The following is a 144,179-nucleotide window of genomic DNA, read 5'->3' on the forward strand; positions in this document are numbered from 1 at the left end:
CCCACACGGTGCCCTAGAATGTGCCAGAGGAAGAAGTCATCAAGAGCTGTGAAGTTGAAGCCTCACATAGATTTAGTTGCTATATTTTGGCTTTCCTTAAGAGCAGCATTTAGAGTGATCTAAGAAACTACTGCCAAACTGGTGACCGTCTTCCCTTGGTGCTGGAACCAGAGAAGCAGAGCATGGGGACCTTTGGGGGTCTGACTGACTTTTTGGCTTTGCCACCCAGAGCCAGTGTTGCTAGGACTGACCCAATCCCTTGAACCAGGTCCCAGAATTCTTGGGGGTTATTATGAAGGAAGATTTTGTCCTCAGTGGACTTGTCATTAAAATCTGAATGGTAAACAAATAAGGTTTGTTTTATATTCTAAGCAAGTGAAAAAAATAATTGCAGTATCAGTAATAATATTAACTAATATTTATTGAGTGTTTATTATGTGCTAGGCACCATGCTAAAGTACTTTACATACATTATCTTGTTTAATTCACATAAGCGCTCTGTGGGGAAAGAATGATTATTACCTTTATTTTAGAGACAAAGAAATTAGGGTTTAGTGAAATTAAGGTTCCCTGCCTGTGGTCACCCAACTTGTAAGTGACTGGCTTGAACCCAGGTCTCTCTGACTCCAGACCCTGAATGCTCAGAAGAAGCTGTGCCATTCAATCACTTTAACCACCCATAGGCAGATCCCCATTTCTGGAGGGAATACAGGTATGGTATTTGGTGTGTGTGTGTGGAGGGGGAGTGCCAGGCTAAGGTTCTATGAGACATCTCTTGGAATCACACTTTCTTATCCCAGCAACTGGTAGAGGTTAATGATTGGAAGCTTATTCTCCACAGGGTCAGGTGTGGATCCGGCTTCAGAAAGCCTTGGGGGCAGGATGGGGGGAATTTCTGGATCCCTGGGACTCACTTGGTTTTAGTTCATGGCGGTGAAGGTGGTGAGGTGGGCAAGGGTGGGCAAGGAGCTCAATAATACTGCCTTTTATTAACCAGACTGTGACATTTTTTTTCCAGTTTATATTGTCCATGAACTATTATAACAGAAGCATTTTCTTAAAGATAAAACTAGATGTTAGAATATTAATTACAGATACAGCTCATTGGATTCACGGGTCCCTTCCCAGCAATCTGAGGTGATTCTTGTGATCCTGGAATCTAAACATGGCATCATTATCATATTCTTGACCAAATGCAGTTTGTACAGGAGGGATGCTAACCTTCTAGATGTTACATGATAGTAGCAGCAAGTAGGAGACCAAATATCTTACAGTTTTCATAAATAGGAGGGGACATGTTCACCTTATGGTTTTGAACATTTGAAGTTCTTCCCATTGTCGAGGTGCTGGACAGCACTGGTGACGTTCTGTCTTTCAGACTCTTAAATTTAGTGGTGGCCAGCCTGATGTTTTGTCACTCTGCACACTTTTGTCTCTGGGCCAGGGTGTCTGCAATGTTCAGAGTAGGCATTTCAGTGTTAAGGGAAAAAGAAGGGAATAGGTGGGTTGCTTACAGCCTTTGTTTCATCTCTTGGCTTTTGGGTGAATTGAACAGAGGACGAGAGCAGAGAAGAGACGTGAGGAGCAAATCTGATTATGGTGTTCTCAATACTCTGACATAGCCAACCACAGAGTCGCGCGGCTCCTCTTCTTCTTTTTTTTTTTTTTTTTTTTTAATTTTAAAGGGAACATGAGTCAATTCACTGTTATTTCAAACAGTTCAACAAAGTATGAGGTGTTTGGTGTGTTTTATTCCTCCTTCCACAAAAGAAAGGAGACTGGGGTGATTCCTCATTCCTGTCAGAGAATGTGTTCCCAGGAAACCCTTCTGGATCCTCCCTGACTGGCCATCTTCTTCCATTTTACGAATGCAGTATGTTTTCTGTGACAGTGCTACCTCCACTGCTGATGACAAAGCTTTGTGAACTGGACACTACAAGTGCCGGGGACATCTCCTCGGGGTCTTCTGTCTCTGGTCGGTGGTCCCCACCCACAGGCCCTTGCAGGCCTGTCTCCTGCACAGTCAGTTCTGAGTCTGTCTCTCCACACTGCAGCGGGAGCAATGCCTGGTGTCTGCTCAGGGTCTCATTGCTTCTCTGGGCCTCCAGGGAGTTCTGGTGTGTGGAATTCCTGTGAGCCATGGCACTCTTCTGAGGCTCGTCAAAGCTCAGTGAGAAGGTGACGGTGCCACTGCCAAAGATGACCTTCTGCTTGCACCTGGGCTGAGGCTGTGGCTGTGGCTGCGGCTGCTGCTGGAGAGTCAAGGGTTGCTGTGGCTGCTGCTCTTGCTGGGTCAGGGCCAGTGGCTGCTGCTGCTGCTTCTGCCTCTCGGGCTGTGGGAAGGGGTCTTCACTGTTGCTCTTGCTGCTGATGGAGGAGGAGGGCGTGGAGCCCGTGGAGCCCCCGAGGCTGCTGGACCGCTTGCGGGAGACGTTGCTGCGGCGCAGTGTGGCCCGGGCTGCCACCTTGAAAGCATGAGCAGCAGTGCTGCAGCGCACCTCCTCAATGGTGTTACGGGATGGCTTGAAGAGGATGATGTAGACCTTGTTGAAGAAGATGCAGGCCAGCAAGCCAAAGCTGGCTGCCAGGATAGCGATCACTTCCACGGCAGAGACAAACTTGCCGTAGGTGCTGGCGTAGGCTGGAATGAAGGAGATCCAGACGATGAAGAAGATGAGCATGCTGAAAGTGATGAACTTGGCTTCATTGAAGTTCTCTGGCAGCTTCCGGGACTTGAAGGCAAAGAAGAAGCAGATGGCAGCCAGCAGGCAGGTGTAGCCAATCAAGAAGCCCAGTGCCATAAGTGAGCCCTCATGGCATGTGATAAAAATGATCTCATCCTCCAGCTCATGGTTGCGGTAGCTTGAGGGTGGGGCGGTATAGAGCCAGATGACACAGATGACGATCTGCATGAAAGTGCAGAGAAAGACCAGCAGGAACTGCAGGTTGAGCCCCCACCACTTGCGGTGGAAGCTCGTGGGGATTTTGGCTTCAAACACCAGCAGGACACGGTTGGTTTTCACCAGGATGCATGATATGCAGAGCACGAAGCTGATGCCAAAGGCTGGCTGGCGCAGGCGGCATGTCCAGTCCTGGGGCTCACCAATGAAGAACAGGGAGCTAGAGAAGCAGCAGAGCAAGGAGAAGAGGAGGAGGTAGGAGAGCTCTCGGTTGGTGGCCTTGACGATGGGTGTGTTACGAAACTTGATGAAGACACCCAGCACGAAGGCTGTCAGGAAAATCCCCAGCACGGCAAAGAGAGTGAGTGCAATCCCAAAGGGCTCTGTCCAGGACAGAAACTCAATCTCTTTGGCAATGCAGGAAGTGTGATTTTCGTTGGACCAGAAGTCATCGGGGCACTTGTCACAGGCACTTGCATCTGTAAATTATTCCAGGAAAGAGTTAGATACTGTATGGCATAGACTGTAATTTGTGAGTTTGGGTGTGGTGGTAAGGGTATACAGGTTATTGGATGTGGTCACTTTAAATTTTCTTTGTTGATGAAATAACTGTGATTTTTACATTACAAACACACTGAACTTTGACTTATGTTTAATAATATACTTATTTAATTTCATGTATTTATAATAGTTCTGTTATTTTTTCCTTTATACACAGTGGGGGGTCATGCCACATGTTTTCCTTAGATGGCTGATGGCTTATAGCAGGGAATGATCCATCTTGCTGGACAGGTGGCTACCTACACACTAGGTGTCTAGCATAGTTCATCAACTTTCTATAATGATATGCACTCAGCCTGACTCATTTTGCATATATGGATGGGCTCTGTGGACATGTCAGAATAGACTTCCTCTTAGAGCAAGGGAGAGTATCCCACACAAAATACCTTGCCTTGCTTACTCCATATCTATGCCTTTTCAGTGAGGGAGTCTGCAGACTCATTCAGACAATAGACATTTATTAAGTCTCTTCTATGTCCCAAACAGCATGCAGTTTGGGGGAGTAAAAGAAGCATGGGCTTTCAGTCAGCGATTTGGATGGGAATCCTGGCTCTGCCATTTACTAGCTGTGTAGATTTGGTCAGGCTCCTTAACCTCTCTGAGTCTCAGTTTCATCTCTGAGTCATCTCTGTAATGGAAACAATAATCCCATTATTGTGGTGAGGATGAAATGAATAATAATAACAACAATTACATTTAATATTTATAGGGTGCCTCCAATATGTCAGGTAAGGTTTTTATTTAATATTTATCTAGAACTTACCACTTGCTAAACTAACATTAACTCATTTAATTTCCCAAACTCTATAAAATGGGCTTATTTTTCCCATGTTATAGATGAAGAAACTGAGGCACGGGAAAAGCATAAGTAGACAGCAAATGCAATGCCAAGCACCCAGCAGGCAATATATCATGGCCTATGAACTCTGTAGTCTGGAACAGACAGAACTTTGTCTATTCAGGGTTCCTGAGCTATAAGAAAAGGAATACAATGTTGAAGAGTGGTATCAAAGTAAAAGAAAGATGTCTAAGCTTTTATAGTATTACAAGACATCTAATATTTCTTTTCTATCCCCCTCAGTGTGGGCCCAATATGACTTTCAGGCATACCTTGTTCAGTGAGAAACTGTGCTAAGTACCTGCTCAGCATAGCCCTTTCAGGGACATCACTGACCCGAGGGCCCCAAAGTGGACAAGGCTTTGTGTGGTGTCCATATGGGCATGTTCCTTTACCTGTTTCATCACTGTATTCCCCATCAGGACACTCCACACACTCAAAGCAGCAAGTGGGCTCCCCCTCAATGATTCCTTTCCTGGTCCCTGCCAGGCAGTCTCGACTGCAGTTGGAAAATGGCACCTGGAGAACCGAGAGCACAAAAGTGAAGGGCTGCAGCTATGGAATCAGGTTCACAGCTCCTTTTACGTAAGTACAGGGGAGGAGTTTGTGCACAAGGACCAGTACAACAGACTTCAGGCCCATTCCAGACAGAGGAAGCTCCAGAGATCCTTGTTCCTGTTATTTATGAAAAGGAGAGATGTCCATGGGCAAGTGCCTGCACCTGTGCATGCACACACACACACACACACACACACACACACACACACACACACACACTCACTCATGGGATTCTGGAAAGATTAGTTGTTGAGACTCCACACAGTGACCAAAATCCACTTTAAATAATCCCCCGTTCCATTCCCTCCAAGTCTCAGAATGGGACACCTGTTTACTTTCCATGGAAACAGTAGTTTAAGACAAACTAAAAGATACAGGGACATGGACCTACACACGATAGGACAATTACAAGGGGGAGATGCTGAGATGAGAAATTTGTTTGGAAAATGAGACTTTGAACTTTGTAGTGAATTGTAATTCCTGCAATTTTATTTTAGGCTTTATAGGGAGACTTCTGAGATACTTGTAACCATTCAGCAAGGAAGGCAGGACAGGCATAGAGGGGTCAAAAGTAAATGGATCAGAAAGATATGTCAGGCAATTACTATCCAAAAGAAATCTGCAATAGCTATATTAGTTTCAGGTAACAGAGATTTTATTTATTTGTTTATTTCCCTAGTGGACTCAGGGTGCATGGAATTTGATCATAATCCTTGGTTTTTTTCCCTATCATGTTTTTATTTATTATTTATTCATTATTTATCCATGTTTCAATCTCTTTTAGTCATTTTTAATGATTACCACCCAAAACAAAAGCTTGGACCAGGACAATAACCCACACCTAACTGTATGGTTTCCTCTATCCCTTGCTTCCTCCCCCACCAGATATTCATAACCAAGATGATCACTATTCTATGTTTACCACAGGCAAATAACACTAAACTTTCAAGGAACAGATGAATTTATCTTACGTAAACTCTACCAAAGTTTAAAAAAAAAAAAAATAAAGAAAGGAACACCTAACTCTTTCTTATAAGGGCAGTGTAACCCTGATTCCAAAACTGGACAAGAGCAATATGAAAAAGAAAAAAAGAAATTACAGTCTCATCTCACTACTTTGTCTTCAGAAGCAGACCTGAGTTGAGAATCTATGTACAGGTAGTTTATAAAGAAAGTTCTTTCAAGGGAACCGGGAAGAGAATGGAGAAAGTCAGACACAGAAGGTAAGAAGACAACAAGGGTGTGATCTTGAGCAAAGACCCTCAAAGATTAGCTGCCTGATCCCACAGGAGAACCCTCCACTCTAAGTTATTCTTCAGAGCTCTCCTGACCTGAGGAAAAGAGAGCCAGGGCTTTCATACTTCCACACCACTAGTTTTTAAGGGTCATCTTAGGGAAATGTAAATTCCTAGGCTCTTCTACCTCTCTGAGCCTGTGGGCAAAGTGGGATCCATTAGCCTGCTGGTTGTCTCCTGAAAAAGAGTGGTGAGTTCTGGTTATTGGAAGGAAAAAATACACCGAAGTCTGGAGCTATATACTAAGTATAAGGAATCTGAAAGGATCTGGAAAGAATGTAACTGTTTTTCACCACTTGAAAAAAGATGAAAAGTACTAAAACAACTAACAAACTCAAAGGACTTAAGAAACAATATATATCATGATCATGTTGTGTTTATGCCAGCAATGCAAACAAGTTTATCATTAGAAAAATCTATAGGTGTCATCCCCTGCCTTAATAAGTTAATGCAGAAAAATCATATGATCATCAATAGATGAAGAAAAAACATTTGATGAAATTCAACACGAACTCATGATTAGAAACTTAACTGAGAAAGGAGTTAGGAAGAAATATCTTTAACTTGTAACGGATGATATAGAAAATTCTTAGGTAAACATCATTCTATATGAGAAAATATAAGAAGCATTTCTTTTAAAACAAGAATGCCCGCTATCACCACTATTATTAAACATTGTGGAGTTCATAGCTAGTGGAATAAGACAAGAAAAATAAGGGCATAAATATTGGAAATAACTCAATAAAACTTATTATTTGCAGATGATATGATTGTCCACATAGAAAACTTAAAAGAAATAAAACCAGATTGTTAGAAATAATTGGGGAGCTGCCCGAAACTAAAATGCTAGACTTCTCATATCCGAATTTCGTTAGTTTTTCTTAGAAAGACACTTCACCTTTTGTTTGATTTTGGTTGACTGCCAGATCCTTAAATGGTTGTTTTTTACAGTTTTGTCTAATTTATTGCTTCATCATTTCAGAAGCTCTACTTCTGCCTCATTCCATATGATCATGTCAGATAACATGGCAGAGCTCATGCTATTTTCAAAGTGTCTCTTTAATAAGACTCTTCCCTTCTATTCCCACCTATCTGCATGGTTTAGAGACATCTTACAAAGTTAAACACATGGAAAACAATAAAATAATTTCTTTGTTCTAACAGAAAAGAAATAACTGATTTGACAAGAAGTTTTTTAAAAAAATCCAAATAGAAGATGATTGGCATTATCTTCTAATGAAAGAGGGATAGAAAGGGCAATATTGGACCGGAGGATTTCTAAGTTTCCTGGGACCCTGGGGAGGGAAGGAAAGGAGAAGAAATAGTGAAGGATGGTACACATTAGCACTCTCAAACATCGTAACACAGTACTCTCAGAGATTTTCTCTTTCCCAAGTCATCAACCCATATATATTCTAAGAAATTGTCCTTTTGACTTATAAGTCCATCTTGAGCTATTTGGATGATAGGGAACTAACTCTGAATAGTCCAGGCTCTGCCTTGAATGATGCTTATGTTTGCTTAAATATTTTGCACTAGTTGGGGAAAGTTTTAGACAAGAAAATTGTTAGGAGTCAGATTTATAAAGAATAAATTTTCCAATATAGGATTCTCCTCTTTAGTGTACTAAACACTGATAGATTTCACAGAGAACCTTGGCAGTGCACAGTTAGTGAGTTGAAGGACGTGGACTTACCATTTTTCAAGTCCAGTGGTGAAGCCCAACCCTCTTCCCCGCCAAGGCCGAGCACAATTTCCTCGGCACATGGTAGAGCCATCTGTTGTTCAGATGGAGAGCACATACCTCCCTGGAGAACCCACTCCACAAGATTTTCTCCTCATTGATGAAGAGCCTTTCTCCTTTCTTGGCATAGACGTTGTAATAGCCGACTTCCTTAAACACTATGGAACCATCCTCTGGGGAGAGGTGCCAGTTGATGATGGAATAGTTCCCCATCAGGTCACCACATTCATCGAAAGTCACCTGCTCCCCCATATTGTTGGTAAAGTTTAGGTGCCGGAGGTGCTTTAGGACCTAAAGAGGAATGAAGATTCTGAGTACAAGCCACAAGGCTGCCATGTATGGTTAAATATTTTGGGAAGAGACACTTTTTCTAATTTACACTAAGGTACTTGCATGTGTTAGCAACAGCCCTGGTAAGCCATGGGCTTTACTTGGTATTCAAATTGAAACACTTTCTTGAAGTCAGGCAAATAGTACTGTCACCCCCCCCATTTTTTTTTTTTTTTTTTTTTTTGATGGGGAAAGTGAGGCATAGAAATGGAAGTATCTTGTTTAGGGTCACACAGTTAGCAAATGGTGTAAAGCCTGCGTTCTTAACAGCTGTGCTCTGTTGTTGCATCATTAGGCTTCTGGCTTTGCTTCCCGTATGCCCCTGATGTGGCTTGGAGGAGGCAGTGGACACTCAGCCCCTTCCATGTGGGACATGCCAGGGGTCACTGAGCCACCAAGAGAGATTAAGACACAGTCCTGCCTATGAATGTAGGGATGCTTGCTTCTGCTGTACCTCACAAGTCCCTGGGCTTTATCATTCTCTAACTCTGAGCATGTTTTTTCACTTTTGTAAGGAGAGTGCTGGGCCAAAGAGGCTACAGGGTCTCTACAAACCTTGGTATGGACTTCTTCTATTCTGTGGTTTGGTGGTCTCAGAAGTACATCTAGAGGCACTTCTCCCTTTTATCATAAAAACCAGCATCTAATTTGACACTGGGAAAAAATTTTGGGTTGATTTTGTCTAGTGGATGGTCTGACTGGGGCCTAGCAGCCATTATCCATATTAATGTGCATGACAAACTCAGCTGATTGAGCTAGACCTTAAGTGTTCCACTACTTGAGGGCCGCTTTAATGTCCCATTCCATTCCAGAGTTGACACTGCTTTTTAATACATCGGTAATGAGATTATTTTCAGGAGTTACCTGAATTTTCTCAAAACAACTCTGGGACAAGTCTGGGGACAGAGTCTATGGCAGACCACATATGCACACGAACATAGCACCCTGGGTGCCTCACCTAACCTTCTCTGTGTGATTTACTCCTTTAGTGTTCTCATTGCTATCCTGCTATACTCTGGCTGCCCTGACTTTTGTCCAGACCTATGGAGGAAAGGGGTTACCTTACTCCTTGTTACCTGTTCTTCTGCTCTGCAACCAGAACTGCTAAGCTATCCTCAAAAAGATGGAGACTGAATCCTACTAAGGATTCATACCACCTGTGTTCTCCAGAGTTTTCCTCAATGGTCATCAATCTTATATTTCTTTCTTAATTTTTACTGAGCTCTTAATCCTGTCTGCAGAGTGGTACCCCAGATTTGCTCCTTTTTTTTATACATTCAGCTCTCCTTCTTTTTCCTCCTTGCTCTTGGAATGATCTGGCCTCCTATAAAGAGTGGTATCTGTGGTGTCACTTTTGTCTCTACCCCAACACAACCCTGTCCTGACACAGCTTTCTTCCCCTGAGAGGAATATACAGTCCTTCTACTCTGTAAGGCTAACGCTCTTTTGCAGTACTTAGAACCTCATTCCTTCCACCCCACCCACCCTGGAACTTTTCTGACATGGTCAATATCTGTCTCCATTCCACAATCATTCTCTTCCCACAACCTGCTGGGGATCTCTCATGTCTCAGAAGAAATATGCTTCAAACTTCTCTAAGTAGCTTCCAAAACCTTCTATACTTTCATCCCACATACCCACCATTACTTTCAGTGCAAGGGTTTTATCCTAATTGTACAGGGTCCATGGTCATTTCCACAATTGTGTGCTAACTCTGTCTTTGCTCTGTTGTGTGTAAAAGGAGATGAAAAGAGTGGAGAGGCAGGGAACTACCTCTTGTTTATACTTCCTTTGTGTCAGGCACTGTACTAATGCTTTACACAACATCTCTTTTAATCCTCACAACAACTCTGTTATTATCTTTATTTTATAGATGAGGAAACAGACATAGAGAGGTCAAGAAACTTGCCAGTCAGAAGCTAGGAAGTTCTTGAGCTATGATTGAAATATGAGCTCTTCCTACCACACCATCCCGCCTCTGATAGAAATTGTTTAGAGGGTCCATGGCAAGTATTTGTCAGTAATATTTCCTCATTAAATATATTTTTAAAAAAGCATCACTCTTATTTGAAGAATAATCTTAAAAACATATATAGCGGTAAAGCTAGAGTATTTAGTATAAATTTACTTTCTATTCAGGTTTAATTCCTTGGTTCTCAATTATGCCAGGCATCAAGCTCCCTTTATCCTTTTTTCTGTCTATAGGTTCTCTGCAGTGAAACTCTCCAGGCGTCAGTGGGTGAATAAGAAAAGGAACAGGGACAATCATTTTATAATTAAATGGTTTTCTTCTACATTGGTCAAATTGGGCAGAAAAGTGACTCAAAGATAATCACTGGCTATAACCCTTTTGCATTTCTAGTGGCCTGGGATGGAGATTTCTACCATAATCTTAATTTGAATGAAGAAGGAGCTAATCAAAAACCATTTTCTTAAAGTTTCCACTAAAAAACTCATTTTAAATATAAGGGGAGATTTGTATGCTGTTAGGATGAATCAACAATAAATATTTATAGAGTATCTACTATGTGTTCTGAACTAGGCTGCAGTAGTATAAGGCTTAGTAATATAGTCCTCCTGGAGTTTACAAATGGGTTAGAGAGATAAGGAATAAGACATAAATATTGGATGAAATAACAAACCATGTGAGATAAAATATAGTTAAGCTCTAACTTACGGGCTATCAGCTCTAAATACAGTTATGTTCAGGAGATATGGAAATTAAAAAGGAATACTAAAAATCTCAATGCAGGCTTGAGGCATGGTAGAAATTTGGACTGACAGAGGACAGAAGGAAGGATGGTGTTAAGAACAGTGGGAAAGGCATGGACAAAGATCAAGTTAGGAATAAATATGAAGTGGTGTGGGGGCAAAAAAGAAACCAGCTTCTTAAAATTTGTGTATGTGCTAGAGAACAGAGGGACATAAAGTAGATAGGTAAAGAGGAGCTAAGGCACAGAGGCTAGATTTCATAATAAAAGGCATAGGACTAGATAATAATGGGTTGATGAGAATGTAGAGAAATCAGAATCCTCCATACACTGCTGGTGGGGATGTAAAATGGTGCAGACACTTTAGAAAACATTCTGACACTTCTTCAAAAAGTTAAAAATAGAGTTACCACTCAACCCAGAAATTCTACTCTTATGTGCCATCCCAAGAAAAATGAAAACCTATATCCACACAAAAACTTGAACTCAGCTGCAGCAACTTCTTGCAAGACACATTTCTAAAGACAAGGGGAACAAAAGCAAAAATGAACTATTGGGTTCATTGATGAACATTATCAAGATAAAAACTTCTGCTCAGTAAAGGAAGCAGTCAACAAAACTAAAAGGCAACCTATGGAATGAGAGAAGATATTTGCAAATGACATATCAGATAAAGGGCTGGTATCCAAGATCTATAAAGAACTTATCAAACTCAATACCCAGAAAAACCCAAATAACCCAATTAAGAAATGAGCAGAAGACACGAACAGACATTCTTCCAAAGAAGACATACAAATTGCCAATAGACACATGAAAAAATGCTCCACATCTCTTGTCATCAGAAATACAAATTAAAACCACATTGAGATATCACCTTAAACCAGTTAGAATGGCTAACTAGTGTTAGCCATTAAGTTAGAATGAACAAGACAGGAAACAACAAATGTTGGTGAGGATGTGGAGAAAGGGGAACCCCCTTACACTGTTGGTGGGAGTACAAGCTAATATAGCCACTCTGGCAAACAGTATGGAGGTTCCTTAAGAAGTTAAAAATAGAACTAGCTTATAACCCAGCAGTTGAATTACTTAGTACTTACCCCAAAGATACAGATGTAGTGTTCTGAAGGGTACCTGTACCCCAATGTTCATAGTAGCAATGTCCACAATAGTCAAACTGCAGAAGGAGCCAAGATGTTCTTCAACAGATGAACAGATGTAGTTTATATATACAATGGAATATTACTCAGCCATCAGAAAGGATGAATACCTACCATTTACACTGATGTGGATGGAACTGCAGGGTATTAAATGCTAAGTGAAATAAGTCAAAGGATGACAATATTCATATGGTTTCACTCATATGCAGAATATAAGAAATCATGCAGAGGATTAGAGGGGAAGGGAGGGAAAATTGAATGAGAAGAAACCAGAGAGAGAGAGAGAAAAACTATGAGAGACTCTTGACCCTGAGAAACTAGCTGAGGATTGTGGTAGGAGAACAGGGTGGTGGGAATTAAGAAGGGCATGGAATGTGATGAGCACTAGGTGTTATATGCAAGTTATGAATCATTGAACCCTACATCTGAAAATGATGATGTGCTATATGTTGGATAATTGAATTTTAAAAAACTTTAACACAATTGTTTATAGTAGCACTATTCATAATAATCAAAAAGTGGAAACAAGCTAAATGTCCTTCATTTGGATTAATGGATGAATTATTATATCCATATAATGGTATACTATTCAGCCATAAAAAGGAATGAAGTACTAATATATGCTACAACATGGATGAACCTTGAAAACATGCTAAGTGGAAGAAGTCAGTCACACAGACCACATATTTTATGATTCCATTTATATGAAGTGTCCAGAAATATCCAAATATATAGAGACAGAAAGTAGATTTGTTGTTATTTACTAATGGGGGAGTGAAGGGGGTGGAGTGATAGCTAAAGATATGAAGTTTTTTTTTAATGTGGTGAAAATGTTCTAAATTGAATATGGTTATGGTTGTACAACTCTGCAGATATATTAAAAACCACTTTAATAGGTGAACTGTATGGTATGTGAATTATATCTTTAAAAAGCTGTTTAAAAGAGGAGGTATCAAAAGGGATTTACATATCCAAATATGACTTTCCCAGTGAAGCTGGTATCTAGCAGCAGGTATCTTGAAACAAGGTAACCTTGAGCATACTTGATGTTGAGAATTTACTAATGAGACATAGCAATTCTAACCTCAAATGAGACAGGGAAAAAAGGGTAGGCAGAAGGTAAGAGCAGTACAAATATCTTATCCAGAAAAGGAAGCACCCAGAATTTTTGTGGCTAGAAATTTTATACCTAAGATTAGACACATTTCTTCTAAAGAAGATTTATTCCTTTCTCTATCCCCAGTGTTTTGTAGAGGGCCTGAATTTTTTTTTAAATTAAATTGATTTATTTATTTTCAGAAAAACAGTATTCATTATTTTTTCACTACACCCAGTGCTCCATGCAATCTGTGCCCTCTATAATACCCACCACCTGGTACCCCAACCTCCCACCCACCCGCCAATTCAAACCCCTCAGGTTTTTTTTAGAGTCCATAGTCTCTCATGATTCACCTCCCCTTCCAATTTACCCCAACTCCCTGAATTTTAATGGATATTCAAACTATGTCTTTTGAATGTTTGGTTAATAGTATGGGCCTTAAACTAATACTGTTGCATTTGTCAGGTAATGTCAAACCATAATGAGGTTTTCACTAGTCTGAGGATAAATAAGAAAAGGTCAACATAGTTTCTGTATTAGTTAAAAGAGCAAGTAGGTAGAAAATCAATAAGGATATAAAAGACTTGAATAATACTTGATCAACAGACTTGATCTAATTGAGATTTATAGAACACTGAAGCCAATAGCAGTAGAATACACATTCTTTTTAAGGGCACATAGAGTATTTACTAATATAAACCATATTCTGGATCATAAAACAAGTTTCCACAAATTTAAAAATATTCAAACCAAGTATATACTTTTTGACTCCAGAGGATTTAAATTAGAAATGATCAACAGAAAGATATTTGGAAAATCTAGATACTCAGATACTAGTAACACTCTTCTAAATAACCTATTCATTTCAGAAGGAATGAAAGGAAAGTTAGAATATATTTTTGAATTAAATGAAAATGAAAACATAGCATATAAAAATTGAGGGGGCTACAGCTAATGCAACATTTAGAGGGAAATTTGTAACACTAAAATTACTATATTAGAAGAGAAGAAGGGTCTCAAAACAGTTACCCCACTTTCCAAGTTAAGAAACTAGAAAAAGAAAAGCAAGGTAAATTCAAATAAAGCAGGAGAAAGGAAATGATAAAGATCAGAGCAAAAATCAGTGAAACAGATAACAGGAAAATAGAGAGAAAGTCACTAAAACATAAACTGGTTCTTTGGAAGATCTGTAAAATCAGTTGATCTCTGGGGCGCCTGGGTGGCTCAGTGGGTTAAGCCGCTGCTTTCGGCTCAGGTCATGATCTCAGAGTTCTGGGATCAAGTCCTGCATCGGGCTCTCTGCTCGGCAGGAAGCCTGCTTCCCTCTCTCTCTCTCTCTGCCTGCCTCTCCATCTACTTGTGATTTCTCTCTGTCAAATAAATACATAAAATCTTTAAAAAAAAAAAATCAGTTGATCTCTACCCAGATAGACAGAAAAAAAGGAAGAAGATGTATAATTCCAAAAATAATGAGGGGAGTGAGATCACTAAACATCTTGCAGATAGTCTGAGAATATTAATAACAATTTAATCAATAATAATCTAAATAAATTTATGTCAGTATATTTAACAATTGAGATACAGTCTTTGGAAGACACAAACTATCAAAGCTGTCTTCAGAGGTAACCAGAATAGCCCTATAAGTGTTGTTTTTTTTTAGGAGAGAGAGCGAGTATGCATGTGTACATGGAGAGCTGTGGGGGAGGGACAGAGAGAGAGGGAGAGAGAGAATTTAAGCAGGATCCACACCTAATGAGATCCTAAAACAGGGCTATTTCATGATCCCGAGATCATGACCTGAGACAAAATCAAGAGTCAGATGCTTACCTGACTGAGCCAGCCAAGTGCCCCAGCATTATAAGTTTTAAAGAAATTGAATTTACAGTTCAGAATTTTTCTCACAAAGAAAACTGTCCCAAGCTGGCTTCACTGATGAATTTTGCCGCATATTTCAGGAAGAAGTAATATCAATTCCACAGAAACTCTTTCAGAACATTGAAAAGGAGGCAGTACTTGCTAACTCATTCTTTGAAGCCAGTATTACTCAGATACTCAAAAATAAAACTATTGGCCAATATCTCTCATGAATGTAGAAGCAAAATTTCTTAACCAAATGCTAACTATCTGCAAAAAGGAAAATACACTGTGACCAAGTAGAGTTTATCATAGGAATGCAAGGTTGGTTTAACATTTGACTACGTTAACATACTACAAAAGGAAAACAATCTGATCATCTCAATAAATATAGAAAAAGAAGTTGATAACATTCAATCTCTATTCCTGATAAACACTCTCCATAATCTAGGAGTAAAAAGGAGCTTTTTGAATCCTATTAAGGACATCTATGAAAAACCTGTAGTTAACATTATGCTTAGTGGTGAGAGAATGAATGTTTTTCCTCTAAGATCAGGATCAAAACAAGAATGTGAATTCTCACTGTGGCTATACACTGTAGCTATAGAATGGAGGTTCTAGCCAGTACAGTTGGCTGAATTCTGCTGATTCAGACTGAAAAGATAAAGTTCTAAGTTCTATATATAAACAAAAACAAGCAAACAAAAGAACTTTCAAATAAGGTGAAAAGACTTAGGATTCACTTTTTGAAAAACTTCATTGAAGACCATAAAAATTAAGGCTTTTATATAAACAGTTGTAACTTAAACCTGTTTTTAAAAGCAAAATACTTAAAATTATACTGTAGGATTAAAAGCCAACACAAATTTTCCCTTTGAGATATAACTGTAACTTAAGTTCATACATTCTGAATTAAAAAGAAAAACATCCTGGATTTAAAAAAAGGTAAGTCCCCCAAACAACTGTTCCATGTAAGATTGATGACAGAGTACGCCAGAAGGTGAAGGGAGCGGCCAACACCTAAAATGTAGGACTGGCAGTCCCTTAATAGAGAGAGAACCAGAATTATTCAACTAGCTGTGGTAAATTAATTCAAACTAATTGCAGGAAGGACAACCCCCCCTTTAAAATTTTAAAATAAAATGCAAAAATGGATTTTTTTTAAAAAGTGTCTTTTCTCCTTTTAAGGGGATTCATTAGTACAAATCAGGCTAAAAAATTGTTCTGATTCTTAGGACACCTGTGTCGATTAAAAATAAGAATAAAATTTAATTGTTTCTGTATCTTCATGCATGAATAATCCTGTTTGTACTCTTTTTTTATACTCTTAAAATCCTTACTGAAGTGGTATTTTTCCCATCATTTATCTCATTGATAATGAAGAGGTAAGTTTCAGCACAAATTTATGAAGTCCGAGTTATTGTGGAGTTTTTTGCATGAGCATTTTCTGCTAACTTCTTCCAGACCACTCACTTTCTTTTTTCTGTGCCTATGTCTCTATACTGTTTTGTAGTTATTCATTTAACCACTGTCTTCTCTCAGTGTTTACCATTGTCCCATCCTCTTTCTTTTCTTATTTGTTCATTCAACAAGTATTTATTAAGCACCTAATATGGGCCAAACAGGGACTTTTTTAGTGATAAGAGATACAGTTATATTCAAGATGGACAAAAGGATGTTTGGTATTCTCTAATTTGGTCTATTGTGTCCACTCTTACTTATTTGCACACTGTACTTTGTCTTTGTGTCTCTATATGAATCAGTTTCAGGATGGTGATCTGCTGATCATCCAGGTTTAAGGTATGGACCACTGTCTTCATTGCAAAGCCATTGGCTGACCCAGCGGTCACTTAGGAGCTAGAAAGCCTGTGCCTAGAGGGACAATTGGGTACATGGTTCTTTTAACAGGTGGTGTTAGGGGAACAGACTGCCTAGGGCAGATGTGGGCTTTCTTATTGGCTAGACATATGACTTTGGGCAAATCATTTTGGTTTCTTTGAGTCTTACTTTCCTCACCTCCTCACCTCCAAAAGAATAATACTCAAGACTAATATTTAATACTAACATGAACACTTATGTATAGGTAGTATCCTAAGCACTTTTTACGTATTAACTAGTGTCATCCTTATAATGAACTTATACATTTCATTATCTCCATTTTTCAGGTGAAGAAGATGAGACACAGGCACATTAAGTGACTGCCCAAGGTCATAAAACCGTTAAGTAGCAATTTAAGTGTCCAAACTGTCAACTAGATACTCAATCTATTACATTGTCTATTGCTAGTTACAACAGGTTAACTAGTGTAAAATTTAAGTTGAGACGATGGGTTTATTTTTAAAATGGGATCATGGAGACATGTATAATGCTTGTGGCAACATGAAAGGCCTTAATCGGAAAAGGGGTCTATACCGAATAACATCCGTCTCCAATCATGGCATGAACTTGCCCAACTCCAGGGACTTTTCATTATTTTATATTTTTAATGAACTATATTGAAGTATAGTTTACATAGGATAAAATATGCCTATTTTAAAAGTAGAGTTCTGGGTTTTGGTAAATATGCTAGTATAACCACCACTGCTATCATCCCAAAAGTTTCCCGGATGTCGCTTCCGAGTTCGTCCCCACCCCCACTTGGAGCCCTAGCCCACTGTGGATCTGTTTTCTTTCTATCATTAGAGAAAGTGTTTTTTTTTTTTTTTCTATTGTTAGAGAAAGGATATGATAGAAGTATAGTAATAAAAAGAGTATGACTCCTTTTTAAGTCTGGATTTTTTCGCTCAACATGATGTTTGGGGTATTTACCTATGTGGTTGTACATTTGCCTTTGAATTTGACATTTTCTCCAAGGAATAGACCCTTTCCCAAAATCTTGTTCATCCTTCAAGGTCTATCTCAGATAATATCTTTTGTTTTTGTCCTTATTTCAAATCCTAACCAGCATGGTATTGTAGTTTCATCCTCATAGGTGGTGTATAAATAAAATCATGAGTATTGAATTTTTCTAGTCAAAATTGGTACCTTGTCCATTAAGAGTCAGTTATTTGTTTTCTAAGTCATATGTCTAAGTAATCTTTTTAGACATCTTTAATGTTTCTTTTAACTGTTGACTTTCAAGTTTTGCCTTTGAACACCTAATTTTCTACACTAATACCCTGCATAATAGGGAAGATTGAGATGGAAGCTGTTTTACCCTTAAAAGCAATATAGGGGATCTTTAAAGTGATATTCATTGACCCACAAAAGAGAATATACATTACAAAATAATTTAGGTATTTTCCTCAGAGCACTCTTCTGGAATTTTAAAAGAAAGGACTAATAATTCCATTAAAAAAGAAAATATAAAATTTTAATTGAGATTATAATCGAGTATAATATGCCTCTAAATTATTTTACTTGGGGAGAAATATGAGGAAAATAAGAATAAATGTAGGGGAAGAGAAAGGAAAACAGCTAGTGAGAAGACTTAAACATAGAAAATAATATTCAGACGAAATTGATGGGCTCATAAAACGAAAGACTGCGAAAAGGACAAAGTACAACGTATAAACACTGAGATGGTCATTTACTGTCTTTTATGTGGTACTATTTCCATCTTGTGGCCTTTTAGGGTATTTCCTCTCAAGGATTTTAAAGTCAAACTTGCTCATTATAAGCATAAATGGGAATCACTTCTTGGCACATTCTCTAATGTTTAATTGAACGAAGCCAAAGACTAGAGACTAGAAATCCCCCACTGTCATCTAGGATTTCCAGCTCTTACACTTGGCATCATAGCACAGAGGGAAAATGGGATGGGATGGTACAAAGCACCCCATCCCCACAGGGGTGAATGGTGGATGGTTTACACAGATAAAGAGACTATTGTTGCCCACTTCCTGTACTAAGAGTATTGGGAAGATCCAGGACCAGTTCCCTTCTCTACTCTCAACCATATTTCCTTATATACCCCCATCTTTTCTGGTTAAAATTCACCCCCCTCTCCAAATCCCAGTAGTACTAGCAATTCCTGGAGTGATCAATTCCATTTGACTTCTGTTATCACCGTGGTTCTGTCATTATGCATACCTTTTTTTGACTAGTGAGTGGTTGGTTTAAAGTGGGGGAAAAGTATGCCTTATGTACAATCATCCTGAGAGAAAGAAGAAGGTGGTTCCATATTTCCTTACATAATGTTCCATACAAATTTGATTGTTGGGCATTGTAACACAGGCTTATCCAATCAGAGTCTAGAGTACTGGACTAGAGTGATTGATTCAAGGATGGGTTGTTGGATTGAACAGTTTTCTGCAAGGCCAAATTAACTAGATTTCTATTCTTTCTTTCATTTATTCTATACATACTCAGGTGTCAGGTATTCTGGCCATAGTTCTGAGCAGTACATTAGAGGAGTCAGAGTGAAGACAGAGAGGAGCAGTGGAGAAGGACTTGGCATCTCCAAGGAGGTCAGGAGGGAATTGTATATTGTATGTTCATAAATTATCTGTTAGTGATACTTTAAGGCATATGAATTGACTGACAAATTTTAGGGGGAGCAAAGATCAACAAAAGAAAAAACTTGTGATTGACCCAGTTTAATGAGAAATTTAATTAATAAGAATTTATTTCAGTCAACTGAAGAGTTATAGAAGCTTAAGTTGAGTATATAAATGGCAAAAATGAGGAAGAAGGAGTGGCCATAAAGAGTGTGTGTGGGAGTATGACTTGCAAAGACTTCTAGGAGAAAGTTTTGAAAAAGGGTTAAAAGTTTGTGGTGGACAGAGGATAAAGGAAACGAAAATTGATGGCCCTTCAGGTGTGGGATATGATCTAAGTAAAAATGCGGTGACAGAACCTCATAGATGGTTTTGTGGGGATGTGTCAGGCTGGTTGGCTTATAAGAGAATTGAGAGAGATGGGGGTGGAATCCCAGGCTGAGATCTTTGGATGAGATTATGTATACTGATCAGGTGATAGGTTTTCATGTAGGTCTTCATAATGAGAGTGAATAATTGTGAGTCCATCTCTTGATAGATACAGACATGGCCAATATCTCAAATTCCAGAATGCCCACCAACTGCGTGGGTTCCCGAGGCTTAAAGGAGACTTAGAGCAAGTACATGGACGTTTTGGCTAATGATCACGTTATTCCCTCCTAGAGCTGTGCCCCTACTTTCCTATCTGTCTTCTCTGCTGGATGAATTGTGCCAGGCTGTGTGTGAGCCAGGAGTGCACATCTTAACCTGTACTTAACCTGTCGGCCAAGGTGTCTGTGTGATGGCTCTTTATTTTGCCTACTTTGCCTCTCTTTTTTCCTTCATTTTGGTAACAGCATCCTGATTTCCCTTTGGGGATCCACTCTCCCTCTTATTCTGTTTATATAATTTGAAAGGATTCCACTCCTAGCTTCAGGGATGGATGTGTGATCCTGGACTGTTCAATCAACATGGCTTCTGGGAATTTTACAAGAGATCCTGGGAAGTAAGAGCCTAACAGTAAAGACCTGATGAGCCTGAAGCTACTGTAGAGACTGAAAACTGCTAACCATGGGGAATAAGGAACATAGATAGAGATGAAAACATCTACTTGTATCTGGAATACTTCTCTAGTTTTCAGTATTATGAGCCTCTAATAATATGAGTTTCTTCTGATTAAGCCAATTTGGTTTGGGTTTTCTACTGTATGGAACTAAAACTCTTGACTGTAGCCTCCTTCTTACAGTTTTTTTTCCACATATGCCTAAGCTTTGATTTTAACCATCTGGATCTTACTTCCTTGTTTGGAGAGGAGCCACTGAAGAACAGAACTGTCAAATTACTTACTGGAAGCCTCTTCCCCCTTCAACCTCACCTTTGTCCTATAGGCTTTTCAAGGACTGGAGTCTTCCTTTCAGGGGACATGGAAGGGAAGGGAGGAAAGACAACAGTATTTAGTAAAATATTGTCCCTTTATTCCTCCTTTTTTTAAAACTCCACTCCTTATCATTATGGCTCCTCAAGTCTTTTTTGTTTTTGACTGTCATTAGAATTCCTCCTGGCTTTTTTTTTTTTTTTTTTTTTTTTTGTTTTTTGGCCAGAGTACAGGAAGAGGGTGGTGCAGTGTAAGGAAAGAAACTTTTAAGTACCTCATAAAGATGACAAAGTTTAGCCAACAATGACATCTGAGTGAGATTTTCTCTATATAAGAAGGACTAAGAAGTACTTGCAGTCCTGGCTCATTCTGTCACCCAGTCACTCCTGATCCCATGAGAGGGCTAAAATGACTGACATAGGTTATACATTCTTTGTTTCTTGGTATCTTTTTCCCACGGATCTGTGGTAGTTGGGAGTTGGTTTCTACATATACAGTTGTTTTAGTTACCATTTAACCTGATAGCTTAATTAGAGGCATAATACTACTATAATAATCACCATCCATTTAGAGCTTGAAAATTTATAAATTGCTTTCACATATGTTATCACATTTCACCTTCAAAAGAACCTTGGGTGGAAAGTAGGCTACATATTAGGGCCATCTTACAGATGAAGAGACTGACTTAAAGCATGGCTTGCTAGGGATGATACAGCTAGTAGATTAGGAAGCTGGAGCTGAAGCTGGAGGCTGGGTGATTCAACTCATGTTCAGGAATGTCCCCTTCCCTTCCCCTTAATGATCATGCACTCTCTGATAGGTCAGTCTGGAACTGAGGAAAATACAAAAAGAGTGTAAAATGAGGTTTGGTTGAAAAATCAAGGTATGCAAGACAACAGCTATGTAGGATTTAAGTCAGTCAAACTTTTATCTTCAGAATTTCTATGAAATGAAAAAGATTATGATGTCTCTTTATGTGCAATTCAAATACAAAATACAAAACAAAACTAAATCATAAAATAAGTATAGAAATTCCACCTTCATCTAATCATTTTCTATGATAACTACTTCAGTGTTTCTTTTTGAAATATCCAATATGAAATCTTTTTAAGAAGAGTTTTGTTTTTTTTTTTTTTTTCCTATGCCCTTGATTTGCTAGCGTCCTAAACTTTGTTGGCTTACTGGGTGTTCCAGCACATTATATTGTGAATAATATTATGGTAAAGTAGTGGGCTAAACACAGTAACTCTAGTTTTATGTCCCTTAGTACATGGAATATAATAGGTACTCAATAAATACTTGCTAAAAGGGAACAATATTTGTAATTTAAGCATCAAAAAAAAAAAATACTTGACACAGTACTAAATCTGTTCCAGGATATTTAAAAACTTTTAGAGGCCATATTCTAGGTATTCTGAACTGCTGGACTAAAGAACAGTTGAGTCAAGCCTTTAAACAGATAGTCAAATTAAATGACTATTAATTTTGTGGAAGTCAGTTGCTCAGATGTTTGAAAAGGCAATTTGAATCCAAAGCTATGTATAGCAATGTCATTTAAATACTGCCTTTCTGAGGTAACCACTTTATCTGTCTTGCCTGGATCCACCCACCTCTGCCTTAATACACAGTGAACTGCTATCTGAGTGAAGGATGTACCTGCCAAGCCTCAACCTTCTTGATATCGGCACAGGAACCGTTGGTGAAGAGCCCTCTTCCAGGTAAGCATGTGTATATATCTTGTAGGGCATGAGCAATGGAATAGACAGCTAAGTAGACATTGTAGGATATCCGTAAGTGTGTGTAATCCATGTAAGGGGTCTCCACACTGCTGATGTTCTCATCCCCTGTGCAAAGAGGTCGGAAGGCAGTGGAACTGTTACTTATCCTGCCACCACCTTCTTCATGACCTCTCATAAAAGTGTCCATGGACAAAGCCCCTTTGGCGCCTTCCTGGAGGTGGCAGTTAAATGTTTCTTCCCAAAACTCCTTGGCGAAACCATTGTGGACAGACTTTCTGGGATGGACTTTCTGCAGGAATTCCCGGAAACCTGGGATCTTCCCAGCCTTCAGAGCGAATCCAATGGTGCCTCCAACCACATGGAAGTACTCAGGCATGGCTATCAAGGAAGAGCTGGCCCAGGCCTCACTGGCCAGCCAGATCCTCCCTGTGATATTACGCCGTACAATCTCCTTGATGAGGGGTTCAAGGTCTGGGCCACTGGAGAAAACAACAATGACTTTGGCTGTGGAATTCTGGATCACCTCTACCACTTGCTGGATCTCTTCCTCATCAGAATACTGGGAGATGAGTTCACTGAAGTCGATGCAGATGTCCCTCTCCTCCGCTTCCTCTCGAAACTTCTCAATACCTGGCCGGCCATAGTCATCATCAGCTGCAATTGTGCCCACCCAGTTCCAGCGGAAATACTCAATAATGTCTGCCATGGCGGTGGCCTGGTGTTCATCATTGGGGATGGTACGGAGGAAGGACTTGAACTGATTCTTGTTGCTGAGGAGTCTGCTGGAGGAGGCATAGCTGACCTGGAGAGAACATATAAGTGAGTGAGGTACCAGTGAATGAGGCTGTGCAGAGGTGGTTTTTTGAACATTTATTAATTTAATTTATCAAACATGCTGTTCATGGTAGATAGGATGAAAGGGTGAAGACAGCCAGTATCTGTTCCTCTCCAGTGTGAGCCCTCAAACATTTGTCTTTCAGGGAGCATTCTAATTCCCAGTGGATGATTCTTTAAAACTACCTTGAGAAATGGGTCTGGCCATAAAGTCAACACAGCAGTAGTGGAATCTACTTATCCTATCAAGGAAAGTCTTCTATACACTGTTTTGTAGTTGCTCCTAACTTCCTCTGTGCTGCCTCATTGGTTATAATATACCCATGTTCTGATCTAAACGTTTTAACTTCCCCTTCACTATGACGAACACTTTGTCTATGACTCACTTCTGGAAGGAATGAGGTTCCCTGTGGGTTATAAACCCACAGCTCTTCAGAGGAGCTCCAAGGAAGCTCCTCTTTCCTATTCTGCCTAGTTTCTCTCTCCCTCCATTTGTTCTCTTCTGGTAATGAAAGAGTGTTTAATATCTCTTGTTCTCTAGTTTTCTAGAGAGGTTTTAAAGGAAGCCAAGTTGAAAAAATTGGGGAGAATGTCCTTTTAATAATTCTCACCAGTTGAAACAACTAGTTTTCTATGTTCAATGTTTTAAAATGAATTTTCCTTTTTTAAAAATTTAAATTTAATTAGCCAACATCTAGTACACCATTAATTTTTGATGTAGTGTTCAGTGATTTATTAGTTGCATATAACATCCAGTGCTTATCACATCATGTGTCCTCCTTGAATTTCCCAATATATACCTTCTTGTCAATGAATAGTTTCTACATCAAAAACATGAAAGACATTGGTGTATGAAAGATCAGAGCCAGGGCACCTGGGTGGCTCAGTCAGTTGAGCGTCCCTCTCGATTTCTGCTAAAGTCACAATCACAGGGTGGTGAGATTGAGTCCTGTGTCAGGCTCTGTGCTGGACATGGCAACTGCTTAAGATTCTTACTCACCCTCCCCCTCTGCCCAGACCAGGGCGGGTCCATCTTTACTAAGGGGGCATGATTTTTCTGATAAGAGCTTTGATTATGGAAGTTATAATAGGAAATCGACATTTTTTCCTTTTATCGGAATAAGTTCCTTCTGGCTGTTACAAGAGTTCATGACGTATGGGTAGTTAGGTTAAGTAATTTGTTGAGATGTTACTGTTTTTACAGAGCTCTACTTGCAGACATAAACAGCAAGCTTCTGAATCAGATATTTGCAGATGAAAAACCTACTCAGGCATTTTGTAAATTCATCCATTATTGTTTACTTCTTCTTTTGAAAAGTGGATTGATAAGCACTTTAAAAGGATTAAAATTACAAACAAATATATCTGCTATGGATATGTTTCTCTTAAAATTAAGATTTATAATATTTGTCCAGTTTTTCAAAAGGAACCAGAAAAGTGGACAAAAATACTAGTTCATTATTTGTTCTCCCTACCAAAATACAAAACAAAACAGAACAGAACAAAAAACCCTTAAAAACACACAAAACGTTTTTTTTTTTTATTGTATGAGGGGAGAAGTTCATGAATGATTCAGAAAACTTCTAACCACAACTGTTCCAGCTGGTCTGCCTATTGCATCCACTTGGTGGCATGAGTGGCCTAAGAAATACCCCTGGGCCTCTGCCCCTACCCTGCAGAGAAACTGTTCCCAACTCTGCTGCAGAGAAGGATTACTTTGGGAACTTTCAAAATTCCTGCCGCCCAGGCTGCTTCTCCTGTCACCTAAACCCGGACCTCGGACCTCGGGGGTGTGAGACCCAAGCATCAGCATTTTTAAAGCTTCCCATGTGATTCCAACATGCAGTCACAGCAGAGAACCACTGCTGTAGATACACTTAACATTGTTTTGACTGAGAATTATTATAGTTTTCACTTTAATAATTCCAATTTAGCTTAAAGTCATCTTTCATCCAAACCACAAAAAGTTTAAACCTTTACTTTGGGTTCTTTATTTATTCGGTGGTGATTATATCTTATGCCTTGTTGGCTACAAGAACTCATTTTGTGTATTTAAAAAAAATTCTGTACAATATGCCAAAATTATAAGATGCATATTTGCATGTTGCCCAGCACATTTACTGATAAGGGCATTGTTAGATCATTTTTGCGTGAAAGTTATAGTCAGGGCTTCCCCATGGGAAGCACCTTTAATTCCCTGAAGTAAGGATTTGGGAAATGATGACAAGACTTTTTGAGTTGCCACATGTATATAAAAGGATAATGTCTATCACCAAAGAAATGGAGACTCCCAACATATAAATGTGAATTTATGAAAGGTACTCTTACAAATTTTATATATTAGACATTGAAAATGATAAATTCAATTATCATTTATAATTTGATTTAAAAATTGTTATAACGGATGTTGCATTTGAGTTGATTCTCCCATCCATGGACATTTAGGTTGTTTCCAATTTTTCACTCTTACAAAATGATGTCATAGATCTGTGAATATTAACATGCAAAAAGGTGTACTTCACAGGGGAAAAATATGCAACTTTGAATAAATGTTTATGATAGCACTTGTTTCAGTGAACTGTTTACTAGTATTTCAAAATACAGACATCTTCCCACCTAGGCTGAGTTCCTGCAGGGTGGATACTATTTATTCATATATGTTCTATAAATATTTGTTGAATGAAATAGAATATTTTCCATTTCTAGAATGTGCAAGGTAGTGAGTAAGTTCCTGTTCTGTGAGGAAGTATACTCTTCTTCCCCCTGAGCTAAACCCTCAACCAGAACATAGAGAGGTAGACTTTTAAGGGAATAGGATTAGGGACAGATATTTTGAGTTTGAAAGATGGGATTTACATCACATGGTCTCATTCCTTTTAGTAAAATCAGAAGAGTGGGCATTCACTGAAGGAAGGGAGTGAAAAGTAAATAACTGAACACTCTGATAAAAAAAAAAAAGACAAAGTTTTATACACAGTATTTTAGAAAGAATTTTGGAAGAGTTGTGAAGGTTTAGTTGACATGATGAAGTTGGGGTCTCAGAAATCCCAAATGGTCATGGTAGAGTGCCCTGACTAATTAAAAGGCCTTCTGTGCTAATGTAAACCAGAGGTAGGAAAATAGCAAGCTGTATGGACAGTGGGCATGGAAGCTCTTTGAGTCCACACACAGCTTACCCTGCTGCCCCACTTGAGAAGGCACATGTACCTGGGGGATGTAGAAGAGGCCCAGCAGGTTTGCCACCGCCGTGGAGATGCCCGAGCCAGTTGCTCCCACTACAGCAATAGTAGAGGGGATATGCTCTGAGCAGTTGCAGAACTCGTCAAGGTTCAGAGAATCAATTTTATTCTGTGCCACAAAACTCAGGGTAGCCTCCAAGGCTTTAGAAACGGTGTTGCAGGTGTCAAATATTCTGTATCCCAGTGTCATGTTGGGAAGAAGGGCTGGGCTGCTGTTGATTTCCTCAATGGCAAATATCATTGCTTGTAACCAACGAAACCCGCGGAAATTGTACCTGGAAGAAAGAAGAAATGGAAGAAAATGGAGGCTTTCTGGTCAATTCCTTGAGACTAGGGACTGGGCAAAGCTGTGCTGGAATCATGCATGGCTCTGTTACCCTTTTGTTTCATGATGTGTTCTTTGAGACTCAGAGACCTCTCTGTAAAATGGGGACATTGCCTATCTTTTATATGGTAGCTGTGAACATGAGATAATTATGTAAAATTCTCACTCTGGTCCTTACACAGAGGGAGTAATGATAGCAAAGATTGTAGTAATAGAATGAATAATTTGTTTCTGCTTCATCCAGCAAAGAATTTGAAGTTGATAATGTGGAGTATTAAGAAATAATACAGATAAAAAAAGATTAGGGAAAATATAAATAACATTAGGATTTTAATAGGCTGGAGCCTAAAAATTACTTGAGGTTTGCACAAATTTAGATTATGACATTATTGGAGCTTAAAGGGGAAAGGGAAATGATGAGTCTCATCTTTGTAAACTAACAAACATATCTAGAAGGGCTGTTTGCAAGCTGGTTATTTCTGGGTGGTAGAGGGATGGTTTTAAAACTGTGGACTTTTGCTTTATTTATATATTCTGTTTTTAAAAATAAGGATACATTGCTTTTCAAAGAACATTATTTTAAATAAATATCAAGCAAATTTAACAAAGAGAAGTAGGGTCAGTGACATAGTTTTCATCTCTCCGGATCTGGCCAAGAGTAAGAGCTAGAATCAGTGTATCAGTGCCCAAAGGAGGAAATGTAACAACTCCTCAGGTTCTCTCTTTACATGGTAGATTACAGGAACTCAATGATAGGTGGTAAAAACAATTTGCTGTATACTCCACTGTATTGTTTAGGTTCCTAATTTTTAACGTGACATTTTCTCCTAGTTATTTTCTTTATGTTTCCATCATTTATTTTTTAGTTATTTGTTTTAAACCTGAAAAATTAGAGAGGTTATAGACTATTTCTTTACATAAAACAGTTATACTGCTTTTGTTGTCTTTCTTAAATATATTTAAAAAATACAGCATTTCAGGGTTTCTTAGTTGATATTAAGTATGTATATAGCACACACACAACTCTGTCCAGTAGGGCACAACAAAGAGGGTATGTGAGGTATATAATCAGCATAATTGAAATTCTGTACTTAGTTTTTCTGTATTCATGAGAAAAATGTGAAAATTTTATCTATTCCAGCTTTCATTAGAAACACGAACAGAAATCCAGTTTTGTTGGAGCAATTGTAGTTTTCATTTTCATTTTCCAGCAAACAGGAAGAGTAGGAAAAAAAATGCAGGATCCCTTTTGAGCATTGCAAGTCTTTAGAGAGAAAGTGGTATTTTCTCTTAAAAGGTGGGTAAAAACTTGGGGTGCATTCCTGGTCTCTGATACCCTTGTGAAGGGAAGTGATACACAGTCCATTCTACTCTGCAGAAGTCAGATCTTGTTTGAAAGAATTGTGCTTAATTCTAGATGCTGTATCATAGTCATGATAAATTAGGGAACATTAGATGGAGGGCAATGAAAATGGTGAGGGGTCTGGAAATCATGTCATGAAGTAATTGTTCAGAAAACCAAGACTCAGGCGCGGAAAAGAAGTGATTCAATGGGACATGATAACTGTCTTCCAGTAACTGAAGAGAGAGTTCAGTGAGACACTTAGATATCTGTGTTTTCTCCATTGACGTTAGGTATATTCTGTGTTAAGCAGCAGGATTGCAGCCTTCTATAAGAAGGACTTCCAAAATCCTGCAGTCTGCATTTTGAAGATGCCTGGATCATATCAACCACTGAAGTTTCTTTCAACTTTAAAATCCTTTTTAATAAAAAGTGAGAGTGAGGCAGCCAACACTCCGGTATTACTGACTTTAATACCTGGGGCACTTAAGGAAAATGGGAGATTTTACTACTCAGGTTTGCAAGACCTGTAATCAATTTCCATCTAGGTACTTAGTCTTTCATTCAGCAACACTGCTGCTAGATGAACAATGTCGATTCATTTACGAAGTGACTGGACACGTATCCCCAACAGGCCATGGATTTTTTTACTCAATATTTTTGACATTCTACTTTTTGAAAAATTTCGTTTAAAAAGTGGAATGGAGTGATTTCAGCATGACTACCAATCACCATCTTTAAAAAGAGAGAACCAAGTTTCAAAAAAATTACTTTGGGTTTGGTACAGTTTTTCTACAATAGAAGATAGGCTTTGATTTGGCTCATTTCCTTACCTGATACATTCCACAGACTCCGGCCTTGATTTTAGATCTTGATCTTTGGCTGCTACTCCAAAATGAATAGGAAAGAGCCCCCCGAGGATAATGTCCCCTTTCTTCTGGGCTCGTTGGTCAGGCCCATAGGCAGAAGTGCACCAGGTACTTGCCAAGAGGATGAAACAGCAGCTATAAAACGCCATAGTTCTGCTTTCTCTCCAGGGGGAAAACAAGAGTGCTGGTGGTTTGGGGGCCCCTGGAACTTTCCCCCTTGGTGCAGTTCACTCCCTACAGTGTGGGCACATGTCTACAGAGTAATTAATAACAGAACGGAGGCTGTGGTGTTTGAATATCCATTTCTGCCTTTGCCTTTGCAGACTACTAGGTGGGTGGTCCTTGAGTCTTTAGAAGCCACATCACGTAAAGGGTGTCTGTGAGGCTTTCTAAAAGAAAAGAGATAAAATGAATTCAGCTAAGCCTAAATCCCATCTTGTTATGATGACTGCAACTAACATGGCTTAGAATTTCCATTTAGAGAGGCTGATGGGTAACAGGAGGGTAAGGCATGACTGAGAGTCTCATTTTTATAGCACTGCGTGAGATACAGAAAACTTTACTTGCCCATATTGGAGAAGGACTGTGTTCAGTTGTGAGGCCACATTTTGAAGAGGTAATTGATAAGCTAAGGCCTCCACTGACGTCATTGCTGGATTTTAATTCATTCATTCTTCTGCGTGAATAATGCATAGAATTTTCTTAGTAGTAGTAGTTCCTTGCATTTATTGTTATATAAATGATATTTTATTCAGCACCTATGTTCTTACAGAAAATACAGAATAGTCATATTTAAGTTTAAATTTGGCTTTAAATCAATCAAAAATGTCAGAAAAGGCCATTTTTTAATTCTTTCTTTATTATAGTAGATTCCCATTTTTGTAACTTATCACAGATTTCTGGTTTCAGTTTATAATATAATACTCTGTAAACTTTTGAGGAATGATTCTTGTAGAAGATGCAGATAAATCAAAGGTCAGATTATGCTGATAAGGCTTAACAGCTGGATCTAGGAAAAAGTCCTTCTGCTAGGAAATCTTTGTTCTTCTCTACACCCTATCACCCACTTTCTGGGTCAATTACCAGTTATATGTTCATGTTGGGTAACTCTACAGCTTCTCCTGAGGTTCAGAGCCAGTACTGAACTGTCATGTGGCCATCTCCACCTGGATGACAGGTGCTTCCAACTTGGCAGGCTCTTAACTCACCTCTTTCCCAAGGTTGCTGGTTGCTACTTCATTGTTTTTTAATCTCAGCAAATGGTGTACCACCCACAAAGACACAAAATAAGGAGTCATCCTAGCCTCCTCCCTCTTCTCATCATTGCCTTTCATATTCAAACAACCACCAAGTCCTGTGGATTGTGCTTCCTAAATCTCTGAAATCATTTACTCCTTTCTATTTCCAAGGCCATCTTAAGTCTGCCAGCATTTCGTATCTGGATTTCTGCAACTATTTCCTCATAGACTTTTCTGCCTCCAGTTTCATTCCTTTGCAATCTGCTTTTACAAATCTTTGGATGCCATGGAACGTGTGGTTTGGAGCACAGAGTCTGAAGTTAAACCTGGCTTTGAATCATAGTTTCACTGTTTTCTAACATATGACTTTGGTAAAGTCACTTTCTGTGATCTGAATAACTATGCATGGAGGGTCATTAACACAGTGTAAGTAGTAAACTCACAGAAAATGCTAGCTGTGATCCAGTTTCACTCTTGGTGGTTTTCTCTTTGAACTCCACGCTCCAGTCATCCCAAAGTGCCTTCAGTTCCTCAAGTACACCAGACCTTTTGTAAAATTCTCAGACCCCACACATCCCATTCCCCCTCTTTGGTCCCTCTGGCCTAAACTTTGCCTGGAAAACATCTAATCTTTCAGTTTTTAGGAGCTCATATCCACAGGATGTAGCTTGGCAAACTCGGGCCTTTGTGTGAATGGAGAAAAGAACTCCTCTGGGCCAGACAAAGCCCCACACTGAGGCATCCAGCTTAGGGGTGGAGCACAGCCTGGATTTCCCATGTCCCATGCTGCCTGCCTCTTGCCCTTTAGGAACGCTACCTTCTCCAATAGCCATTCTAGCAGATGCTGGGCCCCATGTGGAAGGAGTACCCCCATGGACACTCAGCATTCATGGAATTATCTCCCATAATGTCTGAACTTCTCCATGACCTCATGTCTGAACATCCATGATCCATCCAGAACTACCATAGTTCTCTGACTCCAGTCCTGCATTTAGATTTTTGGCTTCATTTCTTGGACCTTGGTCATGCATTCATTCATACACTTAATAAGTACATGTGTTGAGGACTGGGAATATAAAGGTAACAAATGTATGTATGTTCCCTGCCCTCAGGAACTCCCAGTCCAGTAGCAGGCACATTGGTATAGGGGGTCAGAATTTATCTCACCATTCAGAAGTGAAAAAAAAATGATAACTTTGGTTTCAAGAACTAAATTCAGCTGTGTTCCCTAGCATTTAGCCATGTCTGCAATAGTAAGTGCTGAATAAATGTTGAATGAATGCATTAAAAAAAAAAAAAAAAAAGCACTTTGGAAGGAGACAAAAACTAGCATTTATTGAACCAGGCCTTGTGTCATGTCCTTTAAACATCCAGTGTATTTTAAATTTCACAACTGCAATACCAACTTTATTTTCTAGATGGGGGAATAGATTCTCCATATATTCAACTTACTCAAGTGAGAAATTCTGGCACTTGAATTAAGAATACCTCAAGAACTAAGAATTTTAAGGAGTCTGGAGTGGTGTACTGAATTCGGAGAGTGAACATTATTACTGATTAAGGTAGGTCACTAAGACCTGTTAAATTTTCTCTGTGAAAGATTAACTACTTGGAGAAGTTTATTAACTTCATTAGTCTGTTCAAAAGAAAATTCATGGTGAGAAGTAAGAGATCAAGGAGAGATTTCGGGTCAATTTGTAGCAGTTAAGTCCACCAGTCCAATGCAGTCTCCAAACTGCCCTTTCTAGTCCAATTACTAGGGTCTAATTTGTTTGAAAGCTAAATTGTTCTAAATTCTCCCTCATTCTTTCCTCCAATATCCAACCACTTTGTCCTGTTGACTCTACCATCTTTCTCCACCCCGTCTTCCCCTTTCAATTGCTATTGCCACTGCTGTTGCTGCCGCCTTTCCCAGACTCCCACGGCCCCCCAGTTTCCTTACTGCAAAAGCTTTCTTTTCCTTCTCCCTCAGTCCTGCTGTCATTGAAAGTGACACTCAGAGCAGTGTCAACTGTGATCATAGCACAGTGAATTAACACTTGGAGTTCATTGTGACTTCAGCTTGCAGGAATCAAAGTACATAAGTCCTTAGTCACTAACACTTCAGTTGCAGTATCTGCAGTAAGGACATCTGATTGTATCCCTCCTTTTATGCCACACTAAAATTGTTTTTAGCTTGACATGTGGTTACCCGAAATAAAAACCACTTCCCTCAACTTCCTTTATGACCAGTGGGATGTCAGCTGAGGTGCCTCCAAGAAACTGCTTAAGAGTTCGTGTTTGTCCTTTGTCTTTTCATCCCTCTTCCTTCCTTCTGCTGCATCGGAGGTCTAGGTGACAGCTGGAGCCCATCTTGACCCAGGCACCCTATCTTAGGGAATGATGGTGCCATGAGCTGATGATTTCATGGAGCAGAACCTCTGTATGAGACTGTTTCCAGACTTTTACATGACAGATAGAAAATGCTTCTAGCTCGTTTAAGCCATTGTTATTATATTTCTTCTTTCTGTAGCTATATTAACAGTATCTATCCAAGAGTCACAAGTGAACCCATTTGTTTTCCTTACTATAAGTTCATTTCATTTAAATCATATATAATCATGTTTGTCCTCCTGTAAGAAAGTATTGTAAACACAAGCTGAAGCTAGTATTTGTTCTTTATCTCAAAGGCAAATATATTTGGAAGAGGAAATGACCCGTGTACCAGCTGGTTTTATGTTTAGAAGGTCCTTGAAATCATGATGGGTGTTTCAGTACTAACAGATGACTGATTGGTGAGTTCCTAATCCAGGAGATGTGGGATGGGAGGTCAGGCAGATTGGTCTGTGGCTCCATAGGTTCATTAATTTGTAAATTCATGGAATTATTGGTTCATTCAAAAACAGTTATTGAGCTCCCCCGCAATGTGTTAAACACTAGAGGATGTGAGGAACCTAGGAGAGGAAGTTGAGATTGTGCCCTTCAAGGTACTCATGGTTTAAAAGGAGATAAAGATACGTATTATAAGTAGTGATGCAAATGCCACAAAGAGGCATGAAGTAGGTGTTGAGAAAGTACAGAGGCAGAAGATACTTCAAGGAGAATTAATTCAAAGTGGGGACCAGAAACTTCTTGAGGGTATGGCCTGTCTCTTCTCATCCCTGTAGCTTGGCACCAAGTATAATGCCTAGAATTTAATATGTGCTCCACAAATATTTGCTGAAAGAAAGAATGAATGAAACATGACCAGTAAAAACGAGCAGTTGTCTGGGGGGAATTGTAGGACAAAATAGAGAAGGGTCATCCCACAAGACCAAAGGTTCCTGAGGGAAGGATTTTCATCATGATCACAGTTGCCTTCTCAGTACTGAACATGGTACCTGATACTGAAAAGTGTCAATATCTCTTGAACTTGCATTTGTCCAAAAAGCTCCAGAGTCAGGGATGAATGAACAGAGGATGGAAGGGCAAGATTAGAAGACAACATTGCAACATTTCGATTTCCAGCAAAGTAAAAACCACCTTGGTTCTTGCCCCCTTGGCTTTAACATTTCCAGAAATTGTGTAACTCTAGAGAAGAATGATTTTGTCTACATTTCAGCTAGACAAAACCAAAGCATAGACCTCTAAACATAGAACGACTCAGAAATAAATAAATAAATAAAACCACTCAGTAAATTAGAGGCATGACAAGCTCAAAAAAATATAATTTGTTGATTCTTAACATGCAGACATAAAAATTCTAGGTTGCCTAGAGAAAAGGTGGTTATGAAACCAAAATTGATTTCCAGTAGAAATCATTTATCTACATACAGTGAATACATGGATTTGTCTGTGATTTACTATACTATAATCTTTGGCCTCTTTTGTCATGCTGATCATAAAGAACAGTAACAGTAAGGTGTGAAGCCACCATTGCAGAAAAGGTGAAACGTATACACTTTAATGAGGGTGAATAGGGAAAAACCTGAGAAAGTTCAACCAATAATCACAAAACCCATGTACCTGGCTCTGGTTACAGCTTTCTTTACCTCTAGCTGAGGACACATCCACAATGTGGGTTTTTATACGCACCTGGGGTGCATTTGTTAAAAAATTAGAGACATCTTATCTGTCATCATTAATGTGACCATCCTCAGGTCTGTGTCAGACTTCATTCCTTCTGTATTAAAGCAAGGGACATCTTGTTTTAAAATGAGGGCCCTCTTTCAGCACTGGGGGAACACAACCTGCCGAGTCACACTCGGCTGCCTCCCTCCAGCCTGGCTTGCTGTTCACCCGCCAGCTGCACAGGTTCTTACCCTCCATCTCCCTGACAACAGGTGTGACTTTTGGAGAGTCCATGCCTCATTTAGTCCTGGTAATGGCTTAATTGAGTTGGAAAAATGCAAGGACAGGAGCGTGATAAAAACCAGCTGAGCTGGGTTCCTGTTAGTCATTGGAAAAAGCTATCAAGGAAGGGAGGAGAAAGGATGAACAAGACTGGGGAGGAACAGCATAGAGTGTCAAGCAAAATGGGGAGAAAGAGCCAAGGCAAAGCAAATAAAGGAGATAAGTAGGAGAGGAAATGAACATTCATTAATGTTGTACTAGGAGCTCTGTGACAACATGGCCTGGTCTTTCCCATTCGTGGCCCTGAATCCAGAAGGACACCATGAATGATTAGGCGAGTGAATATATATGTAGGCTGCCCACATCACAGTAAACCATCTTAGGAGTTTATAAAGCTATTAAGAAGAAGGAAAAAGACAAAAAAGGAAATGGAATGGGAGTTGAGGGAAGGTGAAAAAGTCAAGGTTAAAAAATGATGAGAAATGCTCATTCTCTGCTGTAGAGTCTTAGAAGTTGAAATGTGTGCTGGCTTTGGACTTTGACATTGCCGATGCCTGGTTTCCACAACAGGACACAGTGAGTTCCTGGGGACACAGGCTATGAGTTAGAAAATTTCTTGTCCTAAAATGATTCCCTTCATGCCTTAAGTAAGCTCTGCTGATGGATGTGTGGACACCAATGGGCATAATTAAATGGTTCAGGTGAAAAGCAAAGATATGCAACTCATGTCTTTATAAAGAAAAATGTCAGAGCTTCAAGTCCTATATGAAAAAAATATTTCTGTGGAATAATGTCCTGGTACAACTTTTCAAAACTGCAAGGAACCCTGATAAGCCAGGTGTTTTTTTAGCCTGGTGTCCCAAGATATGCTACTACAGTGTCCTCAGGTAAAGTAAGTTTGGGAATTGATGTACACTCTGTGCCACAAGGACACATTTGCCTCCCAAAGGCTTTGAGAAGTCCTGCATTAAAGATAACTTTAACCCACTCATTCTGAAATTTATTTCAGCATGAAGCTCTTAGTAACAATGCTGTGAAACACAGTCTTGGGAAATGTTAACCTCATGAAAAGCATAATATCCTCCCCTGGGACCTCCCCAGTCTCTCTGGATGCATTTTTGAATGGGGAGGTATGTCCATCCCTCCTGGGCATAGCATTTCTTGTAATCCCAGGAATGAAATTCCAAAGGATGGTATTGGAAATAGGGGGTGGGGTCCAGTCATTCTCTGATCTTGGGCATACATGTTCCTGCTCTCTTCTCCTGCAAGATGTTTCCATGGCATTCAACAAACTTGTACACCAAACCTTTCTCCCTCCCACTTGCAGCAACTCTGACCCTAGAATAGCGTTCCCCTACAAGGACCTTTGGTAAATGCAGGGTGTGCTGGTAAACTGGCTCTCTGGAGGCAAAAATAAAATAGGGAAAGAAAAGGAAAAAAAAATGAAAGAAAAAATGACCTGATTTGTAGTGTTTGCTGAATGTTCCCACCTTGGCAGATTTCAAGCTACTAATGATTTAACAACCAACTTGTAAAAATCCTTGCTATTTAGCTGTTGGCTCTCACGGGCCGATAGCAGAAGCCTATCGAAACACACTGCTGGGACACAGCTCTAAGCAAATGGAAATGCAGTCTTTGGAAAAACTGGCTCCAATGTTATAGGCATTATGAAATCTTCTCTTACCTCCTGTTTGCTTCTCTGCTCTGCCTGCTAGGAAGCTGAAGCCAAATTTGAGTTCCAGCTCTAGAGAATATAGAAATCAAAGAGTGCATTTTTGTGTTCTAACATTACTCAACATATTGCTTTTTCTTTCTGTGCTTATTTCATCCCATTTCCTCACCCTATTAAATCTTTCATTTTTATAACAATGATAGGGATATAAACATAGAAACAAATATATTTTGGGGGTTCTGCTATGGGGAATAAGAAGTGCCCCCGGGGACGACTGCAGTTAGGAGGAGGGAGTCTGGGAAAGCCATTCTTGCCTCAGTAACTGAGTGGGTAGATTTAAGTGACTGTTTTGGGAGACCAGGTCATTAATCAACACTGGGTGTTATATGCAACGAGTGAATCGTTGAACACTACTTCAAAAACTAATAATGCAATATATTTTGGCTCACTGAACATAGTAAAAAAAAAGAAAAAATAGAATACAGAATTTTAGAGGTGGAAGGGACCTGGGAAGAATAACAGGTTCACCCTGAAACCTTCTGACACTTCAATGTTTGGATCATGGTGGCCACTCTTACCCAGTGTGGGAGTTGGAATTCAGAACCCATGGGGAAAACTGTGAGATTCAGCAACAAAAGGGAAGAGAAGTCATTTCCTTTTTTCCCTGTTTGTCTGGGCACCCAAATGTATCTTAGTAATAGCATTTTAGGTTTTTAGGAGACTAAGCTACTTTCATTTTCAGCATAAAATCTATTATGGGAATTCCTAGAGTTTTGACTGGCCCTTAGGTACATAGAGTTGTATTAATCATAATCCTTGGTTGGTGATACACCCTCACCATTGGCCCATACCTGCTCTGTTTTTATTTATTAAATTATTTTTATTTTTATTTTTGTTTATGGAAAAATTTTTCTGTTCATTTATCTTTCCCATTATTCTATCAGAGTTTTGGGTTTTCCCCCTCAAAATTTGAGAGTTCTTTATATATTATGGATATTAGTCCGTAAGCTAATACAATACCTTAAGTTGTGGGATATGCTACAAATATTTTCTTTTTTTAAGATTTTATTTATTCATTTGACAGATGGAGAGAGGCAGAAAGAGAGGGAACACAAGCAGGGGGAGTGGGAGAGGGAGAAGCAGGCTTCCCACTGAGTAGGGAGCCCAATGTGGGTCTCGACCCCAGGACTCTGAGATCATGACCTGAGCCAAAGGCAGATGCTTAACTACTGAACCACCTGGGTGCCCTGTTACAAATATTTTCAACGAATTTGGCAGTTCTTTGACTTTATTTTACCACCCAACTTTAAAATACATTTTATGTGGTCAAATTTATGAATTATTTCCCTTATTGTCTCTGGACTTTGAATTATTAGAAAGATTTTCCCTACACTGAGTTTATAGAGGAGCTCACCGTATTTTTTTCCACTCTAATTTGTTAATTTATTTTCTATCTAACTTTTTAAATTTTACATTTAGTTTCCTGATCAGTTTTTGTGTATATTATGAGATATGGGTCTGATTTTACCCTTGTTTCCAAGTGACTACCTAGTTGTGCCAGCAACATTTATTAAAAAGCTCATCTAAACTAAATAAGTAAATAAATAGCCCATCTTTGCTCTGTGGTTGAAGATACCCCTTTTATCTATTCTATCCTTGTCTGTATGTCTATTCTTATGGCAGTGGCAGTAGCTGTTTTTGTTTTTGTTTTTAAGTAGTCTCGTGCCCAGCATGAAACCCAACATGGGGCTTGAACTCATGTACCCTGAGATCAAGACCTATGCTGAGACAAGAGTCGCAGTCTTAACCTACTGAACCACACAGGTACCACAGTAGCACCTTGTTTTAATTAGGGGTATTCATAGTACAGTTTATTACCTAGTAGGACTAGTCTACATTTATAGCTTTCATTTCTTAGTGTGTTCTAGGCTATTCCTGCATGCTTGTTCTTCCTTATAAACTTTGGCATCAACTTGTCCAGCTTCATAAAAAAAGCTTGTAGATATTTTTATGGGGATTATATTACATTGACATCTTTATGGTGTTGAGTTGTCTTATCCAAGAACTTCAAGGATGCCTTTCCTTTTGTTTCAAGAGTGATTTCATGTAGGGGTGCCTGGGTGGCTCAGTGGGTTAAGCCTCTGCCTTTGGCTCAGATCATGGTCCCAGGGTCCTGGGATGGGGCCCCACATGGGGCTCTCTGCTCAGCAGGGAGCCTGCTTCCTCCTCTCTGTCTCTGCCTACCTCTCTGCCTACTTGTGATCTCTGTCAAATAAATAAATAAAATCTTTTAAAAAAAGTAATTTCATGTCTTTCAAGAGTGTTTCCTCTCATCGGTTTTGCACATTTTTCTTAAATTTATTCCTAAGTATTTAATTATTTTTGTTGCTATTATAAATGGCACTTTCTTTACCATTATGTTCTCTAGCTATTATTTGTGTTTATGGAAGCTGTTGACTTTTGTATGTTAATTACGTATGTTGATAACTAACTGAATTCTTTTATTATTTAAATTACTTCCATTGTTCATTGATTCTCTAGTATTGTCTGGAGATTTTTTATTGAGATAGAATCGACATATAACATTATATTAGTTTCAGGTGCACGGCATAATGATTCAGTATTTGTGTATATCGTGAAATGATCACCACAAAAAGTCTAGTTGACATCCACCATCACACATAGTTTTAAATTTTTTTTCTTGTGATGAAACTTTTTAAAATCTAATCTCTTAGCAACTTCCAAATATACAATGTGGTATTATTAACTATATAGTCACCATGTTGTACATTACGTCTGATGACTTACTTTTTTTGTAATTGGAAGTTTGTATCTTTTGATCACCATTACTCACTTTTATTTCTTTATTTTTAAGTTATTTTTAATAATAATGAATAAGCATCCCAAAGAACATTAGTAGTACCCTCCCTGTAGGTTCCCCTCCTGCATCCTGTGCTCCTATGTCTTTCCCACTAAAGAGACCATCATCCTGAACATATCCATCATTTCTTTGCTTTCCCCTCCACCCCACCAACCCCGGCTTTAAATTTTTTTTTGGGGGGGGGGGCGCCTGGGTGGCTCAGTGGGATAAAGCCTCTGCCTTCCGCTCAGGTCATGATCCCAGGGTCCTGGGATTGAGCCCCGCATCGGGCTCTCTGCTCAGTAGGGAGCCTGCTTCCTCCACTCTCTGCCTGCCTCTCTGCCTGCTTGTGATCTCTCTCTGTCAAATACATTAAAAAAATTTAAAAAATTTAAAAAAAGAAATAAAAAAAATTTTTTTAATCATAATGAAGACTGGGAAGATATACATCAAAATGTTGAGTGATTTGTTCTCAGTGGTAGAATTATGAATTTTTCCCATTTTGCTTTTTGTTTTTGAAACTTAAAAAAATGTGTAATTTTTTAAATCAGAAAACATATTACTGTAAAATGTTATTTAAAAGGTTGGGATAGGCATATTTGAGTTTTCCCTATCCTACATAAATTCATAATAAAAATAGGTTGAAAAAAATTTTAAAGAAAAGGTTACCTAAGGAAAAAAAGATGGCTATATAAATAGATATAAACATTAAATATGAAGGAAAAACACTGCAAAAATGATTTTACTATCTGGTCATACTATATGTACTTTGAAATATATTTTGAAAAATATGCTTAACCCATAAGCATACTACTTCTTCATTCTTTTTACTTCCATTTTTACATTCATTCCACTTTTTACTTCATATCTCCCATTCTTTTTAAATAAAATTTTTACCTTCTTTTTCTCTCTTCTCTGTCTCTCAAACTTTTAATTGAAATATAAGACATCAAGACATATACACAAATCATAAGTGATTTTTCACAATGTAACACATTCATGAAACCAGAATCCAAGAAACTAGATTGAGAAATAGAACCAGAGCCCCAGAGACCTCACTCATGCTTCTTCCTAGTCATTATTCTCATCCAAAGTAACCAGTAACCTGACCTTTACCATCACAGATCAGTTTTTCATGTTTTTGAACTTTATATACATGGAATTATGTAGTATATACTCTTTTGTGTCTGGCTTCTTTTTTCCAATGTTATGTTTGCAAGATTCATCTATACTGTTTTGTGTAACCATGGTTTGTTTTCTTCTCATTGTCGTATAGCATTTTTATATGACTATATTGCACATTATATCCATTCCCCTGTTACAGTTTTATTGAAAGATTTTACTTATTCATTTTGAGAGAGAGTTCACAAGCAGGGGGAGGGGCCGAGAGAGAGAGAGAGAGAGAGAATCAAGCTGACTCCACACTGAGCACAGAGCCCAATGCAGGGCTCGATCCCACCACCCTGAGTCTGTGACCTGACCTGAAATTAAGAGTCGGACATTTAACCGACTGAGCCACCTAGATGCCCCACAGTTTGGGGTTTTAGTGAGTAGTGCTGCTGTGAACATTATTGAATATGTCTTTTTGAGAAATATGTTGAGTACATGCCTGAAGTGGAATTGCTGGGTCATAGAGTTTGTGTATGTTTAACTTAGTAGGTAATATCAAGAAGTTTTTCAAATGGTTGTAACCAGTTTATCTTCCCATCAGCAGTAAATGAGAATTTCCACTGACCCGTATCCTTGCCCACCAGTGATATTGCCAGGCTTTCTCACTGTAGCCATCTCTTGTTTTCCTTTTATATGGTTATGTTGTATTTACATGTATTCCTAAGAAGCATTAAAATTATTTTAATTGTTTTAAACATTTTAAAAGGGCATCATGCTACATGTAATCTTCTGAGACTTTTTTCACTTAATGTTATATTAATACAATTCAATTATTATGTGTTACTATATTGTTCATCATTTTGACTGCTTTTTTAATAGCCCTTTGTGTGAATATATCACAATTTATTCATGCACTTTCCCACTGGTGGGCATTTGGGTTGTTTCAGTGATAATGGCAATTGCTTCCTTCAGATTTGCTCTTGTCTGTGCAGGAATCATGGAAGAGTTCTGTGAAAATCCCAGCTACTATTAGTTTCTTGCAAAATCTAAGGCCCAAAATGACATACTCCCATCATCCTATTTTAAAGAACATTTTGCCTTAAAGTTAACCAAAATCACATATATTTTAAAAATTAGGGCTATTTCCTTTAGCTTACATTATCACTGCAGCAAAAGTCCAGAGGCAAAAAATTCTAATTCATTTAATGGTGCAATAGAGTTGCCTTCCTTTTTTTTTTCCAGGCTTAACAATTCAAATTTCTTTCAAACCTTTCTGCTTAGGACAATTTCATATTTTTCTAGAGATATATGTTAATATCCTGTGAACTTTTTCTAACCTCTTCACGTCAGTCTTTAGAGTATGCTAACAAAAATGGAACCATGCTTGAAACTGACTTGAGGTTGACAGGCATTGTGTCCTTGCCCTTTTGTGACAGATCTCAGGACATGTTTGCTGCCTTTTGTTTACACAATATAATTTGGGTGACTCGCATCAACATTCTGGTCATCTGGGTTCTTCTTGTTTTTCTAATATATATTTGTTTCACAGTCCTGTCAGAATCTATACTGGCATTTTTAAAAAAAAATCTCCAGATATATCACAATGCAGTTGTTCAAACTGAATTTTATTTCTGAAGAACTATCACCCCCTGTTAAATTCATTTTGAATTTGTTTCTATTTTTGAAGAAACGTCCCCCTGGCAAGAAATGCCAGGAAATAACTGGCATCTCCAAATGTGTACTTGTTGGAGGATCATGAGTTGTCATTTAAAAACATGGTACATTAAAAACATGGAACATGCTACATTCATTTGCCCCCAGGAGAAGATTCTCCACTAGACACCTGAAGCTGTTTTGGACAAGACAATCTGGAAGCATAGTAACACTTTCCCCAAATAAAGCCACATATGTTTCCATAAGCCTGACTTTGAAGCTGGATTATCCAGCATACCCTCACATGTGGTGGAAACCCATCCAACTGATTTCCTGCAATGTGGTAAATCTCAGGCAGAAAGGTAATATTGAATAGATTCTCATATCTGTCAGGCACTGGGCTGGGGGCATGGCAGTGGGTCTCAAAGTAAAGTCCTTGGACTACCACATCAGTCACAGCATCACCTGGGAAGTTGTTAGAAATTCCTGCATCCCATCCCAACCTAGTGAGTTAGATACTCTGGGAGGGGGTCCAGCAATCTGGTTTTAATAAGCTCTATATCCAGTGTATACTCAAGTTTGAGAACTGCTGCTAGACTATTTTAAACAATTCTTTTTTATCTGCATTGGCATGGGTTAGTAGTCTGTTCTTGGCTCTGGAAAATCTGGTTCCTAAGAATAATTTCAAAATGAACCTTTTTTCCCCAATGTTATAACTTTTTTTTTTTCTAAGCATAACCTAATAAGGCAGAAATGCATTGGCGCACACACACAGTAGTTTCCTGTCAATGTCAATTCATTCTTCAGTTTCTCTGAAATTCTTCTCACGTAATAATTGTTAACATCTTACAAAACCAGTATTCCAGGAAACATACTTCATAAATCACTGCTCAGTAGCTAGGGTGAATTTCTGTATCTATAAAAAGTATGCATGATTTGTGAACTATAGAAAATGTCCATTAACCACAGATTGGCCACTTTTGGCCTTCCCTCCCAGCCAGGGGATTTACCTATCTAGTGATCCTTCTCTTCTACCTTTCTCTGGCAGAATCTTGGGAGCTCTAATTTTAAACTTTTTTTTTTTTTTTTTACAGATTTTATTTATTTATTTGACAGACAGAGATCACACGTAGGCAGAGAGGCTGGCAGAGAGAGAGGAAGGGAAGCAGGCTCCCTGCTGAGCAGAGAGCCCGATGTGGGGCTCGATCCCAGGACCCTGAGATCATGACCTGAGCTGAAGGCAGAGGCTTTAACCCACTGAGCCACCCAGGCACCCCGGGAGCTCTAATTTTAAACTTAACTCTTTCATTATTAAATTCCTCTTTCAGATTTGCCAAATGTATATATATTCCTCACAACCAGTGGATTAGCTCCAGATAGGAAGGTTCAGGATTCTGTGTACATGTGGCCATTAGAAGTCACTTTCACAGGGACACCAGGGTGGCTCAGTCTGTTAAGTGTCTGCCTCCGGCTCAGGTCACGATCTCAGCCTTCTGGGACTGAGCCCTACATAGGGCTCCCTCCTCAGCAGAGAGTCTGCTTCTCCCTCTGCCTCTGGTTCTCCTCCTCCTCGTGCTTGCATGCTCTCTCTCTCAAATAAATAAACAAAATCTTAAAAGAAGATTTAAGATTCTGGAAGATTTAAGAATCTTAAGATTTAAGATTCACAAATCCCCTCTGTCCTGTACCCCCTGTTGTCTTCTGCTCACTCTGTCAGCCCTTCTGGGGGCTCAGAAAGACCTCTCCTTCAGAAGCTGGAACGGTCCTGAACATTGAACAGTCTGTGTCTATCCAGTGCACTATCAGTGTCTCTCCGCTTGCTCCTGAGAGACAGGAGCCTCCTGTGAGAGGCTCCTGAAGACCTGTTGGGGTAAGAGGAGGCCACAGAGGCCTTACAAAGATCTCCTTCCACTCTGATGCCTCCACTCCTCTTTTGAAGTGAAATCCTATTTTATTTTGATTTTCTTCTCTCTTCTTTGCCTCTTTTGCTTTCTTTGGTCTTTCTGAAGTTTCCAAACTGGGTTATAACACTTCTCCCAATCTCTCTGATGAGAAATGAGCTCTTTTAAAAGTAATGGGAAAGGTTATTATTTCTGTTCCTCTTCAGCTATGCCCATGTGCTGACTATATTAGACCAAGGGGCCAACTGTGACCAGATTTGGCCCACCTCTTTTTGTAAACATTTTATTTAAATATATGCAGGCCTATTCACTTGCATATTATCTATGGTTGGTTTGGTGCTACAAGGGCAGATTTGAGTGGTTACAACAGACATTGGCCCACAAAGCCTAAAATATTTACTATTTGGTCCTTTACAGAGTTTGCTGCCCCCTGAAGTAAACTGAACACAGAGAAGACTCCATCTTTGCCAGGACTGTAGGCTGACAGTGTTGGAAATCGTTACGTGCCTGGTATGCACGATGGTTTCTGAAAGTTCAAAGGAGCCGATTCCATTAGCCTTTTCAATTAGGGCAATGAGTCCAACAGTCTGTTTTGTGACCAGAGAAACAGGCCACTTCTTCTCCCTGGTTGCCATCTGACTCACTCAGGAGACATCAGGGGTCTTGTTTGTTTGCCATTTTTTCACATGAAGAGAATGGAGTGGGTTGTGTAGTGGGGACTCCCCCCAGTGAAAAAAGTCTAGCTAAAGATGGGAAGTCCAAGCTGAGACACTGAATCACCAGCAGCAACAGTTTTTACCCCCTTTGATGCTGCCAAATGAGTCAGTTCCCTGGGAACCAGCTACCTTCCTATGAAGATGACCTTAAGGGAGGGTATGATTGGTGTGGTTTGGTTGGGAAACAGAAATACCACTACCTCCCATGTAGCCCATGCCTGGTCTTGGCAGGGTGGAGGCCTGAAAGGAGACGGCCCAGAACTTCAAGTGAGGGAAAAAATGTTTGCTTTGGAGATCACTTTCATTCTGCTTCTATCATTGATGAATGCAAATGCCTTTGTGAAGCTGTCCTCTTGCATTTCTCTCATTTTCTTCTCCTCCTCATCACAGCTCCACTTCCCAAGACCCTGAGGCTCAGAGGAGGGCTCTTGATGGGAGATTAGAGAACGCTGGAAGGGGAGGGGACTTATGTCAATGCCCTGCAGCCAGGCACCAGCAGGACAAGAGGGAAGGGAGGCACCTAGGGTGCAGAATGGGAGAGGCACTGGTTGTGAGGGCTGGCCCTTGTCCTGGCCCTTTGGGAGGCACAGCCCTATGGTTGGACAAGTGTGGTTTGTTACTCACTGCGGAGAAGCAGAACTGTGGGTCATCTCAGAGAAGGTAGTAGGAAGAACTACAGGGCTGAGGTTTGTGTGAGGGGAATTTGGAGAGGGCATTTTAGTGACTCTTGTCTAAAGTGAAGGAAGACTAGAGAGAGGCTGAAGCTGCAATTGTAAAGATGCAGTAGTCATCTGAGCCAGGGTAGGGGGATATTTGGTTGTTTTTGTGGTTTGGATAATGTTAACATTTTTTTTTTTTAATCTGTGCTCAGACATGATTGTGAAGTGCTTTTTTTTTTTTCTGTCTCTGTCCTTCACAGTCACAGACTGGTCTTGTTTGATGGTGAAGTTCTATGAAGTTGCTTATGTTCGGCAGGAAAACATCAGGGACTTACTGATAGTGCCACCCATCTCCCCAGTATCAGGGGCCAGTTTTCTCTTTCTCACTGACCAGTTAGTCTCACTGACTGACTCTTTTTCACTTCCTTAAAGTCACAAAAGTCACAAGATAGTGGAGCCAGAAAGGACTTTAGGGGCGCCTGGGTGGCTCAGTGGGTTAAGCCGCTGCCTTCGGCTCAGGTCATGATCTCAGGGTCCTGGGATCGAGTCCCACATCGGGCTCTCTGCTCAGCAGGGAGCCTGCTTCCTTCTCTCACTCTCTATCTGCCTGCCTCTCTGCCTACTTGTGATCTCTGTCTGTCAAATAAATAAAATCTTAAAAAAAAAAAAAAAAAAAAGAAAGGACTTTAGAAGCTATCTAGTTCGAACCTTGCATGTTTAAGCTAAGAAAATGGAAGATCAGAGATGTTGCCTTCCTTGCTAACATGACACAGCCAGTTAGGACTGTCTCTCTCTCTCTCTTTCTCTCTCTCTCTCTCTCTCACACACACACACACACACACACACAGCATCATACAGCTGGTTCTGGGACCCATGTTTCTTGACTCCAGGAACCCTGCATACGCTGGTCCTGCCTCCTTCACCAGCCTCATTGTAGGTGTGGGGACAGCCTATACCACTCTCTTTCCTGTGCTCTAGTCGGCCCAGCCCTTCACTTCCTCCAACGGGCCAGGTTCTTTATTGTCTCAGGTCCTTCCCACAAACTGTTTCCTCTGCTTCGGGTGCTCTTCCCGCACTCTGACCTGTATATCTGGCTTAATTCATTCCTACTCATTCTTCAAGGTTGGCTCACATTCCATCACCTCACAAGGAAGCCCCTCCTGCCTCTCCAGGCCTCACTCCTCCTAGTGCTCTCCATCTTCCTAGCATTTCCCTGCTAGTCCCTCTGAATCTCCAGGTAGTCAGGGATCTGGTCTTTCACTGCCCTATGCTCTGGACATTGCAGATCGTCAATAATGAATGGACAATTTACCCCAAGCCTGGTGGAGTTTCCACCACTAGAATTCTTTTTATAGTATAATTAAAAAGGGTTCTGAAATCTTTTCTTGGTGTCTCTCTATACAAACTTAGAGTCTGGTTGCAAGTAACGAATACAACAGGCTAAAGCAAAAATGCTGAGGTGTTGCAAATAGGTAGAGGATGAATTTGATGATCCCATCCCGATGTGGTCCTTCCTGTGATCACTATCTGGACATGCGGGTGTGCTGGAAAGGCCAGCATGAAGCCAGGAGCCCTGGACAGAGAGGTGTCCTGGAGTCTGAAGCTGCTATTGCATCATTATTTAAAATGTTAGAAGACAGTGTAGAGTAGGCTGTTTGGCAAGAAAAAGGCTATAAAGATGAGATAGTCCAGAGCACTTATTTATATGCCTCTCTCTGAAATGCCAATGCAACTATGTCTGCGCTTCCCAGAAAAAATGCACATCTTCACATAATTCTGTATGTTTCAGGTGTTTCATATAGCCTAAAAGCAAGGTTATATGATTGGAGGTTTTTCTTCCTGTGGAGAGGTACCACTCTCTTACCTCTGTGAAGAGGCAGGGCAAAAATGGAAGCTAAATTTCCTTATTCCCCATCTGCTATCTTTTCCTTTAAAATCAAAATGTTCATTCCGTCATGAGAGACAACAGGGCATAACAGTTGAAGGCACAAGCTCTGAATGAACCCAGGGTTCTCATCTCCGCTTTGACAATGACTAGGTGGTGACTTGGGGCAAGCTGTATCATTTTTGTGCTTTTGTTTCCTCTTTTAGAACACAGGAATGATGGGGTTGCTGTAAGGATTACATTAAAATAATCTTGTGAGAATTTATCACAGAGCCTAGCACGCAGTCGATACTTGATAAATGTTACTTCTTAACATGATGATAGCAATGCCAGCTCCCCTCCCCACCCCGCCCCTCGCTTTACTTTAACTGAGCAGAGAGGTTACTTTGCTGTTTCTCTCTGGTCCCAGAATACACCGGGTTGAGCTCACCCACGGTGCAGCTACCTTCAGATAGCAAGTGTATGATGATGACACAGGACTGGAGCATAAAGTCAGACATGCCACCCAGCAGCTGGGTTAGAGATGCAGTTAGCATCCTGTCCACAGGGTGGATATTAGCTGTGTGACACACTCTTACAGTGGGATCGTGATCAGGACGTTTTCTCATGTCTCCCAGGGTGACCATAGGCCAGAGGATGACAGTGTGAAAGCTGGCAGAAGTTCTGAGCTAATGGCAAGTAAAACAAGCAAGGAAGTTCCGCTGTAGATCCCAAAGGGAGAGATGGGTTTCAGGTTTCAACTGCGCAAATCTCGGATGCTTTATGTATCAGTCCGACAGGTCAGTGCAACAACTTGGAAGTATGTTTGTGGAGAAACCAAGAAAAAGCCTTTTGGCTGGGAAACCCTGTTGGTGACAGAGAACTAGAAGGGGCCAGGGGACCCTGGTTCTAGTCTCGGCTCTGCCACTCCCCCTGATTGAGTTGGACAGCACCGATTTGGTGAGTCCTGCGGGCGGAGCCTCAGCAGAGGGCTGGCCACTCTGCCTGTCCCCACCCCTCGCCTTCCAAGGGTGAGAGGGTCTCCCTCCTCCCTTCGCCCAGCCCCCTGGGCTCAGCAACCGTCCTGGGTTGGGGGGATAGTGGGCTGGAGAGGATGCCCCTCGCGGAAGCCCGCTCCTTTCTCCGCCGTCAGCAGCCCCTGCCCGTCGCTCCCGCGCAGCTCCCCGCCGTTTCGCCCGCGCGTCCACGCGCCCGCATGGGCCAGGGGCCCGGCTGTGCTGGAGCAGAAAGATCGCAGATCGATTTCCAGCCTCAGCCTGGCGGTGGCGTCAGCAAGGAAGTGAGATTGTTTTGACTTGTAATGCGTGGAGCTGGGGGAGAGGTCCTCTATGGCCTTGCGCGCCGGCCCCGCGGCGAGAGGGGACACTGCCTTTGCACTTTCCTGCTCCTGGCAGGGGACTGACGCAAAAGGTCTCCCAACACGCCTCGGGCCAGTTTGGGGGATCGCCTCCCAAGGCCTTAGGCTCCTTTAGGAGTCATTGATAATTTAAGACCAGAGACACACTCTGAGCAAAATGAATACATAATCGGAATCCAGTAAAATCCAGGCGGCATGTCTATGATTAGTCTGAATCTGTCATTTACAAACGGGTTAACTGAGGCTCAGGGAGGGGACACAACTTGCCAAGGCACATGACCTTTGGCAGTGCCAGGAATAGAATGTGAATGTTCATTCTGTCACTTCATTGCTTAGGTAAGGAATGGAAGCCGAGATGCAAACAAACCTTATAAACGCACTCCAGGAGGGAAGTAGGAAATTTTGGTTCTAGTGTGCATCCTGATTTTGAGGGTGGGATGGAACTGGGAGAGAGTAATAGAGAAGCTGGCAAAAAATGTTTAGCAGATTTAAAGTGTATATTTAAATTTAAATATACTAAATATAATTAAATATATTTTAAATAAATTTAAATAAAATTTAAATTTAATTTTAAATATAAGACTGTTCACAATAAAACAAGCATTTGGCATAGATTATCTTCACTGTACTGTGGGATTATTAAATTTTAACAATATTTCAGAAAAACAGGGATTTTTCTATCTTGTAGGCCCTTTATTGCACACAGGCAAGGCTGTGTTAATCAACTGTGGTAACCCAAAGGATCTGAGAGTTAGATCATTTATAATAAAATGCTAAATATGTGATTGGGAATTCCAGATAGGGTAAGTCAATGGGTATCTGGGGGGTGTACCAGAGAGGAGTAGGGCATTGGGGGATGGAATATGTAGATGGGGGAGGGAAGGGAGGATGCCTGCTGGGGAGTAGAGAGGGTGAAGGCACAGGAGCAGGTAGTTGTGGTCCCTTCTTAGCTTCCCCTCTAAGCTGGTAGCCAGGAGCGCACATTCAGTTCACCCTTGCTAGGGCGGCCTAGCTAATGCCCCGAGATAATGGGGGACAACCGTTATCTCATAGGGTTGTTCTAACAGCCATACAAGTGTCTGGTACCTCAATTCCCAATAAACAGATGGCATACAGCTCCTGCCCTGTTCTCCTGAGCCTCTTCCTCTCCTCTGAGTGACCAGTCCTTCAGTCCTTTCTGTCCTTGGGATCTCAACTCTCGCCAGAGATAGATGAGTCTGTATAAGTAGCCCATGAGAGATCCGATCTCTATTCGAGAAGACCAGATTCTTTCCTGTACTCTGCACTTGGCAATACTATTCCTTTTTTTCTTTCCTTCTTCCTCCCTTCCTCTCCTCAATTCATCCTTCCCCCCCTCCCCACTGAGTGAGGAGCCCAATGTGGGACTCAATCCCAGGATACTGGGATCATGACTTGAGCCAAAGGCAGATGCTCAACTGATTGAGCCACACAGGTGTCCCAATACTATTTATTTCTAATAGCAAAAATGGAACTCCATGTCCCACAAGTGAGGACTGGCATGCCAAGATGGTACAATCTCAGAAGACTGTGCAGTCCTTAAAAACAGGTAATAAAACCACCAAAAGGCATATTACAATTCTCATAATATGCTGTTAAAAAATTGAAAAACAAATTTACAGAACAGCATGTATGGTGAAACTAACTGGTTTTAAAAATATGCATAGACATAGAAAGAAAAAATGGAGCGTTATTAACATCTCTGTGAGCTAGACAGGGAAGTGATTCCTAGTGTTAGGCCCATAATGCTGAAAACAAACAAACAACCAGAGCTACACCAAGATTACCTGAGACTGAGGGGGTTTAAGTGATTTGCCCAATATCACACAGCTGGTAACTGGCAAAGCTTCAGCTGGAACCAGACTGCAGATTCCTGATTCAGTGTTCTTCCACTGGACCACTCTAATCCACTCCTTCCTCAGACTGCTGGTGTCCCTCATAGGTATGTACATTTCAGGAAGGACTTGTTACTTTAAGTGGTCACATTAACCTGGCCAGAGAGTCATTTAGATGCCAATAGAAAACCATTTTGTTTTTGTTTGCTTTAAGAAATGATACAGTAATGTGCTCAACAGACATCCTACTTGCTTCCTGAGCCTCTCATGGGCAAGTGGTGCGGGCAAGCTGCCAGGCACCTTAGGCACACACCCTGGGTATGTGGACCATCAGCGCTGGTGGGAACTTTGGGAATCACTTAGCAAATGAGAAAACCAAGGGTCTAGACAAAGTGAATTGTCTTTACCTCCAGCTGGGCGTGGATCCTCCCAAGGGCCTCCATTACCTCTCTGTAGAATCTGTTCTGAAATAATGACGTTGTCTTTTAGAGGCTTTCTCAGAGAAAGCCCAACCCCACTTCAGTCCTAGAAGAAGGTAGTCAGCCACGTTCTCCCTTTCTGGTAGAATTCTCAGCTAATATGTCTGTGGCAGGAAGGAGGGGTCTGAATCGCTGTAGATTCAGGTGTTTGTGTGGAAAATGTTCTAGCTTCATGGATCTAAAAGGAAGTGGGAGAAGATGGGAGTTAAATGACAGATAAGACAGATGTGAGTAAAAGGTATTTTATATTTGCCATAGTTGGTCATTAAGATTCATTGAGTTCAGGGTTCAGTTCTCAAGGTGGCTTAATAAAAACTGCAGAAATAGAGCCTTTTCATATCACCAGCTTCATTCTTCATATTCACTGAATGAAAGGATAATGAATTCAGAGTTCCCTCTGAACTCCTTTTAGATCCCCATTCTGTACCATGTAGACCATTTAGGTAAAAATTTGCTATGGGCTGAGATGTCCTAAAGCTGTAGGGAGAGGCTGGGGATGTGCTCAACAGACATCCTCCTTGCTTTATAAGACAAGAGAGACTTTATAGCACCAAGATGGCAGCTGGAATGGTGAGCTTTGATGATTTTCCAAGGAAGAAAATGAGGGGGAAAAAATAAATGATAACCATAGATTCCCAAAATGTTCTTGATCAAATATATAAGGAAACACTGTCTAAAATAAGAGTAAACATGTCTGTTGACTATAGGGCTTATCAGTGCCGTCAATAGCCTAATGTGAATTGTAGAATCTTCAAGAAAAGGACACAGTAAATAAAGTTGAAAGGCAAGACAAATATAATTTCATTCTGTTAATTTTCTTGTTCTTATTGTTTTTCTTCTCCAGGATTTCAAGTTAATAGTGCTGTAAATCCTTGGTATTCTATGATCGTTCTGTTTATTTGTATTTAACTGTGATCATCAGGGATACTGATGATGACTAACACGGATGCTGCTTTGGATTTGTCTAGAAATTTTCAGTCTGTGTCGCTGAATTCCCGATAGTTGGAAATAATCAGTACTGTCCGACACTTCACTGAACCTGACTTATTGGCATAAATTGTCAACCTTTCTATATGTGGCTGGGTAGCATTAACATTGGCTGGGGATTGAGACTGGAAGCAAGATAGGAAGGAGAGGTCAGATGCCAGCAAGCTCTGAGAGGAGACACACTGCTACTCCTTTGGATTGTTACTAGGATGGACCATCATTTTGTCTTATGTGCTTTGGGTTCAGGTATCTCTTCTATTTCTCTCTCTAATAAAAACATTTTTATTGAGCATAACTTAATGAAGTTCACAAATTATAAAACTACAACTTGGTGAATTTTTACAAAGGTACAACAGCCATATAAACACCATCTAGATCAAGACATAGAATATTCCCAGCATACCAGAAGACTCCCTCATGCCTTCTCCCAATTACACCCTCAAATTCTATTCTGATTTCTATCACTCTAGATTAGTTTTGCTTATTCTTTAACTTCGTAGCAAGCATGGAGATGCTTGTTGCTCTGCAGGCTAATGCACCTGGATGTAGCTATTCCTTACGCCCCAACTTCCACACATGCTCATCATGGTTGACCCAATGTGTGTATATACATATGTACATGCAGACAGAGCAGTACTGGCAATACTGAACTGAAACTTCTCACAGAATTCTGAATAGTTTACGTTATGTGCACAACGTTGAGAAGGAGAGAAACAGAATGGGATCAGAAAGGCTAGTAGATTCCTAGGGAGGCTGCCCAAAGGCCTCACACTCTAGAGCAAACCAAGTCTTTAAGGTAGGAGCTCCTCTTGTCTAAATCACAAGAAGCTAAACAACATTGAGTTCATAGTATTTGGTATTCTACGATAGAGCTCACATGTCTGCATCATCCACTAAATGTCTCATCAATCTGGTATCATAGATGGTACCTCTTCATCCCTCTAACCTTGAACTGGTGGGTTTGCCACTCTAACCTTCATTGCTGGCCTAGCCCTGACCAAGGTTTTGAACCAGTTCCCACTCCGGCTCCAGGAAGGCACCACTTGTACACATAAGTATTTCTTTACTGCTTGCTGCCTTCATTGTAAGCTCCATGGGGATGAGAGTGATGTCTGTTTGGTTCACTGTTGTATCTCCAATGGATGGCACAATGCCTTATGTATAGTAAATACTCAATAAATACATGTTGAATGAATAAAATATAAATTGTAAGACAATCCAAATGGTGAAATTAAATCTGTATATATAAGTAATATTAGCTCATTATTGCTGAGGTATTCTTTTACATGCCAAAATTTGCTGATAGCATGTCCTGATGTTTTTATAACTTAAAAGTCTATAAATTCAAATCTTTGTATTAATAAAAACACCAAAAATACTAGCTAACATTGAGCACTTTTTATGTGCCAGACTGTACTGGCTACATAAATAGTGCCTAAAATTTAGTCCTCCAGGACTCAGTGGGTGGCTCAGTGGGTTAATCCCCTGCCTTCTGCTCAGGTCATGATCTAGGGTCCTGGGATAGAGCTCTGCATCAGGCTCTCTGCTCAGCGGGGAGCTTGCTTCCCTCCCTTTTCACTGCCTGCTGCTCTGCCTACTTGTGATCTCTCTCTCTCTCTCTCTCTCTCAAATAAATAAATAAAATCTTTTAAAAATTTAGTCCTCCCAGCCAACTATTAAGATGGTACAGTTATTATACCCATTTTTGAGGATGTGATAAGTTTTTAGTTTCTTGCCCTTTTTAATACATCATGGGAACTCCTGTTCTCAGATTCCCTTGTTCTGTGAGAGATAATGTCAAAAAAATATTTCAGGTAAGTGATAAATTGACCAGATCCTTTTAAAATTCCAAAACAGGCATCCCAGACTGAGATCATTTACCAGGCTTTCCCCCCAGGCTTCTGAAACCTAGAAATGCCAGTGGTGGTGATTTAAACAATGTCTCACCACTTCTTCTCTGATTTCCCTTGCCTATGCTCAGGTACTGGAAAAATCAGGTAAAATGATCATGAGGTCAAGGGCAAGGCAGCCTTGAAGGGATAAATCTCCAGCTGAAGGAAACTAGAAGGCAAGAGAATAGTCCTACCCACTTATGTTTTGATGATGTGGCCGTCCATGGAGACTGTGTGTGTAGGAGGTGTGCCCATCAAGAAACAAGATTAATCTGACACACATACTTAAATAATAGTGCCTTACATTTGTACAGGGCTGGACAGTTTGCAAAAGTGCTTTCATGTCCATGATTGAATTAGATTCTCATAACTGCTCATGAAAAGTGGATATTATGAACATCCCATTAAAGATGAGCAAACAGAGGCTCCTCATAGGTAAGGATCGAGGCTCATAGCTTACATGGGACTCAGTCCTGGCTTGGTTCCAGAGCGGTTCCCAAGGCTTCTGCCACCTCATGTACACATCCTGTAGAGACAGCCCTTCAGAGGATAGCTCTTGGAGTTCAAAGCACTCCTGACACGGGTGCCTCTCTGTCCAAGAAAACCAATTACATCTGACTTGGCACCAAAATCTTGTCACTCAGGTAAATCATTACCTTATTCACCAGACTTAGCTGGCTCCTGGCAACTCTGACCTATTTCCAAAAATCAAATTAAAAAAACTTTCTCAAAGGTGGAAACTTTGTCAATTGAAAAACTGATGAAATTCAAAAGAATGGCATATATAGAGAAATTCTTGGAATTTACACCAAATATTAATGATGGACCTTGAGGTGTTTAAAAAAACCTTTCAATTTTTGTTCTGGTCTGCATTACTTGAAATCTCTATAATAAGCCATGTTTTGCTTTAATAAGAAACAATAGAAACAGATTTCTTAAAGAAAAATGTTGAAAGCAAATATAGCAAAATATTTCTAACCTGTAAATATAAATGACTGTCAGTGTGTGCAAGTGTGTTTTCCTGCACCCAAATCCCCCTAGATCTTTTGAGCAATAGAACCATCATGCAATAAGTGGAAAGCCTTTCAAGGGGCTTTACTTAAATGGAGACCACACTAATTTGTCTGTGCACACACCAGTATGTTGATTTAAAATAAATTTGTAGGTCATTTTATGCCTCATTCATAGCCCAACTGTCAGTTGTGACTTTGGCTACTCTTGGAGTCAGGAGGCTTTAATCATAGCATGGCTCAGCTTTCTCATATGTTTGGTCAAAGACTCTCTATCCATCTGTTATTCAGGGTAGTGAGGTGGCCATATTTGGGAGAATAGCAAAAACAAGGATAAACCTACTTCCTTTCTACCCTCCCCCTTAGTGGTCCAGAAAACTCTGGTTTATGTCCTTCCAGTGGCAAATATTAGTCTCTTGGTGATGCATTCCACAATCCTGAGGTTAATAAATGACTTAGAAGAAAAGCAAGTCATTTATCATGGACTTTGGTGTGACCCTTAGTCCAGTCATTGAAAAAATACTGTGCTATGGGTGCTTTCAAACAAAGAACGGAACTTACTGCTCTGTTGCCATATGTCCAGTTAGGGCACATGGTGTTTTCTTTGTTATTTTCACTCCAAGGACCCCTTAGCAGCCAAAAGAGATTTTATTTGGCTAAATTCTCACCATTAGAGTCCAGACTATAAAGCATTCCTGTACAATCTAAGTACAGAGTGAATGACAACTGAATTTACCTGAATAGTAGTACAACTTTCTCTTTTGGGCCAGAGTTGGGACTTAGATGTGTTCAGCATGTGTCATTTGATGATCTTAATGTTCCCAGTCCACTCTCACCCCTTTTTTCTAGTCCACTATCTCCCTGGGGTTTTTGAACATACTGAACTAAGATAGAACAGTAAGGTTGTGTCTGCATTCTCTTTTCTTAGTCATCCAAGTGAGAGATTGGAGAACTTGATTCTCTTCCAGCTCTGAAACTGCTTGTCTGTACCCCCTTTTAAGATACCATAAAATTACTGTAGCATATTTTTAGAGAAGTTCTGAAGAAAACATTTTTTTTAGAAGCCAGCACAAATCAAAGACTTTAATAAGCAAAGTAGACAGTCCCTATTAAAGACTCTTAAAAGTGAATACTGTAGGCAGAAAAAAAGAGAGCAGAGTCATAAAGTAGAATCGACAAACCTAAAATTGCAAATGAAAGAATCTGGTAGATGAAAGTTCAGAGGGACAAAAGGATAAGGAAATAGTATACTGCAACAACAAATATGCAAGTACTTCCAAGAGTCACCTTGGAGTTTTCAAGAAGAGGGGATAACACAGGGTCAGGTGTTGAGGAGCTAAATGTGGGCAGAAAATACACTGATAAAGGTCCACGGCAGTTGGCAGAATTTGGCCAAGAGAAGGAAGCACATGGAAGAAATGAGAAAGGTATCTTCAAGGGGAGGGCTTGCATCTCTTAGAAACCACAGCTGAAATAGTCAGGAACCAGCTTGTGCAAGTCATCTTAAATTATTTTTGACCTCTTTTTGCTATGGTTGTCCAACTGATGGATAAAAAAATGAGTGTTGATTTGAGTAATTTAGATAGGTGTTTTGATACTGGCTTAGCAACTATACTCATATAGTAAGAAAAAAGATAGAAGGAGTCTATAGTGTTTATAGCCAATATGAGTCACAGGGTCAGGTGACTACTAACGCAGTGGGTTGTTAACAAGGACCAGGAGGACGAAGAACCCTATCATACCTACCCTTTGCCTACATTTGCTATGCCACACGGTGTTCAGGTATGTATATTTCAGTCTTAGAGAAGGGGATCCAGACAAGCTGGCTTCTGTCCAGAGAAGCAAATAGGACAATAAAAGCTTGAAAATGAAGTGGTGGGGCATTTGGGTGACTTAGTCGGATAAGCTTCCAATCCCTGGTTTCTGCTCATATCCTGATCTCAGGGTCATGCGATGGAGCCCTGTGTTGTCAGGCCCTGAGCTTGGTGGGGAGTCTGCTTGTCCTTCTCCCTCTATGCCCCCTGAAATCTGCTCTTTCTTTCTCTCTAATAAATGAATAAATTCCTTAAAAAAAAAGGAAATAAAATGAAACAATGAGGAGGAAACAGTTGTGGGAACTAATACTGATAGTTTGTTGGGAGAAAAGAACTCTTAGTTGGGACATGATTGGAGTCCTCAGGATGCTGAAAGAGGTCTTGGGTTTTTTCTCAGTGGGTACAAAGAATAGGATTGGACAGAGAGGCAGATATTCCAGGCAGATAGATTTTGGTGTGAAGTAAGAAAGAATATTCTAACTATCAAAACTGTACAAGCTATAAACCTAGTAGGTTTATACCTACTAGGCATGGGAAAAGTTTCCTATTACAACTGTTAGGACAATGCAACAATGGAAATATATGCCTCCCAAAGTGAGCGTGCAAAAGTGTTCAGGAAGAGGCTGGAGGAGCTGGTGTGAGGGAAGCAGAGGGAACATCGGGCCGTGGGTGAGTGTGGACAGATGATCTCCATGTCCCACTAGAATCTACAATGCTAAGAACTACCTTGAATTTATACTGCACCTTTCTTTGAAATTAAAGTGCTTTTACTTCTAGCCTCATAAGAGCAATGAATCACAGAGTAATGAAACAACTTGCTTAAAAATGGTTTGAACTAATTTGGGATAAAAATCCTTCATAGGGATATAATTCTCAATGGTTTTTATAAACTTAAACACATGAAACTATTTGAGTTTACCTAGCGGCAACATGCTACATATTTCCAAGGCAAGCTTTTCAGATTTTATAGGGTAAATATGGAGATACTGATTTATATGTTTTAATATGTATATAAGTTGAATCAAAGAGTCCTAATGCCAAATATGTAAAATAAAGTAAACGAATGCATTTACTCACATTGACTTTTGGTTAGTCACTCCTGCAGTATGGGCAGTATGAGGACCACCTATGTGATTCCTTCTAGCTATGAGATGTTGTACACTATCAAATCCAAGAAGCTTTCAAACATGATGTCCCAGAGAGCCAGCTAGCCCTTGACAGGAAGTTGGCTGGCAGCAGGTATGGAAGGGGAGTGGAGAACTTACACCCTTCCTATGTTTTATCAGTCGCTAATTTACACTGTAGGTGAGTAAAAACCCAGTATCAAAAAGCATCATTTGATTGTAGTCCTATGTTCAGTTAGTCTTTGTCTCTCTCTGGCACCTCTGGTATTGTTTTCCCTCCAATAGGGCAATGAATCCAACTTCTTCCTTTTCCCTGTCCTACCCCTGCCACTTCACTGGCCCCAAGTCCAAGTAAAAGCATCTCTGGTAGGGACTGCAGCTCCTGAAGTAATGAACATGACTTTAAGGCTTTTCTGCTTGAGGTACCTTACATTTTCTTAGTTACTTTAAGAATAAATCCAGTTTATCTGCTTAAATCTGTTACTTCCTAGGGCTTAGGTTTCTGATTTATCCGGCACTTACTATCTTAATTGGCAGGGGCCCACCTCTTTGTGGAACAGATCTTAGCAGAGAATTTTCACTTAAATGGCCATTCCATCACTGCCCTTCCCAAAAGCTATGCAGGGCTCACTGTCTTCCTTCCCCTCCGTGTCCTTTGTTGGATGCAGACTGAATAATCAGCACCTCCTGATTTATTTGCTTATTTGTGGTCTCCTTCATACTTTCCCATGAGTTCTTTCATTGTTCTGTCCCAAATCTCCCATTTCCTCCTGTGTTTTCCCCTTCTTTCATTTCTCCCATGTTTGGACTGACCATCTCTCATCCCCCAGTCATGGAGTCCAGGACTGGCATTCATGGTTACAGTCTGCCTTGTTCTTTCCCAAGCACTTTAATAATTTTGTTTCCTTGTCTCTTGATGGTCACTCTTGAGATGTTTTAAAGAGATGGTATTAAGACAGTGTTTTGCTTTTGTTTTTAAGTAGGCTCCATGCCCAAGTTAGGTTTGAACTTACATCGCTGAGATCCAGACATGCACTCAGACCAACACCAAGATATGAGCTGAGACTGACAGTAGGATGCTTAACCAACTCAGTGACTCAACTGAGTCAACCAGGTGTCCCAGGAAATGTTTTCTAGAGGTGTTCATGGACCTTCAACATCAGCATCACCTGGGAACTTCTTAGAAATGCAAATTCTCAGGCCCCACTCCAGGCCGGCTGAGTCATAGACTTTGGGGTGGGAGCCCACCAACATTTGATTCTGATACTCATCCACTGCATTAGGAAATGGTTTTGGCTGGGACTCAGAACTACTCAAATCCTGCCTCAAGGTCTCAGAGGAAAACATTTGTACAGAGAATATAGGACTTTGGCTCCAAACCCTAATGTCAAATTCTAGTGGGCCACATAGAAAATCCTTTTTCTATACTACATTAGCCTAAGTAATCTAGATCTAAGGCATATGATTTTGCCTCTTGTTCCAAGTCTAAACTTGAGTTGAGGTCTTACTAATCAAGTATGAAAAAAGTGTGCTCCAAATTAGAAGGTATCTCTGTGCTAGAGATGTCAAACACTGTATATAATGATGAAATGTTAAAAGCCATCCTTTTAAAATTAGAAACAAGATAAGGATGTCCCATCATCATTTCTCTTTAACATTTTCTCAGAGGTTTAGACAATTTAGTAATATAATAGGAATGTGTTGGAAATGTAAGATTTAGAAAAGAAAGATAAAAATATCAATTATAGACCATATGACAATCTTAGAATCTACAACATATAACTAGAATTCATAAGAGAATTTGGCAAAGTTGCCAGTTATATAGTAGATAAAAGCCAATTGCATTTCTATTAATTATCAATAACAAATATATACTTTATAAATAGGTACTATTTATAATAGAAAAAAGTTAGTTTCTTCAGAAGAGAATGAACTAAAGATGCGCAAGAACTTTTTGGAGAAAATTTCACATTATTGAAAGACGCTGAAGAAAATCTAAATAAATTGAGCTCTCTCCTGTATTCATGGAAAACTCAATATTGCTATCATGTCAGTTCTTCCCAGATTGATCTATAGATTCACTACATTCTAATTAAAATCTTAACAGATATGTGTGTGTGTTGCATGTACACACCTTGACAAACTGCTTCTATAATTTATATGGATGAACAAAGGCCTAAAATAGTCAATAGTCCCAAAGAAGAAGAAAGGGGAAGGGAGGCTCATCTTACCAGCTGGCCAAAACAATATTATGCTAGAATAATTGAGATAGTTGATAATGGCAGGGAAGACAAATAGTATAGAACAGAGAACACAGAAAGAGACTCATGAATACACAGAACCTTGATAATTAAGATGATATTGTATTGGTGGGAGATGGAGTGGACTGTACCTAAAAAGTGTTGAGACAACTAATTACCTGTGTGGAAAGAGTGAATTTGGACCAGTACTCAGACCATACACAAAAATCAACTGCAAATGGCTTGAAGATTTAAGTGTGATAGGCAAAGGATGCAAGGCAGCTGAGTCCCACACACGCATCCCTCCTCCCACGCCCACCTGTACTCCTACTTCACCTGCCACTATTAAACCCCACTCATTCTGAGTTTCCAAGCAATCAGATGCACAGTTGAATCTCAAGCCAGAGTAACCTTGAACTTGTAGAATCTTTTAAGAAATACAAGCAAATCCTGCCACCATGATGCAGCTCAATACCATGTAAATCCACTTTAAAAAAAAATGTGACCTTCTCTGCCATTTTTAAGACAAGATTTCCATTAATAAGCCACTCCATTTTCCGTTAATAAAGTTTACGGTTTGCACAAAAAAATTTTCGAAGAAAATGTCGAATGTCGTATAACCCAAGTATGGAAAGATTTCTTAAGGAAGTTTAAAAAAATACAAATAATACAAGAAAGATGACAAATTAACTTTAGTTAATGTAGTTTCAGTTAATGTAGCTTAGCTACATTAAACTAAGAACTGCTCATAAAAAGATCCTGTAAAGTGAAAAGATAGGCTGCAAACAGGAAGGGAATAGTTGCAGCAATCTAACTGAAAAAGGAGGAGTAGTCTGAATGTACAACATTCCTATTGAAAGGAAAATAGAAGCCTCCCAATGGAAAAGAAATGGCCAAAGGACATGAACAGGCATTTTTGAGGGAAAAACTTCTGAATAGACAAGGAAAGAAATACATACACATCTGTAATCAAATCAAAACAATAGGGGTGCCTGGGTGGCTTAGTGGGTTAAAGCCTCTGCCTTCAGCTCAGGTCATGATCCTGGGGTCCTGGGATTGAGCCCCACATTAGGCTCTCTACTCAGCAGGGAGTCTGCTTCCCCAACCCCCCACCTCTCTCTCTGCTTACCTCTCTGCCTACTTGTGATCTCTGTCAAATAAATAAATAAAATCTTAAAAAAAATTAAAACCATAACAATTTGGCAACCACTCAACTGTTGGCAAGGATGTAGATAAATGATAACTCTCATACAATAATTCTGGAAGTTTAAGTTGGTAAAATCACTTTGGAAATCTATTTCACATTGTCTAGGAAACATGAAGATGTGCATACCCTAAACCTAGCATTTTTATTCCTAGGTAGAATGAACTAGAGACTCTTGCATATGTGCCAAGGAGTCATGTACAAAACTGTTTATAACATTTTAAAAATAACACCAGAGAACTGCAAATACCAACTGCTGATCAACAGGAGAATAGATAAACTTTGTTACTCCATTAGAGTGAAATCTATACAGCAGTGAAAACGGATGAACCACAGCTATAGTCATTAACATGGATTACTCTCGCAAATATAATATTTTTAGAAGTACACATTAAAGTATGCAAATAGCATGATTCTATTTGTACAAAATTCAAAACAATGCAAATTAAACAATAGTGTTAAGGGATACAATGTGTCTCTGATATATATACTAAAAAGCCACTTATTTTGTAAAACCATGCATTAACAATAACAGAGATTATGGACTATTTTCCTCTGGAAAATATAAAAAAAATTTCCAGATAACCTTGTAAACAGAATACTAATAAAGCCAATAAAAATCCTAGTAAAAAATTAGTATAGTTAGAAGTCATATTACATTCTTAGTAAATAAAGATGTCTGCAAATATTAGAATTAATCTTACAGAAAAGAGGAAAATAGCTTCTTAGAAGGCTGAAAGGAAGGTTGAGGAAGCTGATTTGGGACAAAGATTTTAAGCCTGAAGTTCAGGAAGAACTGTGTAATAAACATTTCCTAGACAGGTACAAGCACTTCCCAGACAGAGTGAGGCTAAAATGAGCCAAGAGAGGAACTTGGGGTGGGTAAGTTTTGTGTACAGAAATTCTCAGCTTGCTCCATTCAGCCTTGTGAGTATACTTTGCAGTTAGCTACTGCTCCTTAGTAGTACAGAACATATATGCGGGGAGAAAAATATTATATAAATAATGTGACTTTTGTGTATATCGACATAATTCCCTTTTTTACTCATTGCATATGAACTAGTGTGCATTAAAGTAACACAAGTTGTAGCATAATCAACTGAACATACACCTGTATTTCATAAAACTATTAGGTAAGAGAATGTGAAATACAAATTCCTTCCTTTTTGGAGGAAGGAACAGGATGGGCTTGATTAGAGGCACAGAAGGGTTCCAAAGGATTAATTTTCTTAAACTGATTATTTTATTATTACCCTTTAAACCATACATGTATATTACATACCTATAGTATAGTATGAATAACATACTTCATAATTAATCAAGCAGTGTTTGATATTTTCACTGTAAAATGTTAAGAAAATATAAAAGGAAGAATTAAAAATTAAAGTTAGTTATGTAATGTACTAAGAAAAGAAACTAGGGTTTTTTTTGTTTAAAAGCAATATTTACTAACTGAAATATATATATAAGCAATGTACAAAGGTATAAAGAAGACATCAAAATAAACAAAATTAAAAATCACCCAAAGAGTCCATCACCAGGAGCCCTCCTTCTGGTGACTACATATACACATACATGTATAATTTTACAGAAAGGGATCATATTATACATTCTGGACTGCAACCCAGTTTTTTTTCTTCCATTCAACAAATGTGTTTGTTTCCATAAATAAGTAACAATCATATTTAACAGCTTCATAATGATTAATGGTGTAACCAGTCATCTATTGCAGGGCATTTAAGATATTTCTTCTTTTTCTCCTATTACAAACAATATTTCAGTTAACTAATCTTTAAATACTTCTTTAACACTTCTCTGATTATCTCTTTAGGATTAATTCCTAGAGGTGCAAATACTATGTCATGAGCTTTTTTGGCCAAGGATGATTTGCTCTTTTCAAAGATTACTTGCTTTAAAACAAACAAACAAACCAATATATACATTTTTTAAAATACAGAGAGTGCTAGCTGATGTTTTGTTTTAGTATTTTATTTTCTAAGGTTAAACTAGTCCTTCTACAATTGATTATGCTCTAAAGAAAAAGGCACGATTCAGAAAGCTCCACATCCCCTTCAGGAGCCTGAGTGGTGAACTTGTTTTAAAAATATCTGAAAAAACACTTCAGAGAAGGTCCAAATGAAAGGCTGAAATGATTAGACTAAGGATTACCAGCTAAATGGAGGATATAAATAGATGAGAGACAGATACATTCTCTAGAAGCAGAAATGGGGACTGCTAAACGGTCAATGAAGGAAGTCAGCAGAGAGATGATCAAAGCGATGAGGGCAGAAAGAAAACAAGAATGGGAGGTGCTTTCCAAAGACACCCTGAGACCTGAAAGCAGGGGAGACAATGTGATAAGGCTGGGAGATGTATATGAGTCAGCAGCAAGAGGCAGTTGGGAGGTGTCTCTTGGCTAGGAAACCAAGGTGCCCTGAGTCTAAGAAAAAAAAAAAAAAAAACGAATGAAAACCTGCATTAAGAAAAAAAAAAAGTTATTAAGGAAGCTGAGAAGATGGAACTCAACGGTCTGTAGAAAACGGTCTGTTTGTGGAGGAAATTATAAATATAAAAAGAGCACTGGCAAATATGAACCACAGTCAAAGATCTTGTAATGAAAGAAAAAGAGTGAAATTTTCTTCACAGTGTAAGTGAAGGTGAGGAAAGGTGGTGGCTGGCTCCTGCTCTACAGGAGACATAAGGGTTGCCGGGCACAGAACCAGGCAGCAGAAGGAAGAGGAAACAGCATTTAGTTCATTTAGACCAGGAAAAGGATTTGGTTCAAACAAGCTATAAATTTGCTACCTGAACCACAAGGTACAAAATACCAGACAAGAGCTTAGCTTCATGCAAACATTTCCAGCACATACGATCAGCTTCCCAGCTCAGCCCTGCACAGGGATGGGCCAAAAGAACAATCCAAGAAGTCTTTAGCATAAAAGCACAAAACAGAGGGAATGAGCACGATGCAGTTCCAAAGACTCCATGTCTTCAGACAACACACAGGCATTTTTTCCAATTAAAGAAGGAAAATAAGTTTTTAAAAATGTCAGTGTTAATTTAAAAAGTACACAGATAAAAGAAGAAAATAAAAATTAGTCTGAATTCTATTTCATTAATCTCACAACTCTTCACATTTTTTAATATGTATTACATATCTGTGTCTCTAGCTCTGTGTCATTTCTCTTTGACTCTACTGTATCATACCTGTTTTTATAAAAATGGATGTAATCTGAAATCCTGTACTAGTTACTATATCATGAACACATTTATATGCCACTGAATATTCTTTTTCCAAATAATTTATAATGACTACTTGGTATTTCATTACCTCTGTGTATCATAGTTAATTCCCTTCTGTTGGACATGGAACGTATTTCAAATTTTTCATATTATGAATATTGCCTCCCTAACCTTCCTTAGGGTTAAATCTTCGCACTTATTAATTATTCTTTCCTAGTATAAATTCAGGCATGGGAATTGCTAGATTAAAAGAAAGGAACATTTTAAAAGCTTATAATATTGTTGCCAAATTGCCTTCAAATAAGGGTGTTTCCATTTATACTGTCAAGGTAATACACAAGTGAGCTTTTGGCAAAATCATCATATTTTTTAAAATTTATTTTCAGCGTAACAGTATTCATTGTTTTTGCACCATACCCAGTGCTCTATGCAATCCTTGTCCTCGCCAATACCCACCACCTGGTTCCCCCAACCTCCCACCCCCCGCCCCTTCAAAACCCTCAGATTGTTTTTCAGAGTCCGAAGAATGGAACAAAGCTCCCAGAAACTAAATTTTGACTATGGGCTTTGGAATTATGTGACATAGGTTTGAATCTAGGCTGGTTCAACTAACTGGCCATGAGCCCTCAGGCAAGCCATTTAACCTCACTAAACCTCAGTTTTTTCATTGTATTGGGATAATACCTAACTAAAGTTTTTGATGGTATTAAAGCAAGGTATAAAAATGCTTAGCGCAATGTCTAATACATTATGAACACTAAAGAAACAGAAAATGGTATTCCTTAGAATTTTTTTTCTTATGGTTTCATATTGAAAGCTACCAACAATAGCATATGGAATGAGGCGCCACAGAGAAGGAATTCAGATTACATGGGATACTAAAGGAAAGCATCAGGGCTACCACAAAACCACCTCATTAATGTGGGTCAGAAAAAGAGCCTTCTTCAATTAGAAAATGAACTGACTCTACAATTATGTCCTAGTGGTGTCATTTTAGCATCATAGCTACACCAGGCTACAACACAAACAAATGAGCACTCTCCTACTGATGGGCAGGGAGGAACGAAAGCGCTATGGGAAAGCTCACCCCTTTGTTAGGAGGCCCCAGCTGCTCGGCAGACTCCTCCTTCCAAGGAGATAATGACAAGTTCTGGGAAAATTATAAAAGGAAGATTTTAAGCCCTGACATGTGTAAGCTGACCTAGCGGGTTGATAGCACCACTCAAGCAATAACAGGAATAGTGACCTCAAAAAGAAGGAGGAAGGCAGGCATGGAAAGAGGAAGGGAAGGAAAAGAGAAGGGAGGGGAGAAAATAACCAAAGTGTGCAGACCAAATGAATGGGTCCTACCATACTGGCCTAATAGATTTCATTGGGGGGGGGGGAGTAGCTCCACAGATGTACAAACTGGGAGCAGGCAGTTGAGAACTCCTGACACACTTGGGTAAAGACATTCAATGAAGGATGAATGGAATTAGGAAGTAAAATAATGGAAATGGAATTTGAGGAAATATGGAAGGAGAGGAGGGTGTCTGGAAACCCTCAAAAAGAACCAGGTGTTACAGGGCATTGCTAGTGCTTCTCTGCCAAACACAGGGTCTCATAGAAAAGTTCCTTCTCATGATACTATGGAACAACAGGGTACACTAGCAAGTCATCCATAGCTGACACACAAGGGAGGGGAAAGAGGGTTAAGGTTGGCTTATTTTTTGACTTCTTGTTAATGTGTCTTGATTTCACCAAATTAGGAAGGGATAAGGTAGAAACGGAGGATAGGAAAGGAGAAGAATAGGAAGGGGAGGTGTGGGTAAGGGAAGCAATCAGTCCCCACGATAGCTACTCCACAGGGGATCCAAAGATGCAGGAGATGAGCCCTGCTTTCGAAGAGTTTCAAATTCAGTTAGAAAGACAAAAATCCCTTAATATGAAAATGCAAACATATATGATAAATGTCAAGTAGGAACATAAGTTGTGGTGAGTTTTTGGCTGTGGGCAGGTGTAGCTGAGAAAGCTTCCTGGTATAGAAGACTCGCATGGGATCTGGATAGACGATGATGAGAGAGGAGGCTCTCGACTGGGGACTTGGCAGGAGCTAGGCAGCTGAGGAAGGACTGAGAAGCCATGTTGACTGGAGACCTGGTGACATGTACCACCAGGGACAGGACAGTGAAATGGAAAGGGTCTGGGCTTTGGGGCCAAGAGGACTTATTCTTCTCACTTACTAGGAGTCCTAGTACCTCAGTTTTCTCACCTCTAAAATGAGGATGCTTGAAAGGATGAAAAAAATACTATGAATTAAGCACTACACAGTTACTGGAGCATCGTAAGTGCTTGGAAAGTGATATAAAATTTTAGTATATGACTACTTCTGGAGATAAAAGCGCAGCATAGGAAGGAGAGGATAGGAGAACAGTAACATAAAAAACAAGTTGAAGATTTCTAGAAACCTAAGTGTTCAAATAAGAAAGGTACAATGTAAAGGGTGATTAAAAATTAATGACGGAATGGATCCAAGCAAGGCTACCTAAAGTGTGGTCCTTGGATCAGCATCCCCAGTATCACCTTGGGAACTGGTGAGAATTACAGACATTTGGCTCTACTCCAGAGCTACTTAATCAGAATTTCTGGGGGGGGGGGGGGTGGAACTCAGCAATCTACATGTGAAGAATATTCCCATCCTTAAAGTTTAAAAGTCCTGGGCTGGAGGAATTGGAAAAATTTCTTGGCCAAGAGATTGGCTCAAAGTAGATACACCTGATTCCAGTTAGCTTTGACCTTAAAGTTAATCTTTCCACAAGCGCATGAAGGTTATTAATTTATAAAGAACTTTAGAGATTCTGCATGGAACGTAAAACTATGGGAAATGATTAAGATAGATGATGGTTACAGAATATGGGTACAGTAAGTGGGATTAGGTTATGTCAGTTTATGTCAGTTCATTTATGCTTTGTTGGTAATAAAGTTATAAAAAACCATTAGCCCCAAAGGTTTTCAGGGCCTTGAGGATTTTGGAGTTGTAAATGATATTGATTCATTTAAGCCACAAAACAAGTCTATGTCGTAGGTACCCTTGTCATCCTCTTTGTGTAGATGAGAAAAGTAGGGCATGGAGAGGTTTCCAAGGTTACAGGCTAATATGTGGCAGAGCAGAATTTGAACCCAGGTGGTGAGACTCTAGAATCCATGTTTTTAGCTGCTAGACTATGTTGCTTTTTCCCCGCCCCCGACTATAACTGATATAACCATTCCTTTTCTATTGGACATATAGGTTGTCTCTAGCATTTCACTTTCATAAATAAACTCTGTAGAGGACCTCTTCAGATATAAGACTCTAACCATATTCCTGATATTTTGTTTAGGACGGAGTTCCAGAAACTGAAATCCTTGGTCAAGGTCCACTTTTAAGACAATTTTAAGACAATTGTTTTCCAGATAATGTGTTACGAGGGTAGCCATTTCATCCCACTCCACCTATATTATCTTTAAAGTCTTAGTATCTTTAATAAATAAACTAGCATACCATTTTTAAAAATTCTTATTTCTTTTATTCATGTAAAGTTAAAATATTTGTATATACCCACCAACCACATGCTTTTCTTTATTTGAAAACTGTTAAATCCTTTGCCCACTTTTTTGGAACCACAGTTTTAATGTTCTTTCTATTAAATTCTATGTGCTCTTTAGATACTGAAACTTTAAACCTTTTGGCATATTTGGCCTGATTTGTTTTAGTTTGTTTTCCTTTTAATTATGACTTTTATACATAGTATTTTAAATGTTTAAGTAATAAAGTCTATCAATATTTTCCTTCATGATTCTCTGCTACTTTCACACTTAAAAAGAATTTCCTCATCCCCATAAAAAATCCTTTTTTCCTCCTCACACGTCCAAAAAGAAACTTTCCAAACTTCAAGTTTAGCTTGAAGTTACAATTTGAGGGAGTATATTTACAGTAAGAAGTTCACTTCTTCAGAAAACTATAAGAGCTATGTGTGTTCACTTTTGCTAATAGATATCCATGGAGTTGAGTTCCATGAAACCTGCATACAATCAAGAGACAGTCAGCTAGTGGGAAAAGTCGAGGGCTAGAAATAAATGTACTCAGGAACGTTAATCCTCTTTGTCATCTTGATAGTCGTGTTTTCTCTGGCAAGTCATTCCACCTTTCAGTGCCCTGTTTTTCTCATTTGTAAGATGATGATGCCTATCTTGTGCATCTCCCTTATTGACCTCCTGAGATGTTCTGAGGATCATATGAGTTAATACTAGGAAAGTGCTTTACCACCACTGAGTGCTATAGCAGTCTACATCTTGAGATTCGTTCCTTCATTCAGCTCCTCCAATGGACTCTGGGGTTTCAACATCGAATAAGACCTGTTATCTGTGCTGGATAAGGTTGAACAATGTGTGTTAGCTCTTTTAGGTCTTTTAACAACCAATGAGTGGGCGAAATGAGGTGGTTGAAATGGGTGAAGGGCTTCAAAGGGTACAAACTTCCAGTTATAAAAATAAGTCACAGGGATGTCATGAACAGCATGGTGACTGTAGTGCATATTTGAAAGTTGCTAAGAGAGTAGATCTTAGTTCTCATCACAAGAAAAAAATTGTTCATGGTGATGGATATTAACTAGACTTATTGTGGTGATCATTTTGCAATATATGCAAATATCAAATAATTATGTTGTATACTTGAAACTAATATAATGTATCTCAATTATAACTAAATAAAAAACCCCAACGAAGTAGGTGATATTAATAATAATAATAAAATAAATAATCCCAGTTTATAGATAAGGAAACTGGAGCACAGAGAGGTTAAATAACTCACCCAAGGTCACACAGCTAGAAAGCTGTAGAGCTGGGACACAGGCCCAGGCAGTGTAACTCCAAAGTCTGGACTTTAAGCCATGAGGCTGTGCTGCTTCCCAAAAGATGAAGGTGATAATTAGATAACTGCAGAGTGAAACTTTATTTGGAATATTTTCATTTTTAAGAATAAAGAAAGGGAAGGCCATATGGCCTCCTCACTACCTTTATCTCTTGAACTCTCCATTGACAAATAGTGCTAAAGGGCTCCCTCGGATAGCAGTTTGCAGTATAGGGAGGGGCCGACTAGGATCCTGACCTGAAGGAGCTCTGATGGACTGGGGGTCTGAAGCTGTGGTAAAGAACCTTGGTCTGATGGTTCCACTCTCACTGGCTCTCTCTGATCAGCTGGCACGTCCCCTCCTCTCCCTACCCATCATCTCCCACAAGGGCTACCAGACTGGAGATCTGGGTATCAAGACTGGCCTATCTGAGTGAGTAGAGCTAACTGAATGCCTGACGTGCAGCTGGAGCTCAACCAATGCTGTGGAACTAAACTAAAGGCTTATGTCGAATTACAGAAAATTTAGAAGGACCAAATGGAGGACATGATAATTTTTTCAACCATCAACTTCCATTAAGAGGAGAAAAACAACTTTTTTCCTAAGGACGACAGCTCACAATTATTGTTGGGGGGTGGGGGAAACAATAACAGTGTCTTTGAGCCTGCTTCTTTCTTTCTACATGAAAAACAGCAAGTAAACAAGAAACATGCTTGTTAGGAACTCCACCAACAAAAGACAAGGGAGGAAGAAGTCAAATCACTTCATTTTCTTACTGTTAGTAATTTTGCTTGTATGCATGTGAAAGACTTGTTGAAAGAGTAGCTAAAATTAGTTTTCTCCCTGCGGGTATCACATTACCTTTGCCCCCATCATACCGATAAGCATTTCCCGAGGGTGGAGGAAAACAGGTTTCCACCCCAGTTCCTAGGGAAAAAAATCAATTATAGATGAGAAACACATAAAAGCCAATTAATTCAGGTTACTTAACCTAAGAAATCATCATTCTTCCTGCTTTATCAGTGTAAGGAAAGATCTCAGACAGGAGCTGAGCCAAAGCATGTGGACCAGTTAAGCGGCTACCATATGCCAGGCATTGTGGTAAGCACTTTCCCTATATAGTTCATGTAAACCTCACAACCACCCTTTCAAGGAGACATCCTCCATTTTACAGATAACTAAAGGAATATCCCCCAGTAAAAACTGGGGCTCAGAGAGGTGAGGTATGCTGCCCAAAGTCACAGAGATGGACAGTCCACTTTTATCCAAATTCTAGACCGTCTAGTGTAGAGGCAGACCTTATTTTTCCTCATTTTACACTTTACCACTCACTCATTGGCCCTGCCTAATTATAATGTCTGTACATTTCTGTGGCTTCAAGTAATGATACAGTTGTTCAAGCAAGTGAATCCAACACTCAGTCAGCATTTCCTAGGATCCACGTTTGGGGGAAACAGGCACAAAATTCCCAGCAACGGTGCACCGAGCACTACCACACACATCTGGATAATTTTCCATCTTATGAAATGGATGATGTGGTTAGCAAGACTACATTGCATTATAAAATAGGGATGATCGAAATCCCCTGATTCTCACTGGCTTTAATAGAGGCACCTTAGCTTGTGCATATTGAACTGTGAGAGGGCATTTGAGAAAAAAAGAGAAAAAATTCAATCAGGTTAGTGTCAGGCAAGAGTGAAAAACAAAACTACCAGGCATGAGTGAGTGTTGTATGTGCCACTTTATGACAGTGGCAAATGGATGAGATCTAATGTTCATTCACCTTGAACTAAAAGCCTCCCAGAGATGAGAGAGACAGAGAGAGAGAGAGAGGGAGATAATGGCTTTTATTTGTTCTGGATCAACTAAGCCTTCCTGACATTATTTTATGTTGTAACATAGAAGTTGTCAAGGAGTCTTCTCAATTACAAAGACAGGGTTTTTTGTTGTTGTTGTTGTTGTTGTTGTTCTAATCATTAAGTCCTCTGCACAGAAGCACATCCTAGATACCTGATCCCTAGTCCTTGTGGATACCTGGTTTCCTTTTGTTATCCTAAAGTCATTTAGATGACAAAACCAAAAAATGACAGACTAGAATCCTACTCCCCACAAGTAATGAGTAAATGAGTTTTGTGGACTTTACAAAACTTGCAGACATCTCAAGCTTTGGTTCCTTTTCTCCATGGCCACTGCCACAGCCACCATGGTTCAGGCTATCATCATCATCATCTGAATGGGTATAATTTCTGTAAGTGGTTTCTCTGTTCCAAACTTGTCCCCCCTTTAACTCAGCATCCTTATGCAGCCAGAATGATTATGGTCTAAATAAAAACGCTCATTAAGTCACTCCTCTACTTAAAACCCTATAGTGGCTTCCTTTGTATTAGGATAAATAATGAAAAAAAAAAAGCACGCCAATAATAACTAGATACATAATCTGTGCTGGGTACTACACGATTTATCCTCAGTTCTTGCAAGAACCCAATAAGGGAGATGCAACCTTCATTACCATTACTTATTGAGGTCAAGATACTTAATCAAAGCCTCACAGCTAGAAAGTGACAGAGCTGTGACTCAAACTTGGGTATGTGTGCTTTCACTGTGCACATTTTAAAACCGGCATCTATCCATGTGATGGCACGCTGGTTCTCCAATGACCTGGTCTGCTCACCACTCCAGCCTCATCCCTTCATGAGCTCCTTTTTGCTCTTTATGCTTCATCTCTTTGAGCCACTTGCATGTCCTAGACCTTGGCTGCTGTTCCACACTTCTGTTTTTGTTTGTTTTTCCACACAAATCCCTTCTTTTATAATGCCCTCTTTCCTTTGTTTATCTTGAGGAATGTCTCATCTTTCAAGATTCATCTCAAGTGTTAACTCATCCCTGAACCTTTCCTCAACTTCTCCTCTCCTTGGTGAAATAGACCCCTTGGCTCCCTGTGTATCACGTTCCTTAATTATGCTTTCATTATGGCAACCACAGCGCTTTCCCATCCTTACATGAGTAAGTATGAGTCCCCCGTCTTAAACTTCTATGAATTCCTCACCTGCTGGGACTATATCTTACTAATCCATTTTATCCATAGTATCTAGCACAGTGATGGGCACATAGAAGATTTACAGCAAATATTGTTGGATGAATGAAAATATTTGTTCACATGTGAAGTATGTTGCTTGGTCAGAGCATCCCACGTTAATACATTGTGAAATTTATATTGCTTTTACTTAGAGCATCAATGCAATTAGTAATTGTTTATCTTTACTAAAGGACTGAATATGAAACTCTGAAGAGGTACTTGCAGCTTTAGAGTAACTGAACATTTTGACATCCTACCAATTACAGCAGTGGTTAAGAGTGGAGAGAAGATACTGTAGTCTATCTGCCACGCTTCTTTTCACTGGGAAAGTGATAACAATGAGTTGTCATGTACAAGTCAAATTTGGTATGGCAGATACATGCATATCTATGTTAGCAATGGGAATATAGATCATTTGTTTTTGAACCATAATGCACATATTTTATTATGCATAGTAAAATAAACAGATAAGAATGAAATTAAACACTTCATTTAAAAGCATGAGTAACAGCAATGGAAAACCATGACCAACTTAAGACAGCACAGATGATACTGTGACAGCAAGGAATCCTTTTCCAGAATTTCAGAAATGCTAGTTCTACATGTATACACATGCTGTATGGCAAACACTACGTGGCAGCCAGACTTCTTGATTACTAGCAGCCAAATGCAATTTCTAGCTGATACACTCTGCTCCTATCTCAAAACCGATTATATCTTCAATATTTCCACCTACTCTGGAATCTCAGCTGAAGGGAAACCTCCTTGAGAAACCCTTCCTTGGTCTTGCAATACAATCTGTATACACCCTCAAAGAACTTTACTTCTTTATTTTAGGGAACTTGTTTTAATTTGTAATTACATATTCAATACTTTGTTATTTTATTAACAGTTGCTTCCCTGATGCATCTATAAGCTCCAGGAGATCAGAGATCTTTCTTTATTTTTTCACCATTTTTTCCTCCAGTGACTGACACATAGCCAGATACTCTATAAACATTATGAATGAATGAATGAATGAATCAATCAATCAATCATTGCCATGTTCTCTTAAGAATTATACCTCATTCCTTATGAGACTCAAGCTGGTAGTCAATTTATTCCTCCTCATTATTTCCCTTCTCTACCACAAGGATCAGTCCTTATTTTCAAATCTCCCTTACTCACCTCCATTCAAAAAGGCTTCTTATGGGGCACCTGGGTGGCTCAGTGTATTAAGCCTCTGCCCTCAGCTCAGGTTATGATCTCAGGGTCTTGGGATCGAGCCCCATATTGGGCTCTCTGCTCAGCGGGGAGCTTGCTTCCCCCCCCACTCTCTCTGCCTGCCTCTCTGCCTACTTGTGATCTCTCTCTCTCTGTCAAATAAAGAAATAAAATCTTTTTTAAAAAAGTCTCCTTACAAGTGCAGCTTCTCCCCAACCTGAACTTTCTGACACGTGTGGGATCCAGGTCTAGGTAATGCAACATGAATAAAATGAACAAAATAAAGGAAATGTAGTGACTTAGAGTACTTATTAGGGTATTTTATTTACTTTATTATTTTTTTAAAGATTTATATATTTATTTCAGAGAGAGAGAGAAAGCAGGATGGAGGGGGAGAAGGAGAGGGAGAGAGGGTCTTAAGAAGACACTGTCCATCCAGGGCACCAGGGTGGCTCAATGGGTTAAAGCCTCTGCCTTTGGCTCAGGTCATGATCCCAGAGTCCTGGGTTCGAAACCCGAATAGGGTTCTCTGCTCAGCAGGGAGCCTGCTTCTCTCTCTCTCTCTCTCTGCCTGCCTCTCTGCCTGCTTGTGATCTCTGTCTGTCAAATAAATAAATAAAACCTTAAAAAAAAAAAAAAAAGATACTGCCCTGAGCACAGAGCCTGACTAGGGGTTCCATCCCACAACACTGAGGTTATGACCTAACCTGAAACCAAGACTCGACCACTTAACTGACTGTGCCACCCAGGTGCCCCCTATTAGGTTATTTTAAACACTACATAACTTCTAAAAAAGCCTATTAGTTCTTAAAAATAATTCAAACTACTTCTATTTTGTCAAATAGATAAAAATGGGTTTATTTGCTGATTTTTTTTCATTTCTCAATACATTTTGGCCTTGCCTAGTAAAAGCGTTGGAACAGAGTTGATTGTGCTGATTGTTAGCAAGAAGTTACGCCACATGTGCGGTCTCATAGCAAAATTATCTGGAGATTATTCCTAAATGCCAGGGCCCTATGCTTCAGGATTCTTCTCTTCTCAAGAATCTTGGCCTGCTCCTCCCTTCCTACTTCTGTGTTCCTCTCTAACCCTTCTTCTACATTTCTCCCCACCACCTCCCCACCTCCGTTGTCTGCCACAAAGCTATGTCCCTGAGCCCCTTCACAAGTATAAAACATCCAGCTTTTGAGGTTCTTTTGGAGGAAGAATCCTCTGCCTGCCACTCTGTTGGGCCTGGGTGGAGAAGGGAGAAGCTACTAAGAGCCATAATTGGCAAAACTGTGTTTTCAGGAATAGGAACTCCTGAGGTGTTAATTCCTGGAAATCAAGCGCATTTTAGGAAATACCCTTCATCAATTCCCCTCAGTACCAGACTCTACTTAAGTCACACTTGGAAATTCTAGTTTAAGGAAAAGAACATACTTTAGCACTCATCATGGACTCTTCCCTAAGGCTGGGAGAGTTAAGTAAAGTAAATGAAGTGTCCTCTCAGTAGTGGGCTCCCTACCCCAAAGGGCTACCCCAGTGAAAGACTTTGAAGACAGCAGGGGCTGTGCCAGTGGGGAACACTGGCGATTATGAGATGCAGGCAGTGGCAGTGATGTCATTTTCTTCTGGTACTTTCTTTAGGCAGGAGGTAGGATAAAGAATCAAAAGGAGGGGACAGAGCAAGAATAAGAAAGGACATGAGTTAAAAAAAAAAAAAGCTACAAAGTGGAAGACAAGATTTTTGCAATATTTGATTTTAAAAACCAAGTGCATGTGTTATCTGTTAAAATTACAGTTTTAAAATAACCTAAAAAATAATAAATGACCACCTACTGTCTGGTACCTTTTATTTTTCTCCACAGGGAATGTGGCAGCTGGTGATCAGGTCTGACACCTTAATTTGGTGCCACAGAGGCAGTGTCCTCAAGGCACCTGGAGGCTTTGGCTAAAGAGGCTGGATGCTGACACGGTGGCCCTCCCTTTCCATTGCGAACATACTAGAAAGCTGCCCGGTCCCTTGTTAAGACACAGGGAAAGGGAGTTCTTTCTGACAACGCCACAGGCAGAAACAAGGCGCAGGCATAGCACACTACCCACAGCCCGTGTGTTGGTACACACTCCCGTTCAACCCAAAGGGCGACCCCCAGCAGCTTCTGCGGGTAACTGAACAGTCGGTCCTGCTCCTGAAGTCTTTGGTCTTGACTTCCCTCAAGCCACGCACCCGGTGTTCCCGGGGTTGAGCTGCTCCGACGGGCGCCCTTCGTTTGCTCCTGAGCCCATGCGGTCCCTGGACCCCGCCACTGCCCATCCTGCATTGTGGCACTTTCCGCCCGCCCCCCTCGCGTACCTTGGTCCTACCTGCAGCCCTGGCCCCAGCTCTCTCACCAGGGGCAGCGCCGGCCGGTTGGCTGTGGATCTACACGAAGATGGGCAGGAACTTGAGCTCGGACGCCAGGTGGGCCCAGCAACCACGGTCTCGGTCAAGGTCTCGGAGAGGCGCCGGCTGTCAGGGCAGCCACCGCAGCCCCCGCAGACCCTCTGGGCGGCAGCCGCGGCTCGGGCCTCGGAGCTCCGCCCCTCTCCCGCTCCCCGCCCGCCTGTCCCTTGGGGATCCCAGACTGCGGAGCCCAGCTCCCTTCGGAGCCCACTCGCCCGCTGCTCCGTAACCTCGCACCCCTGGTAACCCCAGCACCCTCACGGTCTTCCCAGCCCAGATCCAGCTGCGCTAACTCCTCTGGAGCCCGGCGCCCAGGGCGCCTCTTCTCTCCCCCGGGGGCCGCCCACTGGGTCTGGTTCCCGAGAACAGCGGGTCCCACGCTCAGGTCCTCCCCTGTCCTCTCCGCACCAGGAATTTCCCGGACCCCAGATCCTGCTCCCGCAGTCGGAGAGAACCCCTTCCCTCCTCCTCGAAAATGGAAAGAGGCTTTAAGACGTTGGGGGCTTGCGACTCCACTAACGTTCTCTGTGCCAACAGTGGGAAACTTTTCTTTTCTTTTTTTTTTTTTTTGTAAAAGACCAGAGAGCCACAGTAAAATAAATACAAATCCCATGCCCAAACTCTTACTCATTCTGTAAGACTCGGGTCAAGCGCTGTTTACGCTGCGAGACTTCCTCGGTGCTCGAAAACAGCTCCCTCCTTGCTTCTGCACAAGCTCCTGCTCCAAAGGACTCGAGATCCTGCTCCGCCAGATGCAGGCACCTGTAGCTTGTGGTTTCCTGCACCGACCCGACCCTGCGCTCCTGGTAGACGGGGGGACCGATGCCTTGCTCATTCCAGTCCGGGGCGCCTGGCATAGCGCCCGCCACCTATCAGACGCTCGAATATTTTTTCAGTAGGGAAAATTAATTTCTTTTGTAGAAAACCCGTGTTTTTCTTTTTATCCTCAAACAACACATACCCCTTTGGGTGGGCAGTTTGCTAGCATCTATAAAGAATGACAAAAATTATTATCCCTTTGATGCAGTAATTTCATTCTTGGGGAAATTTCCAAAACAAAATAATGTTCATGTGTAGATGTTTGTAGCAAGATTATTATCTTTTTACATAAATTAATGATAATAAGAAACACAAAAAGCAAACAAACAAAGCCAAACTGTCAACAATAGGAAATCGGTTAAATAAATTATGGGAGGATAACTTAATGAGATATTGCACAATCCTTAAAATGAAAAACATCAAGGCATGTGTGCCTCAAAATGTTTTTAGAACAAGAGGGGAATAGTTATTTTTAAAGGAAAAGATGAAGTAACGTGGTGAAGTGTTTACAAAATAACATTAAGCATAGTTACTAAGCTTAACAACTTCAAGTAAAAAAATCAAATTTCTTCTCTGTAAAATGGGGCTAACACCTTGAGGGATTCTTGGAGTATTAAATGTAGTTAAGTATTTGGGGGAAATGCCGGATACATAGTGGTTACTCCACAAAAAGTTTCCATTTTCTTGGTTCAAAGGAGCATAGACTCAATGTAATCTCTCAAATACATCCTCATCACAGCCAACTTCTGCCCATTAATTTACTTCCCCTCGAAGGCAGCATAAGGGGAGTTGCATAAATGTTCAAGCACCAGGATAAAGTGAAGAGGAGAATCTAGTTAATAAGAATAAATGCCAAGCCCTCCTTCAGGCCCAAATGCCCAGCAATGCAAGTTCATAGTGGGGGATTTGGCTCAGCAGGCGTCCATATCAAGATGTCTGGAAGATTGTAGTTGGCTACACGCACAATGTAGTCAGTGCCCAAAAGCTGAAATAATTCCACCCCAAAACTGAATAACACTGCAGCCTTGGGCTGAATTAATACTTTTCTGTGATCAACTCACACCTGGGCATCACGTTTAAATGTCTTTAAGACATTTAAGCTCTTCACTCTGAAGAGCTTTTATTACATTTTAAAGAAGAAGAAACTGAAGCTTATAGCAGTTAGGAGGTGGCAGAAGCATGACCTGAAATCTGAGTCGTTTGACCACAGTCAAACCCTTTGCCAGTGAGTTCCAGTGTGTACATCTCCCACCCGGGATGTAGTAGATGGCTTTGAGTGGTATACAGGTGAGGAAATTAAATAACAGTGGATCACATGGTGAAAGAAGTTCTGTCCTTTTCAGTTCTCTCCACTCTATAGATTATGCCTAAAGAAGAACAATCGTTTTTGTGATTCTTTGTCTTTACATTTCTCTAACACTTGCTAATCTGTTTTTAACAAAGAGAAAGCCTGCCTCAGGCTCAACATCTTTGCTAGGCAACAGTTCCTAAGTAGAATTTAATATCATTGCTTTTGCTTCCTTCTGATATTATTCCTTACACTGTTAATTTCTGACTGATACAGGTTTTCCACTTACAAGATGTTGTAGCTTTCATTTAAGGTAAATTTACTTACCTAAGAAAATTGGGTAACCTCAAAAAAAGATATTAAAGAATGAATAAGACCAGTGCTATTTGGATATGGTAGAAATGGCCAAATGATGAAGGTGGTAACAGATGCCTAACCTTTGGGAAATCCTGCCTCACACTCCGTTATGACCAGTGGATGAAAGGTGTGGTGGGACAGGTTTCAGTTCAAAATGAACGGGAACTTTTTAAAAAAAAATTTTTTTTTAAATATTTTAGTTATTTATTTGACAGACAGAGATCACAAGTAGGCAGAGAGGCAGACAGAGAGAGAGGAGGAAGCAAGCTCCCCGCTGAGCAGAGAGCCTGATGCGGGGCTCGATCCCAGGACCCTGGGATCATGACCCGAGCCGAAGGCAGAGGCTTTAACCTACTGAGCCACCCAGGCGCCCCGAACGGAAACTTTCTGACAATCAGAGCTGGGTGAGAAGATTTGAAAGGGCTGCCATGGCAATACTTACCACATTGCGCTCCCTTCGGGAACTGAAGCGGAATTTAGATGACTGCTTGTCACTAGTGATGGCATGGGAAGGCAAACACACTAGATAGTTTATAAGCTCTGACGTTCCTGCCAACCAGGAGAATCTGAGATTCTTGACAGCAGAGCTTGCCGGAGACTTGACCTCTGGAAAAACTGCATTTTTAAAAAAGTCACATTAACTCCCATTGAGGACAAATTCCCAAAGAAGGGTTCCAGGTGAACTTTGAGCAACAGCAGCATCAATGTGACAATTGTATTATGTATGAAACACTGGTAAATTACTCTGAAGGTAATTGCTTTGAAAGAGATAGCATTTGGGGAAGGGGGTTTGAAAATGTTAGGGTGTTTGTTTACAATTCAATCATCTACTCTTTAACTTCACTTTCTTCTGGTATCGTCTGTATTCATAACGATTTCCAAAGACCAGGAGGACAGGGCATCTCTTCCTTCTTTCAAATATCCGTATCTGCCAGTCTCATGCTTGTGTGGTGTCTGCTTGCCCCAAAGCATCTGTCTCTGCTGTTCATTTTGACAAGTATAAAAATGCGTATGTGTGAAAAAGGTACACAGCCGTTAAAAAGTGACTCTGGTGTAGGAAATTTACTTTACAACTGTATGGGCTAAAAATTCATCAAGTACAGGATCACTATCAGACTGTCTTAAAGCTTCAGAGTATTTGGCACTTGGAATATCTTAAGATGTCACTGGGGCCTTTTGCCTCTAAAGGCAGGAATCCTCTTAGGATCTTACACGACAGGCAAGCTAGAAGGAAAAGAGCAAACAGATTGAATGAGTAACTGCCCCCATTAGAATAACTGCTTTCAGAGAAGCTCATTCAATAGACAGCTCTTTAGGTTAGAAAGTTCTTTCTTAAGGCTTCCCTGAAAGACCTCTCTTTCCCTCTCATTCCATACCCAGTCCATCTGCAAGTCATGCTGGCTCTAATTTCAAAATACAGCCAGAATCAACCTCTTTTCTCCACCTCCAGCACTACCAGCTTTATCTAAGCCAGTGTCCCTTAGAAAACCTCCTAATTTTTCTTGCATCCTACCTTGCCTCTCTGCAATCTGTTCTTCCCTTGGCACCTGGAAGGATACGTTTGACACAACTTGGATTATGTCATTTCTTTGTTCAAAACCCTGTCTGGAATGACTTCCTATCTCACTCAGACTAAAATCCAGTAAAATTCAGAGCCCAGACAAGCCAGCGTCCTCTGGCTATTTCTCTGATCTCATCTCCTATAATCCTCCTTGGCTCCCATACACTGGTTTCCTTGTTGGGTTTTGAATATGCTCACCAGATCCTGCCTCAGAGACTTTCATTTACTTTTCCCAGTCTGGAACATTCTTTTTGATCTCTATTCGAGTGTTACCTTTTCAGAGATGCCTTCCTCTGGGATTCCTATCCCTTAATAGCATAGTCCTTTTTTCTCCACACATCATCCGTTTCTTTATTCTGCTTTACCATATTTTAGGGTGTTGTGAACTTTATATATGGCTTGAGGGAAATAAAGTTGAAGGGGGAGAGGTGATGGGGTCAGAGAAGTTGGAGCAAATTGCAGCCCAGAACACAACTTAAAAATGAATACGTAATACTCTGTTCTTTACAAACGCGTAGGAATCTAGCTGCCATGAATTTCTCCTTGGCTGTCTTTCCTCCTGGATTCCTAATTTCCTATGTTATTGCTAGAGGATGTTCTCACACTCTCATTTCTAGCCCGTGTCCTCTTTCACCCTGATCCCTCTTAAGATGGACTAAGAAACTCAGATGGGGCCTAATCATTTTGTTTTTGTTTTTATTGAAGTGGAACACATGTTTAGAAATATGTACAACTTGACCAGCACTTGTACCTTTTTTCCATTTGGTAAAAACCCCAGAAAGTAACCATTGTCCTGGTTTAGAACACCGTATTTATATTTATATCAATGGAATCGTTGAGTAAATACTCTTTTATATTTAACTTTTTTCACTCAGCAGCTTGTGACATTCAACCATATTGTGCAGCACTTTGTTCCTTTTCATTGCTGTGGAGTATTCTCATATGACTGTATCACAATTTATTGATCCATTTTACTTGATGGGCATTGAGTTGTTTTGAGTTTTTAACTATTACAAATGATGCTGTCATGGATATTTTGTGGTGTACATGTGCTTGCATTTCTGTTGAGCAATATATCAGAGTAGAATTACTGGGTTAAGATAACTAAGAACTCTCATTTACTACCGGTGGAAATAGAAATTACTCTGACTTTAGAACATTCTTTGACAATCTCTTCTGACGCTAAATATTTGCATACCTTTTATAGTCTAGTTCTTTGCAATTATTGATATGAAAAATGTCTTTTCCAATTTTGTGCTTTGCCTTTTAATGAACAGAAGTTTTATTTTTAATGTGGTCTTTTCCTGGGGCTCCTGGGTGGCTCAGTTGGTTAAACGTCTGCCTTCAGTTCAGGTCATGACGCAGAGTCCTGGGATCAAATTGTACATCTGGCTCCTTGCTCAGCGGGGAATCTGAATCTGCTTCTCCCTCTCCCTGCTGCTCCTGCTTGTGTGTTCTCTCTCTCTTTCTGACAGATAAATAAACAAAATCTTCAAAAAAAATGTAGTCTTTTCCTTTATGATTAGTGTGTTTGGTGAAAGCTTTGCCGGCTTAAGCAAAAAGCTTTAATCCTATTATATCTAAAAGCCAGCGATTTACAGAAAAGCAAACAAGCGGTTAGTTATCCTATCTATCCTCCCGGGGAGGGGTCTTTCACCTACACCAAGTCATGAATATATTCTCCAATGTTATCTCTGGAAGCCTTGTTGTTTTCCTTTTACTTTAAGATCGATGATCCTCCTGGAATTGATTTTTTTATGGTCAACTTTCTTTTTTTCCCCAATGAATATCCAATTGACTTGGCACTATTACTGAAAAGATCAACATTTCCCTTCTGTTCTGTGTGTCATCTTTGTAAAATACCCAATTATGTGTGGGTCTGTCTCTGGACTCTCTATTGTGTCCCATTATGTATTGGCTTATTGTTTTGCTGAGATACCAAACTGTCTTTTTTATTGTGGCTTTATAGTAAGTTTTGAAATTTGGTAAAGTTCTCTAAGTTTATTCCTCTCTAAGATCATGTGGGCGGCTATTGTTGGTCCTTTGTATTTCCATATACATTTCAGAATCAAATTGTCAACACACACACATACACACAGCTCTAGAATTTTTACTGGAATTACATTGAATTTATAGGTCAGTTTGGGAGAAAATTAACGTCTCATAGATTTGCAATCCATAAACATGAATATTCTCCTACTTATTTAAGTCTACTTTAATTACTCTCATTAATAACTTGGGAGTTTTCTGTGTATAACTTTTGCACAAATTTTCCTAGATTTATTCCTAGGCATTTGAGGGAATCCTTTATTTTTAAAGATTTATTTATTTATTTAATTTTTAGAGAGGGAGTAGGTGAACAAGTTCGGGGAGGGACAGAAGAAGAGGAAGAAAATCTTCCAGCAGGCTCCCCGCTAAGCGCAGAGCTCCCAGTGGGGCTCGATCCCAGAACCCTGAGATCATGACCTGACCTGAAATCAAGAGTTGGCTACTTAACCTGCTGAGACACCCAAGCACTTCTTGATGGTTTTTGATACAATTGTATCTGGCATCATTTTAAAATGTCATTCTTAATTGGTTGTCACTGATACGTTGCTTTATCTTCTTAGGATACATTATCACCTCATCACCTGACGTATTTGTGTTATTGTCTATCTCTCTTATAAAATGTAAACTCTTTGATAATAGAGATTTTGATCACTACTTTATTCCCAGTGCCTCAAACAATTCCTGGCATATAATAGGTGCCATAAATATTTGTTGAGTTGAATTGACTTATATCGAACTGACATCTTCTAGCAATTCATACTTCCTTCCTCTGGACAATACAGAATAAGTCTTTAAAAAAAAAAAAAAAAAATTTTATTTACTCTCTTAGAAAGAGAGAGAGACCGCACAAGCAGGGGGAGAAACAAAGGGAGAAGGAGAAACAGACTCTCTGCTGAGCTGGGGCTAGATCCCAGGACCTGGAGATCATGACCAGAGCAAAAGACATACATACACTTAACCATCTGAACCATCCAAGCATCCCTAACAAGTCTTCTAGTATGTGCTGGCTCTTCAGTTATTCCCCAGCAGCACTCCCTTCTCTGAGCCATGTGTTTCAATTCCTTTAGCAGTTCCTCAAAGACAGGTTTTAAGACTCTCTCATATTGTTCTTCTTTCCTTAGTATGAGCTCTAGTTTGCTAAAGTTCTCTTTCATTCTGGGCTCCCAGACTGATTTGACTGATGCATGGTAAATTTAGAATATTACTTGCCTGAGTTGGCTCTTTCTAAAATTTTCTCTCTCACAGTATTGATACACAATAAGATTGTGGTCAAACAATATCTCCAACTATTCTCTGAAACTAATATTACACTATATGTCAACTAACTGGAAAAGAAATACTAAGTGTAGTCCTTTAGGTTCAAATGAAAAGAACCAGGCAGTAACTCAAACCCACATGAAGAAATAAAAAGCACAGTAAAGGTAATTACAAAGATAAATAAAAGAGAGGATATACATGTACTTTTTGTTTGTGACCTTAAAATAAGCCTCAATTGGGGCATCTGGGTGGCTCAGTGGGTTAAGCTTCTGCTTTTGGCTCAGGACATAATCTCAGGGTCCTGGGATCAAGCCCTGCATCCAGCTCTCTGCCCAGCAGGGAGCCTGCTTCCCCACCCCCTGCCTTCTTGTGATCTCTCTCTCTGTCAAATAAATAAATAAAATCTTAAAAAAAAAATAAGTCTTAATTAATTTAAAAGGATTAAAATAATACAAACCATGCTTTCTGGCCACAATGGAATGAAATTAGAAATTAATTAATGAAGAAATTTGGGAATTCATAGATATGTAGAAATTAAAACATATTATTTTTTTAATTAAATTAATTTATTTTCAGAAAAACAGGATTCATTATTTTTTCACCATACCCAGTGCTCCATGCAATCCGGGCCCTCTATAATACCCACCACCTGGTACCCCAACCTCCCAACCCCCCACCACTTCAAACCCCTCAGATTGTTAAAACACACTCTTAAATAACAACTATGCCAAAGGAAAAGTTATAAGCTAGATAAATAAAATTTTTTGAGATGAAAAACACACCAAACATGGAATACAAGTAAACTAGTGCTTAGAAATTTATAGCTGCAAACATCTATATGGAAAAGAATGAAAGATCTTTAAGTCAATAATCTAGTCTTCCATCAAAAGAAACAAACAGAAAAAGATGGAAAATCTAAACATATAGCTAGCAGAAGGAAGGAAAAAAGGACTAGAGTGGAAACAAGTGAAATAGAGAATAGAAAACTAATAAAATCAATAAATCAAAAATTTAGTTCTTTGAAAAGACCAACAAAATTAACAAAACTTTAGCTAGGTTAACTAGAAAAAAGAAACCACAGATTACTAAAATAAAGGAATGAAAGAGGTGCATAACTACTTACTTTACAAAAATAAAGAGCATTATAAGAGAATATAATAGAAAGTTATATGTCAACAAGTTAGAGAATCATACATAAAAGTGAAAGACTAGTTCTTTGGGTAAAGAACAAGGTGAGTATTTCTGCTCTACCACTTCTATTCAACATTGTACTGAAGAGTTTAACAAGGGTGTTTAAGCAAAAAAAATAAATTTAAAAAGTCCATGTTGGGGAAAAAAAAGTAAAACTATCTTATGACTTTATATAAAAACAAAATTAAGAAATCTATAAAAATTATAAGAATGAATAAATGAGTTCAGCAAAACAGTTGAAAAAATTAAAGAAAACCTCAATACACGGAAAGACACCGCATGTTCATAATTCAGAAGAGCTAATATTATTAGTTGAGCCTGATGATGGGTATTAAGGTGGACACATATTGTATGAAGCACTGGGTGTGGTGCATAAACAATGAATCTTGGAACACTGAAAAAATAAAATGAAGTTAAAAAAAAAAGATGGTAATACTCCCCAAATTGGTCTACAGAGTCAATGTAATCCTTATCAGAATCCTAGCTGACTTTTTATAGAAATTGATGAGTTGATTCTGAAATTCATATGGAATTGCAAGTCACTAAGATAGCCAAAACAATTTTGAAAAAGAAGAACAAAGTTGAGGACTCACATTTTTTAAAATTTCAAAACCTACTACAAAACTGTGGTCATCAAGATCATGAACTAACTACTGGCATAAGAATAGACATACAAATCAATGGAATAGAATGGAGAGTTCAGAAAAAAACCCACGAATCTGTGACCAACAGATTTTTTTCTTTTTCAGTTTTTTATTTAAATGCTGGTTAGTTAACATACAGTGTAGTGTTAGTTTGCATCTATAGAATTTAGTGATTCGTTGCTTACGTACAACATCCAGTGCTCATCACACATGCTCTCCTTAATATCCATCACCCATTAACCCATCTCCCCGCCCACCTATCTTTCCAATAGAGTCTGTTTTCTGGTTTGCCTCTCTTTTCCCCCTTATGTTCATCTGTTTTGTTTGTTAAATTCTACATGTGAGTGGAATCATGGTATTTGTCTTTCTCTGGGTGATTTATTTTGCTTAGTATAATACTCTCTAGCTCCATCCATGTTATTGCAAATGGCAATATTTCATTCCTTTTTATGGTTGAATAATACTCCATTGTGTGTGTGTGTGTGTGTGTGTGTGTGTAACATATTTTCTTTATCCATTCATCAGTTGATGGACATTTTGGTTCTTTCCATAATTTGCCTGTTGTAGATAATGCCATAGACATTGGGGGTACACATATCCCTTTAAATCAGTATTTTTGTATCATTTGGGTAAATATTATCCTTCTGAGTAAATACCTAGTAGTCAACTGATTTTTGACAAGGGTGCCAAGACCATACCATGGGTGAAATAATAGTCTTCTTTTTAAAATTTGATTTAATTTAATTTTTCACTGTTCCAAGATTCATTGTTTATGCACCACACCGAGTGCTCCATGCAATACGTGCCCTCCTTAATAGCCACCACCAGGCTCATGGAACCCCCTACCCTTTTCCCCTCCCAAACCCTCAGTTTGTTTCTCAGAGTCCACAGTCTCTCATGGTTCATCTCCCCCTCCAATTTCCCCCAACTCACTTCTCCTCTCCTTCTTCCAATGTCCTCTGTGTTATTCCTTATGCTCCACAAGTAAGAGAAACCATATGATTGACTTATTTCACTCAGCATAATCTCCTCCAGTCCTGTCCATACTGATACAAAAATTAGGTATTCATCCTTTCTGATGGAGGTCCATTGTATATATGGACCATATCTTCTTTATCCATTTGTCTGTTGAAGAGCATCTTGGTTCTTTCCAAAGTTTGGCAATGGTGGCCATTGCTGCTATGAACACTGGGATACAGATGGCCCTTCTTTTCACTACATCAGTATCTTTGGGGGTAAATACTCAGTAGTGCAATTGCAGGGTCATAGGGCAGCTCTAGTTTTAATTTCTTAAGGAATCTCCACACTGTTTTCCAAAGTGGCTGCACCAACTTGCATTCTCCCACAACAGCGTAAGAGGGTTCCCCTTTCTCCACATCCTCTCCTATACTTGTTGTTTACTGTCTTGTCAATTTTGGCCATTCTAACTGGTGTAAGGTGGTATCTCAATGTGGTTTTGATTTGAACTTCCCTGATGGCTAATGATGGTGAACATTTTTTTCGTGTGTCTGTTAGCCATTTGTATGTCTTCTTTGGAGAAGTGTCTGTTCGTGCCTTCAGCCCATTTTTTTTTTTTTTGTTGTGTTTATCTGTTTTTTGAGGATTGAGTTTGAGGAGTTCTTTATAGATCTTGGATATCAGCTCTTTGTCTGTATTGTCTTTTGCGAATATCTTCTCCCATTCTGTGGATTGCCTCTTTGTTTTGTTGACTGTTTCCTTTGCTGTGCAGAAGCTTTTGATCTTGATGAAGTCCCAAAATTCATTTTTGCTTTTGTTTCCTTTGCCTTTGGAGACGTGTCTTGAAAGAAGTTGCTGTGGCCTATGTCAAAGAGGTTACTGTCTATGCTCTCCTCTAGGATTTTGATAGATTCCTGTCTCACGTTGAGGTCTTTTATGGTGTAAAAGAATGGTAGAGTTTCATTATTCTGCATATAGCTGTCCAGTTTTCCCAGCACTATTTGTTGAAGAGACTGTCTTTTTTCCACTGTATATTTTTTCCTGATTTTTAAAAGATTATTTGACCATAGAGTTGCAGGTCCATATCTGGGCTCTCTATTCTGTTCCACTGGTCTATGTGTCTGTTTTTGTGCAAGTACCATGCTGTCTTGGAGATCACAACTTTGTAGTAAAGCTTGAAATCAGGCAGTGGTGATGCCTCCTATTTTGTTTTTCTTTTTCAACATTTCCTTAGCAACTCGGGGTCTCTTCTGGTTCCATGCAAATTTTAGGATTATTTGTTCCAGCACTTTGAAAAATGCCAGTGGAATTTTGATTGGGATAACATTGAAAGTATAGATTGCTCTGGGCAGTATAGACATTTTAACAATGGTTATTTTTCTAATCCATGAGCATGGAAAGCTTTTCCATCTTTTTGTGTCTTCTTCAATTTCTTTCATGAATGTTCTGTAGTTCCTTGAATACTGATCCTTTACCTCTTTGGCTAGGTTTAAGCAGAGTCTTTTTTTTTTTTTTTAAAGATTTTATTTATTTATTTGACAGAGATTGCAAGTAGGCAGAGAGGCAGGCAGAGAGAGAGGAGGAAGCAGGCTCCCTGCCGAGCAGAGAGCCTAATGCGGGACTCCATCCCAGGACCCTGAGATTATGAGCTGAGTCGAAGGCAGAGACTTAACCCACTGAGCCACCCAGGTGCCCAAGAATAGTCTTCTTTAACAAATGCTGCTGAGGGGTGTCTCACTTTGAAACACAGTTTGGCAATTTCTCAAAAATGTTGGAGAGTCATCATATGATCTAGTACTTCCAAGTATGTTTAATTGTATATACCTATAGCCTATGTATATGCCCAAGAGAATTGAAAACAAAATGTCCACCAAAAACTTACATATAAATATTCATAGCAGCATTATCATAATAATCAAAAGTGGAAACACCCCAAATATCCATCAGCTGATGCACCGATAAATGACATATGGTATCTCCAATTAATGGAGCTTGACATAAAATGGAGTTAAGTTCTGATAACATTCTGCAACATAGATGAGCACTGAAATCATTATAGTAAGTGAAAGAAGCCAGACACAAATGGCCATGCATTGTGTAATTCAACTTATATGAAATGTCCAGGATAGGCAAATCCATAAGTCATAAGGTAGATTAGTACTTGCCAGGGGCTATGTGGAAGAAAGAAATGATGAGTGACTGTTAATGGATATGGAGCTTCCATTAAGGGTGATAAAAATCTTCTGGAATTAAATAGTGATGATCAGTGCAAAACTCTGTTAATATACTAAATATCACTGAATTAGACACTTTAGAAAGATGGACTTTATGGCATGTGAATTGTATCTCAATAAACTTGCTATAAAAAGATAAGACAAAGTGAAAAATTTGAAGATATCAATTAAAAATAGACCAGAAAAATAGTCCAGTAAATAAATAAATGGAGATTGACTCACCATATAACAGCCCCAAGCCCGTCTACACTCACGCACCTGTTTCCCCATTCCCTGCCCACTTATCTGCAGGATTCTCTTGTGTCTGCCTCTTTCTGAGTTTATCCACTCTGCAGCCTGCCTCTCTACTCTTTCCTGGCTTCTACCATTTCTTTCAGTGTCTGTGGTCCTCTCTTCCTTGTGCTTCATTTCACATAGGCACCATCCTTCTTCCTCCATTCCCCAAAGTCTACAGGAATATTAAGGTGATTATCTATATTGGATTCTGACTGAGGACTTAGGGAGTTCCGAGGGGAATTTGAAAGTAAAACTGAAAAAAAAAAAAAAAAAAAGGCATCAGAAGAATGTACAAGAGAACTAGTTGTTCTCTTCCCTTAGTAGAATTCCATGCTAACTGTTGAAATAGTAACTTGTTTTCCTTTCCTGGTGAAAAAATAGTATGAACTGTTGAACTGAGGAAATATATGATGGTTTTAATCACACATACCTACTCTTGTTGTTAGTGGGGCTGCCAAGACTTCTGTATTCTGAGGTCGGGCTTAAGTTCAGTGAGAAGGATTAGTGCTGCTGTCTGCCATGGTCCAGGGAAGTCCTCCAGTTGGCATCTTAGTGTGCTTAGTATTATCAATTTGTGATTAAATAGGGTCAGATATGGAGCCCATTTCCACAAACAAGAGAGGAAATAAAAATTCTCTAGCCTTAGAATAGGGACAGCTTGTGCTGTCCCAGAAGCACATTAAACAATGTAAAACAAAATTGTGCTTTCCTGTGAGATGGTGCTGCCCTCATATCCGTATGCTTGGAAGATAGATGAATCATGGCCCTGTGCCCTGGTCAGCCATGTCCACAGGCTGCTGCCGGGAGTCAAGAGCAGGGCAGGAAATGACTCTGAGTTGCTTACCACAGTTTGATGCTAGAGAGGAAAGCCACCAATGTCTTCAGGATATTTAAAGGGGGATGCAATCTTATTAAGCTCCTGTTAATAAGCCCAACTTCCTTATTTATCAGGATAATGTGGTCTGGGATTAAAGAGAAAGCCTAGTCTTTAGTTTTCAGGAAATAAATTATCTTTTTTTTCCTGTTTTACTGAACAGCTAAAGCCCACGATTAACCATTTTACTGTCATAGGATTGACCTTAACTATGATGTATAAAACTCATATCTGAGTGTTTAATTTTGTCTCCATTCTTGATTTATAAAATTGTTGCCAGCTGATTACTAAGAAACCCATAGTTATAAATATCAAACTTCCTTTCCAAAGAGTAGCTTTGGTTCTTTTGAGAAGAAAAATTCTGACCTTATTTTTCTTTGTGGTAGGAGCAAATCTCCTTGAATTTTAGATGATTTATTGGTTAGGTCCATCAAATTTTCTAAGGCGAACTTTACCCTTTCAGGTGGGGAGCCCTGCAGACTGTCTCTCCTTTCCTGAGAATACCTTCTTTTTCTGTGCCACAGACTGGTTTGGGACCAAGTGTTGTTCCAAGAGAGTCTCCTTATACCCCAGGTACCAGGGCCTTAACAACAAAGTTTCCTGTAGAGCTTAAGTTTCCATTAAATACTCAGGGAGGCAGCCAGAGGTGGTGACCTTGCAGACAGCCCCTGCCCCATCTTCTGACAGTTCATGATTTGCCATTTCGTAGCTACGGAGCTGAAGCGGGTGACAGAATAAAGAAGGTAATTGCTGCTGCTTCATGGGGAAAGTTAAAACATATGAGCTGACCGAAGACCACCAGGGTGTGGGCTAGAACTCTGGTCAGGAAAGAGGTGTAGGGCCTGGGACTGTGTCGGTGGTCTTCTTGTAAAGCTAAGTCCATGCAACTGTTAATGGTTTGGAGAGGCTACATTATGTGAAAGATTTACATGAGGATCCATGCTTGAATAAAGACAGCCAGAAGGAAAGTAGTAAGCACAAAGCAGTTTATTAAGGACTGTACACCCTCGAGAAGGGAGAGTGGGCAGGCCCCTCAGGTGTGCCCTGAGGCTACAGGGGTCTTTTCCTTTTATGTGAGCTGGGTCTTGGGTCATGGAGAGTGGTCTCTAATAAAGGGATTCCAAACATTTGGCACAGTTTTCTCACAAGTTGGGAGGGGAAGTTTTTGACCCTACAAGGTTTGTACCAGAACAGTCATGGCAGCATTCCCCATGGTGGGACTAAAATCACAGTGCATGTGCATTATAATGAGTCTATGGGTTATACTGAGGCAGAAATAGAAGGATGGGGTGCTTGTACTGCATAGGTGGCTCTTGGTCTGTTAGTCCTGGGACCTTAGAAGCCGAAAGGCCAGGATGTTGAGGGGTCTTAAAAGCCACAAAGTCAGAATGCTGTGCCCCCAGTCTTCTAATGTGCAACCTATTTATCAGTGTTCTTCCCTGCAGCTCATGTCTAACTAACTGTCTACTCTACCACAACCTTATATGTTGAGCCGGTGGTTGGCAAAGCTCCTCTAGTCAGTTTGAGTTTTCATTTTAGCTCAGCTAGATTAAGAATGTTTATAATCATTACCCAGTGTTATTTATTTATTTATTTATTTAAAGAATATGCAAATTGTTCTGTTTCTGTGACCTTGTCTACCTAAGGAGGTGGAAGATAGATAGGTCAAGCAAAGCACCTGGCCTAGGTAAATGGAAAAAGTATTTTCCTTTCCGTGCCTGGGGAGCTTAGCTTGGTGAATGTGTCTTGGAGTACCTTTGTGTCACTCTTTGTAGATCTGGTCACCAGACCTCTGAAAGCCTCTGTGAGGCTGCAGATACCACCTACCCATTAATCTTAGAGATGTAGCCTCACTATTTGAGGGGGGCTTCAATAATAAAAGTACATCTCATAGAACAACCAAACATTTATTGAGCATTTAATATGTGCTCGGCATGGAGCTGGATGCCGAAAAAATTATATATTATAAAATTATAATACCTATCACATGTTAAGTATCAAACCCTCCTAGAAGGCCCATTATTACTCACATTTTATGATGAGGAATTGAGCTCAAAGTGAATAAGACTTAACAGTCTCCCTAAGACCATGTAGCTGGTGGAGCAGAGATTTGACGGTAAATGCACTCAGCTCAAGGAAGACACTGGTAGGAAATTTCCTGTCATTTTAGGACTTTTTTAAAAATCCTGAAACCCTGAGAATTTAATGGTTTATTTTCCAGACTCTGGTGTTAGGGAAATGTGGATTCATTGACTGCATGTTTGGTTTTCTGTTTTTTCACAGTCTAAATATTTAGGTTTTATTTTGTCATGAGATCTCTATTAGTGTGAGGGTTTTTCTCAAGGCACAGGAGGTATTTATGTGCCACTGTTCCAAACAGTACTCAAAATGTACTTTTATTTACTTCTCTATCTGTTTGCTCATCTAAGCACAGAGTATTTTATCTGGATCAGGTTCATCTGACAACTCCAGGGTGATTTTTCCACCCCTACATGCTCCAAATCCCTTACGCTAGGAGTTTTATTTTTTTGTCACCTCTTCATTGGCTCAGTTTTCTCAGAACTTTGTTTCTCAGAGCAAGACTGACTCATGCCATGCTAGGTCAGCAGGGAAGCCAGGGTAAAGAGAAGCAGAGTCAGACTTGGGTGTATCCCTATTAGGGATGATGGCTCAGAGAGGAATAGTGTCAGACAAAAGACAAGTTGGTAGCTAAGAAATAGCCACAAGTATCAGACAATTAGAATAAATCAGGATGCGAGCTTTCGTGAAAGTAAAAGAGGCACAATGGAAACTCCAACGCCCATTTCCTCTCCCAATATTTTGTTCTTCTTTTTCATCATATTTATTACAATATGAATGAATGTGCATGTTTAAGTACCTCCTAAATGTATGTTCTTTCTACTAGATTGTGAGCTCCATGAGGGCAGGGGTCTTGTCTGCTTTACTCACTACTATATATCCAAGTTTATTCATCCACTGTGCCGGAAACATAGTAAGTACTCAGTGTTAATTGCATAAATGAATGGATGAATGAATGACAACCATTTTATTTTGAGAAGGACCAAGAATTTCATCTCACAGTAGATGAAATGTAGAAATGTTTAACAGCAAATTAGATATAGGTAAAGATATAGTTAGTGAATTACAAGATAGGGTAAGAAAAAATGTCTAGAGGAAAAAACCCTGGAGAACACAGACAAAAAGTTAAGAGGCAAGGAGGGTAGTATGGGGAGACCTGAATAAATTAATCAGAACTCTAGTAGGAGAAGAAAGAGAAATTTGGAAAAGCAATATATGAAGAAATAATGGATCAAAATTTATTGGAAATGAAAAAAGAAATATCAATACAGCAATTTAAGAAGCTTAATGAAACTCAAGCAACATAAATAAAAAGAAATCCTATACCTAGACACATCATAATGAAATATCAGAGTTCCAAAGATAAAGAGATTTTAAAAGAAGCCAGAAAGGGAAAAAAAAAATAGATTGCTTTCAAAGGAGTGACAGATTGTCAGTTGACTTCTCCATGTAACAAGGAGAGCTACAAAACAGTGGGGTAATATCTTCATTGGACTTTAAAAAAATTGCCAACATAGAATTTTATATCTGTCAAGAATAAGGGTTAGTAATCAAAACAGAGTTTTTCAGCAGCAAACTCTCACTGGCAGAAGGCCTAATGCATATGCCTTAGATAGACCGAAAATGATCCTAGAGGGATACTTAGAAGAAATGCCTACAGTTTAAGGAGAAATAAAGAACAGTAAAAGTAGTAAACATGTGGGTAAATTGACTATATAAAACAGTAATGATGTCTATGGTATTAAAAAAAAAAAGAAAAGATATGGTTAAATACATAAAAAATAATTTGTAAGTTGGAAGGGGTTTAAATGGTATTAAAAGTGTAGTTGGGCCTTGTATTTTCCAAGAGGAAATGGTAATTAATTGTACACTTTGAGAATTTGTATTTTTTTATTTTGTTTATTTTTAATTTTTCAAATTTGATTAATTTTTAATTTTGTTATTTTTATAGAAGTCTTTAAAATAATGGAAACAAAATATTTAATTTCACAGTAGAGAATAAAAGTAGAATACTGGAAAATACTTAATCTAAGAGAAGGCAAGAAAGGAGAGAAAAATTTACATAAACAGAAGGAACAAATAAAAAGCACCAAAAAGGTGATATATTTAAGCAAAATATATCAACAATTACAATAAATAAAATAATAATTGATAAGCTGGATTTATAAAAACTAAGAATAAATGTTTAGACACATCTATAACATAAAGACACTAAGAGGTATCTTAAAAGGATGAAAAAAACTACAGTTTGCAAATACTAACCAACAAATGTGGTATGGCTAATTACATAACACAAAGTATACTTAAAGGCAGAAGTACCATATGTAGTGAGAATTACTCTATAACAATAAAAGGCTAATTCACCAGGAAAACATTACAATTTAAAATTTACAATGCATCTGATTATATAGCCTCAAAATATACAAAGCAAAAATTGACAGAATTATAAGAAATGGAAAAATTCACAGATATCATGGGAGAGTTAAAAAGTTTCTCTCAGTAGTTGATAGGATAACAATACAAAAAAAGATCAATAAGAATTTAAATGATTTTACTACATTAATGGATTTGACACAATGAATTTATATAGGACACTGTACCCAACAACTACAAAAGTACTTCCATTTCAAACTCAAGGAACAAACTAAAAAATTTGACAACATACTGAGCTATAAAGAACAACAACAACAACTAAAAACCACAGACTAGGAATCATGCAGATCATGTTCTCTGATTATGATGTAAAATTAATCTAAAAATTGGTAAAAACAAAGCAACAAAACCAAAACCCCCCTAGAAAATCCCTAAATATTTAGATAGTGAGAAGTACATTTAAAAGTAAACCATGGGGATGCCTGGGTGGCTCAGTTGGTTGGACGACTGCCTTCGGCTCAGGTCATGATCCCAGAGTCCTGGGATCGAGTCCCACATCGGGCTCCCAGCTCCACAGGGAGTCTACTTCTCTCTCTGACCTTCTCCTCGCTCATGTTCTCTCTCACTGTCTCTCTCTCAAATAAATAAATAAAATCTTAAAAAATAAAATAAAATAAAAGTAACCCATGAGCTATATAAGAAATCACAATAGAATTTTAAAAATATCTTGAACTGAACAATAATATAAATGCTGCATGGCATAGTATTGGGATATAATTAAGCAGTTTTTAGATGGAATTCATAGCCTTATGTAAGTAGATCAGAAAGGAAATCACCTGAAGATCAATGGATGGATTCTCTATTTAAAGAAGTTAGAAAAAGCATGACAAACTAAGCCAAAAGAAAGTAGAAGGAAAGAAATAACAAATATAAGAGCAAAAATGAATGAAGTAGGAAAAGTATAAAATAGGAAGGATCAACAAGGCCAAAAGGTAGTTTGTTGGAAAGACTAATAAAATTGACAAATCTCTGGTGACATTGAGTTCATGTATGGGAGAGAGGTTGGCATGGAAAGAGAGAAAGGGAAAATAAAGGTACAAATAACTAATATTAGGAATAACAAAGGAGCCATCACTACAGATCTTGCACACATCAATAATCACACCAAGGAGATTTTATAAATAATTTTATGCCAATAAATTTGAAAAGTTACATAGATTGGACCATTTCCCAGAAAAATATAGCAAACAAAACTGATTCAAAGAGAAAAAGTAAACTTGAATAGTGCTATACTACTAAAGAAATGGAATCAGTAGTAAAAATCTCCTTACAGGAAACTCTGGGCACAGATGGTTTTACCAGCAAGGTCTGTCAAACATTCTAAATAGAAATAATTCTAGGGTCTCCTGGGTGGCTCACTTGGGTAAGCTGCTGCCTTTGGCTCAGGTCATGATCCCAGAGTCCTGGGATTGAGCTCCATATGAGGCTCCTTGCTCAAGAGGGAGTATGCTTCTCCCTCTGCTTGCCACTCCCCCTGCTTGTGCTCGCTCGCTCGCTCTCTGACAAATAAATAAATAAAATCTAAAAACAAAAACAATAAAAAACAAAAAGAAATAATTCTAGTATGAGACAAACTCTTACAAAATAGAAAAGGAGTAACATTTCTCTAACTCATTTTTGGAAACTAATATACTTTTGATACCAAAACTGGACTAGCACTAGAACACTGGAGAGGAAAGGAAAATTACCAGACATCTGACTCATGAAAATGGATACAAAAATCTGAAGCCAAATATTTAGCAAGCCAAATCTAGTCATATATAAAAAAGATCAAGACTAAATAGCATTTATCCCAGAAATATAAAATCAAATAACTTTGGAAATACTATGAACATAATTAACCACATTAATGGAATGATACAGAAAAATTGTATTATTGTCACAAAGGATACAGAAAACCATTTGATAACATTAAATATCCCTTTATAATTATAGGATGAAAAATCTCTTAAACTAAGAATAAAAATATATTTAAACTGATAATGAATCTGTACAAAAACCTACGGCAAACATTCTTAATGGTAAACCACTAGAGAGCATCTCCTTTGAGATAAAAAATAAAACAATGCCTGTTAATTAAAATGCCTTCTAATCAGTATTGTACTGAAAATCCTAGGAAATACAGTAAGGCAAGGAAATAAAAAGATGGTATAAAGATTGGAAAGGAAATAAAAATATCACTAGTCTCAGATGAAATGAATGACTGTGTAAGTAGAAAACCTCAAAGAATCTACAGATAAATTAGTAGAACTAACAAGAGCATTTAGGGAGTTTTCTGGATACAAAAATCAATGTGCAAAAATAAATTGTAGTTCTCGATAATGGCAACAGTTCATTAGACATGAAAGAAAACTAAAAATATCACATTAAGTGCCAAGGATCATTTCTATCAAAAGATGGGCAAATGAGCATGGCTACCATGAAGAAAATTTAAGCATTTTATTGAAAGACATCTAAGAAGACATAAGTGATTGGAGAGTTCTACCATACTCATAGGATAGAAAACATGATTTTGTGAAGATGTCCATTCTTTACAAATTGATTCATAGATTTAATGTAGTAACGGTCAAAATTCAAAAAGATCTATTTGTGGAATTTGGTAAGCAAATTTTAAAACATATATGAAAGTGCTGATGGCTAAGACTAGTCAAGATAGAAAGTGGAATAACTTGTTTACTAGACTTTAGCTTAAGACTTCTTGGTAATCACTAACCAGGCAGTGTGGTGGTAGGTGTAAGGATGGAAAAATAGATAAATAGCTAAAACAGATATTCCCCCAACGAATCCATGCATATCTGGACAAGTGACTTATGACAGAGGTAGTATATCAGAGCAGTGGAAAAAGGGTGGATTTTTTTTAGTACACAATGCTGGGAATATTGGGTATCCAAATTGAAGAAAAAATTATTTGGGATATCTACTCTGTATGATACAAAAAAATAAATTGTAGATAGTACTTATATGTGAAAGGAAAAGACAAAAATATTTTAGAGGATAACACAGGAGGAGAATATCTTCATGATTTGCATGTAGGGACTGATTTCTTAAGATATAAAAAGTATTGATCATGAAGGAAAAGATTGATGCTTTTGTCCCTTAAAATGAGGAACTTCTGTTACTCAGAAGGTACAATAAAAAGAATGAAAAGACAAGTTATGGAAGAGGAGAGGATATTTGTAACATATAAACTGATAGAAAAACTCACTCGTAATCAAGATATATAAAGAACTCCTATGAATCAAAAAGAAAAAGTTAGATCTAATATAAAAACTGTATAAATGGGTACCTCATAATACAGCAAAATTTAATTAGCCAATAAGAATATGAAATGATGTAATAAGGGAAATGCAAATTAAAACCAACCAACCACAAATAAAATGTCACCACACACCCACTAGATTGGCAAAAGTTAAATGGACTGACACCACCAAGATTTGACAAGGATATAGAGTAGGGAAAACTGTCATATATGTTGGTGGGAATTTAAACTGGAATGACAACTTTGGAAGAGGTTGGCTTTATCTAATAAAATAGAAACTAACCATGGCCCAGGACCTATGTATGAACCCTGGAGACATTTGTTCAAGGTACACGAGGTCATGTGTGTGAGAAAGTCAACAATGGCATTTTCCATAACAGCTGTACTTGGGAAAAATTCAACTGTCCATCAAGATTAAGTAGATTTTCAAAACACTGCTGAGTCAAAAAAGCCAGTCACACAGGAATAATACATACTAGTTATAGAATCACTGTTGTACACCTGAAACTAATTTACCATTGTATGTCAACTATACTTCCATAAAATGTTTTAATTAAAAAAATACATATTGTATAGTTTCATTCATGTAAAATTCTTGAAAAGCAACCTGTCATCTGTAGAACGATCTATAATGACAAAAAGCAGATCAGTGGTTGTCTAGGGGCCAGGATGGAGGGAAGAGTGGACTGCAAAGGATATTAGGAATCTTTTGGGAAATGTTCTGAATCTTGGTTTTGGCAGCAGCATCATGGGTGTATAAATATGTCAAACACATCTAATTATACATATTTTAAGCTTTATTTATTTATTTTAGAGAAGAGGGCAGGGAGAGGCAGAGGGAGAGAGAAACTTAAGCAGACCCTGCACTGAGTGTAGAGCCCCACACAGGACTCCATCTGATGATCCTGAGTGATCACAACCTAACCAAAACCAAGAGCCAAATGCTCAACTGACTGTACTAGCCCTTAAATATGCATTTTTATATGGGTACAATTTTTAAGGTTTGCAAATTGATTTAAATAATAATGGACAAACAAACTATAGCATCAGGGCTGGCCACATCATTTGCCAGGCCCAGTGCCAAATGAAAACGTGTTCACCTTCCAAAAGCAAGAAGAAAGGGTTTTCCTTTCTTCTGTGGTTTCTCTCGACTTGTCAAGGTGGTTATGATTTGCTGTCTAATGTATGCTTTACTGGATTCAGGGACATTCATGGAGCAAGTACAGATTCTCTGGTGCAGGCACAAAACCCACCAACTGCTGGGTTACTCTTCCCACCAGCTTCTAGAACTGGCCCCCAAAATTGAGGCAGTCCTCTCCCCTTCTAATCCACAAAGTATTGAAACCTCCTGAATCAAATGTCTGAAAGTGCTAGGTTCCTGGACATAGGTGGGTGAGAGGTTCGTCTCCATCAAGTTACCTCTAAATTCACCATGGCATTCCCAGCCTAGAGGGATGATTGCAACCATATTCCACCCCCTGCCCACACCCAGATACTGTAGGAGACTCTCCTAACCCTTTCTGGGCCCTTGCCCAGATCTCTGATAGGGTGTTAACCATTGCTGAATGGGGCTGGGCCAGGAAGCCTGGGAAGACTGGGGTTGGGAGTGATTGGCTGAAACCTACTCCAGGAAGATGGCAGGAGGTAGGATCATTTTTGAGCCGAGACTTCAAGCCTGCACCACATGCTGCATTGTTCCATCAAACTTCCCTTACCAAACTAAAATTCAAAGATAAAACTATTAGACCAAAAACAGGTCCTTCTGAGTGTGAGAGCCTGTATGACTATCCTGGTTGCATGTCCCACAAAGCAGACCTTGTATAGGATATTCATACAATGGAATAACATGGAGGACACTCGTGATACATATGAATCTCACAAACATAATATAGAATGAAGGAAATTAATCACACCTAAAATACTAAAAACTGTAGAGTATAATTTTATTTATATAAAAGTTGGAAACTGAGGGAAACTAAATTATGTTGTTTAGGGTACATACATAGGCTACAAAATAATAAATCAAACAAGAAAAATTTATCACAAAGATAGAGATTACCTCCAGATGTAGGGTGATGGTGGGCTTGTGACCTCAGTTTTCTTATCTGTTCTGATCCTTTTTGGTTACATATGTAAAACAGGACCTCTGAGGGTGGCCCATTTCCTTGCCCCGAGGGGTACCATTTTTAGGAGTCATCTCTAGGGATCAGTGAGGTCCCCTACCTACTGTTCCAGTCTTGCTGCCCATCACATTAATTACACCCATTACCTCTGAGGTTTAAGAGCTGCCCCTGCTCTCTAGTATTCCAACCTTCTGAGGCTTTCTCCACACTTTGCCATCACAGTTCTGACACCTCTACTTCATTTACAATGAGCCATGTTTTTCTCCAATCATCAAGTGCCATTTCAGTAATATATTAGGAGTTGTCACACAGGATCCTCTTAGGGCCATGTGTTAAATCCTTTGTCTAGATTTTCATTCCTCCTCCCTTTATCCAGCACCTCAGGATTCACTCCCAGGAATACTTTCCCAATTCCTGCCAGTACATGCCAGCCAGGTCCTTAGCTCTTTTGGTATAGTTTCTCTCCTATTCCTTTAGCAAGCATCAGACTTCCCAGTCAGGTTTTTAGATAGCCCTGGTATTAATGATGCGTCCTGTAGCCAGATGGAAGTGGGGGCAGACCATGTAGAGGGCAAGAATTGCCTTAAAAATAGGATTGCCAGTAGTGCCTGGGTGGTTCAGTCGGTTAAACATCCTGCTCTTGGTTTTGGCTCAGGTCATGATCTCATTGGTCATGACATTGAGCACTGCTTCAGGCTCTTGGGCTGGATGTGGAGGCTGCTTGATGATTTTCTTCCTCTGTCCCTCCCGCCCCAAATGAATAAATTAATCTTGAAAAAATTTAGCAAGTAACAATACAGGATACAGGAGACTGGGATACTAAAAGATTATTCACTGTTTATCTGAAATTCAAATTTAGCTGAGCATTTTGCATCTTATCTGGCAACTCTACTTGTAAAGCACTACCTCCTGGAGATCTCCTTATAGCCTTTAAGCAGCAGGAGAGCAGTATCTTTCAATAGGGGAGACAGCTGGTCAGTTCTATAAGCCTAGAGTGTCAGACAATTTGAAGTTCTTGATATAGCCTCAGCCTAGTCTCCAGCCATGTCTCCCCTCCAGCTGCAGGAAACAGAGTGTCTCTTTACATGTCAAAGAGATACTCTGACGTTTCTTCTGTTTAAAATTGTTCATTAATAAAATTATGATTTTTCTCTCTGCAAAAAATTAGTGAGTTCCAAGAGCTGATTCCACAGTACTTTCTTGCAGTCACTATTGCTCCCATACCCCTCAACTGCCTGAGACAGTAGATCCTAAACTTGTCAGCACATTGACATCACCTGGAAGCTTCTAAAAAGATTGGTGCCTGTGTCCTTCCTCCCAGGAAATTGTGATGTAATTATCTTTCATGTGGTCTGGACTTGGGAATTTTTTAGAGATTCTAGGTGACTTTAATGCTAGGACATCGTACCAGTTAATGCATCTTCTTGTGTCTGGATCCCATAATAGCTCACTGCAGGTAAGTTTCAATAATCTACTGCCACAGCATCCAGGCAGTATCAAAACCTAGTTCTCATTGTTATCCAACTGGTGAATAACTGAACTACAGAAACTCACCTTCAGTTTCTACTTTCTAGAACTGTTCCGGGTAGCAACTGTTTTAAGTAGGGTTCCCTGAAGACAGGCATTCTTTTTTTTTTTTTTTTTTTTATTTATTTATTTTCAGCATAGCAGTATTCGTTGTTTTTGTACCACACCCAGTGCTCCATGCAATCGTGCCCTCTCTAATACCCACCACCTGTTTCCCCCAACCTCCCACCCCCTTGCTGCTTCAAACCCCTCAGATTGTTTTTCAGAGTCAAGCATTCTTATCCATATAACTTGCAGGGAATGCTCTCAGAAAAGGAGAGAAAGGCAGAAATGAGGCAGGAATAAAAACCAGCAAGAATGTGGTCCTAGCTGGAAACTAACTATAGGATCTAATCCTATGGGAAGCTCCTCCTGCAGAGTTAGAGCTGTCTTGAGGCAATGGGGCCCGACCTTTTGTACCCTTACATCAGTTAATCATTGACTGAGGTCTGTCCCCAGAGGGGATGGTGGAGGGCTAGCAATAGCTTCTTAGCTGGGGCCAGGACTAGGGTGAGGGGAGCAGGGTAAAATTTGAAGGTTGGCAAAGAGTCATTAATGAAGATGAACACCATTTTAACGCAACATTTTAAGTTAATCAAAATTAATTAAAAATCATAATGAATAAAATCAAATTTCAAATATAGAATTAGGAGAGGAAGTTCTTATTTGGCCAAGGGCAAGACTCGGAGAGAGAGAAGGCAGTTTATGGGTTGTTTACAATGTCAACATTCACAGCTCCAGGGGGATGGGTGCATTGTCCAGATAAGGGAAACTGGATGGGGCACCAACACCCATTACACCATTTCTCCCCAATATAACATTATACTGTATTCCAGTTTGAGTTGACTCCACTCCCCTGGGATTTTTGGGAGGGAGAAGAGAGCAATATTTGGACCTATTTAATAAAGTCAGAAATCCCCGGCCATGGTGATTGGTTCAGGGATGAACTTGTGACCCAAACAAACCCAGCTGACATTCTCTCAAGAATATTTCTGTTGTGGCTGACAAAAAAGATTCTCCAGACAACAGAAGCTGGAACTTCTTGTGACCATCTTTCCCAGCTGTATTGAAAGAATCTTCCTATGATAGGAGAGGAGGTCAAAATGCAAAGACAATCCAAGCCAAAAGGAAGCAGAAGCAAGGATGGGAGTAGCTTGAAGATATTGATTGTACCTTTGGACTCAGCTGAACCAAGACTTTCCATTCTATGATACATCAATTAAGAACTGAAAGTCTGACTTAAGAAATAAGTGGAAAGAACCAAGATGCCCTTCAACGGATGAATGGATAAGGAAGATGTGGTCCATATACACTATGGAGTATTATGCCTCCATCGGAAAGGATGAATACCCAACTTTTGTAGCAACATGGATGGGACTGGAAGAGATTATGCTGAGTGAAATAAATAAAATAGAGAGTGTCAATGATCATATGGTTTGGAGCATAACAAATAACATGGAGGCCATGGGGAGATGGAAAGGAGAAGGGAGTTGAGGGAAATTGGAAGGGGAGGTGAACCATGAGAGAATATGGACTCTGAAAAACAACCTGAGGGGTTTGAAGGGGCGGGGACTGGGAGTTTGGGGAACCAGGTGGTGGGTATTAGGGAGGGCACCTATTGCATGGAGCACTGGGTGTGGTGCAAAAACAATGAATTATGTTATGCTGAAAATAAATTATATTATAAATAAATTAAAAGCAGAAAAAAAGAGAGAAAGAAATAAAAGCAACCTAAGGGATAAGAAAGGGTGGGAGGAGAAAAGAAGAGGGAGGGAGAGAGAAAAACTATTGGCTCACTTAACCAAAGGTGTGGCTAGAAAGAGGATCTGCATGACATTGCCATGATCTAGCCATCTCTTGGATCTGCTTTCTTGGGACTGGCTCCATTTTCAGGTTAAGCATGGATCAAACAATAAGCTGGAGGAGAAATACTCTCGTTTCCTCAAAATCCCTTTTGAGGAAACACTTTTGGCAGTAGTTCCATGATACCTAGATACTCTTCTCTGAATTCTTTCTTTAGAAATTATTTCATAGTATTCTCAGTTTTCTTTGCCAATTCTGTCCTCGTGATCACTTATACCTGTCTCTTAATGTAGGACTACACCTCCCCATCCTGTCCCAAAACAGTAAAATACTTGTTCATTGCTGCGCTCATACTTTTCCTCCCTTCTCTAAATTCAGATACTACCTTACCTCACCATGCTTTCCTTTTGGTGTTCCCTTCTCAAACAAGTTCTTAAACTTCTGCAAGATGATGCAGCCTTTCTTTCTTCTTCCCAAGGTGGTTAACATAGTGCCAGACATATGGTATGCTCAGTAAATAGCTATGATAATGATGATGACGGTGATGACAATGATAGCAATGATGCAACATCCCTTCCTTACATTGTTTTGGGATGATTTGACCAAACCAATGTTTAAGACCCCGAAGCAATGTTTTCTTTATAACTTACCTGTACTTCTGCTACAAATAAACTACATCTAGTAAGTTCTGAATATAAGCAATTATTCGAGAAGAATGAAATTCTTAAAATTTTCATTGACATGTCACCTTGTTCCTATAAGTCTTGATACAATATTTTTTTTCTGGTCAAGACTCTTTGAAGCCTAAGGACACTGACAGATGTTAATATGCATGCCTGGTTTCAGCACAGGAATAGAATTTATTTTTAGCATTAAAAAAAGCATTCCCGGGGCGCCTGGGTGGCTCAGTGGGTTAAGCCGCTGCCTTCGGCTCGGGTCATGATCTCAGGGTCCTGGGATCGAGTCCCGCATCGGGCTCTCTGCTCAGCAGGGAGCCTGCTTCCTCCTCTCTCTCTCTCTCTGCCTGCCTCTCTGCCTACTTGTGATCTCTCTCTGTCAAATAAATAAATAAAATCTTTAAAAAAAAAAAAAAAAGCATTCCCTTTTTTTTTTCTTTCTAAATTGACAATGAGAGTCTCAAACTCTGAGATTATGACTCTAAGAGGATTCAACAAATAAATTGAAAAGTAGAGGAAAAAGTAAATCAGTAAAGAAACGCACCATGTTTTGGATTGTTCGGGTTTTGTTTTTTTGTTTGTTTTTGTTTTTTTTTAGTTTAGTTTTTTTTTTTAATGGAATAGACTTGATGTTTTCCCATCAAATGGATACAGCTCAATTGTTCTACAAAGGTTGTGAGGCTTGAAGCCTAAGGGCACATACTTGATGTGTGCAGTTAAAAAGTGGCAGGTGGACTGGTGAAAACAGCATGTAACTAGTTTGTGTTGCCAGTCAGCATGGCAAACCTACCCTGGCATGTTCTAATAAGAAACTTCAGGTATATGCTGTGAGTTGCAAATATGAACCTAAAGAGTTCATACCGATTATTTGGTAGCCAGTGCTCGGGAAGCAAAGAGCCTCTGCTTCCTGCTCCATGTCTTTTGTGTCTCATTTCTGAAATTACTTTTGCTCGACCCCCATACTGGATCTGTGAAATAGAAGAGAATCTTTTCATCTCAGTAATTATATCAAAGACTGTGATTTATGTATTTATTAATTTTTTTGAAAGATAACAGTATTACTGAATATTTAAAGTTTCCATTTTATTATCTATTATTATATATTAAATACTATTAATTATATTTATATATTTATCATTAATATATTAAATTATTAATAAATCAATATATTAAATGATATATCATAATAATTATAGTATATAATAATTATAATAATTAAATAATATATTATTATAATATAATTATAATATATTATAGTTATAATTATAATAATATATAATATATTATAATTATATTATATTATAATATAATATAATTATAATATATTATAGTTATAATTATAATAATATATTATTATATTATTTCCATTTTATTAAAGAATCTAGGTCTTTTTCCTTCCTTAAATTTTAATTCTAGAGTAGTTAACATGCAGTATTAAATCAGTTACACCTGTACAATAGAGTAACAACATTTCCATATGTTATTCAATGCTTATCAAGGTAAGTATATTCTTTTTTTTCCCATTTTATTTTCTTTTATTTCTTTTCAGTGTTCCAAAATTCATTGTTCATGCACCACACCCAGTGCCCCATGCAATAGGTAAGTGTACTCTTAATCTCCTTCACCTACTTCATCCCTTCCCTACCTTTCCTCTGGTAACCATCCATTCTCTTTAGTTAAGGGTTTGTTTTTTGGTTTGTCTCTTTTTTTTCCCTTTGTTCATTTGTTTTTTAAATTCCACATATGAGTGCACTCATGTATTTGTCTTTCTCTGATTGGCCAATTTCATTTAACATTACCTTCTCTGGTTCCATCCATGTCATTTCAAATGACAAGATTTCATTCATTTATTATTTATGGCTCAATACTATTCCATTACATATAATAGAATATTATATAATTGTATATATATATATATATATATATACACACACATATCAGATATATATATATACATATATATATCTCACATCTTCTTTATTCATCTATCAATGGACATGGGCTGCTTCCATTATTTGGCAACTGTAAATAATGCTGCAATAAATAAGCATTCATCTTTTTGAATTAGTGTTTTCATTTCTTTTATGTAAATACCCAGTAGTGGAATTACTGGATCATATGGTAGATCTACTTTTAATTTTTTGTGGAACTTCCATACCGTTTTCCCCAATGACTATACAAGTTAACAGTTTGCATTATTACCAACAGTGCATGAGAGTTCTTTTCTCTCTACATCCTCACCAACTTGCTTCTTGTATTTTGGATTTTAGCCATTCTGACAGGTGTGGGGTGATATATCATTGTAGGGGTTTTTTTTTTTAAGATTTTATTTATTTGACAGAGATCACAAGTAGACAGAGAGGCAGGCAGAGAGAGAGAGGGGGAAGAAGGCTCCCTACTGAGCAGAGAGCCCGATGCAGGGCTCGATCCCAGAACCCTGGGATCATGACCTGAGCCGAAGGCAGAGGCTTTAACCCATTGAGCCACCCAGGTGCCCCACTCATTGTAGTTTTGATTTGTATTTCCCTGATGATGAGTGATGTTGAACATCTTTTCATGTGTCTCTTGGTCACCTTATGTCTTCTTTGGAGAAATGTCTGTTCATATCTTCTGCTTATTTTTGAAAAAAGATTTTATTTATTTATTTACTTGAGAAAGAGAGATGGAGAGAGGGACAGAGGGAGAGGGAGAGTGAAAATCTAAAGACACCACCCTGTGTACAGAGTACAACATGGGGCTTGAACTCACGACCCTGAGATTGTGACCTGAGCTGAAATCAAGAGTCAGATACTTAATGCAATGAGCCACCCAGGTGTCCCTCTGCTGCTCATTTTTAAATTGGATTTTTTTTTTTTTTTTTGGTGTTGAGTTTTAGAAGTTCTATATTTTGATACTAATGCTTTATCACATACATCTTTCGTAAATATCTTCTGATTCCATTGGTTGTCTTTTAGTTTTGTTGATTGTTTCCTTCACTGTGCATAAGTTTATATTTTGATGCAGTCCTAATAGTTTAATTGTTTTTTATATTTTTTCCATGTCTAATAGACTGTTAGGACAAGTAAGTGACTTTTTACTTTGTACTCTCTATACTTCGGAAACACAGTGTATAATCTCAGGAGCAGTATTATACAATCAGATCATGGGAAAAGACGCCACTTTGCCTCATGCAGTGGGTAGGAGTAAACTGGCACTACCGCCATGGTGGAGAGCACCTTTCTGAAATAACTTCACATGTATTTTTAAAGGGCTTCTTTTCACAATAAAACATTTAAAAAGCAGTAAGTACTCTAATCTTTGTCATGTTACACTTGTTTATAAAAATACTACATTGTTCTTGTGTATATGTGAATAAGGAACAATGTAAATGGTGCCAGGATGAAGAAGGCACAGGTACTTAGTTTTCTCTGAAGACATCATTAGTAAAACAGACTTGACCCAAGCCACAGCATCTATTGTTCCTCCCACCTGTGATTCTGACTTAGACTTTATAGGTGAAGGATCCTACAAAAACTGAAATGTATTCTCCTCATTCACTTAAGACAATTTACTGATTGCTATAACAAAAGTGTAGGTTAATAGGAAATACTTTGAGAAGTGGGAAATCTCATGTGCTTTATAAGATGTGTAAACTACTGAGTCTGATCTCTTTGCCATTTCATTCATTATCTGTGCCTTTTATCCTTAATGCTTGTTAATGCACTGTTTGCAGATAAATATTTTCTTAGGAAATGTATAAGGAACAGACAACAACAACTGCTCACATAATTAGAAGTGTCTTATTACATGCTAGCAAACTTAAAGTGTAGCAAGGCTCAGAAATGTTGCTGTAAACAGAAAGTTTTCCTTTTCTATTCATTTTAGCCTTGCCACCACCCTACCCATCTCTGAGTGAGTCTTGCTTTCTGTTTCCACATCTCTCTAGACCCTGCTTCTCAATTCCTGTGGTATCCAGTTTCCACCTCCCACGAGGACCAAGAACTATTTGAGTTCTTCTAAGCTCTAAAATTATATGATTCCATGAAATGAGAGGTTTTACTTAAGTTAATGAGGATGTCTACTAAAATTAAGGAGTAGATACAGGGCACACCTTTACCTCCTGTGTAGGGCCATGTGACTATAATCCTGCTTCCGGTTGGCTGGGAAGATCTGGTCTGGTGTGACTGCTTTGAAATAATGGGCTCAGAAGGCTGAGATGGGTCAAGGGATGATTATCCTGGGTGGCCAGCGGCAGCTTTTTTGGGGAGTGAATCCAAGCCATACTTAAAGTGAGGAAACGAAGATTTTAACGTGGGAGAAGGAAATGATTGTCAGGTCTAAGTGGTATGACAAGGACAGGAGGCAATCGGGTGGTCAAAAGCCAAATCTAGGATGAGTGGGAGAAGTTGGCATGTAGAGCATGAAACTACTCGGACTGAGTGGTTTAAGACTAAAGGTGTGTGTAACAAAATAACACTTGCTTATTTGGTGGCCTGAATTCCTCCTGGGAAACTTGCAGTTTCTTCATGTATTGGCCAATGACCAGAATCATGGAGCTTGGTAAGGAAGGAACGTTTTAGTATAGGAATGAATTATTGCCTGGAAGGGGTATTCTGTGATCCAAGGATATGTGTAGTCGTTAGGTATACGGCCCAGCAGAGGCAGTGATATTTGAGCCAGGCTTTAATGATGAATAAGAGTCCAATAAACAGAGGAAGATGGGGAGAAATATTCCAGAGAGATAGAATAGCATAAATGGAAGCAGCCTGGATAATACAGGGTGTATTTCAGAAATTATTAGTAGCTAAATCTGGCAGTATCATGGTTTTCCAATATGATGAGAAGAGGGGAAAAATAAAATTGGTAAAGAGTTGAGTTAGTTTCAAGACACATTGTTGATGACTTGGATATTAGACTGAAAGCACTCAATGGTAGAGTCCTAGAATAGTGGAGTTCCAGGTACAATGGAGATTAAATACACACATCTAATTCCATTACTTCTGAAATTCCACTAAAATTAAAGAAAAATTATTTTTTTAATTTAAGTGGAAAAATTTAGCAGTACAAGAAGAGGAAAGGAGATGACAGTTTGGAATCTGAAAAATAGATGGATGAGTTATAACTAACTTAATAAGGCCAGACAGCCAAGTCTTATCTCTCAGTACAGAAACCCAAAAAACAATCCAGTTTACACTCCAGTATCATCAAAAGCCTCAGGAACTGGCAGGATTGAGACAAATTGAGGGTGAAGTTTGGGTGGAAAGATAAGGGCCAAAATAAGGAAGACTGGGTAAAATTTGTTTGATAGTAAGTTAGAGCTAAGCTCTCCTTTCTCACTCCACACCACTGGGTAACTGCCCTCTCCCACCCTGGAGGAAGACTAGAGTCTCATTCTCTGGAAAGGGTAAAGCAGAAAGTGTTTCAACTGGGAAATATCTCACTCATTTGAGGATGAAGTTGCAATACTGAAAGCATATAGATTAAGTACATTTATTCATACTGAATAAAGCCTGCAGAAACCCCACCACCAGCACATGTGCGCGCGCGCGCGCGCGCGCACACACACACACACACACACACACACATCTCTTTTCTTTCATTCCGCTCCCAAAGTGCTGACAGCCAAACTCCTACCTTCCAGGCAAAATATTGGAAAACTACCAGCAGAAGAGGAAAGATTTAAATATGGTTTTCCAGCCAAGGCTCACCTAGGTCCCTTTACTCTAATGCTAAAGTTAACAAGTTCATCCACAGACTTAGATCCTCCAAACAAATTTTTAATTCCTTACTCTTAATCATGAACAGACACCCAAGCATCATCAGGCATCAGAGGAATCTTCCAACATGGATGATAGAGACCAAAGGAAACAAACCACAAGAAACAACTTGGAGGACACAGAGATAAGGTAGGAGAAATAGACTTAAACCACCTATCATTAACATCTTCAGAGAGTCAAAAGATGATATGCAACAATTAACAGACTCTTTGCAGAAATATTCAGAGAACAAAAACGAGCTCTTGAAAATTAAAATATGATAGCAGAATACAACAGAAGGTTTGGAAGATAAGCTTGAGGAAATCTTTAAGAAATAGAACAAAAGACAGAAAGATGGAAAAGAGGGGAGAAAGATAAGAAAACAGGAGGATCAGTCTAGGAGATCTGATATTGGAACCCATGTCTTAGAATGAGAGACCAGTGAAATACAGGAGAAAAATTAATCAGCAAAATAATTCAGGAAAAATTCTCTAGAGTGAAGGACATACATTTTCAGATACAAAGGCCACTTCAGTGTAAATCACAGTAGATGAATAGGCATATCATTGCAAAATTTAAGAACACTGAACATAGAGAGAAGATCTTAAAAGCTCCCACATAAGAAGATAAGGAGTCAGAATTTCTATAGCTTTCTCAAGAACAACTCTAGAAACTAGAAACTGGAAATAATTTCCAATCAAAAATTCCATGTTAAGACAAATGATTAATTAAGTGGGAAAGTAGGATAAAGACATTTTCAGATTTCTCATTAAATTAATTTCCCATATGTTCTTCTTCACAAAGTTACTGGCATATTGTGCCAGCAAAGTGAGGGAGGAAATAAAGAAAGACCAAAAAAATGATACACAGGAAATGAGAGATCCAGTTCAGGGTGACTGTTGTTGACGAGAACTAGGGTATAATTTGTTCAAATTGGAGAGGCTTAAAAATTTGTGTCTAAAGGGATGGCCAGGTGGCTTAGCTGGTTAAGCATCCGACTCTCAGTTTCCGATTGGGTCATGATCTCAGGGTTGTGAAATTGAGCCCCGTGTTGGGCTCCTGTGCTGAGTTTGGAGCCAGCTTGAGATTTGCTCTCTCCCTCTGCCCCTTCTCCCGGGCCCTCCCCCCACTGCTTGCACATGTTCTCTCTTTAAAAAAATGTGCCTAAGAATAGTGCAAGACTCCACATCTGTAAGTATTTTTTCTTATGGAGTGAACAGGCAGACATGGTGAAAGCCAACGAATTTTATTTTTATTATAAGATGCACAATAATGCTGGTATATGGGTGAGACTAAAAACTGATACAATAATGTTTTTAATATGAAGGATTATATTGAAGGCTGGTTTCTCTCTTGTCTTAGCAGAAGTCTTATGTTTAGGCTGTTTAGTTAGGTGTAGAATAAAACCAAATCTACCTGAATAAGGAAGAAAATGTGTACACATGCACATGCACACACACGTTTATCTATGTATAGGTATATATGTATGTTCACTATTTTTATGTATGTATATGTACACACACACACACACAGAGGCATAGTGTGTCTATGGAAAGATACATAAGAACCTGGAGATCATAGTTGCCTCTCTGTGGCTTGGGAAAAGGAATGTGAGGTGACCTTTTTTTCTTCACATTTACCTGCTTGTTCCTTTTGATGATTGGATCGATTTCATCGATAGCCATGCTCTTATACTCTTATAATGAGGAAATAAGGACCCACATGATAAAAGAAACAGTAGTTGCTGAAGTCAGAGAGGAATATTTGCTTGGTCTTGTGATAACCAAATGTGGCAGGGAAGTGGGGTGGCAGTGGGTCCTGGGGGAGTGGTTGGAGGGGAGTAGTCAGAGATGACTCTGCTGTCTAGCCCAGGTTAACAAATGTGAGAACAGTGAGTGGATGAAACTGACTTCAGAATGTCAGAGGGAGGACGGTGGATTGCAAAAGAGTAAGTGTAGGGGTGGAGGGGGAGGAGTTGGAGGCAGCAGTTGTAGTCCCTTTCCCCCAGGATAAACTCCTTTATTTATTTATTTATTTTGGTTTGCCAGTTCTTCTCTAATGATGAATATAAAAACCTTTCACATCTAAACTTTCAGCATGGCAAATAGTGTCTTCTTAAATTTATTGTCTTAAAGTCCATTTAGTTTCTCAACCCTTTGGGGAGAGTGGGAGATATATGATTAAAATTTCCCCATCTACACAAATTTTACTGTGTTCTTTTTAAAATTTAAATTCAACTAATTAACGTATAATGTATTATTAGTTTCAGAGGTAGAGGTCAGTGATTCATCAGTCTTATGCAATATCCAGTGCTCATTACATCATGTGCCAAAAACTCATTTCTGTTGACCATATCATGTGCTTTATCACCCACAGCTTCTGGAAAACTCAGTGATGCATTCTCTGGAGGCACCACCTCAGAGGGCTGGTGGTGGGGACTGCAGTGCAGGATGTGGTGTAGGCACTTAATCTTCAACCAGCCAAAGTGTTGTCTCTTCTATGGCTGGGAAACAAATGGGTAGAAAGAGTGAGGCTTTTGCAAACCTTTCCCCAGCTCTGTCACTTACTAAGTTAGTGACCTTGGGTTAATCACTTTGACTTGTCCGTATCTAGGTTTCCTCATCAGCGAAATGATCATACTATCCCCATACCTGCATTACAGGGTCATTGTGAGCAATAAATGGGATAATGAGTTTAACAGTTTAGAAGAGTCCCTGATACAAGGTGAGTAATAGAAATGTTAACTTTGATAACCTTTCTTGGCTTTTCTTTCCCCAGATTTGGAACATAGAAAATCTAGAGAATTTAACATACAAAGGAGGGATGTTTTCGCCAGAAGCACATTCTGTTTCATTCAGTCTTTGAACAAATAGCTTTGAAGTACTCTTAGGTGCCCAGGATTCATTGGTAAAGAAATTAGATACCTTGGTGCCCTCACAGAGCCTGGAGTTTTCTTTTTTCTAGAATTTTCCTGGGTCTTCTGACATGCCAGATATATGCGCTACATGTAGCAATATATGTTAAGTGCATGCTATATGCTAAGTGCATATATATATACATAGCATATATATAAAAATATATATATATGCTAAGTGCATATATATATATATATAAATGTATTTACTTTTAGTTCAGGTATAATAGACATAACATTGTATTAATTTTAAGTGTACAACATAATAATTTGATATATGTGTATATTGTGAAATGATTGACACAGTAAGTTTAGATAACATCCATCACCACACATAGGTACAAACTTTTTTTTTCTTATGATGAGAACTTTTGAGATTTACTTTTTTGGCAACTTTAGAAATATACAGTATAGTTATGTGCATTCATTTTATAATCAAAGTATTTTAAGGAATATTTTACATTAAGCTTTTGTTTAATGCACATATGAGAACATCATTTAAAATTATAGAATTTAAAAAGTTACAAACTGAAAAGGAAGTATTGCTTTCTTAACTCCAAATTTCCCAGTTATCTCCAGAAAGAATCTCCTTTGTTTGATTTTTTTATGTCTCATAACTAAGATAAACATTTAAAATCATATAAGCCCCTCTTTCTTACGTAATAGGTAAGGGGAAAGGGAAGAGGAGAGGGTTTGGGATGAGCCAGAGGCCTCTTGCCAGGGTGACCAGAGAATGAGGCTTCCATGGAGAAGTTAAGAGGGAGGAAGTACATTAGGAGGACAGAGGAGGTAATGTCAGACTATAAGGGTTGAGTAGTTCTGTTGAAGTAAAAGCAGAAAATGGAGACTTCTAAATCAATTTAAGAAAAATTTATTTAGAACTCACTGTATAAAACACGTTAGGAACCAACAAGATGCTTAGAGCCTAATGAAAGCAGAGGCAAGGCACAACACACAAATGGTAATATTAAAAGGCAAGCATGGCTAGCAGAGCTGTCTACAATCTTCTAGGTTCCTTTATGTAGAATAAGAAGAAATATTTCTGTGGGTTGGGCCTCCCAAAGTTCTTTCTGGGTTTGGACTGAGATTGCTCCATCTGTTAGTGATGCTGCCCTAGAGCCAGGCTTACCCAACTCATTTCTACTGGGCAAACATAGTCCTCTTGTCCACCCATCGTTGAGAATGACATAGACAGTCCTCAGACACAAATTTGCGAGCCCTACTGTGGGCCAGTTGATCCCTTCCTAGGACACCCGCCAACTATGTTGGCCTCTGGATGATTTGCATTTTGGTCCTCCTAATTCCACTCTAGCTCCTTCTCTCTCAGCCATGAGTTGGAAGAGTCCTAAACCTCCTTCCATTTATCCTGTATCAAGATGATAGCTCCTCCTCCCTGGCTCCGCCTATAGCCAGTTTGGAATATTATCCAAATTTCTCACCAAACACCAGGGATGGTGCTGTCTGTCTTAAGTCCTTTTGGACAGTCTGTTCACTTGTTGCTTGCTGGAGCTAGACAGATAGGACATTCATGTGCATCTCTGTTGGTTAAGAGCTTTCCTTTTCTTTCCTTTTTTATTTTTTTTTTCCTTTCTCTCTTTTGAGTATTGTGATCTATCAATTGGCTCTTGAACAGTTGCCCTGGGCCATCATCTCAGTCATTTCTTTCAAGAGGAGAAGTTGGGTTCACAGTGCATGATGCTTTCCTGCTTTAGCTCTCTGCTAACACTTACCAGTAGCTTGCTGGGCAGCTGGATCCGCCTCAGATTAGCAGCAGCCCAGATCGAAGTGGCTCCAGGATTCAGAGCAGGCTCTATCTCCATCGTTCCTAATTTTCCAAATTTTGAATTGGTCTGCTCATTGTTATCAGCCCACTAAAACACCGTTTTCCTACTGATCCTCACAGAGCGCTGGGTAGCCTTTTCCCAAGGCACAGTAATTAAAGTACACATGATTAAGGTACACACCTCTTTATGTTTCAAAATATTACTAGCAACACTGTAAAGCCATAACATACATAACTCCCACCCAGACTGAAGAGGTAGTCACTCACAAATATACAAGATGGAATGAGGTGCTGTTTTAGAATTAAGCATTTTTTAAAAGCCATTATTCTAGTAATTGAGAGTTCTACATAAAGCACAATTTATAAAATTAAGAAAAGAAGGCTGAATCTGAAATAGGAGGTGTTAGTCTTAAACATTTGTCCTGAGCCAGGAGCCAGTCAGGTGAGGTTGGGCCACAAGTGTGCTCTGAAATGAAAAGAAGCAGTTAAAATTGCTCCTGGCATAGGGAACAGAACTGGCATTATAGGGAGTCTCTCTCCCTTAGAGAGAGTCCTGGAGCCCTAGCTATTTTTAATGGTAATAATAATAGTAATGGACAAGAAAAAAGGCAAGCCAAAATTTGAAAGTGAAGGCATATAAACAACGGATGATCAGACTTTAATTAAAAATGTGTAGTACTTTGGTCGTCTGAGGTTGTCTTCGAAATGTTAACACACTGGGCCTCATCAGATCTTTCAGGTACATGGTATTGTATTCTGGAAAAACAATAATAGAAAAGGAATTGGGTGAGATTTCATAATAGAGCCACTTCCTTTTTCTAGATTTCAGTGAGAGGGCAGAATACAGGAGCCATTGAAATAGCAACCAGGAGAAACAAACTGTTGGAGAGGTAGAGATGTGCTGTTCATGCTTCTTTCAATTAACTACCCTTTATTTATTAATTATTTTTCGTCTGGATCTGCCCCTGCCGTATGTTGATTACTTGCTGGCTTCTCCCTGCAGGTTCTTCTGGACCATATCTGAACTGAGTCTAGGAGGACAGGCAAGATCTCAGCACCTGCACTCACCATCCAGGATTCCTAGACTTAGCAGCGTGCGTGTTCAGGTAGGCGCTGGGCACTCTGGGCTGTTAACCCTGGGGTTGTGACTGTATCTTTGTGACCAAGCTCTTGACTTCGGTTTGCCTGACCCTATGGCTGTGTGGCCAGAGCCCTGATATTCTTGAGAGCCCTGCTCCTCAGGGAAGATGGAGGTGCTTGCTGATTTCATCATGTTGTGAAAGGACTGATTGCCAGGAATTCTTATGTATTCCTTCATGTATACATTCATTCTTTTAACAAATATTTATTACAAGAGCCAAGGTATGGAAACAGCCTAAGTGTCCATTGAGAGATGAATGGATTAAAAAATTGTGGCATATACATATAATGGAATATGATTCAGCCATAAAAATGAATGAGATTTCACCATTTGTGACATCACGGATGGACTTTGAAAACATTATGATAAGGGAAATAAGTCAGACACAGAGAGACAAACACAGTGTGATCTCTCTTATATGTGGAATCTAAAAATAAATAATAAAAACCCACTTCATAGACACGCAGAGGAGATTGGTGGTTGCCAGAAGTGGGGGGTGACAGGTGGGAGAATGGATGAATTTTTTTGTTTTTAGTCTGAATAAATTGAATTTAAAAACAACTAAAACTTGGGGTGCCTGGGTGGCTCAATGGGTTAAGCCTCTGCCTTCGGCTCAGGTCATGATCTCAGGGTTCTAGGATTGAGCCCCGCATCAGGCTCTCTGCTCAGCAGGGAGCCTGCTTCCCTTCCTCTCTCTCTGCCAGCCTCTCTGCCTACTTATGATCTCTTTCTGTGTGTGTCAAATAAATAAATAAAATATTTTTTTAAAAACCCCAACAACTAAAACTTGAACTCTTAAAGAAAAGCACCTCATCACATTTTGTCTTCTAGAGCCCCTAGTAGTGGACAAAAGAGAATATAAAGAAAAGGATTACATATTTCCCCTGTGCCATATTTAGTATTGCTTATTTGGATTTGGATTAGGTAAAGAATCTACAAAGTAAGTAAATAAATGAAAAATAAATAAAAATCAAACAACTTATACTATTGCTTAGCTGAAAGCAAATGTAAGAGAAGCTAAACCTTGATGAATAGCACTTGTTTCCATGAAACTCTTTTCAACATGTTATATATTTATCAAACCACTACAGTGCAAATTTTCTGAATAAGTCCTGTTATCTGTAAACCAGGAGATGCCATGAAATTAAACCTACAGAAAATTGTTAGTATTATAAAAAGACTACTTTCTATGGATTAAAAAATATCTGCTGTTATAATTTCACAGTAGAAGAAAATTTATTAAGCTCCTACTATGTGCCAGGCACTGTTTCTAGGTGCTGGCAGCACAACCATAAGCTTAACTGATATGATCTCTACTCTCTATAAAGTTTGGTATAGTTCATAGAGTTTAACGGATAAACTCTTATGTAACTGTAATTATGCAAAAATGTAAGTATTACCTCGTGTTATGGAGAAAAAGCAGAGGAATCCATATGACACAATGACAGGCTAACATATTCTAGTTTAAAAAAGGGTTGTTGTTTTTTTTTTTTTTTTTTTAGATGTGCAGTTTGAACCAAGATCTGAAGAACAAGGTAAAGAAGTGGCCAAAGAACATTCTAAGCAGAGGACGCAGCAGATGCAAAGACACTGAAGCTAAAGGGAACACGTTATCACTCCTTACTTATTTACTTGTTCATTCCACACAGGTAGGATTCCCATGAGTCCAGGCACCAGGATAGGTACTGGGGTTACCATGGTGAATAATACACAGCTCATGCACACAACATAGACCCATTTGGTATTAAATTTTTAATTTTCCTTGACTCAGCTTGCCGTGCCACTTGAGCCTTGTGTATTGGACATCCTGACATCCATTTATAGCTAGAACATTTCCTTCCAGATCCTCGCTTTCCTTTCCTTCTCCATTAGTTCATGTTTGCTGAGGTGTCAGCATGCCTCAGACTTAACTAATGGTCAAGTTAAAGATCCTCTGGAGATGGTACCTATTTCAGCAGTGTTGTAAGGTCAGGACTCACCTTTCCTTGGTCTGTTCGCTCTCTTTTCTCCCCATTTTGTTGGTTTCTGAAAGAGACCAAAACAACTTCAGAAAATGTACTGCCTATAGATAGTAAAAGAGGGGAAGTTTGAAGAGAATTCAAAATCCTAGGACTCACAGAGAAATCATTGTGTCCTTATATGTGAAACAGATGCTATCTGATGCAACTGAGGTTTTTTGCATCCAAAAAGCAAATGCCTTCCTTTATTCACTGTGGAAATGGGTTTTTCACTTACAGCTCTATTCTTTACTAAAATAAAAATACTGCTGGGAGGGGTAACACACTTAGTTTTAGCTATCATTTAGTGATTGGAAAAGTTTTCAGTCCTTTTCTGAAAGTAAGGAGGAAGAAAAGTAAATCTTGGAAATGCTGATGCCTAAATGGGTGAGTCAGCTGGCACTACCAGTATAACACGGGGTGGCATGGATGGGCCCAAGTGAGAAATCTCTAACTAGCTAGACTTGCCAAAGCCTGAGTTGCTATTGCTATGGGCTTACTACTGAAGCAGCTTGGGGTTTAAATTCTTTTGGTTGACTGTTGTGATGATGGTTTTGTCCAACTCAGAGCCTTGCAGCAAGGGTTGTTAACCTGGGTGTCCATGCAGGACTTTAGGGAAGGAAACAACACTCTTGATGGTTTTGAACACTTACTACCATTGGCAGTTTTCAGTTGTGTGCACATGTGTGTGCTTAAAAATAATCAGCTTTATTGAGGTATAATTAATACACAATAATTTCCTGTATAGATTTTGGTGAGTTTAGCAAATGTATACCCTCATGTAACTACCACCATCACCAAGATATAGAATATTTCTATAAGCCCCAAAAGTTCTCTCCTGCCCCCTTTCAGTCAGTATCTTTCCTGATCCCACCCCCTGATAACTACTGATCTGGTTAATGTCACAGTCATTTTGCATTTTTTAGAATTTTATAATTCTAAATGATCACATATGTACAGTCGTGTTGTCTTTTTGTGCCTGGTCCTGGTGTCTTTCTCCTAGTATGCTGCTTTTTTTTTTTCACCATAGAGATACTTAAATGAAGTGTTTTAGAAAATTCTAAATATTATCTGATTTATACAAGTTTAAAACCTATTGGTAACACAAAACAAGAAATAACTATATTAAAAATTTAGACAAAATGCTCAGAAAACGCACCATTTCCTGTTATATTCTTCAGGGAAATGCAGTTATTAACTTTATGTTTGGTATTTGATATCACAATGTAATTCTTGACTTAATGTTTACCAAAAAAATCACTTTGATTGGTTGTCCTCTTCTAAGCTAAATCCAAAGGGCTAGAATCCAAGATTGATAAAGAGCTTTACAAACTCAACACCCAAAAGAAAAATAATGCAGTCAAGAAATGGGCAGAAGACATACAAATGACCAACAGACACCTGAAAAAGTACCCAATATCACTCATCATCAGGGAAATACAAATCAAAACCACAATGAGATAGCACCTCCCACAGGGCAGAATGGCTAAAATTAACAATATAGGAAACAACAGATGTTGACGAGGATGTAGAGAAAGGGGAACCCTCTTAACACCGTTGGTGGGAATGCAAGCTAGTACAGCCACTCTTGAAGACAGTATGGAGGTAGCATACTGCTTTTGAAATTCATTATCTTGTTGCATGTTACTAGTAGTCTCTCTAGGGCTCGGCAGAATTTCCTTATATGAATATACTACCGTTTGTTTATCCTTTCACCACGGATGAAAATTTAGAATGCCAGGCTTTCAATATTATGAAGAAAGCTGCTATGAACATTGGTGTGTGTCTTTGTGAGGACATATATTTTTATTTCTCATGAGCAAATATCTGAGATTGCTGGGTTGTATAGCGGTGTGTGAGAGTTTCAATTGTGTCACATCCTCTCCAGCACTTGATATTTACCAGTCCTTTTAATTTTAGTCATGTTAGTGGGAGTGTAGTGGTCTGTCATTATAGCTTTAACTTGTATTTCCCTAATGACTAATGATGTTGTCACTGTGTGACTGTGCTTATTGGCCATTTGTATATTTTACTCTATGAAGTATGTGTTCGAGTCTTTTGCTCCCAGCCTTTTGTTAAATGGATTGTCTTGTTTACTGGGTAGTAATATATAATTACATCTTATGGATATAAGTCCTATTGAGATATATATTTTGCAAACATTTTCTCCTAGTTTGTGGCTGGCTTGACCTTTAATTTTCATAACAAAGTCAAAGGGCAGATGTTTTCAATTTAAATGAAGTTCAGTTTATCAATTTTTACTTTTTATGCTATGCTTTATGTTTATTGTGTCCTAAGATCTGCCCAACCTAAGATCACAAAGATTTTCTCCAAATTTTTTTTAAGTCTTTTAATTTTAGGTCTGACATCCACTTCAAGTTGTTTTTTGTGAGTTGAGGTTCATATTTTTCAAGTGCATATCTAATTGTCCCAAAACCATTGTTGAAAAGACTAGCCTTTTCTCCATGGAATTAATTACCTTGGCTCCTTTGTCCATATCAGCTCACCATGTGAGTTTCCTTTTGATTTTCCATCTAGTTCCCTTGGTTGGTATGTCTGTGCTTTCACCAATATCACACTGTCTCGGTTATGTAGCTATTTAATAAATCTTTTCTTTTTAAATTTTTATTTACTTTTTAAATTTCTTTTCAGTGTTCCAAAATTCATTGTTTATGCACCACACCCAGGGCTCCATGCAATCTGAGGGTTTTGGGAGTGGGGGGGGAGGTTGGTTGAGCCTGGTGGTGGGTATTTAATAAATCTTGAAGTTAGTGGTATAAGTTGTCTGTGTCTGTTCTTGTTTTTCAGAATTATTTGGCAATTTTATGTCTTTTGCATTTCCATATAACTTTTAGAATTAGCTTTTTAATTTACACTGAAGAGTCTGCCAGGGTTCTGATTGGTATCTCATTGAATCCATAGATCAGGTTGGGCTGAATTGATATCATTTTCTAAAGAGATTTCATTTATTTATTTGACAGAAAAAGAAAGAGAGCAGAAGCAGGGGGAAGGGGCGGAGGGAGAGGAAGAAGCAACTCTGGCAGAGCAGGGAGCCTAAGAGCCAGACTCAGGACTTGGGGCTTGATCCCAGGACCCTGAGATAATGACTTGAGCCGAAAGCAGATGTTTAACCAACTCAGACACCCAGGTGTCCCTGGACTGAACTGATATCTTAATATCTACTCCTCTGGGGGCCCTAGGTGGCTCAGTGGGTTAAAGCCTCTGCCTTTGCCTCAGGTCATGAACCCAGGGTCCTGGGATTGAGCTCTGCATGGGGCTCTCTGCTTGGTGGGGAGCCTGCTTCCCCTTCTCTCTCTGCCTGCCTCTCTGCCTACTTGTGATCTCTGTCAAATAAATAAATAAATAAATAAATAAATAATAAATAAAATCTTTAAAAAAAAAAAAAGGTACATTCTAAACTTGCGGATTTGATTACAAATTTAACATTTTGAAGGCCAGATATGATGATATAATCGACTTCCAGTTTTTAAGTCCTGTTAAAGTCTCTGTCTAAATAGTGGTTAAAATTACTTATTTCAGAAAAAAACACTTGCGTGGTTAAAATTACTTATTTCAGAAAAAAACACTTGCCCTTTAAGAAACCATTCCTGAAAGAGCTGAGACTCTTCCAGGTTTGGTGGAGGGCAGCAAACTGTAAAAACTGTTTGTTGCTAGGGCTCTATTACATACAGATTTCAGTCACACAAGACCCAAATGAGGAAGTAAAATCTCAGGAGGATCTATTTTAGTCTCTCTCCCTGATGGGTAAGCTGATAGGGTAACTTCTGATTGGGAAAAGACTGTAATTCAAGGTTATAATTTCTCATGCCTAATTTGCCCTATTTGACAAATCAAAAAAGAGAAGAGAGATTAGAAACCAGCTAGAATAACTGTGGCATTTCCCTTTTATTCATTTAACAGCCTGACCAGAGTAAATGTGGATGGTTAGGGCATTGAAAAACTGTAATTACTGAACAAACACTGGAAAGGACTTTTGATGTCAAGTTAGTTTGAGGGCTCTCTCCTCTGAGAACCAGATTAATATTGGGCTGGGGTAAAGCTCCATTTTTAGAGAAATTCCTACTGGTTATCAGTAAGCTTGTGTCTCTGTGGATGGATCATGACTGCTTCCATGTCTGTTTTAAAGCAGAATTTAGTTCCTTGTGGTTGTATGATTGAGATTCACGTTTCCTGGCTGGCTCTCAGGGGAGGGCCAGTCGCAGATTCTAGAGGACACCCACATTCCTTGTCCCATTGCCCCTTCCTCCATCTTTGAAGCCAGCAGTTGTGGGTTAAGTCTGCCTCAAGATTTGGATCTCTCCTCCTTCCATGTCTTCTCTCTAACCCAGCCTGAGGAAGGTTCTCTGACTCCTGTGATTAGATGGGACTCACCTGGGTGATCCAGGATAATCTCATCATCTTAAAATCAGTTCCCTAAGCACATATGCAAAGTCCCTCTCACCATGTGAGATAACAGATACTAGGGTCTGTGAACAGGAGGTGGATATCTTGGTGTGCACATTATGCAGTACCTCATAGAGAAAATGCCAGAGGTTTCCACAAAGCAAGTGCTGACGTTGCTGAATTACAGAATTCATATTTACAAACATATCTACATGGCAGTCTCACTTGGTACATCTTCCTCCTCCAGGGATATCCAGATTCTTCTCTTTGACCAAACTCACTAGCATAAGAGACTCTCTGACCAAACTTTCCTAGCAATATTCTTTATCACATTCTTGGGGGGAGGAGGTCTTATGCTATACTGTCTTGCTAGAGTCTGCCTTTTACCACTCCCAACTCAGTTTGACCATTTCCTATGCATACACACAGCTTCTTGGGCCCCTTTTCAGCTTCTTTCCTGGGTACACACACATCTTCTGTAACTCTCTCTCCTGAATTTTTCTGATTGCCTCTGTGGGCCTCTCTCTCCATCCCTTATTCTGTTTCATTTGTAAGCTAATCATTCCAATGTGAAAGCAGATTAGGGAACAGCTTATTTCCAAGCTGAAGGTGCTTCTGTGCAGTTAGCTAATTCTAAATGGCAATGAGACTGAAAGAAACAGCTCGAAATTCTCACCTTAAAAAGTCAAAGCTTCAGTAAACATAATCTGTACATCTGGCCCTGTGCTCTGAATTTTACACTTTTGTATCATAGAAATTTATTATTATATCAGCACACCCCATATTTTGGCAGTTAGAATATGACTCTACCAGAAGCTTTGTATTCATTTCTTGAAACTGGATAATCTCACCCCAGTTTCTTGTTTTTAAAATATAGCAGGATGAAATGAATGACTGCTAATGCCGTCCATCTATTTTCTAGTGGATCTTAAAATCAGTACACTGATCAGAAGCATTACTCATCTGGTGCTTTTTACCAAAGTGAGTAAGATGACCACCTTAATTATTAGCACCAACCAAACTTCTACTACAGGAGTTACCTTACCTTGCGACTTTGCCCAGACCAGCCCAAACCACAAAGAGGCATAAAATTATTATAAAGTCAGGGACCCTCTTGTCCCCCATTGAGCACAGTACCACTTTTATGAGAGTCAGTGAGGAGGCTGCTCAGGGCAATGCTATTTACAATAGCAAAACTATGGGAACAACCCAAGTGTCCTACAATGTGGAGTTGGTTAAATAAACTGAGGTGTATCCACAAAATGGAATATCTCACAGCCATTTAAAATGATGCTATAGAATGATAATTGATGGCACTGACAATTTTCTTACTATGCTTAGTACAAATAACTTAGAAAACAGTATATGTGATAGTATCTAAACTGTGAAAAATAGTCCTTATAATATAACTCCACTTATGGAAAATAACATAGATTCCAGAAAAACCTGGAGGATATACATCAAAATGTTGTCTGTATAACCATTTCTTTCTTACTAGTGAAACTGTAGATTTTTTTTTTCAGCATATTTGGTAATGGGTATGTAATATTTGGTAATCAATAAAAGTTAATTATTATTTTTAAAATGTCAGTGGGGAACAATTCATCCCACTCTTTTTTTCTCAGAAACCCAGATTTTAGAAATGAGAAAGGAAGTCTTTGTTCATCTAATCCTCCCCCTCCCCTGCCTCCCCAAGCTTCCCTGCTTGAACACTGCCAGGTCCTTAGCCATTGACATTTAGAAATGTTTTCACGATTTTACTTCATTGAATTTAGTAACTTCATGAAATGAGGTAGCTAAAGCAAGGAATAATCAGTTTTGTCTGGAAACCAAAAGTACATTTGTAGACCTTAGCTTAGAAATACTACCTTTCCCAGAAATCCAGAACAATGTTGAGTCCCATCTATACGGGCTCCAAACCCTGAGGGAAAACCTTTTCCTCCAACCACTTGCTGACTTTTTGCTAATCTGAGCTCAGCCAATGAGCTCTAGAAGGCAGCTGACCGGAGGTAGGTACAAAATGGCAGTCTGCAGAGGGGACAAGCACTGACTCACCACATTCGTGAGAGGGGCCAGGCTGCTTCTTCTTCCTTTTCCTTAGTGTTAGAAAGAACACCAACACCATCCCACACAAAAAGACCATTACAAGTAGAGCTGCAATCCAGAGGATGGGGTCTCGGGCAGGGGGGGGTTTCGTATGTGCATCTAGAAATGACCACAAGTTTTTAATCAGCCAGGAAGATTGATTATAAAAGGTTTATAATTACTGTCATCTTCATTTATAAGTCAGCATGTCCCCAGGGCTCTGCTGCCAGAGGAGCTTGAAATCCAAGATATGAGACCATAGAAGCCCCAGGCTTAGGGCCTTAGCAGCTTAGAACCAGTGCTTCTGGCCAAATGCCTGGACTAAGCTGTCTTCCCTTCCCAGAGGGTGGGATGACAATGACTGTGATCTAGAAGAAGAAAGCCAACCTGGCCCTTGGTTCTGCATGTGGGTGTGGTACCCAGGCTGAAGCTTTGAATGTACAGTCATCTGTGCAACACCCTGCTTCCTCAGCCCAGGTATAGCCAGGCCCGGGGTCCTGAAGTTTCCCTTGTAATAATTTCTCTATCCACTATCATCTCTAGATCAGGCTCCAGATACACCCCCCTTTGAACAAATATAACTGCTGCCTACCTCCAGTTTTGCTTGTTTGTTTTTTCCACTGAGGTCACAGTGGAAGAAACAGGGCTTTCAGAATGTATCACCTAGTAGAAAACCTTTGGTATCTCTTCATGACCTGAGGAATCAGGGTTAGAATCAGTTCCTGAGAGGTCAGGACTTTCTTCCTTGCACGGGGACTTCTAAGTTTCCAGGAAGTTGAAAAACAGACTTTGGGGGGGAGAGCTTAGAGCTGAGTGGTCTGTTTTAAAGACATTTGTGGGACTCATTCTGATGGTTAATCTCAAATTATAGGAAAATAATACCAGTTGACCTATTCGTTTAGCTGCAGTTGTGGTTCCTGGGATATTAGGAAAGGAGTTGCTGCATTGCAGGTCATATTCAACCCTTTTTGAGTCTGTCCAAGTTTTATCCTACTTGAGCCTGTTTGACATTCCCAGCAAATGCAGGTTGTATTTGATAACATGGAGATTGCTACCTTTTGACACCCAAAAAGTAACTTTGCTTCAGGGTCTATACTATCTCTGGTCAAGCCATAGAACAGGGATACAGAGAGGCAAGCCCTGGCTTCCTGAGGCAGCTGGAGCTGAAATATTTCTGAAGTTGGTGGGAGCTGGGAAGGTTTGGGCAGTATTTGAGAAACAACAGAAAGGTGAGTCATGATGAAGCGGCAGGGATTCATTTGTAGGAGCCAGGGCAGAGGACACCATGGCAGAAGGTCCCAGGGCATGTCATCTGTGGTGCTGCTGCTGGCTCCAAACAGGATCTGAGCCTCAAGCATAGCTTGAGAGAGAGGCTTCTTCTTCTTTTCTTTTCTTTTCTTTCTTTTCTTTCTTTCTCTCTCTCTTTCTTTTCTTTTCTTTTTTTTTTTTTCTTTTCTTTTTTTGGGCAGGGGACGGGGGAGAGGCTTCTATTAAGCCAAGGGAGGCCACAGTAGAAGAAATCAGGCTTCTGTGTAGCCTATTTACTGGGCTCTCAGAGGCAGAGATGTCTTAGCAGAAGGAAATCAGTACCAAGAATAGAGATTGGCTCACTGGTCAAGCCTACTGAGAGGCACTGGCTCCAGGGGCTGTCCACAAGAATGTGTCTATAGACCAAGTTATGTTTGAACAATGAGAGAGTAGGAGAAAGAAAGCTGCAAGGATGAAGCAAGGAGTGAGCTGGATGCCTTAGGAGAGGGAAAACCAAAGGACCAGAATTAGAGAAGGAGCTAAGGTAAGCAGAAGTCACACGTATAGGAAGAGAGGGGTCGGGATCAATAGAAACAGTGATAGAGGCAGTGCGAGTGCAGAGTGCCTTTATTTCAGCAGAGAAACTTGCAGTTACTTCTCCTCAAATGCGGGGTCTCAAACATGGATGTTCTCCCAGGGTAAAGCCAGGACTTTAAAATGTTAGGCTTCTACAATGTCCACAATAGCCAAACTATGGAAAGAACCTAGATGTCCACCAACAGATGAATGGATAAGGAAGATGTGGTATATATATATACAATGGAATACTATGCAGTCATTAAAAGAAATGAAATCTTGCCATTTGCGAGGACATGGGTTGAACTAGAGGGCTTTATGCTTAGCGAAATAAGTTAATCGGAGAGAGACAACTATCATATGATCTCCCTGATGTAAGAAAGTGGAGATGCAATGTGGGGGGTTTGGAGGGTAGGAAAAGAATAAATGAAACAAGATGGGATTGGAGGGAGACAAACCATAAGAGACTCTTAATCTCACAAAACAAACTGAGGGTTGGCGGGGGGAGGGGGTTTGGGGGAGTGCGGTGGGGCTATGGACATTGGGGAGGGTATGTGCTATGCTGAGTGCTGTGAAGTGTATAAACCTGGCGATTCACAGACCTGTACCCCTGGGGCTAATAATACAGTATATGTTTATTAAAAAATAAAAAATTATTTTAAAAAATGTTAGGCTTCTATTAGTGGACGCTGTTTAGTTTCAACCCCTTCCTCCAGCTGGACTGGACCCTGTACTATACTATCAACATGCTACAAGAATTTCTGCTTCTTAGTCTTTCCTTGATACATACACCCACCACCACCACCTGTACCCAAATCAAATACTGTTCATTGATTTTAGTCCTCCCACCTTCTAAGCCAGGATGCTGTCTGAGAATTCTTCTTTCTGTTCAGGAAACCACAAGTTTGATACCTGTCATCTCTTCACCATACTTTTATGTATTTTTTTAAACTTTTTTAGACGATTTTATTTATTTGAAAGAGAGTGAGTGAGCGGAAGAGAGAGAGCACGAGTGGGGGTAGGAGCAGAAAGAGAGGGAGAAGCAGATTTTCTGGCTGGGCGGGGAGCTGGACATGGGGCTTGATCCCAGGATCCCGAGATCATGACCTGAGCTGAAAGCAGACACTTCATTCAGTGAGCCACCCAGGGGGCCCTTCATGCTTTTAAAGCCCAGTTATCTTTTATAATGTTTTAAGGTCCCATTTCCTTTAGGAAGGCTTCTCTGGCCCTCAAGGAACCTACCTATCTCCAGAGGTCTATAAAACTGATTATCAGTCACTCTTGTTTTTAAATTTAGTTGTATATTTCCGTGGGATATGCTTTAGATCCTAATTCAATCTTTTAAAAATCCAGTTTTTCATGTGTGCACATTCTGTTGGAAGGTACTTGAGGGCAGAGAGCATGTCTTATACATTTTAGGATTCATGTCTACAGCCAACAACATCTAGAGTGACTCTGTACTCAAAGCATGTACCATATATACGAATGGATGGCTGGAAGGATGGGTGATGATGACGGTGCGTGTGTGTGTGTGTGTGTGTGTGTATGGAAGAATTCTAGCTGGAGGAATCTTGCATTTTCTGACTTAAACTTTAGAATCTTCTATCCAAAGGTAGCCCAAAAGACTGGGTCAGTTTCGGGGCTAAGAACAGATTTCCTTAAGTGCAGCCTCTGTTCATAGTCTCGGGGACCCTACAGCAACACTCAGATGAAGAGAGGAGCCCTCCAATTTGTTCCTTCCTAATAGTACCACAAAATGGCCCTGTTGGAGGCTTCCTGGCAAGCAGGACACGTTGAATGATCTGCATCAACCATTTGGGTATAATACCTGATGAAAGAAATAAAATTTGGGAAGCAGCTTTACCTATATTGTAAGGTAGGGAGTGAAGCTCCATTGTCTCAAGTTTCAGGACACAGGTGATGCTCACATTGCTTGCTTCAGGGACTGAAAAAGACAAGCTGATAGAAACGTTGTAGAGCTCTGTGACATTGCTTTGAGATTTTTTCATGGCAGTATCATACTTAGTAGTCGAATTCTCAGTTTTTAGCTTAAAATACATTTCCTTAGGTGCTGGGTAACCTTCTACAGATGAGCAGGTCAAATTAATGATGCCAGAATTTTCGGTTCTATTAGAAGTTACCATTATTTCAGGTTGACTGAAGTTAGCTGAAAGCAGAATAAAGATACAAAAAAAAAGAAATCAGTCTAAATTTAGATGTGTCAGAAGACAACTGCAAATAACTGGCTCTGATCTGGGAACTTCCTGGGGGCACACTTGGGAGCTTCTGGGTATCTAAAGTGTGGGCCTCAGTTCATGGAGAGAGCCACATACAGACCCCACATTTATTTTTCAGGAATGGAGTTTTGGGCCATGCTTACTTCCTGCTTACCCCAATCAGGGTGGGTAGTGCTTTCTGAGTGACAGGAGGGCTGAAATTGAGTCACCAAAGATTCACAGTGAAGTTATTGTTCTGAGGAGTGGAGTTTTGGGACAGAGAAGTAGTCTGACATTAGAACCCAGCTGTCTCATGGGGTACATTGCAGCTTGCCAGACTAAGGAAGCAGAAAGGGACGGACACTAACAGAGTTCATGGTGTTGGCATACTCTGGGTCGTATCTTCTAGAAACCCAAACAGGATAGTGATAATTGAGTGGATGGGATTTTGGATTTAGAAATTCAGAATATTGGTTTTGGGCATGACTGTCAAGCTTTCTTCATCATGCACTATAAGATGAAGGCCAAACCCAGCCATTTTTAGGGAAAATATATGACCTTGATAAACATAGAGCTTTTCTTGCCTTAGTTTGCCATTCAGATTTGATGGCTGTTGGAGATCACTGGCACCTAGCCCCTTCTGCTAGCAAAATCCTTGCAACTCTTCAAGAGTAGTTTTCAGGTTCTACATACTAATTTCTAATTTACTTTATTTCTCTAAAACCAATGATTTGCATGTCACTTTTCTAAGTTTTGCTGTATCAACACACTAATTAAGTACTCTGCTTGTACTTTATGCGGTTTATAGAAAGTGTTACCTCCTTTGGCCTCCTTAACAATATCTGTGAAATCACAGGTTGGATAAGTCAGCTATTGTTTTTCCTAATACATTTAAATAAATATAAAATTGTTAAAATAAAAAAAAGATCATGTCCACCTAAAACATACCATGTTCCTCAATAGTATCTGGCCATACCTTGAACACACTTATTTATCACTTGGTTAAATGTTCCAAAAGTCCTGCAGCCTCGTTTGAATCATACAAGGCTTAAAGGGAGGACTCCTCATTCTATTTCTACTTTTGCCTTTTCTTTATTCTATGGCTTCATAATCATTGCTGATCTGCCCTTTCCAGTTTCATCAAAAGTTAATATGGATCTAGTAATTGCACACCTGGGTATCTACCTTAGAGAAATGAAGACTTGGGTTCACACTTGTATATGTTTACAGCAGCTATTTATAATAACCCCAAACTGAAAAAAAAAAAAAAATCCCAATGTCTTTCTATGGGTTGAGTCAATAAAATAGAATGCTCCTCAGTGATAACAAGGAACAGGTTTTTGATACATGCAACAACTTAGATAAATCTCAAAGGCATTATGTGGAATAAAAGAAGCCAATCTTAAAAGGTGGCTCCATTTATATGATGTTCTCAAAAAAGATAAGACTCTAGGATGCAAAACAGGGTTTGTGGGTATGAAGAGGGCATGATTACAAAACAATAGCATGAAGAAATTTTTTGGGGGGTGATGGAAATGTTTTGTATCCTATTTATTGTAGTGGCTACATGAATCTATACATATGTTAACAGAACTGTGCATTAAAATAAAAAACAATTTTACTGCATTTTAATTAAGTCTGTAGTGATATTTAGGCTTTTCAAGGCCGGAAAAAAAGAGGAGCTGAATTGTCAGTTTGGGGATTATGTGTGCTGGGTTATTTCCCTTCTGTCTCCCGGGCTTTTGTTGGGCAACAAACAACTCGTAAGTAACCTCCAGGAGGTTGAAGGAAAAACCCAAATCAATCAGCTGTTATCTTTGCTAGGAGCTCTAGGCAAAGACTTAGTGGGTAAGAAATCTTGGACCAAAGGGAAAAGATGAATGTAGAAGAGATCTGAAGCCTGTATAGTTATATAAATTTAGTAATAGCCAAATTACCCATGGTTTTCCCTTAGACACATTAACTTGGTTCAGTTAGCTCTAGTTTGTACCCAAAGCAAATTCTTACTGATCCTTCAGAAGCAAACTATAAAAAGTACAAAAGATTTTCAGTTCCCTATCACCAAACCCTGCATTCCCTTCAAATGGATTTCCCAGAAATGACTGTTTCCTGCCTTCTCTCTACAGGTACCCCCACAAATCCTCCTCCGCCTCCCGCAACATTTCTCTGCTCATTGCAGTCCCATCGGAGAAGGCCAGGGATCTGAATGTGCCATTGACTACATACCAAGCACTGATAGGTCAGAGCTCATGTGATACAAGGGAACCAGTCCTTTGGACCCTTTATGATGAATGAAACATTGGTATGAGCCCTTGTCCTTGATCTGAATGTTGTGGAGTTTCAGGGTCCAATTGTCCTTGTCAAACGTTGTGCGGCCTTTATACTTGGGATGAACATTTTGAGGGTTCTCTTTGCCTTTGAATAGCTCATACAGAACCAGCTTATTCTGGTCCTGCCAAAATACTACCAACTCATCCACGCTTATGTTTTCAGAGTTTATAAAGAGGCATGGCAGTTCTCCAGTCTTGTTGAAATATGCTTGACTCTTCACAGAAGCAGCACCTAAAAAGGGAATGGTAGAGATTAGGGAAGGAGAAACAAGAAGGAAGAAAAACAACCCCGTTTCTCTTTATACAATACCCCATGTTATCTTACCAGTAATGATACTGAAGAACTAGGTATTAAACTCTGGAAAGTGCATATACATACTGGCATCTGGAGAATGGGACTTTTGTCCTCACTCTGCTGCTAACTAAATGTGGGCCTTGTGCAAACTGCAACTACCATGAGGCTCAGTTTCCTTAATCAGTTTAATGAAGGGGTGGTCTAAGGGTTCCAAGAATCTTTCTAGTACTATGGTTCTGTGAATTTAAATCCCATTCCAGGGAAAAACAGCAGAGTTAGACAAGGTATCCACCCATCTGTTAACCTTCCTTTAACCTGAATACCGATTCTCTTCACTGTAGCTGTTTTAAGCTCCGTTACTTCTATGCCATTACCAAAAGCTCTTCCTTCCCCTCCCCACCCCCTTATTCCTTGGCCTGTTATACTGAAAAGATTTCTGATAAAGGTAACAAATTTAATATCTGTCCCCCTCGTTATGCCTTACTAGTTGGGTATCACATTGAGTAATATATTTGAAATTCACATAGTTCCTGTTAGAGAGTTTTCCTCATGAATGCTGCTTCCATGGCCAGCTTGCCCAAGGATGTAAAACAGTTTGGAAATGACACAGTCAACCAAAGCCTCTATTTTCAGTGACCTCTCTAAGCTCTTTCAGGGATCAGAAGGAGAACTGGGCCTTCTGATGGTTGTTTTGGGATTGTGGTGGTCAAAGACCATTTAGCGTACATGAATGAAATGCTGGAAATGATTCATAGATGAGAAGGTGAGGATGTGCTTTTGGAGTATTGGGGAAACCCCAGGTACGAGACATTTGCTCTTCCCAGTATGCATTGCCAATGGAAATTTTTACAACCCCTGGAGGACATGCTGGGAGAGTTCAGAGAAAGGCTTTCACTCCCAAGGACGTATTGAAGTTTGTGGAAGGGATGTGTGCCACCTAACTCCTTAAATGTGATTGATTCTAAGGTTTGTAGGACCTGTTCTGGGTCACAGAAATATTTGAGAGTTGGCCAAGAAATTAAATAGTGGTGGGTGAGAAGAGCAGGGTTAGTGGGAAATGCTATTTCTTAGTTAATATATAGTTAAATGTTGCCCTGGGGAAAATGTTAGGGTGGGTTTTGAATAAAGCTTCATCATTGCAGAATTCAGTGAAGAGTCTTGACATTAAGGGCGAAAGGGGAGTTAGGTTGTTGAGAGAGATGAGAGGAGTTTCCTTTGAGGTGTTCTTTGAGGGCGGTAGGAGAAATTAAATTGATCTGATCAATGGTTTTCTCTTCTAAGAGGGAGTAGGACAAAGAACAGTGACACGCACCAGGCAAAATTGAACTGTCCACAGGGTGGCCCAGTGAGAACACATAATCAAGAAGGTTGGTGGTGGTTTGAATTCTAAGGGAAGAGGACTCAGGCCACTGTGAGTCTGCACAAGTTCAAATCATTGCCTATTGCATTTTGCTTGCTAGAAGACTATAAAGCACTTGGCAAGTGTAAAATGCAGCCTATGTATAGGATGTGTTCCGATATGGGAGGACAGTGGGAAAATTTACTGAGTACCTGGAACTGTGAAAAGGGAACAGAGGGAAGGTTTACTGTATTCAGCAATTGCCTTGCAAAGCAATCCTGGGGCTCCTGCTACTTCTTTGCTAAACTCTGAATGATAATGGAAGAGTGCCACCTGCTGTAAAAGCTTCTAAGCGGCTTCATCTCTGGAGAAACTCATTCTGGTTTTAGAGCAGATGAGCTAAGGGAGAAACCAAACTCAGAGCTGAAAATTCTCCCAGTTCACAGGTCAATGTTATATTATTCCTTACTGGTCAGCTGTACCTTCTGGGACTGGAAATGACTTCACTTTTGGCTTCTTCTCTCTTCTTGATTTATGACTATTTCTCTGCAGAACCTCACAGTATCTTTCCTTCCCACCAACTTTTTCCAGTAACAGACCAGTCCCAAATCTCTGACTTAGGTTCCTCCGCCCAAAGATTATAAGGGCTTTTCCTTACACCCATCTGACTGCCCCACTCCTCACCTACCAATCAAAAGTGTGGTTTGTGTTCTAAAGGCATGGGCATCACCAGGGAGCTGGGCAGAAATGTGGAATTTCTGTCCCCCCTTCCCCAGAAACACCTGCTGTTCAGAATCAGCATTTTAACAGTAGCTCAGTTTGAGAAGCTGCAAGAGAGTATCTCTACCTCTGTTTCCAGAGTAGAATAGAGAAAGTAATGATAGGAAAAATTTGTTCCTATCTGTCTTTTCTCCTTCTCTCCTCCCTCTGGGGTGGAAATATCACTGAGGTCCATTTTGAGTGGAACTGGAAGTATTTCACAATTTATACTCTTTAGTTCCTCACCAACCACTGCCTTCCATGACATCACTCAGAGCTATACACGGTGCACATCATGCTGATTCCTGATGATGTAGGCAAGATTTATCTCAAGGAGGCTTTAGTCCTCCCCTGCAATGGTACCACATCTTAGGTCACCCAGCTCCTGGAATCCCTGGGACTCCATTGGTGGGTACCTATTGAGATTCTCTCCCTTGCCCAGGACTTGGGTAATAGAGAAGGTCTGGGTCTAATTATAACTGATTGGTTGCTATGATGATTTCAGGAGCCAGGCACACAAGATCCATCTAGACAACTCCCTAAGCAGATAGAGAAGTTGGTTCCTAAACAATATACTGTTTGAATGTTACACAAAAACTGCAGTCTTCTAATCTTGTGAGATCTCTGACTACCCCTGGGACTTAAGTCTTCCCTGGCCATTACCCCAAATGCACATCTCATAAATTCAAGAACCATCTTTTCCTCAAGTTACTACAGTCATCTGTACTCATAAATTGTTCCTCTTTTACTAAACTTTCTTCAAAGCTTTACTAGGTCTTCTGGAAATCTTGTTCCATTATAATGAACTCCTCTGTATCTTCAACTCTCCAGCAAATATGTCCCATAAGGTTATGCTTTTGTTGAAATCTGGCCCTACCTAAAGGACAACACTTGTCCTTAGACACTGCCTGTTTTACCACATTTCACAGAGAGCTTGAGTAACAACATCCTTCCCATTTTGAGGTGCCCACCTCTCTCACTGCTGGTCGCTACTAATCATTTGTCATTACTTCTCTGTTCACTGAGGATTTTGGCAGTCGACATAAGGTTCTTCTTTCCAACTATTACTGTCAGTTTGAGCTATTTCGGCATGGATAAATTCCCCAACAACCTTGCTTCAAAGTTCTTTGGTCTTTACCATTTCAAAGATCTTCATACGCAGGCTATTTCAGCAGCTCCTGTCCCATGACATGAATGTATACATATGTTAACACCAAGAACCTTTTCACCAAGAACAGCTCTAATCCTAAAATCTTAAACCTCAATGTACCCTATCTCTGTCCACAAGATGTCTCCCTCCAAGATTTGCCCTTTATTACCCCACCAACATTTGTTCTTTGACTTCATCAAGACTTCAGCTCTAGTCAGTTTAGCCCCTGCAGTGCAGTGCTTTTCAAAAGGCTTCTCTGCAATATTGGAAATGTTCTATATTTGTGCTGACCAACGTGAGAGTCACCAGACACTGTAGCCTTTGAGCACTTGATATGTAGCCAGTGTGACTGAGAAGGTGGAGTTTTAATCTTTTAAATTTTTAATTAATTTAAATTTAAATGGCCCCATGGAACTAGTGGGATTCATATTAGACAGCACAGCAAACCTTTCCAATCATTCTGTTGCCAAAAAACTTGCCCCTTTGTGCAGAATTCATCCTAAAAACACTTCACTTTTGATGTACATGCTAGTTCTTATAACTAAATGTTTGAGGAATACTGGAGGAACTTACTCAATTGTTCAGACTGATGATATCACAAACCTGTTCCCATCCCATTTAATTTGTTCTGTGGGCTGCTTACCCTGCTCACTGCCCTCTCCCTTCCTCATCGTAGTTACTTCAGCAATTCCCTTTGCTAATGCTTTTAGTTTCTTTTTCTCTTATAGTCAAACTCCCTGAACGAGTAAGTAGCAATCGCTGCCTCCACCCCCAGCCTCTGTACCCAACCTCGGTGCCAAAACTTCCCTCACAAAGGTTGTCAGTGACTTCCCACCAGTGCCAAATTCAGAGCTCTTTTCAGACCTCCTGTTATTTGACCACTCTGCTGAATGTCACAGTGTTGGTCTTACCTACTTCCTGAAACTCTCTTCATTCCCATTCTCTGACCTCTTGGTCAGTTTTCTCTGATCACTCCTTAAATGCTATCTCAAGTACCTGTTCTTGATCTTCTTACTCTCCACATTCTCTGGTTTTTCTCTTCTCCCCCCTTGGATTCAACTGCTGACTATAAGCTAATAATTCACAGATGCTTATTTCCAGCCAATCACTTGCCCTAGAGCTCCAGATATCCATATTCAATGTTTTGCTGGATACTGCTGTTTATATAGCAACAGATACTCTCTTCCTCCCCTGTCCTCCATCTCAGTGAGATGATCCCCCACTTGCTGCTGTCAGTACTTATCTGAACCATCTGTAGAAAGGGTCTGCACAGATGTGGCTGAGGAGATGTAAAACTATGATAACCAGAGCTAAACTCTAATATGGATAAGAAAAGGGTGAGGAGACAATATGAAGCAAAGAAAAGTACCAGAGAAAAATGGTACTTTGTGTTTATCCAGAAATCTTGTAGACATTGTCTTTTAGGTATGACAAAAACTTTTTGCTTGATCAAACTTTATTCAGGCTCCTAATCCACTCCTCAGTCCATCTGTGCACATCCTTGTAAAACCCAGTTTTAGTAGGAACCCTGCTAAGAACCCGGTTTAACCAGAATCCCCAACCTTGCTACCTGATTATGCTTGAATCTGATCGGTTCCTCATCCTCCACAATCCCCCAGGTGATGTCTGTTTGCCCTGGCATGTCCTTAGCAAGAATTAAGTGGGTTTGGGCAGAATCCCTCCTTATCCTTATTTCCCCTTAGTAATTTTCCAACCATTGACCACCCCCCATCCTGCCCCACCTTTCTTCTTGGTTATAAATTCCCACCTGCCCATGCTATATTTGGAGTTGAGCCAAATATCTCTCCGTCATTGTAAAATCCCTTTGCAGTGGTCCGTATGCTTATCTCAATAGCACTCCCACCCCTTAGATAAAGTCTTCCTTACTGTGCTTTAACAAGAGGCATCCAGTATTTTTTTCGTTAACAGTAAACTAAAGAGAGATCCTGTGTTCTAGAACAGGGATGGTTCTTCAGGAGATTTCATGGCCTACATGATATTTCTACTAAAACAAGCTTTGCTTTCAAGTTTACCATGTATCCTATTATCTACATAAACATACAGATAATATATATATATATATATATTCACATATTATACACAATATCTGTATATATTTTATAAAATTATAAAAAATACTGTTTTATGAAATATGATCTATTAAAATTTATGAACCATCATATAATATAAAATGGAAAACACATCAGTATATGTTAAAAAAACAACAACAACAACCCAGCTCCTTCAAGGCAGAAGTCGTCAGGCCATACTACCCGCAGCCCCTCATGGTTGCTATTGTGCGTCTTCCTCCTAGGTGCCCCTTATTCACAGAAGATCTGAGTACCTGGCATGCTGCAGCCAACTTCTCCTGCCTTCTCCTTCACTGCCCCTGCCCAGGTGATTTCAGCCTCATGCACACAGTGCCGAGCCTCTCACTTTCTTGTCCTATTCCTCTCCAATAGTCTTGTTGTCCACTCTGTCCCAGTCATTTTTTCCTTGGACCAGACCCAAGACCAAAGTGCTCCCTCTCTATCTCCTGAAAACTCTCAATATTAAGCACCTCACCTTATGACGACCACCTCCCATCTTTTTATTTAATTCCTCCTTAATTAATACCACCACTCCATCAATTCTTTTGCCTCACTGAGACTGATTATGAATTGGGATATTTTTCACTGGGTCTGCAGATAGTAACCTTGACCAAACCCCCATTACTGCTTGATTGGATAATTGCAATTGCTTCTTAATTGTCCACTTTCATCCTTGCCCCCAAGTCTAGTTCCTCAAGCCAAAACCATCCTTTAGATGACATAATTCTCCTGTTCAGAAGTCCCTGATGACCTCCCACCACAATGAAAATTAAATCCAAATCCTTTCCCATCACACTGAGAACTAAATCCAAAAATCCTTTCCTGGCCTACAAGGTTTCATGTAATCTGATCCCTGGTACCTTCCAAAGCCCTTTCCCTCGCTCAGCTCCAGCCACACTGGCTTCCTTGTTATTCCTCCCAAAGGCAGGCACACTCTATCCCAAGGCCTTTTCTCATATTAATCCCTCTGCCTAGAAGACCCTTCCTCCATACAATCTCATAGTTATTTCTCCATTTCATATAGGTCTTTCATAAAATGCTACCCACTCAAAGAGTTCTCTGACCATCCTATTGAAGATAACATCCTTGTCACTCCTTATTCCTGACATTGAATTATTTTTTATCAGAGTACTTATTATGACCTGACATGATGTGGTATGTTGGTTACTGTCTGTTTCTCCTGAGTAATCTAACTTCTAGTTAAAAACCCATGTTAATTTTTTTAGTTCTGACCCTAGGCAATTACAAAGGTTCTACCTGGCAGGCTTCATGGGGGAAAACTGTCCTCCCCACACCAGATTTAGTGCACAGGTCATGCACAGCAGTGTCTAATGGGAGTTGGAGTCAAAACTCAAGATCTGTGGCTAGTCATGCTAATTCACATATTTACATTCATAGCCCAGGCACCTTTATTCCTAGATTTCTTTATCTGAGGCCTCAAGTAGAGGTCTGCTTCAAGTGCCTCTGCTGAGGGCTCCTTATATTGGGGAGGAGGGAGAGCCTTGAAGACACTTTCTTCATGATGACTCATTATGTCCACCCCGACACTTGCCCTCATCTTTCTTCCCTACGCCTGCCCCAGGGTCCATACACTGCTGGAATCTTTTGCTCTGGGCTCCCTCAACAATGAGAAGCACCCCCTCTATCTATGCTGATCCATCGGATCCTTGGTTGGCATGCTGTACACAGAGAGAAAGAAGTAATAATGTGGAACAACAGATTAATAAGAGTCATGAACAGTTCGTCTGAGAAGCTCTAGAGTTTCTTGAAAAGAGGATGGAGGGAATGGTAGATAAACAATGGTTGAAGAGATAAGACTGTAAATTTTCATATTGAGCAGGACATGAGTCTTTAGATCAAAAGGGCATTCTAAGTACCAAGCAAGATATATGAAAATAAATCCACACCTAGAAATATTGTGGTAAAGCTGCTAAACATTAAGCATAAAATATTTTTTCAAACTTACAAGCCCATTCTTTAAAAACTAGAGAAAGAATACCTATAAAACAATGACAATTAGACTGAAAGCTAAGCCAGTGGGGCCATAACTTCTAAATGAATAAAATATACATGTGCACACACACAAAATAAAGCAAATTGTATTTTCAATTCAATGGACTAATACAATTTCAAAAATTATAAAAATGAGAAAAATTTAGAAACTTTAGAAAGTATGTATGAAAGAACATTGAGTAAAACATATTCAGAGATTTGCATATATATTGTGATCATGACGATATATAACTATTTTTACTCTCTTGTCTGTTTTATAGAAAGAGCCAGAAAAGTGATTTTTAAAGGGAGAAAGGTGACCAGGTGATGGGTATTAAGGAGGGTGTGTGTGGTGATGAGCACTGGGTGTAATAAGCAATTAATGGATCGTTGAACACTACAACAAAAACTTATGATGTACCACATGCTGGCTAACTGAACATAATGAAAAATTTAAAAATTTAAATAAATAAATAAATAAATGGAGAAAAGAGTTGCATAGTTTTTAATAGAGACATCTGTAAGATGAAGAAATGAAAGAAAGTGAAAATGAAACCAAGAATGGGTAAATACTCTCAGGGGGGTTAAAATTATTTTCACAGCTTTGAGGCCCGGAACTTGGCCCAGTGGCCTGGCAATGTAAGACGGGTCACCTCCATGGAATTGATCAGCTCTAGCGATAAAATCTTGTTTATAGAATAAGGCCTACAAGTGTTTGTTTTTGTTTCCGTAAATCTCAACAGTCCCAGTGTGGAGGGTGGGGGGCAAAATCCAGAGTTACATATTCTGGAAATGGTATTAGGATCTCTCACAAAGGAAAAACAAACCACAGTCTGTCAAACTCCTGCTCCTTTCTGAAGGAGTCTATCTACTACCATTGCAGCCTCCCTATTCCCTATTCAAATGGAGCAGGACATGGGTCCTCAGATCAAAAGTGCATTCATTCTAAGTACCAAGCAAGATAAATGAAAATAAATCCACACCTAGAAAAAGTCTCTGTTCCCACTTTCATTCTTGTTTTCAAACAACCCTATACTTACCCTATTCAGTGACTATCTTCCTCTAAATTATCATGACTGACAGCCCATACTCTTTGAAACTTACTGAGCACACTACTAGAATGATTAATTACATTGGGGGTAAGATACTCCCTACTGGGTAGCATAATGTATTTCAAAAGACCCTGAAACAGTAGCTTACCATGAAGGAGTGACTCCAATATGAGAACTATTAGGCTTCATGACAATTCTTTGGGAATTTTGGAATTAAGTATGAATAATCTGTTCACCTCCAGGTGGTAATTTTAGTGACCACTATCAACAGTAGCAGGAAACAGAAGTAAACGTAACCATATACACATAATTCCCATGCAGTCATCCATTGGGAACCTGCAAGAATCTGAGATTGGGGGAACAGTGGACATTTCCATATGATGTGGGATGAAGGCTTAAGCTAATTTTGTGTAAATTTTAAAGTGAATAAAGATTTTCCACCATACTCCGGGTACATTCCTTGAACCTGAGGTTTTGTTCAAGAGAAATGGGAAGCACTATGACCCGGAGAAACCCCAGCCAGTAAGAGAGCCACCATCAAAAGTCAAAATGGGAAGAAATTTCCTTCTGACCTGTGAACTAGTGATTTTCCAAATACCACTCTGGCCCCAGCGTAAAGAGTTACAGAGGTGCTGGGCTAGCAGCAAACAGAACTTGAGATTTAAAGGTGCCTTGCAAGTTGCACTTAGAAATTCCTTTATCTTTGTAAATACAAAGCACAAATTGTAACCTAATTCTGCAAAGCCCTCCTGCCCTTTTCAGTCTTAAACTTTCATCTAGTTTTCACTGCAAGGGCAGGGGCAGCAACTCTAATGTCTAATTTCCCTGACTAGGGGAGGACATATGGGAGAGAGGAAAAACAGAATTATTTTGCTGCACTGTTTTCCCTCCGCCATCAAATAAATTATTCAACCCTACATTTTTGCTGTGGATTAACCTGGCCAATTGCATCTCCTTTTTTCCCTTGAATGCCTGCCTGTGGCCAGGTCAGTGCTCACCGGCCCAGTATACAGAGATGCATCCTGAGAAGAAAGATAAAATTGAAGTTGACTTTTTTTTCTTTCTTTAAAAAATAATGGTATCTGGGTTTTTTTTGTTTTGTTTTTTTGTTTTGTTTTGTTTTGTTTTTCTTGTTGCTGTTTTTAATAGCATGTGAAATATTGGCAATGTGATATTCTGATCTGGTGTCACCATTTCCTATCTCAGCATTGAAATTTATACCACCAAATATATAATCACTGATTCTTTTACGGCCATAAATCTTAAGCAGTTACCATTTGGGGAGGTTACTTTTAGGGTTTCAATATTGGTAATTCTCTTTTCTGAGGCTAAGAAGTATCCAAGCAGTATACTTTGAAACTTCAAAAGCAAGGCAAGGGCAAAAGTGACATCTGGACTCAGTTTTGATAGGGCTTCTCAGCTTTATTCTCACTTTCAGTGTGCAAAGTCAGAAAGTTTGGGGGGAAATGGCATCAAACTTTTCTAAAAATTTGCTTCTAGGCCCTTTTTCTTCATTTTTTCCCAGGTCATAAGAGCTAGGCTGGTCACTGCAATGAGTAATTTGGGGCCCAAGCATTAGGGACAGATGATGTGTTGACTGCAGGGAAGGTGATGGACGTGCTCCTGAGGAGCTTGTGAACTTGGCTGAGGGATAAGTGACATTATCCACTAAAGCTGTTTGGGTCTCCACGGAACAAATCCTACCAATTATGAATAGTTCATGGGAAAGAGTTGGAAGAAGCAGTATAATGTCAAGGTTAAGTGAGCAGATGCTGAATCTATACGTGTGGAGCGAATCCAAGCCTTGCCACTCCTTACCTATGTTGATCTTAGACAAATTACTTAACCTCTCTGGGCTTTAGCTTCCACATCTATATGCAAGTTACTGTGATTTTTAAATAAGTTATCATTTATAAAACTCTTAGAACAGTACCTGGCACAAAGTAACTGCTACATCTAAGTATTTGTCAAGTAAATAGAATAAGAAGTGGATGGGAAGGGCTTTCTGCTGGATAATGTTCTCCAGAGCCTTGTCTTGTGCCCTTCCTCACAGTTAGCAGGCCCTGGGAAGTAGAAGGTTCTGTTCTGACCTATAGTACTGGAGTGGTCAGTTAGCACATATATAGACCTCCCACCCATGGACTCAACAGTTTCCAAGGGGCTAAGCAGAACACAGAAATCCCAGCAAGCATCATTCTGAGGGAGCATCTCTCCCTAAAGTCTTGGCTCCTTGCCACACACAGGAGGCAGGAGGACATCGGCCAAGGGCCTGGTGCAGAGCCGTCAGGAGGATGTGAACTCATGGGCAGACCAGTTAGTTAAGGGCAGCTGCCTGCTGCTGTGGCCAAGCTCAGGCTCAGCTCACCACCCTCCCCCACCCCCGCCACTGTGCCCCACATCAAGACTGGGATGGCTTCTCTCTCTGTAAAGAGGGTGGGGAAGATGTGCCGCAGGAAGGGGCAGCGGGGAGAGGAGAAACTGAAGTCGCCCAGTCACAGGATGTGTGGCAGGAACCTCAGCCAACCCCAGGTTATAGATGAAGAAACTGAAACTCAGAGAGGAGCAGCAAACAGGGAAGATCTGAGTCTTGTGAGGCCGACTCTTCTAAAACTTCTTCTTTGAGGGAGGGAGGGGGGGAGTGCTCTTGAAGAGACAGAATATAGATTTCATGTACAAAATGCCTATGGCCACTACACTGCCAGCCAACAGAAGGAGAACATGATGGAGGGGAAAGTCGCAGTGGAAAGAGACAGTGGTCTTAACTATTGTGGTTAAAATACCATACTTATGAAGATTATACCAAAGAATAAGATATGTGACCACACTGCTAGGGCCCCTAACAGAAGCTTGGAGGGGACTTTGCGAAAGGCTTGTATAAGTGAGAAACCCTGAAGATCAGCTTCATTTACTTCATGGTGACTCAGTTGCTGTTAACTAGCTGAAGGTCACTGAAGTAGGGAGTAGCAGAGCTGGGCTTCTGGGTCCTCCCAGTAAGCAGGGGCCACTGTGATCTATGGGCATCAACTGGTAGAGCAGGCTGTGGAGGAGGAGAGGGAAGGCAGGGAACATGGAAACCAATATTCCCTAATAGAAGGCTTTTAGAAGCCCATTGACTGTTTTCTAAAACCCTGAGAATGCCAGGAATGGGAATAGAGAAGACCAGAAGGAAATATCTATGGAGCAAAAGAGTTAAGCCTTGGGGGTGTCGGAGCAGGGGTCTTTCCCTAATTCCCTGGGTGCTGCTGGATAGGCCAGTCTACCCTACTTTGTGCATTCAGTACCATAGGAGGAAGAGGACAGAGGGTGGGGCACCATCCCAGGCTAGACCTCCTATAACATGATGCCTCTTTCTTCTCCAGGAAAGTTTTTTTTCTTTTTCTTTTTTTTTCCCATGTGGTTTTATGCAACACTGGAAAGAAAGAAGTAAAACCCACCTAGTCTCAGGCCCAGTCTTGCAGTGGCCAGTTCATCAGAAGACATAGTAGGATTCTAGGACTTTAAAAAGCCAAAAGGTTCTTACCATAGAGCAGGAGGGCCATCACAAGGAGAGTGTTACTCAGTCCCATAGTGCTAGAATTAAAAAAAAGAAAAGATAGAACTTGATTAGAAAATGACTAAAAACCAAAACATGACAAGTGGAGCCTGGGGTTTGCTTGGGCCCATGCGTGTAGCAGATAAGCCCTACATCCCAGGCTCCCTGAGGTTCGATGGGTCATGTGATTAGGTTCTGGCCAATGGAATTGTGGGCAGAAAAGAAAGATGTTATTTCCAGACCTGCCACTAAAGCATCTCTCTCTTTCCTCCTTTTCCTGCCTTCTTGATGCAGAGAATTCAGAGAGTCCAAGGTCCTAGAAGATGGCAAAGCCTCACTATTAAAGGAAGCTGGATCAGTGAACAAATTGATAAAGCAGCTCTTTCTACCCTAAAGCGATCCATACTGGACTGTGACATGAGCAAAACATAAACTTCAATTGTGTCAAGCTAGTGAAACTTGGGGGATTGTTTATTGGAATAGCTAGCATTACTTACCTTGACCAAGACAATGGCTATGATGGGACAAATGAAGTGTATTTATGTTTAGAAATTGACTTGCCTTTGGTTTCCCTGTGATTCTCAAACTTTACTGTGCATAAAAATGATCTGGAAGATCATGTTAAAGCCATTATCTGGGTCTTGTCCACGGAGATTCTGATTTAGTAGGCTCCGTGAAAGCCACATCAAGAAACTCACAGGTGATACTGTGCTGCTGGCCTAAGGACCCCACTTTGAGAACATGATAAGCCAAGGAAAACAGCACGCATTGCTTTATAACGTCTAACCTCTCTTTCTTCCTCTCCCTCCCTCCTTTCCTCTTCACTCACCCACTTATTCCAACTTAGACCAAAAAGGCTGCAGAGCGGCTTACAGTATAGCCCAGAATAGTGGAGAATGACCAAAACTAGAAATAGCTAAAAAGCCAACCAAGTGCAAGTATATAAAATGGAGCCTGGTACAAGTCCAGTGCTAAATGTTTACCATTTAGAAATCTGCCTACCCTGTATGGTTCAGGTCACAAGTTTGGCCTATATCCTTTTAACAGCTGATGTGAAAATGAAAACCTAATCAGTAAATTTACAGATCTATCCATTAGGATAAAACAAACCAATGTTCAGGAGAAGATGCAAAACTCTTTGTGATCCAATAGCAGAAATTTCATCCTTGGGGGTGGTGTGGCTAGAAGCCATTCCTGGTCCCTTTGGGTTATGCTAGATACCCTTCCTCTCTGCTCTCATAGCACTCAGCATGGGGCTTTGGGCTAAAATTGTCTGCTAAGTTTCTTCCCTTCTAGACTATAACCTATCTTTTTAGTTTAAAAATTTTGATTAGATCATACTTGCACATAGTATTAAATTTTAAAAGTACAGGGGATAAATAGTGGAAACCAAGTTTTTCTCCTAATCTTGTCCGCTAGCTATCAAGTTTTCTCCCACAGACATGACTGGAGAGACCACTGTTACCTGTTAACAGCTTCATGCCTCTACTTGCAGTTATTTTAGGCAAAACAAAATAAAAACATCGACCCATATTCTTTTTTTCATTTTATTTTTAAACACAAACAATAGCACTTTATACACAATTTTGCACACTGGCCACTACTTTAGAGATTCTGTATTAACTACATCTTCATTCTAACAGTTACATATTCTGTTATATTCTACTGAGTGACAATAATTTATTTTACCAGCCTCTATCAAGGGACATTTAGGTTTTTGCAGTATTCTGCTGCAATGAAAAACCTTGATCATATGCCAAAACACGTATGTGGGAGTAAGCTATCTTCCTTGAAGTAGAAATGGTTTGACCAAAGGGTCAAAGGGTAAATGTAATTTTAATCTTCAAAGACACTGAAAAATTGTTCTCCCCTAAAATTAAATATTTATGCTCCCCCACAACAAAAAAGCATAACTATTTTCACAGAGCATGTTTTCTATCCTGTGATCTTTACCAAAAGGGAGAGTTAAAATGACATCTCATTGTCATTTTTAAAAATTATTTTTCATTGTGGTAAAATGCACATAATATAAAATTTATCATTTACTCATTTTTTATGTGTACAGTGGTGTTAAGCACAATGTTGTG

At 39.5% G+C, this 144,179-nt stretch overlaps 2 protein-coding genes across 7 annotated transcripts in view; both read right to left on the minus strand.

The window, feature by feature from the left end:
• Positions 1-418: 418 nt before the first annotated feature.
• On the minus strand, positions 419-76,917 carry CASR (calcium sensing receptor). 2 transcript variants are annotated; one of them, XM_004745470.3, is made up of 7 exons: positions 76,635-76,917; positions 29,192-29,616; positions 26,660-26,966; positions 22,536-23,420; positions 7,957-8,187; positions 4,695-4,818; positions 419-3,379 (listed from the first exon to the last, which is right to left on the minus strand). In XM_004745470.3, the coding sequence occupies exons 2-7, from the start codon at positions 29,374-29,376 to the stop codon at positions 1,863-1,865; spliced, it is 3,249 nt and encodes a 1,082-aa protein (XP_004745527.1). In that variant the 5' UTR covers positions 29,377-29,616; positions 76,635-76,917; the 3' UTR covers positions 419-1,862. The 2 variants fall into 2 exon arrangements, with proteins under 2 accessions (XP_004745527.1, XP_012908140.1); XM_013052686.2 differs by lacking the exon at positions 76,635-76,917 and adding an exon at positions 75,929-76,600.
• A 36,041-nt stretch (positions 76,918-112,958) lies between these two features.
• CD86 (CD86 molecule) overlaps positions 112,959-144,179 on the minus strand; it is a 64,048-nt gene continuing 32,827 nt past the window's right edge. For 3 of the 5 annotated variants that reach the window (XM_004745473.3, XM_013052689.2, XM_004745472.3), the window contains exons 2-7: positions 142,081-142,130; positions 129,780-130,115; positions 127,202-127,504; positions 123,484-123,633; positions 117,007-117,052; positions 112,959-114,642 (exon numbers count right to left, since the gene is read on the minus strand). In XM_004745473.3, the coding sequence (XP_004745530.1) occupies positions 114,549-114,642; positions 117,007-117,052; positions 123,484-123,633; positions 127,202-127,504; positions 129,780-130,115; positions 142,081-142,130 (979 nt within the window). In that variant the 3' untranslated portion in view covers positions 112,959-114,548. Of the gene's footprint in view, positions 114,643-117,006; positions 117,053-123,483; positions 123,634-127,201; positions 127,505-129,779; positions 130,116-141,994; positions 142,131-144,179 lie in introns of those variants that run through there. The other 2 variants (XM_013052690.2, XM_004745475.3) reach the window with 2 other exon arrangements.

Source organism: Mustela putorius, unplaced genomic scaffold, assembly GCF_011764305.1.
Source record: "Mustela putorius furo isolate JIRA1106 unplaced genomic scaffold, ASM1176430v1.1 tig00003834_pilon_pilon_pilon, whole genome shotgun sequence".
In the NCBI taxonomy this organism is placed as follows: Eukaryota; Metazoa; Chordata; class Mammalia; order Carnivora; family Mustelidae; genus Mustela; species Mustela putorius.

Excerpts from the sequence above, each read along its gene's own strand:
- CASR (XM_004745470.3), bottom strand. The coding sequence starts at position 29,376 with ATGGCGTTTTATAGCTGCTGTTTCATCCTCTTGGCAAGTACCTGGTGC. Across the intron at positions 8,188-22,535 it reads AGAAGGTTGAGGCTTGGCAG|GTCCTAAAGCACCTCCGGCA; the intron begins GTACATCCTTCA and ends ATTCCTCTTTAG. Across the intron at positions 3,380-4,694 it reads GGAATACAGTGATGAAACAG|ATGCAAGTGCCTGTGACAAG; the intron begins GTAAAGGAACAT and ends AATAATTTACAG.